This window comes from Pyrus communis, chromosome 7, assembly GCF_041283825.1.
Source record: "Pyrus communis isolate YQ-2024b chromosome 7, ASM4128382v1, whole genome shotgun sequence".
In the NCBI taxonomy this organism is placed as follows: domain Eukaryota; kingdom Viridiplantae; phylum Streptophyta; class Magnoliopsida; order Rosales; family Rosaceae; genus Pyrus; species Pyrus communis.
Genome location: NC_142571.1, coordinates 23,189,650 through 23,326,943, shown reverse-complemented (window position 1 = coordinate 23,326,943; position 137,294 = coordinate 23,189,650). Strand labels below are relative to the sequence as shown.

General features: G+C 36.9%; 16 protein-coding genes, 1 long non-coding RNA gene, 1 other non-coding gene and 1 pseudogene across 26 annotated transcripts; 12 read left to right on the top strand and 7 right to left on the bottom strand.

The window, feature by feature from the left end:
- Nucleotides 1–8,573: 8,573 nt before the first annotated feature.
- LOC137734917 (nuclear transcription factor Y subunit B-1) lies at nucleotides 8,574–11,768 on the top strand. The gene is made up of 6 exons (XM_088696605.1): nucleotides 8,574–8,771; nucleotides 8,890–9,147; nucleotides 9,264–9,402; nucleotides 9,763–9,846; nucleotides 9,951–9,989; nucleotides 11,480–11,768. The coding sequence occupies exons 2-6, from the start codon at nucleotides 8,906–8,908 to the stop codon at nucleotides 11,522–11,524; spliced, it is 549 nt and encodes a 182-aa protein (XP_088552731.1). The 5' UTR covers nucleotides 8,574–8,771; nucleotides 8,890–8,905; the 3' UTR covers nucleotides 11,525–11,768.
- Nucleotides 11,769–20,887: 9,119 nt separating this feature from the next.
- Nucleotides 20,888–23,678, top strand: LOC137733380 (putative RNA-binding protein ARP1). Its single transcript, XM_068472531.2, has 6 exons — nucleotides 20,888–21,259; nucleotides 21,359–21,506; nucleotides 21,608–21,752; nucleotides 21,861–21,903; nucleotides 22,171–22,411; nucleotides 23,320–23,678. The coding sequence occupies exons 1-6, from the start codon at nucleotides 21,071–21,073 to the stop codon at nucleotides 23,337–23,339; spliced, it is 786 nt and encodes a 261-aa protein (XP_068328632.2). The 5' UTR covers nucleotides 20,888–21,070; the 3' UTR covers nucleotides 23,340–23,678.
- Nucleotides 23,679–30,512: 6,834 nt separating this feature from the next.
- Nucleotides 30,513–34,359, bottom strand: LOC148695917 (uncharacterized; annotated as a pseudogene).
- Nucleotides 34,360–40,688: 6,329 nt separating this feature from the next.
- On the top strand, nucleotides 40,689–45,961 carry LOC137733900 (uncharacterized). Its single transcript, XM_068473116.2, has 3 exons — nucleotides 40,689–40,900; nucleotides 41,095–44,962; nucleotides 45,588–45,961. The coding sequence occupies exon 2, from the start codon at nucleotides 41,108–41,110 to the stop codon at nucleotides 44,951–44,953; it is 3,846 nt and encodes a 1,281-aa protein (XP_068329217.2). The 5' UTR covers nucleotides 40,689–40,900; nucleotides 41,095–41,107; the 3' UTR covers nucleotides 44,954–44,962; nucleotides 45,588–45,961.
- Nucleotides 45,962–49,601: 3,640 nt separating this feature from the next.
- On the top strand, nucleotides 49,602–52,901 carry LOC148695916 (uncharacterized). Its single transcript, XM_088696604.1, has 9 exons — nucleotides 49,602–49,869; nucleotides 50,060–50,182; nucleotides 50,311–50,502; nucleotides 50,600–50,863; nucleotides 50,963–50,997; nucleotides 51,080–51,175; nucleotides 51,296–51,446; nucleotides 51,551–52,191; nucleotides 52,302–52,901. The coding sequence occupies exons 1-9, from the start codon at nucleotides 49,833–49,835 to the stop codon at nucleotides 52,755–52,757; spliced, it is 1,995 nt and encodes a 664-aa protein (XP_088552730.1). The 5' UTR covers nucleotides 49,602–49,832; the 3' UTR covers nucleotides 52,758–52,901.
- Nucleotides 52,902–53,562: 661 nt separating this feature from the next.
- Nucleotides 53,563–55,434, top strand: LOC137733921 (small ribosomal subunit protein uS12). Its single transcript, XM_068473137.2, has 4 exons — nucleotides 53,563–53,697; nucleotides 54,554–54,709; nucleotides 54,817–54,943; nucleotides 55,111–55,434. Exons 1-4 carry the CDS (start codon nucleotides 53,693–53,695, stop codon nucleotides 55,249–55,251), a joined length of 429 nt encoding a protein of 142 aa, XP_068329238.2. The 5' UTR covers nucleotides 53,563–53,692; the 3' UTR covers nucleotides 55,252–55,434.
- Nucleotides 55,435–57,264: 1,830 nt separating this feature from the next.
- On the top strand, nucleotides 57,265–57,526 carry LOC148695915 (RNase MRP). Its single transcript, XR_015964950.1, has one exon.
- A 9,711-nt stretch (nucleotides 57,527–67,237) lies between these two features.
- Nucleotides 67,238–70,154, bottom strand: LOC137733266 (salt stress-induced hydrophobic peptide ESI3). Its single transcript, XM_068472412.1, has 2 exons — nucleotides 70,074–70,154; nucleotides 67,238–67,321 (listed from the first exon to the last, which is right to left on the bottom strand). The coding sequence occupies exons 1-2, from the start codon at nucleotides 70,152–70,154 to the stop codon at nucleotides 67,238–67,240; spliced, it is 165 nt and encodes a 54-aa protein (XP_068328513.1).
- An 806-nt stretch (nucleotides 70,155–70,960) lies between these two features.
- LOC137735566 (uncharacterized) lies at nucleotides 70,961–73,518 on the bottom strand. 2 transcript variants are annotated; one of them, XM_088696602.1, is made up of 3 exons: nucleotides 73,334–73,518; nucleotides 72,192–72,484; nucleotides 70,961–71,242 (listed from the first exon to the last, which is right to left on the bottom strand). In XM_088696602.1, exons 2-3 carry the CDS (start codon nucleotides 72,408–72,410, stop codon nucleotides 71,129–71,131), a joined length of 333 nt encoding a protein of 110 aa, XP_088552728.1. In that variant the 5' UTR covers nucleotides 72,411–72,484; nucleotides 73,334–73,518; the 3' UTR covers nucleotides 70,961–71,128. The 2 variants fall into 2 exon arrangements, with proteins under 2 accessions (XP_088552728.1, XP_068331090.2); XM_068474989.2 differs by having other exon boundaries at nucleotides 72,192–72,461; nucleotides 73,334–73,514.
- Nucleotides 73,519–78,157: 4,639 nt separating this feature from the next.
- On the top strand, nucleotides 78,158–83,530 carry LOC137733880 (protein GET4). The gene is made up of 12 exons (XM_068473084.2): nucleotides 78,158–78,287; nucleotides 78,862–78,941; nucleotides 79,257–79,335; nucleotides 79,480–79,561; nucleotides 79,824–79,974; nucleotides 80,640–80,730; nucleotides 81,110–81,193; nucleotides 81,366–81,412; nucleotides 82,324–82,452; nucleotides 82,785–82,869; nucleotides 82,975–83,061; nucleotides 83,272–83,530. The coding sequence occupies exons 1-12, from the start codon at nucleotides 78,240–78,242 to the stop codon at nucleotides 83,287–83,289; spliced, it is 981 nt and encodes a 326-aa protein (XP_068329185.2). The 5' UTR covers nucleotides 78,158–78,239; the 3' UTR covers nucleotides 83,290–83,530.
- LOC137733881 (uncharacterized) lies at nucleotides 83,412–87,809 on the bottom strand. The gene is made up of 3 exons (XM_068473085.2): nucleotides 87,607–87,809; nucleotides 83,881–84,220; nucleotides 83,412–83,652 (listed from the first exon to the last, which is right to left on the bottom strand). Exons 1-3 carry the CDS (start codon nucleotides 87,762–87,764, stop codon nucleotides 83,587–83,589), a joined length of 564 nt encoding a protein of 187 aa, XP_068329186.2. The 5' UTR covers nucleotides 87,765–87,809; the 3' UTR covers nucleotides 83,412–83,586.
- A 98-nt stretch (nucleotides 87,810–87,907) lies between these two features.
- On the top strand, nucleotides 87,908–91,782 carry LOC137734879 (uncharacterized). 2 transcript variants are annotated; one of them, XM_088696601.1, is made up of 4 exons: nucleotides 87,908–90,387; nucleotides 90,452–90,558; nucleotides 90,669–90,766; nucleotides 90,861–91,782. In XM_088696601.1, the coding sequence occupies exon 1, from the start codon at nucleotides 87,984–87,986 to the stop codon at nucleotides 90,300–90,302; it is 2,319 nt and encodes a 772-aa protein (XP_088552727.1). In that variant the 5' UTR covers nucleotides 87,908–87,983; the 3' UTR covers nucleotides 90,303–90,387; nucleotides 90,452–90,558; nucleotides 90,669–90,766; nucleotides 90,861–91,782. The 2 variants fall into 2 exon arrangements, with proteins under 2 accessions (XP_088552727.1, XP_068330293.2); XM_068474192.2 differs by lacking the exon at nucleotides 90,452–90,558.
- Nucleotides 91,783–99,743: 7,961 nt separating this feature from the next.
- On the top strand, nucleotides 99,744–101,131 carry LOC137733155 (LOB domain-containing protein 1). Its single transcript, XM_068472317.2, has 2 exons — nucleotides 99,744–100,207; nucleotides 100,631–101,131. The coding sequence occupies exons 1-2, from the start codon at nucleotides 99,839–99,841 to the stop codon at nucleotides 100,958–100,960; spliced, it is 699 nt and encodes a 232-aa protein (XP_068328418.2). The 5' UTR covers nucleotides 99,744–99,838; the 3' UTR covers nucleotides 100,961–101,131.
- Nucleotides 101,132–102,600: 1,469 nt separating this feature from the next.
- On the top strand, nucleotides 102,601–105,225 carry LOC148695914 (uncharacterized). Of its 3 annotated transcripts, none has more exons than XR_015964055.1 (4): nucleotides 102,601–103,670; nucleotides 103,773–104,290; nucleotides 104,787–104,870; nucleotides 105,007–105,225. It is a non-coding gene; the product is annotated as an uncharacterized LOC148695914 (long non-coding RNA). The 3 variants fall into 3 exon arrangements; XR_015964054.1 differs by having other exon boundaries at nucleotides 103,773–104,325; XR_015964053.1 differs by having other exon boundaries at nucleotides 103,773–104,870.
- A 1,610-nt stretch (nucleotides 105,226–106,835) lies between these two features.
- LOC137734894 (ATP synthase subunit d, mitochondrial) lies at nucleotides 106,836–108,885 on the top strand. Its single transcript, XM_068474211.2, has 5 exons — nucleotides 106,836–107,111; nucleotides 107,601–107,682; nucleotides 108,175–108,239; nucleotides 108,335–108,421; nucleotides 108,503–108,885. Exons 1-5 carry the CDS (start codon nucleotides 106,941–106,943, stop codon nucleotides 108,602–108,604), a joined length of 507 nt encoding a protein of 168 aa, XP_068330312.1. The 5' UTR covers nucleotides 106,836–106,940; the 3' UTR covers nucleotides 108,605–108,885.
- A 1,580-nt stretch (nucleotides 108,886–110,465) lies between these two features.
- Nucleotides 110,466–116,855, bottom strand: LOC137734702 (uncharacterized). 2 transcript variants are annotated; one of them, XM_068473963.2, is made up of 8 exons: nucleotides 115,113–116,855; nucleotides 113,397–113,814; nucleotides 112,895–113,039; nucleotides 112,661–112,776; nucleotides 112,469–112,547; nucleotides 111,523–111,756; nucleotides 110,640–110,972; nucleotides 110,466–110,603 (listed from the first exon to the last, which is right to left on the bottom strand). In XM_068473963.2, exons 1-8 carry the CDS (start codon nucleotides 116,251–116,253, stop codon nucleotides 110,601–110,603), a joined length of 2,469 nt encoding a protein of 822 aa, XP_068330064.2. In that variant the 5' UTR covers nucleotides 116,254–116,855; the 3' UTR covers nucleotides 110,466–110,600. The 2 variants fall into 2 exon arrangements, with proteins under 2 accessions (XP_068330064.2, XP_088552726.1); XM_088696600.1 differs by having other exon boundaries at nucleotides 110,526–110,972; nucleotides 115,113–116,301; nucleotides 116,444–116,828.
- A 2,032-nt stretch (nucleotides 116,856–118,887) lies between these two features.
- LOC137735452 (mitochondrial import inner membrane translocase subunit TIM14-1) lies at nucleotides 118,888–121,143 on the bottom strand. The gene is made up of 3 exons (XM_068474875.2): nucleotides 120,948–121,143; nucleotides 119,740–119,918; nucleotides 118,888–119,284 (listed from the first exon to the last, which is right to left on the bottom strand). Exons 1-3 carry the CDS (start codon nucleotides 121,077–121,079, stop codon nucleotides 119,128–119,130), a joined length of 468 nt encoding a protein of 155 aa, XP_068330976.2. The 5' UTR covers nucleotides 121,080–121,143; the 3' UTR covers nucleotides 118,888–119,127.
- A 1,077-nt stretch (nucleotides 121,144–122,220) lies between these two features.
- LOC137735019 (protein IQ-DOMAIN 3) lies at nucleotides 122,221–126,033 on the bottom strand. 3 transcript variants are annotated; one of them, XM_068474374.2, is made up of 6 exons: nucleotides 125,465–126,033; nucleotides 124,824–124,914; nucleotides 124,363–124,728; nucleotides 123,735–123,965; nucleotides 123,434–123,553; nucleotides 122,221–123,267 (listed from the first exon to the last, which is right to left on the bottom strand). In XM_068474374.2, the coding sequence occupies exons 2-6, from the start codon at nucleotides 124,896–124,898 to the stop codon at nucleotides 122,569–122,571; spliced, it is 1,491 nt and encodes a 496-aa protein (XP_068330475.2). In that variant the 5' UTR covers nucleotides 124,899–124,914; nucleotides 125,465–126,033; the 3' UTR covers nucleotides 122,221–122,568. The 3 variants fall into 3 exon arrangements, with proteins under 3 accessions (XP_068330475.2, XP_068330473.2, XP_088552725.1); XM_068474372.2 differs by having other exon boundaries at nucleotides 124,363–124,731; nucleotides 125,465–125,955; XM_088696599.1 differs by lacking the exon at nucleotides 125,465–126,033 and adding an exon at nucleotides 125,019–125,173 and having other exon boundaries at nucleotides 124,363–124,731.
- A 5,584-nt stretch (nucleotides 126,034–131,617) lies between these two features.
- Nucleotides 131,618–136,752, top strand: LOC137735673 (protein REBELOTE). Of its 2 annotated transcripts, XM_068475121.2 has the most exons (13): nucleotides 131,618–131,882; nucleotides 132,213–132,276; nucleotides 132,789–132,897; nucleotides 133,000–133,051; nucleotides 133,151–133,251; nucleotides 133,415–133,480; nucleotides 133,643–134,173; nucleotides 134,346–134,648; nucleotides 134,826–135,149; nucleotides 135,253–135,459; nucleotides 135,873–135,962; nucleotides 136,045–136,137; nucleotides 136,331–136,752. In XM_068475121.2, exons 1-13 carry the CDS (start codon nucleotides 131,771–131,773, stop codon nucleotides 136,502–136,504), a joined length of 2,226 nt encoding a protein of 741 aa, XP_068331222.2. In that variant the 5' UTR covers nucleotides 131,618–131,770; the 3' UTR covers nucleotides 136,505–136,752. The 2 variants fall into 2 exon arrangements, with proteins under 2 accessions (XP_068331222.2, XP_088552724.1); XM_088696598.1 differs by lacking the exon at nucleotides 133,415–133,480 and having other exon boundaries at nucleotides 131,638–131,882.
- Nucleotides 136,753–137,294: the final 542 nt, after the last annotated feature.

The window sequence follows — 137,294 nt, the reverse complement described above, 5'->3', positions numbered from 1 at the left end:
ATTTGGTCAATAGTAAATCACTAACCAAAACGGCCTAATGATTGGCTTATAATATTAATGAAATTAAGACAGAGTGTTTTCCATACAGATAATTTCAACCTTATCCCTTATTTCCTTATAATATTGTTGAAGGTTTGCATGGTTTTTTTTTTTTTTTTTTTTTTTTTTTTTGGTCTTTCCAAAAAAAGGGGTTTTTGAATTTGAATCCTTCAAGAAGATTAAAATTTAAACAAAACCTGGTGTTAGATTGATTATTGATTTTAGACCCTTAATGTGTACTTAATTCAAATTCATATTATATATATATATTTTTTTTTTTTATTTAATAGAATTTTTTTTTTGCCAATTAGTGTACCTGAACATCCATATCATAATATATTTTACTAAATTAGTGTACCGAAATGCCCGTACCTAAATACATTATAGTGAATTAGTGACAGATAAGAAAATATGTAAAAACATAAGTGTACCAAAATTCCATACCTAACTATATGATATTAAACTAGTGTACCGAAATGTCGGTACCTAAATATATTATACTAAACTAGTGTACCGAAATATCCGTACATAAACATATTATACTAACCCATTGTACTGAAATGTTCGTACCTAAATATATTTTTATGAATTAGTGGTAGATAAGAAAATATGCAAAAAAATAAGTGTACCGAAAAATCTCTACGAAAATATTTTCTTATATAAGATGCCTACCATAATGAGAATTAAAATTTATAATATTTTCATAAAATTTAAATTCATAAAATTATAAATAAAAAAAGAAACATTGAATACATATGCTGCCATTAAATAGAGTCTAGGGACTAAAATTAATTTTTAATCTTATATAAGATATTTTTCTAAAGTTCATCGTATTTAGGGATTAAAATGTAGTTTTCTATTCCAAAAATATATAGCAGAAAATTAAAAGAGGTGAATGAATAAAATATAAGTTCTTTTGCATAGCAAACAAATTAAGGAAACAATAAATGACAATAACTCACTTATGATGAATTTGTGAACATTTAACAAAATATTAGGCATGGATGAATTAAGTAAAATGCATTTAATTCGTGTGTGCATATGTACACATATTTACACCGCAGACATATATACAATTATTTCATACGATAAATTTGACCAAAAGTAAATCAAGCACGAGTTAGTTAATTTACATATGACTAACCAAAATGGCCTAATTGTGATATGTTTGGAATTAGTGGGAATTCTATATGTTACTCATGCTTAGTTGGAATATACATAAAATTGTATCTTGTGTAGTGCTCAACTGCTAATCAATTAATAAATTAATATATTACTAATTATTTTTTCAACCAATTCCATTAGGTTATTCAATGATCTGAATCTACCAAGCCTAACTGGTTATGACATATTGTTGATATTGATTGAGTTTGGGGGACTTTCGCTGACTGAATCCATCCATAAACCCAAACCCCGGCAATCTTTGTAACCAAACCGTCACGACAACATCCAAAGGTGGCCTTTGGATGGGGGGGGGGGGGGGGGCAAGGAGGAGCGCGACTTTTGGATTTTATTTAAATCATAATTCGAAGATCAATTATATATATATATATATATAAATACAAATCGCGCACATATATAATTATAATCAAACAATGAAAAAAATTCACAAAAATAAGCCATCAGGTGAAACGATTTATGATTTAAAAATGAATACTTTTACTTTATATTCGAAACGATACCTTATTCAAAATGATAAAAGCATCATAACATCAAATGCGATGGATCATCGAAATAGTTCATCCAAAACCTAAACATAAGCATGAACAAAAGCGTCATCCTAAAAAAAAAAAGCCTTTATTTTTTTAACAAGCCTGTTATAGGAAAATTCGTGTGTGACTAGTTGCATATTTGGAAAACAATGAAGGGTGTTTTCAGGATATCAATGAAGCTAAGGCTGAACGTATGCATTGTTTTGTGATGGTATTCTTCCGGGAATTATACGGCAACTGGTCATTGAATATGTCCCCGCTTACTACTTTCTTTCAAATGTATTTACTATGTAGATACTAGATAGTGTTATCGGCGCCATTGCAACACAAAAGAAATAGAAAATCAATTGGATTTTTCGTCATGTTGTAACAAGAGTTTGTTAGCTGAGATCTGATTGTTTCTTTATGCATGGTAGTCTTTTGTTCTTAATTATCTGGTGGCAAAACAAATTATGATTTAAAATTGGAAGTCCTATTCAACTTCTTTGGTGTCCATGATTTTAGTTGTATGTTTGAAATGGTTCCCTTAGGAATCAAATCTATCATAACTGTTGTGGATGGTTTTAAAAGTTGAACTATTGCAAGTCTGTAATGTTTTCTCCATATTGTAAGTGAACACTTACGAGTTTTGAATTGGTAATTCTGGACTACTTTTGATTAATTGATTTCCAATTTGATAGGTACATCAAAATTGATAAAGTGCGCATATTAAGATCTGTTACGTTGATTTTTCTTCTTGTAATTTATGTAGAATCTGCTTGAGCAAGGGAATTCCCTTTCGAGAAGTTGCACCACTGTGGTCAGAGAGAGAACTTTGGGCAGAGGCATTCATCAAGTAAGCCTCTACTTCTCTCTTTCTTCAGCGCCATGAATTTGACTGTTCAAGTAACAAAGATCCTTGCTTCGGAGATCCATCATCGTATCTGCTAATTGTGTAATGAAAGGATTTTCTGCTTTCTATCCGTATATGCTCTTCCGTAAACAACCCTCATGCCGTGCTATTTGTACGCATCTAACTCCAAGAAGACTACAGATGGCCAATGCCAAAGTCAGACGAAACCATCAGGCATAATTGTCGTACTGTTACATATAAAGTTGTATGCCATTTGATTTCTTTATTTTGGAAACCAATAACCATTTTTGTGTCAGAACATGAAATAATTAGCTTTGTTAGTTTATGAGATTGGAATTTAGGCGTCAATAGGTTTTTCGCTGTTTTGATACATCATGTATTCCCATTCTGAATATCAAATGCTCTGTGAAAGCAAACTGTTCCAAGGGATTTGATATGAGGCAACACTGCGCTAGATTTTAGAATATTTTATCATATTATTTACATTGCATGTAGCTTGAGACTTCTGCAGCACGCGAAGACAATTAGTTTTCACAGTTCAGAGGAATCACTGCATTCTAAATCTTTGGAGGAGATCACATGGATAGACAAGCATTTTGAGGTGTGTGCAACTAACGTTTTAAGATGTCGCAACCGTTCTTTACTTATTTTATTTATCTGGTTTTTAATCACTATGTACTGTTTTTAATATAACTAGGACGGCCCTGGGATGATCACTACAACAATCGAGGTAAATCTAGGTATTCTTCTTCTCTTGCACAAAATGTGAAATTGTTCCACCCACAATGAAATAAGAATAAATTAGTCAATTCCCTGTGTAAAGTGAACTGCATTAACATCATTCCCCATGATTCTGATAACTTTTTTTCCAGTCAGAAAGAGATCATGGAAAATGCAGTTTTGGACGGGTATTCTTTCAGTTGGTTTGGATAAAAGGCGGAGGGATCTTCTTCTTCCATAGTACTTGTATGTCTCCATGAGTTTATCGTCTTGGGCTTCTTTCAATACTGGGACGGGTGGTAACCAAGCTGGAATTTACGTCATTTGTCCAGTAAGCTTTCGATGGTTTTGTTGGTCCAGTTCAAATGAACCAAGGATTATAACGTAACGGATCTACTTTGTATTGAATGTAACCCTCTATCATAGATTCCATACGTACGCATATTTTTTATCTCTGTTGCGTTCCATTTACTTGGCAACGCTATACTTTTGGACCCTCTGATTCCCTGAGTTGATTATTGCAAAAACAAGTTTTTCGTTTGGAGACATTCGATGTACTTATATTGTAGATATTATTATGCATGTCACTGCTGGTATTCACGCTTTAATCCTGTGCAGAATGGTAGACAGGTCTCCATTGGTGAAGCCAGGATTTGCCAAGGGTAGAGGCGAAATTCAAAAGTGTGCAAAGTTCAACCAAAGCAGTTGCTTTCACTTTGAAGAGTTCAGAGTTTTGACAATATTCATAGCAAAAAACGCTCTATCATCGGAGCGGTTGTAAGCGGGAGTAATGCAATGGAGATCAAAATTTTAAACCAAATTTGCAAATAAATGATGTATCACCAATAGGAAATAAGCACGTTAATCAACGCCTAACTAGTAATCCAATCATCATTTGGTTTCCAAACTTGGTTTAAAAAATTTGGTCCTTCAAGCATTATCCTTTAAGCGGTAACATCAAGGTCAATGTAAGAAGCTTAATTTGGCTAAGATTAGGTTTTAAAAGACGTTAGGATGCTAGCTAGGGGTTGGGTTGGGGCCTAGCGTCTAAGCAAGATCTAGGGAAGAGCCTAGACGGACTAGACGAATTTAAATTAATTTATTATACAACGTATGAATAAACTTTAAATAGTATTTATGTTATTTTTTTAGAATAATAATACGTAATTAACTTCGTTGCTGAACATTTCAGCAGGAATTCCTGCTTACACCCAATCCAGGATGGACACGTGTCCTGGATTGTGTGTAAGCAGGACCTCCTGCTGAAATTTCAACAGCGAAGTCTTGTTCTAATAATACAATATTTATATACAATGTGCAGTTTAAGGTAAATATGGTGGGGGTTTTAAAAGAGAAAAGAAAAATGGAAAATAAAACTTACAAGAATAAATAAAACATTAGTAAAAAAAATGGTAAACAAACCAAAAAAAGGTGGGGTCAGAAGAGAAGAAAAAAAAATGAAAAACTAATGAAAATGGCTTGAAAACTTTGAGTTTTAACGATAAGGATAAAGTGAATAGTATCATGATTGACTTTTTTGTGTTAAAATGTGGTTTTTTGTTAAGGTGAACAGTACCGAGAGTTTTTTGTTAAAGTTCCCCAAAAAAAAAGGGAAAAAAAATGAGTAAATGAGAAAAGGCGGGGTTAGAAAAGAATAGAAAAGTGAAAAATGGGTAAACAAACGAGTGGGGTCAGAGCTTTTGCCAAACGACACCGTATAGGAAGAACAAATAACGGCTTCATCTTCTTCACAAGTTCCGCTCGGCCGCTTTGGAACTATTTTTTTTTCCTGATTCCGTTCACCAAAAATTAAAACACAAGAGCCATCAGCCCACCAATGCAGCGTCGTTGCACAACCAAACCCAGAAATTCGGCAAATTTAAAAGAGCATAAGGGCATAATTCTTACTCTCGGTGGAGATTTCCGACAAAAGGAAGGACGGCCGACCTCCTTGCCCCTGTGTAGCTTCGCCTTTGTAGGTCTCATACGTCTAGTGTACCCATTCCAAGTTAGGCATAAGCAACATAGGTTTTCATATAAGAGATTCTCGGAAGCCAAATAGACCCGATGACTTGACACGTACGATCTCATGAAAAGTACCACGTAACCACCATATTGGCCGGAATGCAGGTTAATTGCTGGGGACCAACTTGTGCTTCATTTTCTGCACCATTGTAGCTGTTAGGAGATTCTGGTTGAGACTTAGACCTAAAGAATTTAAGGAAATTGAAGGAGCATTAAACTGTGTGTGAAGTATGAACCCTAAAAGTGTAAAAGCTTAGATGCATTATGTTTGGCCTGAATAATTAACCATGGGCTGAATGCATTAAAAGCCCAGGCTTGCAAAAGCTTCTTGACTTTGGGTTAGTTGAAGCACAGGCCCAAGATAGATTTAAATACCATTTCTAGCAACCAATAGGCAGCAAGTCTATTATGAAAGTGACAAGTGACAGAAGGCAGCTCACCTCTAGCAAAAAGCACTTTTCCATTATATGGGTAAGTAAATAACAAAAGTTGATGGTGACTCACTATACTCTGGAATCCATCACCAAAAGGAAAGGCTTGGACAATCGAGTTAGAAAGTCTATTAAAGTTATGAAGGACCCAAGGAAGAGCTCTCTCTGACCCAATCAATTAAACGACACTCAACTCTGCACTCTAACAAAACCAGAAAGCTTTAGTTTGTTCAACCTTTACCTTTCTAGCTGTAGGTCCACCATAGAAAGCAATCTTTCATCAGCTTTAGAAGCTCTACTACCCTTCCCTATGTTGTAGTATGGAATCCCTTTAGTAAACCTAGTATATATTTCATTTTCCAAGACTTTAACCTCTATAAAATATAAAGAGCAGTGGCTGCAACAAGACGAACCTTGCTTGACAAGATTGTAATCTTGCCCGAGTCTCCTTTGTTTGCATTTACATAAAGTAGATATGTTGTTTATGCATCTTTCATTAGATCCCATGTCATTTTCAACTACTTTCGTTCAAGTTTCATCTATGATTAATCCTGTCAAACTAATTAATCTTGTTCCTTTGCTGTTAGTCTAAACTGGTAACCAAAGAAATAACTTGAAGGGCCTTGAACTCCCTTTAACTGGACATATGATATTATGAGTAAAAAGTCCTTGTTTACAAGGCAAGAAAAAGAACTTTATACAGACTTAACCCATATGTGAACAATCCAATCGAACTAAGAAGTCGAAGTAACTTGTGGCGCAAGTAATCAATCCATCTAATAACTAAAAGAATAATCTGTTATACAGAAATAACAGTGGTAGACTCAGACTTATATTAGCTTTGAATGTAAGCCTCAAGGCCTAACAAATGCCCCCACAAAGGCACCATTCAAACTAATAGCAAACTTATATTACAATACACCAAGCAGCAAATCTTGCCCGACAGGCAAGACCCAGGGGAGTTGTGCGAAGAACAGATCTAGCCCGAACACATTATTGTCCAATGTCCTTACTTTTTTGAGTTGGAATAATTATACAACATGGGCTGCTGTTTGGCAGCTAAACAAGCATCTTCTAATCTTTCCATAATTAAGTGGCTAATTAGGGGTTTATGGCCTAAAACATGTATAATTTTGTTTTCCATTTCTTCATTTGTTGATGTGGGCCTTGGTATTTTTCCTCTATAATTTCATTTTCCTTCATGTCTTAGGTTTTAACACGATATTCAAGTTTTTTCTTATTCCAACGGAATTTGAACTTTGGTGCGGAAGCAGCGCACATTGTTGTAATCAACTTGACCGCGTATGCACATTCTCCTTTGGCACTAGATGACGAATGCAATTTCATTCAATTAAAACAAAAAAGGTACGATTTACACCCAAGTTGCATTCATAATTTTGTGACTAACTACAATACTTATATGTATTTAATACAATCACCATCTGACGGTCACATATAATTCCTATAAATATATGTATTTAATACAAGAGAGCTGCTAAACCCACTCCCAGTATCCTGTTTCCAACCCACATTATAATCTCAGTCACCATAAAAAGTTAAACATTGAAATGTTATTTATCCACCTACTATTATTCTTAAAAATTTGAAATGTTATTTCCCCAACAACGAAGTCTCCTTCGACGATAATCTACTAGCAAATGAATGACCGTCCAAATGCGATGATGCTGTGATTATACACTCCAATAACTATCATCAATATCCTATCATCACCAATGCTAGCTTCTTACCCTTTAATTGGAAAGGGCATCCACATTTTTTTGTTCCAAAATTTCTTCTATCCTCATCCTTTGTCTTATTTTTTTTTTTTTTTTTTTTGTGAATTTGACTTACAAACTGTCCATTCCTTCCACATGCAAATGTACGTCTATGCTCCTGTTATATTTTTGCACTCAACTTATTATTCTTATTATTACGTATCTTTTAAGGTCTTTATCGGTTATTTTACAGATGGGCAAACTTATAATTAAAAGTATCATTAAAAAGTAGATGGAAAGATAAGACAATAACACCAACCTAATACAATTACCATCCAATAATGAAAATAATAATTGTATTAAAAATATGTAAATATAATAGTCAAATCTAAATGGATATGCAATCAAATTTATCGTATTGTTACTTACGTAGCTCATAATAATTGACCTCACCACAACAGCTTTTTATTAAATTTGAATAGGGATGACAATATTTGCATAGACCAGCTTCACCTAACATTGAGACCCATTATAAATTACGTACTGCTTTATTTGTTAACAACAAATTGTTAGGTGGTCATTCAATAAAATAAAAATACTATAAAAAGCAATAATATATTTTAAGGGTTAAGTTGTGTTGTGCCATGTTATATCATAGTGTGTTCAGACTTTAAAATTAAAATTCAATCGTGCCATGTTTTATGTTGTTTTAGATTCTCGCTATTCCTTATAAAAACAAGTTTAGGTTACTTATTAAAAGTAAAGTACAAATTCACTTCATCCTAATTTTAGAAAAAAAACATGAGAAACCTATAGTTCTACAAGGATTCATTCTCTTCATATAACACTAGTTAAACACGTTCGTTTTGCCAAATTGAAATTGTTCATATTTAAAATGTCACGTTCATTTTATTTATCATAATAATGAGTCATATCAAGCGTATCAGATTATTAACTCTTAATCAGGATTGAATCGCATATGACGTTGTGATATTTTGGACTTAAAAGTTTTTTTATTGGCCCGTAATTTGTAGGACGAAGCCCATAACTCAACCCGTTAACCCTGTAAAAAAAATCTGAGATAAAAAAAATAAGCAAAGGAAACCAGAACGAACGGTGTTGATAAATGGTAAGCATAAAGCCAAAAACCTTCTTCCTTCCCCTTCTCCATCGTCAGATCGCTTCCCTCTCCAACGCGCGCCAAATACAAACACTTTCACCTTCCTCTCTCTCTCTCTCTCTCTCTCTCTCTCTCTCTCTCTCTACAAATACACAGGTACGAAAAGCTTCCCTCTTTCTGCTCAATAACGGCGGCAGACCTAAACCTAACGGGTCGACCTAGGGCTCCGGTTCCAATTTCCGATTTTGTTATTGAATTGTTTCATGAAATGCAGTGAATCGTTGTGAGTGATGGCTGAGGCACCGACGAGTCCGGCTGGCGGGAGCCACGAGAGCGGCGGGGAGCAGAGCCCTCAGAGAGGAGGAGGAGGAGGAGGCGGCAGCAGCGTCCGGGAGCAGGATAGGTATCTGCCAATCGCTAACATCAGTCGCATCATGAAGAAGGCTCTGCCGACCAACGGCAAGATCGCCAAGGACGCCAAGGACACCGTCCAGGAATGCGTCTCCGAATTCATCAGCTTCGTCACCAGCGAGTATTTTTCACCTCTCTCTCTCTCTCTTTCTCTCTCTCTCTACTGTTATTTAATTTTCTTTTCAATCGAAATTGTTTTGTTAATTTTGTTGAATTGGGGTTTTTTTGGGTGTTTAGGGCAAGCGATAAGTGCCAGAAGGAGAAGCGGAAGACCATCAATGGCGACGATTTGTTGTGGGCGATGGCCACGTTAGGGTTTGAGGACTATATCGAGCCCCTCAGGATTTACTTGAGTAGGTACAGGGAGGTACAAATTGTTTAACTTTTGCCTTTTTGTACTTTCAGCTCACTTTACATTTTGTATTTTTAGATGTAAATTTACAGTTTGGTTGTAGCATTTTTGGGTCTTTTTCTTTCTTTTCATTTGAAACTACGCAATATTGTACTTCTGATCAGTTCAATCTAACAATTCCTTTTCATTTTCTTTGTGTTTCCCCCTTGGTTTGATTGGCTGGCATGATTGCATTGTCAGACTGAGGTAACTAAGCCTTCTTCGGTTGTGTTAAATCTATTTTTATGTTCGATTGAAGTTTGAACTATAGTTGAACTGTTTAGTCTATTAGTTCATATCTCGTTTGGAGCGTTAGAAATGACTTTGTCGGGAACTTTTGAACAGGGTGATGCAAAGGGCTCAGCTAGGGGTGGAGATGGTTCTTTTAAAGGGAATGCTGTTCCAGCAATGCCTGGCCCAAGTTCACAGGTCTGATTTTATAAAGCCGATTAAAATTGTATTCTGTGTACTTTTGAAACTTTGGATTGTGACCTCACTCAGTTCTCTTTTGTGTTGGTGAATATAAATGGCAGTTTGTCCATCAGGGAGCATTGAACTATGGCAACCCTCAAGTAACTATCTCTATCTCTCTTCCTTTTATTTTTCTGTCGACAAAACACGTATATACAATTGTGTGCTCACATACATTTGATTTTTTTATAAACAAGCTAATTAGAATTGCCTCGATTAGGAAACTCCGTAATTAACATATGAACAACTTTATTCAACTTTAAGCTGTTTAGAATGATAGAATCTTAACCAAAATGTACAATCGATGATTATTCTTGTTTTGAGCATATGATATGTGCTTGCTAAACATATGTACTAGAGTTGCACTCGTTTTATTTAAATGCTTTTGGTCCATGTTGTCCGTTAAAGCCACCAGTAGGTTCTTATGTCAAAGACCATAGAGAATTGTGTTTTTTTCTATCTAGGTGAAGATGTAGTGATTATAGAACACATGAATTTGAGTAAATTGTGTATAACAAAATTTTATGTACAATTATTCGATAGTGATTGGTACAGAGAAATGTTTTCTGAGAAGAAAAAAAAAAAAAAAAGTAGTAACTCTATACCTCCCCTCTCATTCCCATGAACAGTAACAGTACTAACGAAAAACTCTGCAGCACTCAAGACTATGATATGCAGATAAACAAATTTTTTTGGTAACTCTATACCCTACAAATCTTAAATTTTTTGTATGCTTGGTGAAGAACTTGCCCCTCGCAAAATCAACTGCCTTTTATTCTTTGATGCCCGTGAAGCTTTTTGATAGGATTCACGTCCTCCAATGAAACTTTCAGAAATTATAGCTTTGCCTTTACCATCTATGAGCTGGTTTGGTAGATTTCAACATGTCACCATAAATCTGAAGGCAGTTCAATGAAGTCTGTTTGAAGTTTGGAAAAATATAGCCTGGGTTTGTACTTTGTACCAAGTATAGGCCTTACATTTCTCTTGGGGAATCTAATAAGATGCAGCATTTTAGTCATGTCGAGAAAACTTGCCTGATGCATTAATGGACTGTTTAGAATAGTCTTTTAAAAGAAACATTTTGTCACTTGTAAATTTTTTTTTACTCTTGCAGATTACTTTTGTCTTATATACTGGTAACTTCTAAAGCGTTTTATTTAAGTAGGGAACTAAGATGCACTTAATAGAGTAAAATTTTTGCACCATCACTGAAAGTAAAGATGTTTCATAAGAACCTATTCACTGGTGATGGGTCTTTATGTTTCTTAAGAACCGGTTTGCGGGTGAAGGTGTCTAGACTCTAGTGTACCCTTTAATATCAAGTGTTACTCAAACTGTTCGGGGTGGCACTTTTTTATGTGTTTCCTTTGTTAGAATGTGCACATGCTTTTATTGCGTCGCATTAGTGTCTGCTTTAAGAAAAGTATCTCTCGTATTATAATATTTTGCATTTGGTCAAAACATGCTATGACGCTGAATTTGTTACATATTTTGGAAAGGATATGATTTCTTATTGGTTTATTTGGCTCTTTTAGTTCAGTGAATGAATCCATATGCCTTATATATCTTTTTTTCTGCTCAATTGTAGGAGGATTATTATGTGCCTTTGAATAATATGGGAAATGGAAATTGACGCTTTTGCGAGTGAACATGGCTCGTGGTCAATGTGCAATCGATCTTGATGATGTGTTCCATGATACCTTGCAATCCCGGCACAGCATCTCGTTGTTCATTCCATGCGAAGCAATGAGTAGAAGTTTTTAATTTTGTCATATATCATTTTTAAGAACTCGAAGGTGGTAAAGTTGTCAAGTTTCAGTACTGATAGTATCATTTATGTGAATCTGAGTTGAATGACAAAGTATGCTTCTGCGGTCTCTGTTTTGGTTGGGGTAGGGTTTGATTTGTATTCCGCAGATGCTCTCATTAGCTGGGTTTTTGTAAATTTTTCTTTGGCTCTGTGTCTAGTTTAAGTCGCCTGATCATGTGAAGAAAAATAGTTGAATTATAAGGAGATTTTCACATAAAAAAATTGGTTATCCTCTTCTGCTGTCTAGCTCTAGCAAGTAATTGTCCTTGGAAGTTTGGAAAAGATTAATTGTCCCTTAAGATATTAGTTTTACTTCGTGCACATAAATTTTTCTATTTGTATACGTATCAAACTGTGATTTATAGAATAGAAGTCGAGTACTAAACTCATAAAACTGTTACATTTGTTATTGTGTTCTTGTGACTTGGAAGTCCTGGAACCCTAGAGTTCGTGAGACGCGGTCGGACCTAAACCTAGTTAGGTAAGTACATCGCCACGACGTTTAACTTACGACTTGTTGTCGGACTAGGAACTCCGGTTACCTGAAACATTGCGAAAGTTTTGAGAGTAGAGGGTGTAGTTGTATTTGTGTATAGCTCCACCGGGCATCAGCCAGACAGGAAAGAAAAATTGATGGATGAGTAGGACATGCAGAACACCACCAGTGACTCGCACACAAAAACAACCAACAACCTCCAGTCCTAATTATGTCCTTGTCCAAGTACTCTTTTATTATTCACAGGTGCACGTGACAGCACGTGATCATTGTCACCGATGTTAATGTTGGGATTTTTGAAAGAGCAGGCGTCACGTTGCACGCACGTGTGTGTGTTTGTGAGTGAGAGAGAGAGAGAGAGAGAGAGAGAGGGGAGAAATGGACACATCATAAATTCATAATCATAATGAAATGCTCTCTTTTTATATTTGTGTCTGAGAACAAATTGGGTGTGAAATTTGTTCTAGAGTAAGATTCTCTCCCCTCTTAATCTTTCTTCCCTTCCATCATCCCATATTTAAACTGTTGTGATTACGCTACGTCTACATCTTATTTTGAATTTTTTATATAAAGAATAAGACAAAAAGACGGGTGTGAGAGGAGGGGATGGAAGGAGATGGTAATAGAAGGGGGAAATAATCATACTCCATTTGTTTTAGGAGAAAAGGCAAACCCTATTCCTCCCCCCAACGTGACCATCATTTTTTGCCTTGCCAACTCAACCCCGTTTCTTACCCCTTCCCTCAATCTGTCACCTCCACCATCAAACAGGTTTTAGAGCAACACATTGGATCACAACTCAATCGTAAATTGTCTTATTGAACAGTCTGATATATTATGTTTGTTAGTTTTGAATACTAGTCATTTTCAAGTAAAATGAACTCTAATTGTGCAGGTTTAATTCGGGGTGGAACAACATGAAAGACTCCCCTCTTTCTCTGTTTCGATTTATATTTTTGTCAAAATTTAGACAAACCAACTCAAGTTTTCAACCCACACTCTTTTGTTATCTTAGTTTTGCCAATTGTCGTAATTCATAATTTAACAATGTAACATGACCTCAACAGTATAATACTGTTATGTATATATGACAGAAGAATGTTCCCCATGATTTGCATTTTGTTACAAGGATTTGAGCTCGATCAAGTAAAAACCTAGACAAAGGACCTACAAAACTTTGTGGACCCTCTTCAATCATATGGGTTAGTGGGGCAAACTTTTGGATTGCTCATGCCAAACTCATCTTCAAATTATATGCTTAATTTGCATACCGGAAGTGGGCGTGAATTCAATGCTAGTGTTTTATCTGTTAGACACCGTATTTAAATATTCAATCTCAACCGTTTATTTTACCTACTAAGAATGTGTGATGGTAATGATTCTAATTTTTATTGAGCTGTTATCACCTCATCATAATAAAAATATGGGTAAATATTCAAAATGGTCCATGAGATTTGCATAATCAATATAAATGATCACTGAAATTCAAAATCAATAGAAATGGTCCTTGAGATTGTCCACCATCTATGATTTTGATCATTTCGTTAAAAACTCTCTGGGCAATTTTCAAAGTTTCGTAACTCAATCGATTTTTAACCAAATTCGACCCATAATATATCAAAATGAAGATAGGAAAGTGTAGAACAAGATTATACCATTTGGAAGCCCAATGGTTGCCTGAGATGGCTTGAAAATAGCCTGAAAGATGACTGATTCGTGGGAAAACTGGTTAGCCACTTTCGAGTCGTTTTCCAGCCAAACCAAGACGAGTTAGCCATCGAGAAATGTACCATTAACTTCGTCTCATTGAGAAGTATGATTTTCATTTTTGAATCACTCGATTTCGTTGAGTATTGAAGAGGTTATGAACGTTTAAAGTTTACCCAATTTCCGACGAGTTTTTCAGTTTTCCCGTGAACCAATCACCTTTCAAGCTATTTTCCAACCATCTCCGACAACCATTGGGCTTTCAAATAGATATAATCTTGTTCTACACTTTACTATCTTCATTTTAATATATTATGGGTCGAATTTGGTTAAGAATCGATTGAGTTACGAAGCTTTGAAAATTATCCAAAGAGTTTTTAATAGAATGATCAAAATCATGAATGGTGGACAATCTCAAAGACCATTTATATTGATTATGTAAATCTCATGGATTATTTTAGATATTTAGCCTAAAAATATATAAATATAAATAAAAGATTCCATTTAAACACCGTACATCATGTGAGGGTATAGAATCATGATGACAGAGAAGCATGTGTGCCACTTAGGCCAACTCAGAACATGAGAAGGTCCAGCTCACACCAGTAGCACCCCTTTTTGATGCCTCCTTTTATTCTTTTTTTATTTCTTCCCTCAAATCTCACCTATTTAGTCACTATACCCACCATCCCATAAGAGATTTTTCAATGTGCTAAAAAAACGACAAAAACATCATATGTTCTTACACAAATGGAGGAACACATGAAGAAAAAAAAGAAACAAAAAAAAAAAAAAAAGTAACTTCCCTCCATTGATATAATAACACATAACATACCACATACCACATGTACTCCAACACATTAAAAAAATGCCGGACCCCCACCCTTAACCTCATCCTCATCCTCACCCCTAAAGTACCAGTCCCCCAGAAAACTCCTCTGTTGGTCAGTGGTCAAAGAATCCCCATGTATTTGTGAATTGACGAAACTATCCCTGTTGGTGTACAGCTGGCCACGTTATAATCCACAGAGAAAGGGAGAAAGGGTCGGGGGGTTTTGAGAGATTTAGCTGGCAAACCTCCTCATGTGGGACCAAAAGTCGTTTGCCAAGCGAGATGACAGATCCAGCCAGCACCCCCCATGCTCTTTATATTCCCATGTCTCCAATATGCGCTGTGTTGTGTGTGTGTGTGTGTGTGTCTAGGATTATGTATCGCATTGGTGCATGAATTTTGTTCTACTCACATTTGTCACATTTTCCAAGGCACTAACAACTCGATACGCTAGAGATGACTTCATCCATTTGTCGATGTATACAAGATGTATATGGCCATTTGTACCGTATTTATTGATTATATTTTAGAACCGATCAATCTATAATAAAAGTCTCTTGATTTGGGTTCAAGAAAGTTTAGTTGTGTATCCAATCTTAACTCCTAAAGGTAACAAAGACTTTGAGTACTTTTGTTTTCTCTTTCACTCAATCCTCCAAGTTTTCTCATTTCAAATCTTACGCAACCCTAAATTTTTTCACGTTAATTTGTAAAGATATGTTTTGACAAGACGTGTATTTAGCCAGTTGGTTAAGTAAGTGTGTCATTTCTTACACTTGAGTTCGAATATCCCTCTTTATAAATTAGAACAATTTAGAACATCAACTTTTAAAAATTAAAACTCAAGATCCAATTATCTCTAGTTATTGGGGCTTAGAGAGAGAGAGAGAGAGAGAGAGAGAGAGAGAGAGAAGCAGCTGTAATACAACGAAAGTTAAGTTAAACTCTTGTTTCGCCGGATGAAGTGCTTCGGATGAAAGAATTGTTGTCCCATTTGGTGAAGGCCTCCTTCATTAACGCCACTGATTTCCCTTTGAAATTGTCTTTGTTTTGGGATGGAATCTTTGAATCCATGTTTGATCGCACAGACAGCAAACGATGTTTTGGGAAAAGACGTGTGTCCTATCATCTTTCATAAACTAATGCCTCCCATGTCAATCTTCTAGTTCTGTAATTATAATTATAAAATAATTAAACAGCAAAATACACTTAATCTGTGTGTTTCTGTGATAAAAAGAAAAATTAAACGAATAAAGTGGTGATTTAATATAGGATTTTTGCCACTTAGTACTATGATCTAATTGTATTCCTCTTCATTTGTAAGTGAGAGATCTTAGGTTTGATTATCGCAAAAACGAATTTGAACCACATTGTTGCTAGCCCTTTGTGAAGCTAAGCCCATCCCCCTCTCGCTTTGTTAGACTATTGTCTGTTCAAAAAAACAATATAGACTTCTTAGCTAAAATTGTTCATGATATTGACAAAACTTCTTACTTTAGTTTTTGAAATTTGAAATTGATAAAAGTGGTCCCTAAGTTTGTCTATCATCAATTATTTTGGTTTTCCCATTAAAAATCTTCATTAAATAGGAATAAAATAACAAAAATATCATCAATTATTATCAAATCATTTTAGCTCATTGTTTAATAAATTCAAGGTATTTTTGTCACTTTGATCGTTGTTTAACATAATATTTCATGTAATGACCAAAATGATTAATGGTGGATAAACTCATGGAACACTTCTATCGACTTCAAATATCAAGAACCAAAATGAGAAGTTATGTCAATTTCAAAAACTATTTTGACTAAAAAGCCTTTAATATATATTTATATGGATTATGCAATTCATGCTTGGAGATCCAAGTTGGATCGTTCTCTGTTTACAATGTTGTCGACACATTAATGATGACATTTCTACAACTTATTCTTTAAGGCAAGCGTCAATTAGATTGCCAAACGGTACTTGTAAGTTGTAACACATTTTTTTCCTCAGTTATATGCAAAGGTCTTGCAGTTTTTGAAGAAAATTCGGAAAACCATCACAACATGTCACTCGCGCTTCTTTCTTGAGTTGCATGATGACAATGCCTGCATTTGATTGACTATGAGTTTAACTGGGACGAAAGAAACTATAACAGATTGTTTAATTATGATAATTCTCACATTAAATTAAATTAAATTAGCATGACACAGATTTTTATTGCAAGCATTTGCAATAGAACCATAGATAGTTAAGTGATCGAGATAAAAAAACTTAAGATCTTTTGGTTTTGTAAGAGACGTCTTACGTCATGTAATTATCTAGAATTCGGACCTAAAGAGAGTTAGGGGGCGTTTGTTGCGCCGGACTATCTCGGACTGGATTAAATTAAAGGACTAAGCTGGACTGGCTTAGACTAGACTAAACTGGACTAACTTAGTGAAGCGTTTGGTGCAGTATTGGACTAAGAAGCTGGATAATAACAAATTCTAATATTATTTTATTTAATATATAAATTATTAATATTTTATTATGATCTTATCTTTTTCTCCATCTTTTCCTACCATTTCCGTCCCACTCTTTTCCTCTTCTCTCATCGTCCCACCCTCTCCCTCTTTTTTTCCTCTCAGACCTCTTAATTCATGTCTCTTTCTCATTCCTGGTCAAACTCCTTATTGATTCCAGTCTCTATTTCTCTGTCCTCCCTCCCTCTCTAGCTATGCGTTGTTCGAACAGAACCTCACGGCTCCAATTTTCCCGACGAGTTGCAGGTTTCCCGATGTGTTTTTTGGCCAACCCTCATTAAATTGGATGAAGTTAGCACCGCCAAAAAATTCATCACCATCCTTGGACCGAGATCTTAGCTTTGCATGCTCGAATTTGTCATGGATTTGAAGAAGCCCAAACAGGCCGAGACTTCTAGGCCATTTTCCGGCCACATTCGACCACATTTTGGCCTCGATTCAAGTAAAATCGTAATCTTGTCACTCCCAGCTTCAATTTGGTATATTTTATATGAAAATTGGATGTGAAATGGATCTGAAAGAGAGTCGGGAAGTTAATGATTGATCTAGGTGACCAGCGATGACGAGGAGTCTGTCGGGAGTGGTCGTTGAGCATGACAAGGACGAGAAATAGAGGATAGTCTTAGCTAGTCCCATGGTTATTGGGGGGTCTCACTAAGACCTCTTAGTGAAGGGTTTTGTCCATGCTAGTCCCCTTTAGTCTCATTAATGTTAGTCCCAGCATGGAACAAACACAGTATTGGACTAATAGCTAGTCCAGTCCAGTCCAGTCCCAGTTAGTGAGGGCAAACAAACGCCCCCTTAAAGTCTAGTGGAAAGGGCAAAGACTAGGGGCTAGAGGTCTTAGGGCTGGTTTGGTATTGTTGTGCTTTGAAAAAAAGCTGCTTCTGCTGTACTGTGAAAATAAGCAGCTGTGAAATAAAGCAGCAGAGTGTTTGGTAAACTTTTTTTGCAAAAGTGCTTTTGAAAAAGAAAAAAAAAGCAGTATTATAATGTTTGGTAAACTTTTATGTAAAATAGATGTGAAAAAAAACCTATTTTTCAAAGCTGGGTTTTGCAGCTTCTTGTTTTTGACTTTTTTTCACCCAAAACTGTGAAAAAAAGTTAAAGCTGAATGTTTACCAAACACAAAAATAGCTCCTAGCTTTTTTTTATATTAGTTTTTTTCAGAATCACCTCAGTACCAAACCAGGCCTTATTTGGCCTCACACATTTATGAAATATAGCCCTCTCGAAGAGTCCTGAACTATTTTATTCTAAACTAGATATGTGCAATTAGAAATTGAATTTGGTAATATCTTCGTTCACCACTCTGAAGTCTCAAGTGATAATGAAAACCATCATATTTATCACAATTAGATGAATTTAAATTTTAAAATCTAGATAATGAATAAATACAAATTTCAAAATTTATATTTATCGAACGATTATAAGTAAAATGATATGCATCATCTAGTCAGGTATAGAATTCAGGGTGGGGTCCACAGTAATTTCCTTGCCACACTGTGGAGTGGTGGGTCCACGTGATCAAGCAGTTTATCTACTTGAAACCGATGCACATCGGACGGTTTCTGTCTCTGACCGTATCGTTGCTTACAAAAGTTTTCGCTGCATCATCTAGTCACATATATACGTGCGTGCAGACACACACCAACCAATTTCACTCCAAAACCACAATATTGCCTTTGTTGGGTCACTCCCCAAATTATACAGTTTCTTTTGTTTAAATTTTCTTAATTTCCCCTCTTTTTTTTTTAAGCAAACAAATTGCTTAAAATTTTAATGCAAGTATATATGTATAACAACAATTCTTAGTATGATCAGAGAGGGAAGAGATGACTGTATGGAGATAAAAATTATGTGTATATAACTCTTATTTCATATCATATGCAATCTTACATGCTATTTGGTCGTATATAATTTAATTTGTGATAATTTGTTTTTAAGTCGAACCGTGAGAGATAAATCCTATACAATGTCTTATACATAAACATTCATATGAATAGTATTGTATATACTCGTCGCATATAACTATTTCTCTCTATACATATGTAAAATTCACATGTAATGTACGTAGAGTCATTTTGTATTAATGTGTATATCAAGAATTACAAAATTTATAATTTATTGATATTCTTTTCTATTTATAAGTAAATCTGTCATAAGTCTTATTCTCAAACAAAACTTACTAAAATGTTTGGATCTATACGCTGCTCTGGTTTTTGTCATTCAAATCCACATCTTTTATTTAGAAAATTAAAGGTAACATTTTGTATTCATTTTGAAAAATAATTATAGGAGTAAATATTCTAATTTACAAATAAAAGACAAATTAAGTATGGAAATGTCATCTATAAGCTTTTTGAACCCAATGCATTCTCAAACAAATCCCTCACATTAAAATCTTAATCTAATTTTGAATATGACATTTTTCATATAATGTTTTCTCGACAAAAAATGTTATACGATGATCCGAACCCAAAAGATATAGGTTGCATGCGGATGCAGGCAATTATGTGCAAAAACAGAGAAAAATATAATGTTGTATTTGTACCTAGCGCGCGAAGGTGTTTTGGAGCGACCGGCATTATCGTATCCGTCGACTGCCGCTTCCTTCTACGACTGCCCGTCATGTACATCGGTTTTCGTTAAAAATACGTGGGACCCACCTTACAACGTACGGCGTTTAGCTGTCTCTTTGATAATTGGTTCTTGTCAACCAGGCGCATGGGGTCACGCGCAGGTAATTGGTAAATATTAATATTTTACCACATATTTTCTTGAAAATAAGGAAATTAATATTCAAGCAGTAAAAATACCTATGATCTGTACTCAAATTCCACCCCCCTTGTCACTCACTCGGTTCATGAATCATGCACTACTGATTTTGAATCACACAATTGGAGATTTTTCATACCAAAAAACATGGTAAGTGCCAATTAGTCAAAGTACAGCTTTGGTCACTACAAAGTTACCCAAATGGTCATCCAATTAATGACACACTATAGGGGGAGTCTTAACCTACATTATAAGTACAAGCAAGAGATACTGGAGATAGGGAGTTGTAAATGTGATCTCGAGTGTTTTTGTGCCCAAGTTTCTAAAAGAAGGAGACAGAGCGCTAGTTGTACTAGTTTATGCACGTTAGACGTATGACTTATCACATGAGAAAAGAAACATACAAAACCGACGAATACAAGTTGTGTACAACTTGATATTATGCTCAGGATCGTGAGTGCTAGTTGTAATAATTATAAACGACAATTGTAATTAGTTCTTTTCGCGTGTACCTCGTCACGTGAGAAGAGAGACATACATAATTGGTGCATAAAAAATCTAAAAATATCCTCAAACACGCGTAACGCTTTAATATACTTAATCAGAAGCTTGAAGTTTTTGAATTTACATCTCGTTTCATATTCGGTTGCTTCGAACTAAACAGAAGAGCACCACATCAAATTCCCCACCAACACACGTCCAAATAGAGAAATGGGTTTATGAGCCATGAGTGTGCTCAGTCAGGCCTCAACAAATCCTATCTGTCTATTTGCCTCTCTGTTTTTCTCCAAATATTTTATTACCTCCACCCCACTTCCTTACAGTGCTTCCACCCCTCCCCCCTTTTATACCCTCCCTCCTCCTTTCTCTCCCCCCAAAACCTCACCACCTCTCTATCTCTCTCTCTCTCTCTCTCTCTCTCTCTCTCTCTCTCTCTCTATAGCTTAAGTTTTTCTTCATAAACACAAACATATTAGTGCCAAATTTCAAGAAAGGGTAGTTGGAGGATATTACTTGCATTACGGTGGTGGTTTTTTCCGGGCGCAAGAATGACAATGAGCAACAACGTTCCTCATGGGCAGTTTGGTGACACCACACTGACCAAAGTCTTCGTCGGAGGGCTGGCGTGGGAGACTCCCAAAGAGACCTTGAGAGAGCACTTCGACAAGTACGGCGAGATCTTGGAGGCCGTCATCATCTCCGACAAACTCACCGGCCGATCCAAGGGTTACGGTTTCGTAAGTCCTTTTCTTTTTTTTTCTTTCCTTTTTTGTAATAATATTGCGGTGGTGATTGGTGGTTTTTGATAGTGTGCTTTGCGGTAATGTAACGTGTAGGTCACCTTCAAGGAGCCGGAGGAGGCTAAGAAGGCTTGTGAGGACGCCACGCCGGTCATCAACGGCCGCCGTGCCAACTGCAACCTCGCTTCCCTCGGGGCTCGCCGCCCTAGGTCCGCTTCAAACACCACCCCTCCTCCTCAACGAGGTATGCACCAGTCTATCAATCCACAATATCTGATACATTATCGATATTCACTAGGATATGAGATTTTCATCTGACATTGCATCTAAATGATTATGCTGAAGGATCGAACGGTGGCGGAGCGAGGTCCATGTCACCTGCTCCCGCACCTGCACCTGCAAATCACGTGCAGTGGTACTACCCAGCACCAACAGGGACTCCAGCTAGCCCATTCCACCACCATCATCACCAGGCCGTTCCATTTTATGGGTACCTATATATTTCCATGCCATTAATTTCCCATCTTATTTTTTGGTAGGTCTAAGAAATAATCATAAATAATTAATGTAATTAAAATGATTTATTCTCTCTTTTCAGCTACTCCCCCACATACATTGCCGCTGATATGAGTTACAATCAAGTAAGTAATGCGCTTTTCGACTTCAATCCTCGTGTTTTCTATCAATCTGATATATGCTTATGTTTAAAACAACGTTTCAAAAAGTGAAATGTTTTAAATCACTTTAAGTTACGAAGATAGTCAAACTCGAGTGTAAATTGAACAAACTAATATAATTAATTGATCCAACTTACATTTAAGTTTCCCGACTTCAATTTAAATTGAATTATTTGACCGGGTCAATGTGATTTGATACTTGTTCTTCCTATGACAATGGTGAATTTACAGAAGGTGGGCTACACAGGTGGAGCTTACATGAACGGGCATTACTCTGCTCCTCAAGTTTACCCAGCACAGCCAGTGGTGGGACACAACACTTTGATGCCAATGTATCCTCTCTACTACCACCATCACCATCAATCACATACAATGGGCTTACCTGCTCACATCTACTCGCCGACCATGGCCGGACACGTGGCCACAGTCCCGACCATTATGTCAAAACCAGCATCGATTGCTCCCAACACAGGTTGAGAGATTGTAGATGCACTGATTTTATGCTGTGCTTGCTCACATGCTAACATGTTCAACCTAGTCAATGTCAAAAAAATGGGAACGTGGAAACAAATAATTGCATCATTCAGTCACGTGAGGCTGTGATTTTTCTGGGCCAATTGCCAACTCTCATTTTGCAGAACTCACGTGGCTTGAACATTGTTATTGGACTTTTATTCATAAAAAAATTAAAATAAATGATAAGAAGACTCTTTCAAAATGAAAATTTTCGTAGTCTTTATGATACCTCATAGTTAAACGTTAATTTTTATGCTAGTATATAAACATTGTGAAAAAATATGAGGTAGGAGTTTATGAAGAGTCTTACTTTTAAGAATCTCCTTAGCATTTCTCAACAATTACATCAAAAAATTTATCCGTTATTTAAGATTTAATGTTTTAGATACTTTAATATAGTAAAGTAATTTTCGTGCTCGCATTTTCTCTTCATGCATCTTTTACCCAATTTAGTATACAGAAACAAAATAAAAGTATGAAAGTCACCAGTTGGTTTAGCATATATGATAATGGTTCAAAATGTTATAAAACTCTAAGCATAATAAACAGGTTTTGGCTATGATGTTATTAATTCACACGTTATATTATGCGCAGACGACAAGATCAGGAGCTTATAATACAACCTCAATAAGTAGATATACATTATAACATAAGAAGATCGATAACACCGTATGACAGTGTTATAGTAAAACCACATGAACTGATCGTTTTTTTGTTGTTTGTTTTCTTTCCAAGTTGGCATTTTTCTTCATTAAATCCAAGTAAATATTGTAGATTCCTTCATTGTAGTAGGTTATGGCAAATAGTTAATTAATTATTTGTTTATTTTTATGAATAGATGTAAACTGATTGCTAGAGAAACAGTGTGCTTGGCTGTGGAATAGGTGCAGGTACAGTTGGCAGAGAAGAGGATGAACGTGGTGGCAAATAACTAAGGGGGAACCGAACGTGGTGGCTGCACAGAGCAACATTATTATCTCTGATCTGTTGTAGCTCTTTCTTTCCAATTAATTTATTTTTATATTTTAACTTTAATTAATTCCATAATTATTCTTAATTGATTTAATTAGGTGTTTCTGATAAGATTAGTTCATTCTTTCTCTCTCCTCTCTCTCTCCAACATATCCATCTCAGCTTGAGCTGTGAACCATTCAACAAAAACAATGTAACAGAGGAGTCATTGTATGCATCTTCTCTCGATTGCTTTGCATGGCTTCATTCAACTTTTTTTCTGCACAAAACGCCTTTCTTTTCCACTTGAATCTTGTGTCTACAGAGTACATATTTCTTTGTGTCTACAATGCTACTCGCGTTATCATTGTTGTAGAAACAATATATTATGTTCTTACAGTTTGGAGGAATGCTAGGAAGACCACTTATTTATATCATATTAGTGTATCATCACATGTAAAAAGTGATGTATATAATTAACATTCAATGATATAAATTCAATCATTGACGTGAAATGTGCACATCATTTGACACATCAGATGATACACAAATGTGGTATTTCTAACAATTTCCGTCTGTTATATTGACGTTTGTATTTCAAGTCTTATGTTTGATTCTCCACTCCCTCAACAACCATTGAATAAAAAAGGAGAACAAGAAGTAATTTGGTGTCAATTGACTTTATCGATCACAATACACTTATTTCTATGCACTCAAGTTTGAATCCACATTTCTGTAATTCAGATTAAGATAGAATATCGCTTGAAAATCAACTAATTGGGTGAAGAATTTGGGCTTCTATAAAACACCTAGCCCAAAGTACATGTAAGAAGGATGAGTAGGCCCAATCGTTAAATACCACAGGCCAAACTGGGACATATAAGTTATGTATGCATAGTTGGAGTAAGTGCTGGTCGCGGTGTAGGGATGAAGTTATGTCTGCATCAGCCACCACTAAAAATTAGTCAAATATTCCTTTTGATGTAATTCGAGTGGCGAAATATGATTGCGATGTATCTTTTGATTTTGAAGTTTTTGTGTTGAGATTCGGATTAATCACTTGGTTGTTTTCTTTTTCCAAACTACTTTAGTGGCCAATAGCAAAATGTTTGTTGCAGCAGAGACGCCCAACATTTAGAAGATAGAGATTATGGTAGCTGTTATGTTTACTTGTTTTGTGATATACGCTGGTCCAATCATGCGGATGCAAATTTCTTCCTCCTTGATCTTGGACAAAATTGCACCAACAAACAAATAACATATTTGGTCAAGCCAAGAGCCACATGCGCCCACGATGAAATGGGGGGGGGGGACTTTGGCCGAAGAACCTCCTATGCCAAAGTTAGAATTTTGAGAGAAAAGTGTTTGGAGAATTTTTGAGTGTTTAGCAAGAGTCAAAACCTAGGTTTTTAAAAGAAATGAGGTTGAATATATAGTGCATGGCCGGTCCCTTTGGGAGAGAAGGTGACCGACATTTTGTGTATTTTTTGGGTGTAATTAGTGGTTTAATTGGCCATTAATAGATTAATTAGGTAATAAATCCATTAATTAGCCAATTAACATAATTTAAAAGAAATGTTTTGGGGATTACCTTGTGGAGAGGATTTGATAAGGATGGATGAAATAGGTTTAAAAATAAATACCTATTTAGGCACCTTTGACTTGATTGTGGGATGTTTGTCCACTGCTCGCCCATAGGAATTTCGATGCTCCTCAAGGGTAATTTTGTCTTTTTTGCCCAAAAATCCACGTGTCGCCTCTTGATTATTTTTGTCTCCACAAATGCCTCCACACCTGTTAGGCTGCTCGTAGGAAATGGCAGCAGGTGTAGAGATCTTCTTGCTTTAGGAAATGTATGATTGTTTCCTATTTTAATGTTGATTCCCTCTTTAATAGGACATTAGATCCTTCTAGGAAAGGGAAATAAATTTCTCTCAAAGCTTATTTAAGTCCACCTTAAGTGGGTTATTAAATCAACTTTGGAGAGCGATTTATTCTACCCTACAAGAGAGAGAGAGCTTAGAGGATATTTGTTCCCCCTCATTTAGCAATCTTCTACATCTTGCCTGTGCAAAGGATCATTTTTCGTTGCTTTCTTCGTCTTTTCCGCGTCGCACTAAGGTAAGAAAAAATTAATTTTCCTTGTCTTATTCTTGGATAGTGTTGTTGCAGGGCAGCTGTCGGGGTGGTGCAGCACATCGGCTAGCAGGGGCCAGGAGTCAGCTCAGCATGGGCTAATAAGGTGTTGTGGCAGAGACCACTGCTTGGGCTGCTCGGCTTAGCTAGAGCCAAGGGAAGTTTGCTCATCTAGGGCAGCGGATTGAGGCGCTGGGGCGCAGTGCTAGGCGAGCTGCATGGCTTATGTCCTTTGGTCTCTTGGACCTGAAGGGGGTCAAGTCGGCAATTAAGATAGATGAGGAGGTTGTGGGCCTCATAGGCTGCTGGAATGCTGGGCATGCAGGCTTTCTGCCTGCTGGTCTGAGAGAAAAAAAATAAGGAAAAAGCCAGTATGGGTTAAGTTCCCCTGCTGAGTACCGTGAATAGCGTTAGCTGCTTAGTTCTCTTTGCCGGGAAAAATGTGAGTTGCTCCCGAGAGAAAAGGTAAAAAGGATCAAGGCGGATACTTTGGCTCGTCTAATCTCTGTCGTGGAGTCTACTATGAATCAAGATGGAAAAAAGAGATCTTCCCCGTCTGCTCAAGAGATGTTGGTTAAGAAAAAATTGAAGACTTCCTCCACTACTCGTGAGGGTCCGCCTACTGTCGAGAAGCCTGTGATTAACATAACTTCTTCCAATGGGAAGAAAAATGAGGCTGCTAGATCTGAGCCTGTGGCACCTACTATGTTGAGAATGGCTAATTCGATTGCTGATAATATTGCTTAGTGTAGAGGTCTTGTCATGCCTTAGTGCAAAAGTCTGTGCCAAAACGTCTGTTGGGAGCTAAGTCTGGTTCTCCTTTGCAAAGGCTTGCTATTATAAAGAGCGATAATGTGGACTATGCTGCTAAAGTGGCGCTAAGGCCCACTCCATATGCTGCTGAGACTGATTCGCCTGTTGGGAAAGATGAGACTGCTCGCGTGGGCAGCTGTGAGAAATCTACTAAGCCTGCTTCTGAGAATGCTACTGAGATCTATGTGCTCTTGAAACTAGATCTGCTTTGAAGACATGGACGTTTGTGCCAAGTTTGTTAATGGCGTTAGAAATGTTTGTTTGCCCAAGTTCCTTTATGAAGCATACAACCCAATATAGAATGACTGCTCTGCTTGCTATGATGTAGATATAGCAAGGCTGCCAAGGAGTAGGGGATCAAGAGGTTGGATTTTGAGGTCATTGCTTTAAAGGGGTCTAATATTTTTGCCCCCACTTTTTTACAGCTTGAGACTGCTCACCAAGAGATCGTTGACTTGAAGACTAGGCGTGACGCAATCTAATTTAAGTAAGAAAGTGCAGAGAAAGAGATTGGATGTTACATACCTTAAATTCAAGATCTTGAGTTTGCAGTTTCTGAGCTTCATTTCGCTGTTTATGCAAAAAACGAAGAGTTGATTGTTGCTTATAATTAAGTGATCCACTTCAAGAGAATCGTCTATAGGCTTGAACCTCAAGTGTTAGAACTTCAAGGTGTACTGATGATCAACGAAAGTCTGAATAAGGAAGTGGATGAGCTGCAGCGCATCCGTGTTGGTCTGCTCGAGGAGAATGAGCAGCTAAAAGGTGAGAATAATGGGCTCGAGGTTTCAAGACCTTCTCTATTTCTTTGAAAGACTTACTTTCTTTTACTTTTGAAGCTTCCATTGGTGAAGTAGTTGAAGAAGTTGGTGGCTAGGCTAGGGTAGCCAGGGGTGAAGCACCGGATGCTGCCGCTGCTAAAAACATCGCGGCTGCTGAAGTTGTGGTGACCGAGTAGTCATGGGATGTCCAAGCTACTAAAGTGTAGTCTTCTGGGTAGTTTTTAGGATTTTCTTTGTTTTTCCTTGTAGCTCTTGTTTTTCTTGAACTCCTTTGGCCTTTGCTAGCTGTTTATAGACATATTTCATTCACTTTTCTTCATCTTCGCTTCTTTTGTTCATGCCCTAACCTTTATACTTTATAGACCAATGACAGACGTGTTACCTTTCTATAAGCAGACAGACCCGCATAGCCTATGCAGCCATAGGTGTTGGTGTAGAACTTTGCAAAGTTGTTAGTCATAGGGTTGGCAGCCGGATGCCTTACTTATAGAAGCAAACAAGTCCGCGTAACCACTAGGCTGTTAACCTTGGCTTTCTCCAATTTTATAGGTTGGATAGCAAGTATCACAACACTTTAGGACTTGGTGTAAGTTGTTCCGACCTTAGCAGAGGTGAAGCTTATCGATTACGTAACAAGTCAGCAGTGGATAAAGCTTCGTATATGCACGCTAGCTTGTTTAACCTTTCACAAGAATGTGCGGTTGTGTAAGTCTGGCGTGGCTTTACTGCTCGAAGGGTAAGCCGTATGTAGTCTTTTGGAAACCGTAGGCTGCTTTAGTGCACTCGGTAGCAGCTTTAAGGTTCCAGGGCAGTAGTTCATCGGATGCACTGTGTCATGTGCCTCATCCGTCTTTAGGGCCCGGTTCTACACGGATTAGGCCAAGAGACCCAAAATACTTCAGTTAGCTAAGCCTTGAAAAAGACCATTGTGGCTACTTCTAGGAATCCCGGCGCAAGCCATCGTGCATCTAGTTATACTAGGGCAACTAGGCTTATCCACGTCTGGATATTCGGAGTGTAGAGTTTATCTTCCCGTCTTGGAGAGCTGACCCATGTGGGTGTCGAAGAATTGGTTTACCCTCTCACACTGGAAAACATGGTTGGTCCTTCGGGGGGGGGGCGCAATTCCTGCAATGAGCCCCTAAGAAGAGCGCGGTCTTTTTTTGAAGTGCAGGAGTGACCAGTTGTTGTAAGTATGCAGCCGAGCCAAGTTGTGATTACTTCTGAATTCCTCATTAAAAAACGAGTGAAACGAACGATAACTTAGTTGTAAAGTACGAACTGCATAATAACTAGATAATCTTCGGCTTGTGAGGTGGTGCCCGTCGAGCTGTTTGAGTCTTCGGGCTTTGATGTAGTGGGAGGTCACACATGGTACTTTGTAGGCACTCCACTATTTTTCGATCTTTTTGTCGTTTCATGGTGGCGAGGGTGTAATTACTCTTGCTGCCTACTCTGCTAATCTTGTACGGACCTTTCCAGGTGAGATCCATCTTTTTGGAGCCTTCTTTGCGGGCAGTGATGAAGGTTTTTCTTAAGACTAGATTTTCGGGCTGGAACTGCAGGATCTTGGCCCTTTTGTTATAGTTGGAGAGGAGCTGCTGCTGGTAGGTTGCGATGTTAGTGATGGTCTACTCGCGCTTATCCTCTGCGATATCTAAGCTTATGGTCATCTCTTTATTATTCTGCTCAATGCTTGGTAATAGAGCGATGATACTTGGCTTGATGACATTGGGATGAATGATTGCTTCTGTGCCAAATGCCAAAGAGAAAGAAGTCTCACCGGTTACTCGTCTTTTGGTGGTGTGATATGCCCATAGACATCCGAGGAGTTCGTCTGGCCATTTGCCCTTCTTGTTGGTGAAGGATTTCTTGAGGCAGTTGAGGATCATCTTGTTGGATGTTTTGGCCCACCTATTGCTTTAAAGATATCTTGGCGTGAACATGTGCTGCTTAATGCCATACTTTAGGAAGAATTTCGCCACATCTTTGCCCACGAATTACAGGCCGTTGTCAGTGACGATGGACTGATGGATGCCAAATTGGCGAATGATGTTCCTCCATATGAAGTGCTTTATGTCTGTCTGAGTCGTGGTTGTTTTTGGCTTTACTTCTACCCATTTCGTGAAGTAGTCGGTTGCCATGATCATTATGCCTCTGTCCCCAGTTGCAAGCGGCATAGGTCCTACTAGGTCGATTGCCCACTGCATGAATGGCTAAAAATTCGTCTACAAGTATAGCTTACTGGCAAGTAGTGGTGGTACCAGCGTTAGCAACGATCGCCCTTTTATACTAAAGCCTTAGCATCTAGGTGCATAGTATGCCAACCGTAGCCTGCGTTAAGAGCCTTCTGTGCTAAGGATCGACATCTGAAGTGATTTCCACAAACATCTTCGTGGATTGAGCTTAGAACCTTCAAGTCATCGAGAAGCGTGAGGCAGTGGAGATGTGGTCTGGTGTAGGATTTTCAAACGAGAATGCTGCTCCACATGTAGTAGCGTGCTACCTTGATTTGAAGCTTGCTAGACTCCAATCTTTCCATGGAGAATATGTCATTGACCATGTAGTCTACAATGGAATCTTGTCAGTTTTGAGTTGTACTAACCTGTGGCACCTCGGCTACTGGCTTCGCCTATATGTTTAACTCGTCTAGATACTCCACTAAAATAGAGCGTTTGAGTTGATGGTCAAGGGTGGAGCCTAAGCCTGTTAGTGATTAGCTGAGAATCAGAATGAATTGCGAGTTTTTTCACTGCTAAGTCTTTTGTCATTCGGAGGCCTGCTAGTAGGGTCTCATTTTTTACTTCATTGTTAGATGCTTTAAAGCTTAGAGTGATTTCCTGTTCGAGTATCGAATCATCTAGGGTGACAAGGATTACGCCTGTTCTCGAACATTTGTAGTTGGACAAACCGTCGACATGCAAATGCCAAAAATCTTCATCAGGTGGAACAGGCACGACTAGGGCGTGTTCGGCTACCTCTGTTGCATCGTTGAGCCGCTATGTTGTGTCATGAATGCGTGGTAGGGAATCATAGACATGTAGCAGTAGATGATCAACTGCTGGTATTGGACCACTCTAAAACTAAATTATGAGGAAATAGTCGGCTAGGGTCGTGTGACACGCAGCATAAGGTAATGCTCAACTGCTGGTACATGTTGCTCCTATGTAGAATCTTTTAGGGTGATATGGATAAAACTTGTTTCCGGGTTGCAACATTTATCGCCAAAGTTAGCTTTTGAATTTCTAGTAGCATCGAGGAGAGCTTTTGAATTGTGGAATATAGATAGTTGGGCCCCCACCTCTTCTCGTATGATGGTAGAGTTTATTGTTGCTTCAGATACTATCAAACATGCGAATAAGTCTTCCGCTGCTTTCAATTTGGATAATAATGAAGTGATGTCGGGTACTTCTTCAAGTCCTTAAATGTGCATTGGCGAGCTTCGTCCCAAAGTGCATGCTTCTCTGCCAGAATGAAAGAGTCTGCCAGAGTTAGATCTTCTTTCATGATCAATTTTCCTAATAGCAGGTAGTATGCTGGAAGTCCTTTTTGGAAGGCTATTTTAGCTATCGGGTCATTGCATTCGACTATCCTTACCTTCTCTAGTTTAAACCTCTTCACATAGTCACGAAGCGACTCTTTTGGGTTCTTTTTGATGTTGAACAAATGGTTGGACTTCTTTTTGATCGAGCGATATGATTAATATTCTTTGGTGAAAACTAAAGAAAGTTCATTGAAACTTTGGATAGATTGTGGCAGTAGAGTGTAGAACCAATCTTGCGCCTCGCCTTGTAAAGTGGTGGCGAATATCTTGCATATGAGATTGTCGTTATTTCGATAGAGGATCATTGTGCTTCTGGAGTGCTTTAAGTGTTTCTCTGGGTTTTCATCCCATTTGAAAGATGTGAAATGTGGCATGCTGAACTCGCATGAAGGCTCTGCTTGCTCGATCTTGTCACCTGCTTATGTTGGTCATGTTCCATCGTAGTGCTTCGTTGGTGACATTGTTGCGTTGGAAATTACGCAATCGCTTAGTCAAGAGTCTCTCTACTTCTTTCTGAATTTACCTTTGTTGGGCTAACAGAACTCTCGGCTGCCCCCAACCTTGACTTGATGGTCTAGACTGCTCTTCCATATGTTTGGCTCGTCTATGTCACGGATGCGGTGCGTGTGGTGCATTCTTAATAAGCGATCGAGTTTTTCGCAGACTGCCGGTTTAACTTGAGCCGGATTATGTGACTGTTTCTCTCTGTCTGTCGTGCTGCTTACTCCTATATGAGGTGAATGATGCTTATTGCAGGCTTAGCCATAAATAAACATTTCACCTGGAAGGTTGCTCATGGTAACTATCGGAGTGTAACCCCAACCATGAATGTACGCTCGTCCGTGGGCCTAGTCGAGAATGCACGCTCTTCTGCATGCTAAGACAAGAGTATACGCTATCTCAGAGGCCCAATAAGGAGTGTACATTGCCCGAATGCTCGGTTCATGGCTAGACAAATGGCTGCTTGCCGGGACGCTGCTAGAGAGGTTCTTTGTATGCCATTGTCTTATTTTGGGACACCTCGTCTTGGGCACGTTGCATCTCGGTGCGTTACAAAAGCTGGTTCACCAAGGTCGTCTGCTGTGTGAGGGTGCTTGTTAACTCTATAACTTGTCGAGACAAGTGTCGTTCTCCATTTGGGTTAGAATAACTTGGAAGGAATGTGTCTCATTGAGCAGTGGAAGTGCGGGAGATTTGAGTTGGGAAATGTCAAATCCGCAGAAAAATATGGTGAAAATGCTCCTGGTTCAATCGTTAGTCTGGAAATATAGAGCCAGGACGATTGAATTAATCTTAGATCGATTCGGGTTACTTGGAAGGCCGCAGGAGCAGGTTGGGCCACAGGAATAGGCTGGGCCACGAAAGTAGGTTGAACCACAGAGAAGGCTGGGCCACGAGAGTGGGCTGTTCAGCGGGGGCAGGCTAGACCATGAGAGTGGGCTGCTCGACAAGAAGAAGTTGGACCACGGGAGTGGGTTGCTCGACAGGAGTAGGTTGGACCACGGGAGTAGGCTGCTCTGCGGAAGCAGGCTAGGCCACGGGAGAGGCTGAGCCACAAGAACAAGTTGGGCCATGAGAGTGGGTTGTTCAACGAGAGCAGGCTGGGCCACGAGAGTAGGTTGCTCGGCAGGAGCAAGCTAGGCCACAAAAGTAGGCTACTCAGCAGGAGCAGGCTGGGCCACGGGAATGGGCTGCTCGGCGTGTGGCGCACGTGCGTGCGAAGCTTGGGCTCGGCTTGGCAACGGGTTGGGCTTGTGTTGGGATTAGAGTGACATGGCTTGGGCCATAGCCTTGGTGCCGTGAGTTTTGGATGACATAGCTCGGGCCGTGGTATTGACATCATGGACCTCGCCGTGGATGGCTACCATGGTGGTCATCGCAGTGGTTCCCGTGGTGGTGGTGCCGCTCCACTTATTGTCACATTTAGCCTTGTGAATCACCGTGATCCCATCCCTTGAATATTGAAATTTTCACTTGTTGAATTTTCTAAATTTCTAGCCATTGTACTTCTCTTTTACGTTTTATCAAAGAATCTTTGCAAATAAAAAATTCTAATAATAAAAACGTACGAAAAATATACAAATGGACAAGAAAAAATAGAGAAAAACCTTTTATGCAAGAGTCTTCTATGAGTGTGTGTACTTCAGCCCTCAATGAAAGCACCAATTTATGGATACAAATTTCTTCCTCCATAATCTTGGACAAAATTGCACATACAAAACAAATAACATCTTTGGTCAAGGTCAAGAGCCTCATGCGCCCACAATGAATTTGGGAGGGGGGCTTTGGCCGAAAAACCTTTGATGCCAAAGTTAGAATTTTGAAAGAAAAACGTTTGGGGAATTTTTGAGTGTTTAGCAAGAGTCAATACCTAGGTTTTTAGAGGAAATGAGGTTGAATGTATAATGCATGGTTGGTCCATTTGGGAGAGAAGGTGACCGGCCTTTTGTGTATTTTTTGGGTGTAATTAGTGGTTTAATTGGCCATTAATAGATTAATTAGGTAATAAATCCATTAACTGGCCAATTAACATAATTTAAAAGAAATGTTTTGGGGGTTACCTTGTAGAGAGGATATGATGAGGATGGACGAAATAGGTTTAAAAATAAATACTTATTTGGGCTCTTTTGACTTGATTGTGGGATATTTGTCCACTGCTCATGCGTAGGAATTCGAGTGTGGTAATTTTGTCCTTTTTGCCCCAAAATCCACGTGTTGCCTCTTCATTATTTTTGGCTCCACAAATCACAGCCCTTGTCTTTTTTTTAAGCACTGAATTTTTATTTTTATTTTTGGGAAGAAAATGGAGTACGCATGTTCTTTTGAGAAGAAAAATAAGTATGGCATATGAATTGGCTTTGTTGATGATATCATTCTTTATACATGTATAAAATTATACTCTTACCACATATTTGTATCATCATTGTACTATCTCTCTAATAGAGAAGAGATGCGTTGACGGGCCCTACCTTTATTAGAGAAATGATATAAATGATAATACAAATAAAAAGTAAGTGTAGCACTACTCTTCCGTATAATAAGAGACACGTATATTTTTGTCAGGGTCACTACTAGTCAGTTGTGACCAATTAAGGATAGCCTAATAGTGTTATTAAACTTCTTTTTCTTTTTGTAAGTCATTTTAAGTCGATTTCACTTTGGGTGAGGAACTTCAAAATTGAAGAAATCGATTAGAAAATGTTAGATTAAAAAGGTTATAATTTAAATTACTACTTAGAATAAGTCATTTAAAATTAGTTCTTATAAAAAAGTTGTAAACTTGTAGTTAGAAGTGAGTGTGGCGAATCAAACCAGTATGATCCGGTTGTCGATAAAAAGAGTCAAACGATTCCAATATTGATTCTGGCATTATTTGGCACATTTTATAGGACACTGAATACGACTATGTTATACGAATACGATGTTTGGGGCATTTTCGTATTAAATAGCCATCAAATAAATAAGTAGGCCCATCTTTATTAGTACGCTCCACGACGTACTAATAATCCACTTCAAAAGCCATGTATAATTAGTCGGGCTCAAAATATACTAAACACCAATCCAAAACCAAGCCTCGCATCATCATCCTCCTCCTCTTTGTGCTGCCCGTTGGCTCGTCGTCTTCTACACAGGTAACAACTCATCATCACCATTTGAACCCCATCCCATGAAATCCATATCAGAGCATCTATTTCTCCACTTGCTCAATGATCAATTACGTGATTCCAATTTTTTATATGTCGATTTAAGTTCTCCCATTTTCACCTTTCGATTTCATCCCCAACAACTCCGGCGAGCTCTCCACCTCTAGCGAGAGTAGTCTTATAGTCACCGAGAAAGTCTCATCTAATAGACCCTTCCTCGTCCATTCGCCGACCCTTCCTTCCTATCGATCCATTGACTCATTCCTTTCCTGTCCACCTGCCCCACTCCCTTATTCTTTTCATCCTATCGATCCTTTGCTTTTCGAATTCTTTTTTAATTTTATGTATTTATTTAGTAAAATTTATGGTTTTTAGAAAATTATATTTGGTTTTCTTTTTTCTTTTCTTTTTCCATTTTAACATCAATTATTATGTGAATTTTTTTAGAAATTATTATAGTCCAACGTATTATATGATACACAAATTAATCTGACGCATCATCAAACGTCCGACAAATTTAGTCACTACTATCCGGTGACTATTTATCTTATCTGATTGAAATAGTCAGTATAGTCCGAGCTGTCAAACAATGTCTTTGATTTGTTAGACCTCATTTGGTTATTTGATTTTGACTAATCAAATCTATGTGAATTGAATGAGACTGATTATAATTTTTTTTTTACTTTAATTTTCTAATAATACTGGAACTACTAGATTTGTAGACTAAATGACACACCCCGATCGAGATCAGGGCATACTGGCCGTCACGTGGAAGTGACGTAACCATGTGTACATTGCAGAAGCTAATAAAACAATAATAAAAATAGTACGAATAAATAAAATCCAGCTTTACACAAAGTAATAACATACATGTGCAAGCGTAAGTGTGAAAATAAAGTTCAGAGCACGAAGACCTAATGCAGTCCAGGAGAAAACGACTCTACAAAAGCACACTCGAGGGTAGTCCTACACTGGTAAAAATCTGTCAGATATGCCGGGGAAATCCTCAGGGAAGCCAACAAAAGTGCTAGCCAACTAGAACCTGGAGGGGCGCAAAACAAAAAGTGTGAGTGGGAAAAAACAAAGCTTTTCAAAAATCATTTCATAAACAAGATTATAACCCCTCGCCGTAAAACCTGTATACTTCCCAGAAAAATAGAATATACATATATGTATATCATGCTCTGCAATATGCCATGTCAAATGTCTCTAAATAGAATGCAAGTGCTCAGGAATGTCAAATCAATGCCATGTAATCTGTCAACCGGAGTCACCTAACGTGACCTGTACGGCTGAATCTAGAGCTCAAATCTCTATCTCACTAACTATACCTGCACACGAGTCGGAACCATCTAAAGTGGTCTGTATGACAGGACTGGGTGTAATATAAGTACGCTCAAGTGCTACGATCACGTGAAGGCTGGGCGAATAATCGCGGGTCACCTACGAGTCGGAACCACCTAAAGTAGTCTGTACGACATGACTGTGCACCTAACTTGGATCCAAGATGAGCGTGTGGTGCGGGAGGTGAACATCACGTGAAGGACTGTGCCCAACTCTGGGCGGGAGCACTAACACCGGGGGTGCAGGTTATGAACTCTCTATGCATCTCAAATCACTACTGAACGTAAACATAAATCGTAACTCACCTGGCACTTACCTGTGCGTCCGCATCACCAAACATATATAAACATATGCGACTCATAATGCGTAAATAAATGGCAAACTATAGGTATGGCATATAAACGTGTAATGTTTCAAATAAATTTCTGGGAAAAACGTAAGTATATAGATATATACGGAAAACCAAAAGCTCACTCACTGGTATGTAGAAGGGTCGTAACCCCCTTGCCTCGAGTGACCGTGCTCGTCCTCGGGATAGGTCTCACCTATATGCGAAACAACTATAAAAACGTTAATTTTAAAACACATAACCAACCTTAAGAAATAACTTCTCATACAATGCTCAAATGGGGTGTATGAATACACCAACGTGATCTACTCAACCTCAGGAACATCCCCATATTTTTAGAAAAAATTTCCACCGTCGCACGCGCCCCCACGCGTACGCCAAGGCACGGCCACACACGCCGGCCACGCGCAGGCACGTGCCTGGCACACTGACGCCGTCAGGAATATTCCGTTAACGCCATTAGGAATATTCCGTCGTCTTCTCCGGCGATGCTCCGGCGCCGTCGCCGGCGCCGGAAAATCGTGAAATTTTCAAAACTTTGTAACTTCTTCGTTTTTCAACCAAATTTCACAAAATTGGTACCAAAATGAAGCTTACAACGAGAGGAACAAATCCATACCACTTTCAAGTGCTAAAACACACGGAATCTCGCCGGGAAAACACCACCAACTCCGGCCAACCTTGTAACTCACGATCCCGACGTCCAAAATCTTCAAACAAACCACCCCGAGCCTCCTAAGGACCTCACCAAGCTTCCTACAAGCTTGAAATTCCTAAAAACACAAGAATTAACGTGTGCATGAACAGTGACAAAATCGGGGTATCCCGAGTTCGACGTGAAAACGAAGGTATCCTTACCTGAAATGGGTATGGTTGAACTTCTACGGACCTCACGAGCAAGAATATATACTTTGTTTCCTCGATCTGTGAAGATTTGGAGGGTTTCTGGGTGTGTCCGTACAAATGGAATAGGAAATGGGGGAGAGAGGGAACTCGGGACAAGGGTGCAAGGCAGGGAAAAAGTGAGGGGGTGTGGGAGAGTGTGTGTGTGGTCCACAACCTGCCAACAACAATCCAAAAACAACCACACAACGAAAACTCACACTAGGGGCAAAATCGTCATTTCACCCTTACGGTTCGAAAATTCCGGAACGGGCTGTCACACTAAAATTTATAAATTAAATGATATAAAAATTGATTATTTAAATATTAATTAATGTACTTAATTTTTATCTATTACACATCATTTGAGTTGGTTCATTGATACGATCAACTTCTAAACTTTTGATTTTGTAGTTAGGGAAGCCAGACGAGACATAATCCAAGGGGTTTTATTTTTATTTTTTTTTATCACAAATGGTCCCTGAAATTGATTCTCACCATCAAGATGGTCCCTGAAATTAAAAATCAATCAATGTAATCCCTGAAAATAGGTGCCGCAAATCAATGTGGTCATTCCGTTACAATTCTGTTAAAAAATATGTTAAGTGTTGATGTGGCACATAAATGGGCCCCACAAGATTTACAGGGTTTTATCACAAATGGTCCCTGAAATTGACCTACACCATCAAGATGGTCCCTGAAATTAACCTCCACCATCAATATTATAACAACTCGTCCCTAATTTTTACGGAATGAAAAGGTAATGTTGTAATTTCATGTTGGGTTGGGATAGAGTTTGTCCCCGGCCCACTCCATTCTCTCTCTCTTTCTTCCTTTTGTGAGTCTCACTCTCCCTATCACTTTATCTCTCTCACTCTCACTTCACTCCCTTATCTCTCAGCAAGCACCGAAGGGTGCCATGGGGGAAAACACCACCTGAGAAACCACAATTTTCACCCTCTAGACCTCATGAGCTCAAACTGAGCCCTGTAATGTAGGAAAAATTGAGCCGTGAGACTATAGCTCCAAGCTCTGATGAGAACAAAGTTCCCTAATACGACTTCGAATGATTTTGTAACTTTTTCGATTTGGGTAAGCCTCAAAACATTCCAAGTGTTTCTCTTTTCGTCCCTATAGTTCTTTTCTGATCATGTTGTTGTGTTTTGGATGTTAAAATATGAAGAAACACCTTGGATAACTATATTCCCAGTTTTCCAGCGAGGTGTCGAGACTTGCAGATGTTTTACGATCGTATTCTGGCCATAATTGGCCACGAGGAAGGTATATTTTGACTCCTTGCTTCACGAGCTTCATTTTGGTATTTTAGTTCACTTGTTTTGACTAAGTTTTGAGCTCTGTCGGAGCTCGGGAATTCTTCGGCCGATTTCCGGCCTTCTTCTTCCTTAGGTTTGATGACCCACAAACCTTAGACCCAAAACCTAGACCATTTGAGTAGCCTTATCCCTTAGCCTTTTAAACCAAAAGACCCAATTAAATAACCGGGCTTTCAAGCCCAAAACCCTAGTCTAACTAGGCCCTTGGGCCATGCACCTAAGCCCAGGCCCATCACCAACCCAGCCCGTTGAACCCAAACCCTTGACCCTTTGAAGCCAGGCTTTTGGGCCTAGGACCCTTCGGCCCAAACCCACCAGCCCAACCCGGATGAAATATTCTTAGTGTTGACTTTTTGTTGACTTTTTCAAAATTTACCTGGGACCCTCTGAGGGTAATTCGACATCCTGAATCCATTTTGGACATTTGTTTTCCCAAATTCAATCATTTTAGTATAGTTTTATTAATTGGACCTTTATGTGCTTAGGGGCAATTACTTATGGCGTTTCCGCCTTCACTAGTTTGCGCGGCTCTTCGGTAGCGAAGTATCTGTGAGTGGACCCCTTCTAAAATGCATGTTTTAATAGTAGAAATGCATACATGAAAAGCATGATTTAATGATTACATTTTATGAAACGTTTTATGAGATATTATGCTTACTGAGAATATTTTGAATTACCATATTTTATCAAACTCATGTTCTTTGTAGTATAGATGAAAGATGACTTTATATTGCATTGGGCCAAGAGATATTATTCTTGGATACCACTATTTATCACACTACTTACGAGATGTGTTTATGAAAGATTTTATGGCATGCTAGGGTTTCGGAAACCTATTACATATTCTGCTATTGATGTTTTCATAAAACTTTCGGGGTTAGTCTGTTGATAACTGTTTCAGTATTATATATATATATATATCAACTTGGTCAACTCATGTTTGTTTTGCGCCCCCTCAGGACTTAGAATTGAGGTGTACAATCCTGGCGTCAAGATACTTCCACATCGACATCTTTCAGTCCTCTTGGTGTAGGACCTATCTCTTAGTTCATTCAATTTATATTATTTCTTTTTAATGTTCTAGATTAGTGCATACTCTGAACACGTTGCTTAAATACATATTTATTATATTTAAATTTCTATTATTTTATTCATATTTCCTGTTCTTATGCGTTCTAATATGGCTTCATCACATTCGGGTGTCAGCCATCACGTGCCTACCCTAGTGTTTGGGAGATTATCAGGGTCGAGCTTGTCAAATATGGTCTCTGAAATTGAAAATCAATCAATATAGTCCTTGAAAATAGGTGTTGCAAATCAATATGATCTTCCACCACAATTCTGTAAAAAAATTTGTTATGTGCTGATGTGAGTTTAATAATTAATTAAAAAAGTTGTCTAAATACCTTTTTGCATAATGGAAATTTTTTTTTTCTTATAGTAGGGCCTACTCCAAAAAAATATCCATTTCATAAATTTTCAAAGGCACAAGACTTGACCAAGGCCTAAGAGAGGGTGTGGATATAGTTTTCAACCAACAATGGACGCACATTGGTTATAAACTCATTATCTCAAGGCAGACCTCGTTGTTCTTTGCATCACCGGACCACCAAGAAGTGCAAATAAGCTCTCCAAGATTAAGGTTGTGAGGATGTTGATTGCCTAAATGTTAACCGTGATGTCCCAGTAGTCGTTGCTAATGGGCCAAGTTATCACCAAAGGTGATCTTGATTCAGGTTCAATTCGGTGAAGGATGTCGAAGTGTGTTTTGAGATTTTTTTAGAGAATAGAGAGCGAATGAGGTAGAGAAATGTAGACTAAGATCGGAGGTGATTGCATGATTGAGTTTTTGAGTTGACAAATTTTTATTAACTATTAAATTATTAAGCCTATTTGTAATTTTTTAAATTTAATTAGACTTGTGTGACCCATTTATGTGTTACATCAGTACATAATAAAATATTTTACAGAATTGTGACGGAATGACTACATTGATTTGAGACACTTACTTGCGAGACAACATTGATCAATTTCAGGGACCATTTTGATGTTGCAGGTCAATTTCAGCGACCATTTTGATGTCGTGGGTCAATTTTAAGGACCATTTATGAGAAGAAAGGACTTATGTGGTCCATTTATGTACCACATCAGCACTTAACAAAATTTTTAACAAAATTGTAACGGAAGGACCACATTAATTTGCGACACCAATTTTCAAGAACGGTATTATTGATTTTCAATTTCAAGGATCATATTGATGGTGAGGGTCAATTTCAATGATCATTTGTGATAAAAATCCTAACAAAAAATTGCCGCGTAGCAAAATGAAAGCAATACAGCTATCTTCGAACACGTGTTCCAGATTTATTGGCCCTTCACAATCCATCCGTGACGGGATGAACTCAGCCGTTAACTTCAACAAACTCACAGAAGGCTGAGCTGACCAATCAGTGTGAAATAAAAAAAAAGGAATAGGCACAATAAAGCAAAATTGATCAGCTCCTGCGTTCAGTTTTAATTTTAATTTTTTCTAGGTCTCCCAAAAGGACGCTACTTCCCTCGTACCCAAAAACGCAAAACTCACAAGCTCTCTCTCTCTCCCCGCGCTCCCCCCCCCCCAAAAAAAAAAAACCTCGAGGCTTTAATCTTGTTCAGAAGATCTGGAGGTAAACACACACAATCACAATCCCTGAAGCTTTAAACTTTCAAGTTTTGTTAATTTTGTGCTATACTTTTCTCGATATTGCTTGGATTTGCTCAGTTTTGTGATTAGGGTTTATCATATTTTCGATTTTTTTGGTAATTTTTGGAAGTGTAAAATGAAAAGAAGTTAAATTTGATGGTTTTGGAAAATACCCAGATAAAATATCTCAATGGATGAGCTAACGGATAAAGATGTTGATGTGGGTAGTGGGTCAGAGTCCACTGTGAGTGCTAGTGGGCATGTAGCTGGTGAAACCCTAGCTGGGTCCGAGGCTTGTGTGATTGAGGGTCAGGTTGAGGGGTCTTTTGGGGAGGATGTTGGTGACGATGAAGGCGGTGATTGTGATGGGGGTGATATAATGGTGGAGGTTCTGGGTTCTAATGTCTATGTTGGTGGAGTTTGCACTAGTGGGGATGGGGACAATGAAGGGGTGGGTCATGATGATTCGGTTGAGGTTGATATGGGGTTGGAGGGCAATGTGAGATCTTCTGGAGGAGATGGTGGTGAAATGGGTGAGCTGGATTCGGTGGCTGCAGTTGTTAGTTCAACAGTCATAGAAACCGAGGTTTTTCATTTTGAGGAAGCTGAGATGGTTGTGAGGCAGGATGTGAATTCAGAGGAAGTTAGTGTTTGGGATGAAAAAGCACAGGATGCCACAGCAGAAAATGGAATTGGGGGTTCCTTGATTGGATCTGTAGGTAGTGAAACACAAGATGTTGTCAGTGAAGTAGTTGTGAAGGAAAGTGTAGAAGTTTCCGTGGGAGGATTGGTGGAGGTTGTGGAACAAGAAAGGAAGTTGGTTGTTGGTGAGGTTGATGCACTCAATGATTTGAAGGCACAAAAAGCTGGTTTGTCAGATGATGTAGTATTGAATCCCGGAATTGAAAAAGCTGCAGTGGTTGTTAGTGAAGAAGGTTTGAATCCCGAACCCTCAAGTGAACAAACCAAAGTTTCTGTTGCTAGTGGTGATGTTGCTGGGTTGGACAATGTAGATATTTTGACTTCCGAAGTTGCAGGTAAGGAAACTGATAAAACTAATGAAAATTCAAGTCATCCAGTAGAAGAACAGCTGGTTAAGATTGAGCCAGTGGGTGGCTGCACCCATAGTGGCAGCAATGAACCTGAAGATTCAGTGTCTTCTCCTATGCCGCCTCAAGTAGTTCATGGAAGTGACACGGGAGCAACAGGTGCACAAGATTCTGAAAATGATCAGTTCTTGAAACCTGAAGAGAGCGTAGAGGACATGGTTCATGATATTGCGTTGGTTTCAACTACCTTATCTCTGCCAGCTCAAGTAATTCCTGGAGGTGTAGTTTCAGTAACAGATAAGGGGGGCCTTTTGAATTCCAAAAAGAACCTTCACTTGAAACCTGAAGAGAGTATAGGCAAGAACACGGTCCATGATACTGCACTGGTTGAATCAAATACAGGGCAAGAGATGGAAGTGGACAGACACATTAATGGTGCTGAGCAGGATAGCGTAGATGGAGCAGATCAATCCCTGGAGTCTGGAAAGTGTTTAGAAAAGACTGCGACAGCTTATGTTGATCGAGTTCATCCTGATATCGAAGCGGAGGAAGTGAATGAACAAGTGACTGATGCTGAGGGTGTATTAAATGGAGGGGAACAGATAGAAGATGAAGGCCAGGACATAATGGGTGGATCCACTGAGATTGCAGCAGCAGATGATAATATTCTTCTGAATCCATGCGTTGAAGTAAATAACTCTATTGATCCGAACTTGAAAAGTGAGACTGTTCAGAGGAGATCACAAGCTGATATCCACATCACTGATAGTGGGGATATTACTCCCATGGACACTGAGGAGGTAGGAGTTAAAGAACAATTTAATGATGCTGTGCTAGATGGTTTACATGGAGGGCAATACATGGAAGGCGAAAAAGAAGCTACTGATGCTGAACAACCAAAAGCCGGTGAAGATGAAATTCTTAAACAAGAAGCTATCCAGGGAAGCTCAGAAATTGTGCCTCAACCGAGATATGAGCTGCCACCAGAAAATCATGTGTTTTCTGCATCTGATTTAGTTTGGGGTAAAGTGAAGAGCCATCCATGGTGGCCTGGACAGATATTTGATTATACTGTTGCATCTGAGAAGGCAATGAAATATCATAAAAAGGATTGCTTTTTGGTAGCATATTTTGGGGACCGTACTTTTGCTTGGAATGAACCATGTAGTTTAAAGCCTTTTCGATCTTACTTTTCCCAGTCAGAGAAGCAATGTAATTCAGAAGCGTTCCAGAATGCTGTCAATTGTGCTCTGGAAGAAGTTTCGAGACGTGTTGAATTGGGGCTAGCATGCTCTTGCATACCAAAAGAAGTCTATGAGAAGATTAGGTTCCAGAAAGTTGAAAATGCCGGGATCCGCCAAGAATCAAGTAGAAGAGATGAAGTGGATGAATCAGCCAGTGCCAGTTCTCTTGAATGTAATCAATTGCTGGATTACATAAAAGCTTTAGCACGGTTCCCATCTGTTAACTGTGACCGATTAGAAGTTGTGATAGCTAAGGCTCATATGCTAGCATTTTATCGCTTGAAGGGTTACTACAACTTGCCAGAATTCCAATCTTGCGGAGATATATTGGAAAACAGAGATGAAAGGATTGAGCATACAGCTCCTAATGGCAAGGAAGCTAAAGGTACTTTCTCTGGCCCCGAGATTATTACCTATTCTCACAAGCGTAAACACAGTTCAAGAGATTCTAAGGTAAAAGAAAGAAGCCTGTCTGAATTAATGGATGGCGGCTTAGATTCCCTAGATGGCGGTGATTGGTTCGATGGGAAAGATACTGGTGGTTTGGTCTCACCATCCTCTGGCAAGAGACGGAAGGGTTTTGAGTATCATGTTGATGATGATGGAAGGAAAGTTAGCGGAGCAAAAGTTTCTAATACCACGCCTGTCCCAAAACAGTCTTTTAAGATTGGTGAATGTATCCAGAGAGTTGCAAGCCAACTAACAGGGTCTCCTATTGTGAAGTCCAACAGTGACAGACCTGCCGGGGATGGATCTGATGTTGCCTTCCAGAGTTCTGGTGATGTCCATAGAGGGAAAGCAGCTGATAGATCAGAGTACTCGTCGTTAGATGAATTGCTGTCACAACTTCAGTCGGCAGCAGAAGATCCACGGAAGGATAACCAAAGTTTGAAAACTGTTGTTAATTTCTTCTCTGATTTTAGGAATTCTGTAGCTGTAGGTCAGCTTCCTGGGATAGAGCATTTAGCTGTGGACAAAGTTGGTGGGAGAAAGAGGAAGTCGTCAAATTCTGCTTTTGGGTTGCCTGAAACTTTTGAATTTGATGACATGAATGATACTTATTGGACAGATAGGGTAATCCAAAATGGCGTTGAAGAGCAAACACCTCGAAGGGGCAGGAAGGCTAATTATCAACCCATTGTTCTTGCCCAACCAGAAAAATCCCCTCAAGAGGGTCGTAGGCCATACACCAGGAAGCGGTATTCCCAAACCATTGATGCTTTGCCGCCAGAGAAACCTGTTGGCTATGTGGATGAGAATGCCCCAACAGAACTTGTTATGAACTTCTCTGAGGTGAATTCTGTTCCCTCAGAAGCAAAGCTGAATAGAATGTTTAGGCGCTTTGGACCTCTGAAGGAAGCTGAAACAGAAGTTGATAGGGAGAGCAGTCGTGCTAGAGTTGTTTTCAAGAAATGTTCTGATGCAGAGGTTGCTATTGATAGTGCTGGAAAATTCAAGATCTTCGGATCAATACCTGTAAATTACCAGCTCAACTATACTCCATCTCAGCTCAACTATACTCCGTCTATCCAGTTTAGCATTTCTCCCAGTGCCACAGCGCATGATCAGGAGATGCAACTTGTTCTCCCCTCCCATGATCATGATATGCACCTTGATCTCTCCGCCCATGACCAGATGCAACTTGATCTTTCCACCCACGACCATATGCAACTGGATATGCAACTTGATCTTTCCTCTCATGACCAGATGCACCTTGATCTCTCCACCTTTGATAACCTATGAAGTTGTCAGGTAACGATGGACCTGGATTAAATTTAATTGCACTGATATTTGAAGTTCTGCTTAAGCTTGCTTTGTTACAAACTTTAAACTACATCTGTTGATTCCGATGTGATCTGAGGTTGTCGTATTTAAAGGATTTATTTCTTTAAAAATAAAATAAAAAAACTACAGTAAGTGAACGGATACACAGGTTTTGGAAATGAAGAATTGACAAAAGGCCTTCGTATGCCCTGGTTGGTCTCAAATAGATAACCTGTGCCAAGTTTCTTTTGTCATTTTCTTTTGTTTGATGGGGCCCCGGGGGAGGTGAAATTTATAGAATGACATTGTGTCCTGAGCAGAGCTTTTGTAGTTGTTTCCAACTCTATACTTGGTATTGGGAGTTCGATATCAGACTGAATTTGATCTTACCTTTATGTTCCCTGGCACTTAGACCAATGTATGGGAATAAGGTTTTACTGTATGTGGCATAAGAATAATGAGCAGTTTTAATTCTATATCCTTCTTTGATATTATGCAATTATCTGATGTATTCTTTCAATTTCTGATCTTCCACAACTTAGGTTTGTAATCTTCTATCTGATATCATTTTGCTTCTGTAGTTAACTTTTCTTTTATACATGTTTTATTGCAGGGAGAGCAAATGCTGAAGAAGAAAAAGGAGACAGTATGCGGGTCTCTATGCCCTGGGAAGCCCTAGGACGTGCAAAGCTGAATCGGCTGCTGAAGGAGGTAACCAGACCATGTATTCATCTGGTTATGGTGAATTTAATCTGTGCTGAGGTTTCTTGCTGTTTTCTATTCACAAAGATGCCTGTTTTTTTTGCTTCCTTCTGTACTCTTATGTGTTTGAGGGTTCTTAGTTTGAATGTACAGCAGAGATGGCTGATCCTTCCTTGATGGCTACAATTATGGCATCATTTTGTATCCAAGATTGGGGCCAAAAGATCATGTATGATTGTGCATTATCCCTAGTTGAATAACGGTGACCGATAAATTTTTCTAAAACCATCCTGATTGCTGGAGGGTCGAGGGTTGAGGGCCGTTTTGGCCCTCGCAGACTTGGAGTTCCAAAAAGCATGGGGGAAAAGTAATTTGCTTTTGCTATGTGACATGTTGAATGCGCCTTATCTACCCGTGAATGCAAAGCAGGATATGCAAAGTCCTGTCCTAGTTCATTCCCATTTGTAGGTATATTGTTACCATCGTGGAGGTTTTTCACGGGTGCCGATTAAATCTTCGGTGATGAGAGTGAACTGTCCGGCGAGACTTTTGCCTGTCTGGCCTCCCCCGTCCTGCAACCATCCTCTTTTCTTGTCCTGATCGGTGAATGTGGCTGCCGTTTGTTTTTGTTTCCTGGGCTGGTATGTTACCCAGTTGGTCGATGGATCCAGATGGACCAGTTGGTGTGTGAAAGATTTTCCAACAAAGTCTAGGCACTGCCCCAATCAACCAAATGATTATCCACAGAATCCATTTGTTAAATATATGGATTCGATAACAAATGGTTTTTTTTTTTTTTTGAACAAACGATATTATCTATACTAAGGGATGTGGTGTTAATATGGTATTTGAATTTCACAAAAATGCAAAGCATTGGTCCTTCAAACCAATTTTGTAAGAATATTTCCGTTAAAAATATAGGGACATTAGTGCAGTTTCTTGATTTACTTCTAAGAGAAATGTTAAGGAGATTCTCGAAAGTGTGACTTTCCATGGACTTTCTACCAAAATATTTTACAATGTGAGCACGGGAATTGACATTAATTAGTAAAGCAGTAGAGAGTCTCCTTAGCATTTCGCTACTTCTGATCTTAAAAGCGATTTATGTGCATTTCACATCCTCAATTTTAAAAGAAATTCTCACAAGGTTTGTGAAAGACCAATGCTCCACTTTTTGACAAAGTTAAAATACAAACTAATTTCTTTCTCCATGCAACTCCAATATCATATGAGGTAGTAGCATACTTTTGGTTTGAGTTCAACGGTACGCCAAAGTAGAGTCGATGGCTAGGTCGGTCTTTGAGATTTGAGAGGTCCTGTGCGAAATTTATAAAGGGCCCATGTTAAGATAGTTTTTCAAAATAAACTTTAGGACTTACTGATTGTAAATTTACAAATATCATTAAATAATTAGTAAAAAGAGCTACAATCGTAACTTTTACTAAATATTAAAAAACACTTCAATCTTAAACCAACCAAACAAGGAAAAAAAAAAAAAAAAGCTTCAAAAACTCTACCCTCAATTTTTCACTTGAATATATAACATTCTTATATAATAAATTTGATTGTTATCTGCATTTCAAATATCTAGTTGTGTGATCCAAATTGTTATATATGTTTAGAAAAAAAAAAATTGGAAAATACCCCAGAATGGGACAATTTTTAATCTTGGGACAGAAATAGGACAAACCGGCCATGCACACCAGACACACCATGCACAAAATTGAAATTACTAAAATACCCACATATAAACAGGTTATTCCTCCCATTTTCTGATTTCTCTCTCTACTCTCTGTCCCTTCCTCTCTCTCTTTCCTCTCACTTTCTCTCTCTACTCTTTCTCCCTTCCTTATATCTCTGAGCTCTGATTTCGAAGCGATAGAAGTTTGAAGAAAGGTGAGAAGATTGAGCTGGGCTTCCCATACCTTTGATTTCGAACATAGGGATGCAAGAGAAAGGTGAGAAGAGTGAGTTGGGTTTTGTACCATATTTTCTGTTTTGGCTGGAAAGTTCCATTTTTTCCAACGACTAAAGCTTCGGCAAGCATAGTAAGGTAGGGTGTTTAGTTCTAAGTTCCTTCATTAATGATTTATGGAATAAATGGGTTGTTTGTAAGATGAACTAATAGTTAGAAGTTAATTTAGGGTTGGTGTTTCATGTTGAGGCGTATGGGCTTTGGAATAAATTTCAAGTTTGACGTGCTACAAGACTAGGATGGAACAATTTATGGTTTAAGTGTTCAATTGTAGAAATTTGTGAATTTTTTTCTATAATATGCATGTGGTGCGCATATAGTGGGCATGGCTACATCTTAATATGAGAAGCAAGAATGTTCACTAGTTATGATGCACATATGTTGTGCCCTAAAGTTTAGCGAGTATGACCACAACCTAGTTGGCCTAGGCGAAAAACAAAATTAATAAAAATAAAAATAATAAAAAAACTTAGAGGACGTTAAGGGTCATGTGTGTCCGTGAAATATAAAGACAACGAGTATCATGTTTTCCATGTGTACGGTTAAGCGGTGGTTGATATACGTAACAAGACTTTTCAAACCGTCACTATAACCTTATATACATAACAATTATGTTTTAATTGTATCCACTATATCAATATGTTGTCGTTAAAGTTTTTCTCGTTCTGTGCATATCATGTGCATGTACTATGCATATTATGTGCATATGGTGTGCATATAGTGTATTATGTGTAGATGGTGCATATTTACATCTCTGATACTCTTCGCATTAATGTAATTTACTACTTTTTCCTTTGATTCAGAAGCAGGCCCTGGAAATAAGAAAAAAAGCGAACGAGTTCGTGAAACAATTTCCTTTGATTCATTTGGGTTCTTTCGTGCCCATTCAAACTGCAATTTTTTCAAACCCTTGAAACATTTGAACCCAATCAGATTTGATACCAAATTCAAATTAATGAATCTTCGATTCTTCATATAAAGTTTAGGGTCATTTTTCTGATTTCGAAGAGAAAGCTATGAGCTATGGGTTTTTGGATTGAGCCCATATCTATAAGCATAACATGTGCATGTCCTGTGCATGTCGTGTACTACAGTGTATGAGCGAGCTTAATACGAAGAAAACGAACGAATATGTGAAACAATTTCATCCATATCATTCTCTCTTCCTTCTTTCCACTCTGATTTCTCTCTTTTCCCTCAAATTTATCTCTTCTCCATAAGGCAACTGACATTTAATACATTTTTTTCATTTAATTGCAGCAAAAGCCATACCCTATTTTAGTGCTTGTAAATTTGGATTGAGAGAGGGAGCAGAGGGAGGGAGATGATAGAAAAAATGAAAATCCACATATAAATCAAAGAAATGATAAAAAATAAAAAAATAAAAAATAAAGGATTCGGGTCTCCTCCAAGAAAAACCAAACCAATCACTTCAACTCCATAAATCCATTAATCAAAAAGCAAAATTAAACAAACTCAGTTCACAAAACCAACGAATGAAAAGGTAAAAATCGAAAAAGATGAATGGGTTAGAGAGAGAGCACTTAAGCGATTTTTTTAAAATGCTAATAAAAGCAATATTTTCTAATATGTAGCATATATATTGGGATCCTATGCGATTGCAGCTTTCATTCTCCCTCAACACCCCTTCTGCCCAAAGAAGCATCCCTGAGAGTTCAGACTCGAGAAGATCAAAATCATGCTTCGATTCGACCATAGGTAAGTGAATTTACATATCTAGAGAACATTTTGTGATTGTTCAAAGGCATACATATTCATGATCCAACAACAAATAAAATAAACATCGTCATGGAGGAAATGAAAGAAAATAAAAAGAAAACATCGCTTTTTCCCTTTTTTTTGGTTGGTGGTAAATTGAATAAATCGTTGACTGCAGTTTTCCGTTGACAAATGGTTTGACTATATATTCAGAGTCGCAATATTGCATGCATATCAAACGGATGATTTTTCACCCAAAAATATGTACAAAATAGGATACCAGTAAATCAGGCGTTTCTTTCAGTTTCGGTATCTCCAATAATCGCCGTTGATTGATTCTCAACACAAAAATTTGATTTTCTTACTACGAATTGTCCCTCTTCTCTTCACTTCTCTTTCTCCTTCGTCAATCGTCATCCAGGAATATTAATCTTCACTCCAAGAAGCTCCAGAACAACAGCGATGTCCTCCAATGGCGATTTTCAACTCGGCTTCCCAGGTCCTCTCTCTCTTCAAGAAACTCATTTCTTTTTCTTTTTCTTTAAATTCTGTTTTTTTTTTTCTTTTTTTTTTTTTCCCTGCATTTTCCTAAAAGCCAATCATCCCAATTCTGCGAAATGAAACATGAATTCCGTAAAAAGGTGACAACTCTGGTACTAAAGCAAAATTCTGATTTGTACCCAATTCAGATAACAGGGAGAAGCTTGATGGGTCTGGACTGTTTAAGACTGGGAGTCCACAGGACACCAAGAATCCCAAGTTTAATGTCCGAAAGAGTTTGGCTTGGGACAGTGCCTTCTTCACAAGTCCAGGTTTCTTATTCAGATATATAAATATATATATATATATATATATAATATGTTGTATATAAAAAGGTCTTAATTTCTTTGATATTTCTTGCTCACTCTGCAGAAAGTTTACATTTTGTGCATATTTTTAGGGGTGTTGGAGCCTGAGGAGCTGCTTCAGACTATGAATTCTCAAACCACAGGCAACGCCATTAACTTTTTGGGCTATGAGGAAGCAATGCTATTGCCTTCGGAGTCTTTGGAACCCGAAAGAACACGAAGAATTAACCGGTGTAGTTTTCGTAAAAGTTTAGCTTGGGATAATGCCTTTTTCACTTCTGCAGGTATGTGTTTTTCCTGGTTGAAAAAATCACTATTACATGTGCTTGTTATAGACACTCTCTCACTGCATAGATTTCGGGTTTGGTTTCTTGTGATCAGGGGTTTTGGATCCTGAGGAATTGTCTATAGTTAACAGAGGATTCAAGAAATCCGAAAAGCATCAGCTTCCCAGGATTCAAGAAGTTCTCAGGCCTGCTGAGTCAATGTCTACAATTAATAGTGGATGCTCCTCTTTGATGGCAAGCCTTGAGTTCGAACTTTTCGAAGATAACAGATCATCTGCACAGAAACCGACTAGTTTATCGGGTGTAACAACTTCAAGTCTCAAATCGAAAAGAGGCAAAGGCCTGCAAAGTGTTCGCTGTAAGTACACTGACTTTCGCTTGTACCAAATCAACCGCACCTTTGCCTTCTATCATGTGGTTTGTGTAAACGTATCCTCGTTTTGCTTATACATTTCAGCTTCCAAGAATCCTGATGCTTCTCCTCGGATGAGGGTAAGTTTCTTTCGTTATATTTTGGTGAGTAATCATGTTTCTGAGGTTGTTTCAGAATGAATATGTCTCTTTTGGAATTCAGATGAGAGCTATTATGTCAACATCCGAAAGGCAAAGTCTAAATGCGCGTGGAACGGAGAAGATTTTAAAGGAGGCTTCTGCTTTCTCACAAAAACAGGTATGTCATAATTAAGTAGAATGATCTATTTTTCACTCATTGTTTATGCGTAAATGTGTCTGTGATTTTAGTGCGTTCTGTACTCATATTTTTATCTAACTGAGTACTGATGAAATGAAGCGTGCTGCTGGAAGTGGGAAACTGAACTCATCAACATCTCGCAAACCGCCAAAGATATCTAGCCGGATTAACCAATCTTATACACTTGCAGCGAAAAGGGCTTGTTCGGGTGGAAATAATGACAAAATGAGAACTGCATTGGCTGCACCTGGTAAGATGGAAGATGTCCTAAAATATTAACCATACCAGTGTTTCATTTTCTTTCTGCAATTATGAAGTGTAACTCAAACTAAAGCTGATATGATTTGCTTGCAGGACAATCTATGAATGTGTCAAAAAAACCTTGCTTAAGCACATCGTGCAGCATCACCAATAGTCTTACACCGCCCACAAAAACATCTCCATTCTGTTCTCCCACTGCCACACAGAAGTCTCGGGTTTATAGTTCTCCCTTGTTCAGTAAATCTCCATTGTATTCGAGGAGCAAAATTGATTCCTCACTTGTCAATTCGGCCTCCCGTGGTTTTACCATGGGAACTCCTTTGAAATCCACAAAGAAAAACAACGGTGAACTGGAAACTTCTTGGCAGCCTTCAACTCTATTGTGCACACCAAAGTCGTCCCCTTATACATCACCTGCTAGTTCCTTTGATGGCTGGTCCTCAGCATCTTCATCAACGTCTGTGAATCAAAGATGGAAGAAGTCTGAGGTCGGTCTGAATACTTTCATCGGCGGACAGGCTTCTTTTGATAGTGATTTCTCTCAGGAATCAATTCTGGAGAGCCATTCACAGGATCAAACCAGCATTGGACATGGAAATCAAGCAGCAATGCTCTTGAATCCACGCGATGGAAATATGTCAACGGGAAGTAGCCCTATTCCTAGCAGTGTTTCTAAACATATCAAGCCCTCATGTCTCCGAGCACCATCACCAAAGATTGGCTTCTTCGACGAGGTTAGTTCATATGGATTCTTGTACTAAACAAATGATTTCAGTGTCTCAAATTTGCTATATGCTGTTGAGCAAAAACTCATTAAATTGTACAACATCTCTTCAATCGACAGGAGAGTTCACTGGTGAGATCAAGTGGAAGTATGCAGTTTCATTCCGGTATACAAAACAGCAGAGTGTCTAGAAGTCAAACAGGTAACGGTAACACTAACAGAAATGGATCTGAAAATCAAAATGGCAACCTTCAATCTCCTAGAACATCAGACAAGACGAGGAATGCGAAGCTTGCATTGCGGAAAACTGGCTCTCCCTGCCCTACTTTCAGCATCAGTCCTCGGCGTCCAGCGCACATTGAAGTTCAAAATGCTGCAGAAGTTGAGAGTGATGCCGCAGAAAGCAAGAATATGGGGAAGGCCCTCAAGAGGGTGGGCAACCAAGCAACCAAGGAGAATGAGGAGCCCAACATGCATTGTCCTGCAGGAAATAACAAGGAAAATAATGCATATTACCTGAAAGAACAATTGGATTGTTTGGCTAATAATGTTGCTGCCGTTGATCTTGGATCGTAATGTTGTGTAGTGAAAAGAGATGAAGGCAGACAAGAGTGCCTGTCATGCCTAATAATTGGGGATCTATAACTTTTGTAGAATGACAATTCTGCTACGACTTGAGCCAAAAAAACTATCATATCAGTTTTGTTTTTGTACGGTTTATTCAATTCGATACTCAAAAATAAAAAACTAAGCGTAAAAAAGTATATAAAAGAAAAAAAAAAACGTGAAAATCATCCTTTTGTTAAAAGTTAGGTATTATGTTGTAAAATTATGAGAATGAATGCCTACAGTAATATGATTGTTATTATGTGATGTTTTCAAAGAGATCATAGTAATGTAGTGTGATTGATATTATGTGATGTTATAAAAAATGCCACAATAATGTAATTGTTATTATATGAAATTTTCAAAAAGAGAAATCAGTTCACTTTTTGGTTTATCAAGGATGTGGCTCTATATAAAGAGCACTTCGCGTGTCATTACAATACATAGAAAAGAAATGAAATGAAATCAATAATATCAGTATCTCTCCCTTTCTCTTTCTCTGCAATCTCTACAATCTTTTGTGTTATAGTACAAAACTAAATAATGTGATATCTTGCATCCGCTTTTCTTCTATTACTAGTAAAGACTATCCCTCTAACTTTTCCTTATTTATAACATATTACAAATTTTTGATGAGATATGTATCAAAATGAGAGCGCCATTTAACACTCAAGAAAGTTATGCTACTGAAAAGTTATTTATAAGAGAATTATAACTCCGTCTGCATAGTACGACGCCGTTTCGACTACCTAAAGAAGCCAGTACAGAGCTAATCCTATATAAAATCTCTCATCTCTGAATTGAAAAAGCGGAGTTTAGGGTTTTTCAGCAGCCGGCATTTTCCCCTCCGCCTCACACCTCACAGTACCTTCGCTGCAGTCCAGAGCCCTCTTCTCTCAGCCGCCATGGGGTACCGAATTCTCTCTCCTCTATCTCTCTCTCTCTCTCTCGCTCTAAAATCTCGTTGTTTTGCTTTGATTAAGTGTGCTGGCTCGGATCTGGTGTTTTGGTATTTTCCCAAGCTTTCTGTGCAGCCAAACTGAAAATTTTCGTGATAAAAATCGAAACTATAAGGCATTTCGGTTAGGGTTTATGTTTTCGCAATGTATCTGTGTGGTTAATTTTCTGTTTTCAAAAGTTTCTATTTGGTTTGCCTTGAAAGCGTTTGAAGCAAAAGAGAATTAGTTAATAGTTTTTTTGAATTATGTTTGGGCAAAGCTTAGTATGTTGTTTGATTGGGGACAATGAGATTAGGTCATGATTTTTCTAAGGAAACATGATGTAATTAGAACAAATGTGATTGAAGCCTCGGTTCTTGTATTCGAGATCAAGGCGACATTGTACTGTTAAGGTTCATCGGTAATGTGAACAAGCTGTGTTAAGTTTACGGGCGATATGTAGGAGTCGTATTATGAATGATTGGGAACAAGTAGCGTATGCTCTAGGAGTGAATTGAATTATATGTGGGTATTGATGTTAAATTGTGCCATGGGGCGTCTAATGATTTGTTGGTAATCATACTTGAACTCTTTTGTTGAATGCAAGGAAACGTGACCAGTTGCCTTTTATTTTTTTTTTGCTTGACTAATGCTTGCCTGATTGTTTTGAACTTAACGGTGGTGCATTGATGCTTCTGTATCCTTGAGATTGGATTGCATTTTCTGGCCCTTGTAAACTGGTTTTAAGATTGGATTGTATTTTCTGGCCCTTGTAAACTGGTTTTAAGATTGGATTGCATTTTCTGGCTCTTGTGTGTGTGTTTGCAGGAAAACACGTGGAATGGGAGCTGCTCGTAAGCTCAAGACCCACCGCAGGAATCAGAGGTGGGCTGACAAGTCGTACAAGAAGTCCCACCTTGGGAATGAATGGAAAAAGCCATTTTCTGGTTCATCTCATGCCAAAGGCATTGTCCTAGAAAAGATGTACGATCTCTATCTCTCTCCCTCTTTTCCCCAAACATTGTATTTTGTTTTTTATGCTACGTTTAGGTTTAAATCGAATTGTCACACATTGTGGATGGTTAATGCAGTGGTATTGAGGCTAAGCAGCCTAACTCTGCTATTAGAAAATGTGCTCGTGTTCAGCTGATCAAAAATGGAAAGAAGATTGCTGCTTTTGTACCCAACGATGGTTGCTTAAACTACATTGAGGAAAATGTAAGTTCCATCATCATCCAGTATGTCAGATTTTGTTTCAAATCCCATTTCAATGATTGTGATCTTGATCTGCAAAGAGTTTTAATTCTTGTATAACAGTCCTGGAATGCTTGTTATCATCTCAGTTTTCTTAACATAGTGATATGTACGTGATTGGTTTTGCGCAGGATGAGGTGTTGATTGCTGGATTCGGACGGAAGGGGCATGCAGTGGGAGATATTCCCGGAGTCAGGTTCAAGGTTGTGAAGGTATCTGGTGTCTCTCTGTTGGCCCTCTTCAAGGAGAAGAAGGAAAAGCCAAGGTCTTAAGCTTATCGAGGGAGCTCGTCTATGCCTTAAGTCTCTGTCGTGGTAGCGTTGTTTCCCATTTAGATGATAGTTGTAACAACTTATCGGTTACTCAAATCTGGATGTGTCCAACTGAAACAAAATTTTGGAAATGTAGAACTAACAAAAGTTGATTTGGATTTAATCTATGGTTTGTGATCACAATGTTTGCATGATAAGATTCATAAGGATGTCTATCATCTGTTCGTAAACCGGGGTATGTGTCCATCCATACTTTCTTGAGAGGCGAACAACGATGAGGCGGAACCGAGACTTACGTGAACTGGACTTGACCGTCGGACATCTCAAGAGCCTTCAAACGCTCAAACGATGGCTTTGGTGGCAAGGACCTTGGTGGATCTGCTTCTTCGACTTCCATGGAAGTAGGAGCTCCGAAGGACTGCATTTTTAACCGTGTTGAATATGACCCTTCAAAGATTTAATCAAAAATTTGATCACAGAATTAGTATAGCAGCAGATCGGTTTAAACCAATTTTAGCAACCGAAAACCAAAAAGAAACGTCGATTTCCGACATCTATTCCAATTAAGCTCTGTATTGGCTAGTGATGGATTCCCTAGACATTGATTTCTTTTTCAAGTTTGGAACCTTTGCATGGCTGTGAGCTGAAGAGCTATATTCAACTTGATATTAGTTGCAACGTTGGTTCCATGAAACCAAACAAGAGGTCTGATCCTATACCAAAATCGACATATCTCAATGTCTGAGAACGTGTTCGGTATCATATAAATATTTCTCTCACATTGTGTTTATAAGGTTTGTGTTTTTCGGATCAGTGTATCTAACTACTAAAATATCTGGTTTATTCTTATATTGAATTTTTATCACAAATGATTCCCTACATATCATGAATATTTTCGCCAAAACAATACGAATCTGATCAACCCTTGTGTGAAGTTGAAGTAGATTCAGATAGGATTTATATAGGAATCATATATGAATATCCTAAAAATTCTTTGTTTACTCTTGCCTACCTCAGTAAAATGACATGTTTGCCCTTTTTACTTTTTCAATCATAGCAATGTTATTCTTATCATGTTTTTATACCACATTTATATATCATCTTATGTGGCATTTGATGTGGACAATCACATTATTTAAATTAATCAGCATTTAATTTAAATTAAAAATCATTTATTAAACCAATAATTAAAGAAAAAAAGCAGAAATTAAATGGTGATTGTGGCATACGAGGAGTCTTCTTCTTCGTACCCCGTTCAATGGTGATTGCGCACCACTTTGTGCTGTTTTTGCTGCTCTTCTTGCCAAGTTTCGCTGCCATCTAGGTCAAGGAAAATCTACGACAAATTGTGGTATGTGGGGAAGGGGCATGTAGAGAACAAGAGCTCAGAGACATCCTGGAGTTCTCATAGTCCAAGTTCGAATGTTCCTGGCGATTCAAAGTTAGTTTCAAGACACCGGAGGCATTCCATCTCCTAAATCAGGGTTTCAGGGTTGACTAGAATTGAACGAGTTTGGAAAATTCCACTGCAAGTGTACGACAAGGTTCATTGAAAAAAATGATAGATGTGTACCAATAATCCAAATAGGGAAGCGCATGAACCTTGCCATATGAGAATTAATTTAGATTGTGGTGGATTTGACAAACCTGAAAAAATGGCATGAAAGAACAGGCGTGGAAGAAGAAACAGAAGAAAAAGTAGAATTGAACGGGAAAAGAAGAAGAAGATTCCTCGTATGCTACAATCACTATTTAATTTCAACTTTTTTTTTATTTTTAAAATTATTGGTTTATTAAATAGTTTTTAATTTAAATTAAATTCTGATTAATTTAAATGATGTAGATGTCCATATTCAATGCCACATAAGATGATATATAAATGTGGTATAAAAACATGGTAAGAATAACATTATTGTTTCAGTCATGGATTTGTTCTTATGTCCTCACATCCCTCATCGGAAAGAGTAATAATTTTACTTGGCCTTATAAACCTTTGGGGTAAAATTACCAACGATGCCACCGGACGAAGCGATCGGGCCACAATTCTGTGAACGGAATTAGGCCCAGGAAAGTCCCTGGGTCCATGATCTGCAGAGATGCAGGCCTGGAAACAGTTAACCTCCGAGTGTTTGGAGTCTTATCGACTTGTTGTTCGATGGGCTGAGACACGCGTGGAGCTTTATAGGCTTCAAGCCCGGACATCCTCGGCCGACGGTATAGTTATTCGCTTGGTCATTTGCTGGACTAACTGAACGGGGCTTACGTTCCAGTGACATCAATTTTTTTTTATGGCACTCGTCGATGGAATCTCATTGACGAGTGTATTATACATCTATGAATTTATTTTTGGAACCCGTCCATTGATGGGCACGATCATCTTGTGATCTGTGATTAAGTCGAGGATAACGATAGTCCGACATTTTTGCTTGTGTTCAAAACATCGAGTTGTCAGGACTCAGGACCCCTAATGCTTGTAACAAAATGAAGAGCTTTACAAGTTAGATGAGAATGGTGTATATATATGTGTTGTTTATATTGATTCTTTAGGGATTTGAGAAATGTTCTGCATAATGGTTAATGCAATTGATACGTATGTTATGGAACTGCATGCGTGGGACCAGTTGGCAGCTTTGGCGGATCCAAACCGGGCCCAATATTTTTTGTAGATCCGACGACGTTGGTGGTTGGACAGTTAATTCAACAGTCTAAATTCAATTTTTTTTTTTAATTTTAATTTATAAATACATCAAATTCCATAGCTAAGGTCGAACATAAACAAGTCTAATAGTAGAAAGGGATGTGCTATCCACACACCCAATTTTACTTCTCTCACATCTCTTGATAATTTACACACCTCTTGATAATTTATGTCCATTGATCTTCTTCAATTCATCCGATTCGATGGCCGAAAATTAAAAAAGTGTGTGAGAAGTAAAATGGGGTGTGGATATCACACCCCTAGTAGAAAAAGACTCAAAATTAAATTCAACGGCTAAAATGTTCATAAAAATAAATTATGCTAATCTACATAAACTTTATTATTTTAAAGTTACCAAATTCAATATTTAATAACCCATCCCAAAATTTTAAGCCAAAACCATTGCAGGAAAAAAACTGTTCTCAAATTTGAACCTAATGGTATGTTTGGTACTTTACTTGAATCCAACTTTTTAAACTCAAAAGGACTTTTTAAGTTTTAGGCCTTAAATTGTATTGTATAATTATTTAAAAAAATTGAATTCAAGACTAACTTAAAAATATAATCTATTATCTTATAACACCAAAACATGTTTTAGAGTTTTTAAACTTAAAGCTCTCTCATTTCTTTTTTGTCTCTCATTTCCTCACACTCCGAATCTATCTCTCCCCTTCTATGTCTCTCCTCTTTTTTTTTTCTTCCCTCTCTCCTGCAATCCTCTTTCTTCATTTCTCTCTCAAATCATGATACCTGAACTCCCTCCCTCAGCTTCTCTAAAGTCGACTCCAAGTCTCCAACCCCCACCATCTACTCCTCTCAACTTCAACCACCACCTCATGGTCATGAGTCTCCTGACTCCTGAGTTCTGACCAATCCATTTCGAAGCCATAAGGTATTCAAATTTTAGCCTTTAGGGATTTAAGGAATTAGGGTTTTTCTAGATTTAGGAATTTTGAGTTATTGTGTTCCATTTTGGTTTCAATTAATTTTGTACTCTGGGTCTGGGACTTGGGTTTTTGCACTTGTAGGCTCAGCAACAAATAGAGTAAAAGAGAAGCTGAAGCACTTTAAGTCTTTTCTAAGCTCCAAATCAACGAACACAAATTCAAATATCTATAACTATCATACCTTGAACAATTTTTTTTGTATGTTAATTAGGTGGCGGAGCCAATGAGGGGCATTGGCATCCCTTGACCCCAATGACCTTGTAAACTTATCCTTACTTCAAAAATTTTGACCCCTATAGCAACACAGCAGCACTGCATCAGCTTGTAAACATGTCCCCAATAACAGCACCGCGACACTTCAGCAACAACATGCACACTAGTTATGTAAGCTTTATCCCCAATAACCTAGCAAACTTATACCTTTATAAACTTATCCTTAAGAAATAAAATGATTTGTAAGTAATATTTTTTTCATTTAACCAAGCTACGTCGTTTTTCCTTTTCACTTTAAAAAGGAAACATGAACTTACACGCTGCTTCTCTACCACAGCACACACACGTCTTTTGGGTTTCATCTACGCATGACTCCTCCACCACAACACAGGTGCTATATCCAAAAGATAGTTCATCTTACTCAATTTTATCCAACAGATTTTTCTAATATAGAGCTCATACTTCTTGAAGATGCACTTAAGAATTATATTTTTGATGTGCGTTTGCATAATGAATTTTCTAGGTTGAAAGGATTTAGTAACCTTGCATAAAAGTTGGTGGAGACAAAGAGGGATATACATTATTCATTGGTGTACTTGCTAGTGAAATTAACATTGATTTTACCTATTACAACTGCTTCACTTGAAGGAGCTTTTCCAGTGATGAAAATTGTGAAGAATCCACATCGTAATAAGATGGTGACCAATATCTCAATGATAGTTTGGTTGTGGACATTGAGAAATTTGTATTTGATTCTATTGATAATGATGTTGTGATACAACGTTTCCAAAATATAAGAACACGTCATGGACAATTATAATTGAAAGTATGATCAATTTTTTGAAGCTATTTTTTGACCCAATCATTTTAAATTCCTGGCTCCGCCACTATGTTAATTACCAGCTCCTGTAAGTGTAATATGTGCTGCTGCAGTGATGATGTGCATTGCAGTGCAGTGGCTGCAACCTTATCTTATAAAAATGATGTATTTTATAAAAGGGAAAAAAAAAAAAAGTTGGGTCGTTGGACCCGTTCCGTTTCAAATGGGCTGGGTAAAATTCGGTTCCAAAACTAAAAATCTTTGTACCCGATCTGGTTCGTCCCGTTACAGATTAAAATAAGTAGAGTCAGATTCCTTCAAAATTAGACCCGACCCAGCTCGTGCCCACCCCTAATTTCCTCCGATCCTTCTCTTCTTTCTGTCTCTTCGGTTCTCTCTTACTTTCTTTCCCCCTCTGTCCTCTTTCTCCCTCTCATGCAACCCCACTTTGGACTTCTTTGCTCAATTTAAGTTTTAAGATCTAAAAATGTTAAATCTTATACCAAATAAGTTTTTGAGTCTTAAAGAAAATTATTTTCAAATGATATTTTTAAGAAATGTTTTGAGAAATGATACAAATTTTTAATAGAATACCAAATAAGCTCTAAATTTTATGACCTACACATCCATATATATACCAAGCATTGGAGTTGGGCTAAGAGACTGAAACCAAAATATGATATTAGAGGGGAAATAACGGCTAGAATGTTACAACTTCCAATATAATAACCCGTTTTGAGAAAAAGCCATGTTTTTTTTCTTCTAAAATGTCTAAAATGATAGAGGGAGTCATAACATTCATCACCAATTCAACGAGTTTTGTAACAACTTTTTCGTTATGATATTGTATTTACATTGTAAATAGTATAGGGTTGGTGCCTTTGTAATCCCGGTATAAATATTGTTTTACCTAGGAAAACATGGTATCAGAGTTCTTCACCTTAGGTTCGGTCTTGGCCTTCTTCATGCTTTCTGTCATGGCATCCATCCCTTCCTCTTCCTCTTCCTCTTCCTCTTCCTCTTCATAATTCTCCTCTTCTTCTCTCACTCCTAATATTGCTACTCGTCTCCACCAAAATCACTTGACTCTATTAATGAATCGAACCTAGAACCTAGGCTGTCAAAGAGTTTGGTGGAGACGAGTAACTATCAATTAATCAACAAATAAGAATAATGAGTGAAAGAAGAAGAAGAGAAGAAGGGGGAGAAAGTGATGGATGCCATGAAAAAAAGCACGAAGAACACAACGACTAGGCTAAAGAAGTCTGATACCATGTAGAAAACAACTTCCGTACTTTATGAAATGTACACTATAACAATATTTATAAAGGGATTACAAAGATAACAGCTCTATACTAATTAGGAAGTAACAAATAATTATCATAACGGAAAGCTGTTACAAATTTCATTGAATAGGTTTAAATCAAGTGTAAACAATTTTTTTTTTTTTAAAGAAGTGTTACTTTTAACCTTTTATACCAGAAAAAAAAAATAAAAAAAAACCAAACATTTCCAGACACTTCATCCAACCAGCATTGCAATCTTCGTTTGATTGAAACAAATCATGCAAACAGATGATTTTCACAACGAGCTATAAAAACATGACTTGCATAATCTTTTCCTTCACGTTGTGTTCATACGTTTCGTGTTTTCGAGACCATAACATTTTTGTTTTGTTTTCGAACAATTTACTTGTGAGTTTTTAAGATTTCCACTTCGATATTATTGTTACGTTTACATATTCATACATATCCACTTGAAACTAAAAAACTTGACATTTAAAAATTTGACAGAAAAAGAAAAAAAAAAAAAACATAACAAAAACTAAAAATAGTTGCACTAACATGTACAATGAAAAGTTCAGATCTGGATTACAAAAGTTTGACCAAACTAAACACTCACACTGAAACACGCTTTTTCCATCATACATTGTTCTGCTTGATCATCCAAAGCTTTTAATTATACGACAAGGACACATAATGCATATATGATTCCGGGTACATATCCCAATATTGTCAGCAACGAACATATCCAGAACTCCACCTGCACTTTCCCACAATATACATATAAAAGGTAAATAAACTACACGACCAGAAATCAAATCCCAATTGCTAAACTGATCAAAATCATATACATGACATGCTAATAAAAGAATCATTTCAATTGCTGAACTGATCAAAATAATATCAACGACATGCTGAAAAACGAATCATTTTAGCTCAGGACGATTAATTTCTAAAAATGAAATGGCATTTGGGGAATATAGGGTGAAAGAATAACTCATTCCACAGCCAAAACGAAGGAAGACTCCAACAGGTGGGAGGATGACAGCCAATATCACTTCCAGAAACGTTTCTGAACCCCTTTTTTTTTTTTTTTTTTGTTTATTGAAAAATGAAAACCACAATTTGTGCTAAATTTGAGAGGATTTTATGCTCTACTTTGTGCTTCAGATTTACTTCAGTCAAAGTATAGATTTATATAAAAGAAACAAAGAGCCAAAATCTGTTAGTTTAGGTGTCACAGCCTAGAAATCTTGGTGCTACGTGGGACACTTGGTGGTCAACACGTGTCGAGTTTTGCCACTTTGTGCGCAATATGTTGGGTGTATAAACATTTTTGCCTATAACACTCGCTTGGGAGATTTGGGATAGAATTTACAGCATAAAATAATTTTATTACCAATTATTATTAGCTTATTTGAAAATACTTTTGAAATGGTCGAAGAGAAAATAGGGTGCTTGAAACAAAATGAAGAGGTTTAAAAGTTATATGAGAATTGTATACATTATATGTGTTGTTTATATTGATTCTTTAGGGAGAAATGTTCTGCATAATGGTTAATGCAATTGATACGTATGTTATGGAACTGCATGCGGTGGGACCAGCTGGCAGTTTTGCCGGATCCAAACCGGGGATAAATTTTTAGTTGTGACAGGAATACGGATAGTACATCATGTGTTTTTATGCAAATGATGGAAAATTTTAAATTTTAAGTTATTAACCTTTTAGCACACATAACCCACAATTTATATAGGGACACATAATGTACCACCTCAAGTGACGGTCACACTAAAAAATCTTTCCAAACAGAGCTCAATGGCTTCTTGTAGATCCGACAACCTTGGTGGTTGGACAGTTGGTTAACCCAACGGTTTAATTTCAAATTTATTTATTTTTTAATTTTAATTTACAAATACATCAAACTCCATAGCTGTGATCAAAGATGAACAAGTCTAATAGTAGAAAAAGACTTAAAATTAAATTCAATGGCTAAAATGTTCATAAAAATAAATTATGCTAATCTACATAAACTTTATTTTTAAAGGTTACCAAATTCAATATTTAATAACCAATGCCAAGATTTTAAGCCAAAACCATTGCAGGAAAAAATTGTTCTTCAATTTGAACCTAATGGTTTGTTTGGTACTTTACTTGAATCAAACTTTTTATACTAAAAAACACTTTAGTTTTAGGCCTTAAATTGTTTTGTATAACTATTTTAAAAAACTGAACTCAAGATTAACTTAAAAATATAGTCTATTATCTTAAAACACCAAAGCACGTTTTAGAGTTCTTAAACTCAAAGCTCCCTCATTTTTTTTTTTTGTCTCTCGTTTCCTCACACTCCGAATCTACCTCTCCCTTTCTATTTCTCTCCTCTCTTTTTCTCTTCCCTCTCTCCTGCAATCCTCTTTCTTCATTTCTCTCTCGAATCATGATACCTGAGCTCCCTCCCTCAGCTTCTCTAAAGTTGACTCCGAGGCTCCAACCACCATCATCTGCTTCTCTCAACTTCGACCACCTCCTCATGGTCATGAGTCTTCTGACTCCCGAGTTCTGACCTATCTGTTTTGAAGCCACAAGGTATTCAAATTTTAGCCTTTAGGGATTTAAGGAATAAGGGTTTTTTTTCTAGATTTACGGATTTTGAGTTATTGTGTTCCGTTTTGGTTTCAATTAATTTGTACTATGGGTCTAGGACCTGGGTTTTTGCACTTGCAGGCTCAACAACAAACAAAGTATAAGAGAAGCTGAAGCACTTAAAGTATTTTCTAAGCTCCAAACCAACGAACACAAATTCAAATATCTATAACTATCATACCCTAAACAATTTTTATTGTATGTTAAACACAAATTCAAATATCTATAACTATCATACCCTAAACAATTTTTATTGTATGTTAATTACCAATTACTGTATAATTTGCACTCAGTTAGGAACCATGGATAGATTACTCTAATGTTCTTTAAGTTTTCAAAGGGTTTTGTTGATCCTAAAAACTACCAAGCCTACATGACACGCATGCCGAGTAATCAATAAGCTAACCACGTCATTCGGTTGTGTGCGGGGCGTGCCAACTCGTCGACTGAGCTTGGCCATGGGGTAAAATGTGTTGATGTTGCGTTGAGCGCGCTGCTGACTTCTTGATCTTGCGACTGTGGCCGAGGAAGGAACACGTATCGGCCTTTGGGTTCTAGAGCTTAAAGACAAGGCTGCTAGTTTTGCGAAGTTCACGGATCGTAGGCACCGGATTCGGTCATGGTGATTATATTCGTAAAAGTATAAGCACGCTGAACTGGCACCAAACTATATGGACACAAGTACTCAAAAGAGATGTATGTCTTAATGGTAAATATGGTTCGGCTGTCAGAATGCTGAACTCTAAAACTTATTTATGAATATCTAATCATAAAACAACTCGGCGTTCAATACGCCGAACCCAGTAATCTGCAACACCTCACTTTGCTGAAAAGGATAATGAGATGACCTCTGCCAATAAGGATTCAAAATCCTTCTCGACCGAGACTTGGATAGATAACCAGTCGGCCTCGACGCAGTGCTGTTTATCCAAACTGAAGGTACTCCGTAGTCGGCTGATTCTACAGCAACAATGCTGTTTATCCAAACTGAAAATGTGTTGGCGGAAAAAGAAAATAAAAATCTCAAGGTTGTTGAGAGGTTCGCGTAGAGCGAGAGTTTGCGTATGACAGTTTGTGTGTTGAATTGGAAGGAGCTTCACTTGTTGCAACGCACCTTATATTTATAACATTCATATCTTCTATTAGGCACGACTAGATAATTTTGTAGAATCCAACTACAACTCTAACTTGTGGAACTGAAATTGCTCCATGTCAAATGCCAAGGCATATCCTTCAGATTTTGTGACTTTTCAAACAAAATAAAGCTTATCTAGGCTTTATCACATCACATCAAAAACCTAGCCCACCTAGGCTTCTTAACTCATCAAAAACCACCATCAGAAGCCTTTAAACTCATCTGATAACTTCCATCACCATGCAAAAAGGCCTAGCCTACCAACGTTTCTTATCTCATCATTATCCAAGACCATCAAATCCTAGGCTTATCACATCATCATATTTAGCTTCCAAGTGTCGTTAGACATCCCAAATCAATTCAAACTGTACTGCTTGCTTGGGATATAATTCGCATCCTATTTATCTGGTTTAAGAAGATGCAGATAATTCATATTAAAAGATAATATTATGATAAAAACCATAATATTATCCTTTAACAATAACAAAATTATCTTCACTTTTCCATCTGATGGTGTAAATTTAAGTCCAAACAGGTTTATTCACTAATTTTTCTTTTGGGTTATTTTGGATTTGAATGTTATTTTGAATTTGGATTTTGCATTGGATGTCTTGGAGATGTTAATTTGGATTGGATTTGGATAATAATATTAATATGTGCTGCTGGGCACAATATGTGCTTCAATACTCCCCTAACATGTGCTGCTGCAGTGCACTCTGTAAGTGTAATATGTGTTGCTGATGTGCATTGCAGTGCAGCGGCTGCAGCCTTATTTTATAAAAATGATGTATTTTATAAAAGAAACAAAATCGAGTTGGATCGTTGGAACCCGTGGGGAACCGTCACGTTTCAAATGGGCCGAGTAAAGTTCGGTACCAAAATTAAAAATTTCTGTATCTGCCACGGCCCATCCCATTACAGATTAAAATGAGTAGGGTCAGGTTCCTTCAAAATTAGGCCCGTTTTGGCCCATATCCATTCCTAATCTCCTCCGATCCTTCTCTTCTTTCCGTCTCTCATGTTCTCTTTTACTTTCTTTCCTCCTCTGTCCTCTTTCTCCCTTTCATGCAACCCCTCTCTTTGGATATCTTTGCCCAATTTAAGTTTTAAGATCTAAAAATTTTAAATCTCATACTAAACAAGTTTTTGAGTCTTAAAAAAAATTATTTTCAAATGATATTCTTAATAAATGTTTTGAGAAATAATACAGTTTTTTTAATAAAATACCAAACAAGCTCTAAATTTTATGACCTACAAATCTATACCAAGCATTGGAGTTGGTCTAAGAGACTAAAACCAAAATATGATATTAGAGGGGAGATGACGACTATAATGTTACAACTTCCAATATAATAACCCGTTTTGAGAAAAACCATGTTTTTTCTTCTTCTGAAATGTCCAAAATGATAGAGGGAGTCACAACATTTATCACCAATTCAATGAGTTTTGTAACAACTTTTTCGTTATGATATTGTACTTTACATTGTAAATAGTATAGGGTTGGTACCTTTGTAATCCCGCTATAAATATTGTTTTACCTAGGAAAACATGGTATCAGAGTTCTTCACGATCTTCGTCTTCTTCATGCTTTCCGTCATGGCATCCATCCCTTCCTCTACCTCTTCATACTTGTCCTCTTCTTCTCCCACTCCTAATATTGCTACTCTTGTCTCCACCAAAATCACTTGGCTCTATCAATTAAACCTAAAACCTAGGCTGTCAATGAGTTTGGTAGAGACGAGTAACTATCAATTAATCGACGAGTAAGAATAATAAGAGTGAAAGAAGAGGAGGAGAAGGAAGAGGGGAAAGTGATGGACGCCATAACGAAAAGCACGAAGATCACAATGTAGAAAACAACTTTCGTAGTTTATGAAATGTACATTATAACAATATTTATAAAGGGATTACAAAGATAACAGCACTATAATAATTGGGAAGTAACAAATAATTATCATAACGGAAAGCTGTTGCAAATTTCATTGAATTGGTTTAAATCAATTGTAAACATTTTTTTTTTTTAAAGTAGTAAAAAAATAAAAAAATGGAACATTTCCAGACACTTCCTCCAACCAGCATTGCAATCTTTGTTTGGTTGAAACATATCATGCAAACAGATGATTTTCACATCGAGCTATAAAAATATGATTTGCATAATCTTTTCCTTTGACCAAACTAAACACCCACACCAAAACACACATCATGTTTGCAATCATCCATTATTCTCCTTGACCATCCAAAGCTTTTAATTATACGACGAGGACATACAATGCATATATGATTCCAGGTATATATCCCAATATCGTCAGCAACAAACATATCCAGAACTCCACCTGCATTTTTCCACGAGGATTTATCAAATATAGCCAAATATTAGCCCCTAATTTCATAAGAGTGGTAATATTCCCACCCTGGTGTCTTATTTCCTCACCCACCATTTAATGAAAATGCTAATAACATATTTATCATTTTAAAAGAAGACTCTTAAACCCTTATTTAATTCAGTACTAAAATTTTGAAAAAACAAAAAACAATAAATAAATAATGGTGGGTGGGGTGTGATATCTTGGTGGAAAGAGGTTGGGAAAGATTTGGATTAGAATGGACGGAAAGGTTGGAGAAATGAATGGGCGTGTGCTAGATGAAGGCAAGAAACTTCAATGGAGAAAAAAGAGAATTGGGTGTGAGATTTGCGGTTTTGATAAAAAAGGACGAAGAATAGTGGTTTGGGGATCCGAGGTCTTTGCAGCATGGCGTTAGGTGTGAAGGATATGATGAATGTCTAGGTCTTAGGTCTTGCATTTTTTTATTTTTTATTTTTATTTATTTATAATATTATTTAAAGATATATTAGAGTTATTTAAAAAAAAATATTATGGTTATTTTGGGAATAATGGTGGGTGGGGAAATAACATTTTACTTTTTTACTTTTCTATGGTGGGTGGGATTATCATGTGGGTGGGGAAAAAAAGACACTGGGGTGGGTCTAGTAACACTCTTTCATAAATGTCAGTTTTTATAAAAGATTTCAAATATATCCAAAATATTACTTAGATAGACACTAATACCCTTAAGCTTTTAACCTAATAAATTAAAAACCAAAACCCAATTACATGAAGAGTTCTCACAGCTAAACCTTAAAATTGGAGGAGACCTAGTGAAGACTTCGACGGTTGGTGAAGAATTGTGCACCCCTAAACAAAGATGAGTGTAAATGGTTAATTTTTTGCACTTTTCCTCGTTTACGTTTTCTCTTTGCTTTTGTATTTTCTTCCTTCGATTGAATATTTATGGAAGAATGAACTGTCAATTTTTGTAACATTATTTATCTCAATTTTCCTTTGGATTATATGTGTTTTGCATTTAATTTTCCACCTTTGCATTATTAAGGTTGTTGTCTGTGTCTGGATTCTGTTTTGAAGGTTATCATTGACTATGGTAGTGAATCGAGAGATTTGTTGTGTTTTAGAAAGTGCAAAAAGCATATTTTAAGATTTACGGAATAGAAATTCTTCAAGTGCATATTAGAAAAATTAGTGAAAGCACGACTTGATTATCGCACAAGAATCTTTTAATCAACAACTAGTTATCTGTATGAATTAAGGGTATTTGTGTCTATTTAAGTGATATTTTAGATATATTTGAAAGTTTTTATAAAAACTGACATTTTTGAAATTAGAGGCTAATATTTGATAAATACTCTTTTTCCCACAATAAACATAAAATGTAAATACACTAAAGTGTAGTCAATTTAGATTTCAGAAGATTTTAATGGACTTTTTTAAGTGACAGATTTCTAAGGATTTTAATAGATTCTACAATTCCATATGAATTTTGACAGATTATTATGGATTTCTATGGATTTGTAAGGATTTCTTTTTTGACTCATACAACTTATAAATTCTTTTCTCATTACACAATCTGAAGAAAAAAAAACCTAAACATATATGTATATTGATATGGAAATATAAACCAATCAAATATGTCTTTTCTTTCCCTTTCTCATTTGAATTGTGATTTCTGTACGAAAAATAATTTTAACTAACCAAAACAAGTAATGCTTCTTAAATCAATCAAATGTCTCAAAATTAATCATTTTTTCTCAACATTTGATTAGTTCATAATGTGTTGTTCAGTAAAAGTACAGCTACCAATATAAATAGGCGTTGGAAGATGTTTGTGCCCTTGCACTAACATGATTACACGAAAAAGAATAGAAAACTTGAATTGGCAATAAGATTCTTAGTAGTAACTTCCAAGAGTTCAATTAACATGGTAAAAAATTAACACCTTCAGATAGAACACATAAATATTACAAGAACTGCTAGTAGCCATTAACACTTCCCAGCAAAGCATTACAAGAAATACTATTACACATTCTAAAATAAAGGAAATAAAAAATTCAAAAAATTCAAGTTTGCAACTGGGACGGTGATGGATGAATGTGAAAGGAAATCAGGTTGGCAGGTTCTATGTTTGGAAGAAAATGGAGAGTGAGAAAGAAAGATCGAATTGCATAATGGAGATAAAAAGAGAGTAAGAGTGAGGGGGTTGAAAATAAATCCCAAGGGTGGAGGTAGGATTTTGTTATGCTTATAATCCATTCTCAAATCCTACAAAATCTCTTATTGAAAGAAATCCTTAAAAATCTATGATTTTTTTAATACCTTTAGATTTGCATGGACTCTATGAAAATCTTAGTTGACTACACCAGGATTTTAAAGTCTTTTAAAATCCTTTAATTGACTACCCATGTATTTAAATGGATTCTTTTAAAATCTTTTAAAATCCTAACCAACTACATCATGATTCTAAAGTCTTTTAAAATCCTTTACAATCCTTATTTGACTACACCCTCTAAAATAATCCGAAATCAAATCCCAATTGCTCTGCATTGGTCAAAATCATGTCCACGTCATACTAATAAAAGAATCATTTCAATTGCTGAACTGATTAAAATAATATAACGACATGCTAATAAACGAATAATTTCAGCAATTGAAATTGGAGAAACGATCATTCCGGACGATTAATTTCTCAAAAAGAATTGGCATTTGGGGAATATAGGGTGAAGGAATAACTCACTCCACGGCCAAAACGAAGGAAGAGTCCCACAGGTGGGAGGATGATTGCCAATATCACTTCCAGAAACGTTTCTGAACCCATTTTTTGGTTGATTAGAAATGAAAACCACAACTTGTGCTAAATTTGGGAGACGATTTTATTCTCTATTTTGTGCTACAGATTTACTTCAGTCAAAGTGTAGATTTATATAAAAGAAACAAGGAGCCAAAATCAGTTACTACAGTCTACAGGTGCCACAGCCTAGAAATATTGGTGCCACGTGGGATACACGGAAATCACCACGTGTCGAGTTCAAGCGCTGATGAATTATCCGGAATTGGATCCCATCCGGATTCATTTTATGGAAATATTAAGGATTCACACATCTTAACCATTTATCATGTATTATGCGATCAAATATCATATGACTTTTTTTATTTAAAATTAAACTCAAATGGTATTTGCCAAAAATTGATCGCACGATGTATGATGAACGGCTAGAATATGGGGATCCAAAATGAATCCGGAGAGGATCGTCTTCCAAATTATCCATGCATGTTTGATCTAGTGGAAGTATAGCCTGGATAAACTTTGTGCAATATTTTAGGCGGAGTAACATTTCTGCCTTCACACTCACTAGGAAGATTTGGGATAGAATTGTAGCATACACTGGTTGCTGGCTGCATCTAGGGCTAGTTCAAATGTGCTTTAAAATGACTAAAAACACTTTTAGTTTTGAAAGTGCTTTTTCAAGATTCACTTGCATTTTGGTTCTAAAAACATATTCACAAAAAATGCTTTCAGCTATCCTAAAAGCATTTTCAAACGAACCTATCAAACCCTTAGTGGAATCATTAACTCCCAACATTTGAAATATTTTCTTTTCCTTAGGCCAAAAGTAAAAAGGATTGATTCAACTGCTGCAGCAGAACTTATTTTTGTTAGAACAAATAACCTCTCAAACAAATTGTTTGGTTCGATAGGTTGGCAGCAAACAAATAACATTTTAATTATTTATGAATAGAACACCAAAATTCCTGAGGATATAGGATGGAGCATATGGACCCAAGCAAACGTCAAGGTTGATACACCTCAGGAAGTTGAAGACCCACACTTGCAGCCGATTTTCCGAGCACTCTCTTCATCTCATCTGATCTATCCACAGCAATGTTGTAAGAGAACAGCAAGTCCTGCACAGCATTTATACAAAATTAGAGGGTTTGATGAAGATAAAGCGAGAACATTACAATCAAGCTCTATAAGACTCGTTTAAAAGTGCTTTTAAAATGGGTGAAAACGCATTTGGTGAGAATAATTTTGAAGCAATCCATAGTTAAAATTCAAGTGAATTCTGGAAAAAACACTTGAAGTGCTTTCTACAAGAAGCACATAACCGGTGCTTCTTGTAGGATGCACTTCAAGTGCTTTTGGAACCCAAAAATATTTTTTCTAAAAACGCCTTTAGACATTCTAAAACCACTTCCAAAGAAGCCCATAGTTTCTTAGGTAACAAAGTTAGTGCAAAAGAAAGTAGTAAGTATTGGATGCTAGTAGGCACAGAGATGAAAATGCTGCATACTCATCACTCAGCCTGGAGGAGATTCCTGAGAATACTAATTTTCCATCACAAATGTAGGAAAAAAAAAAAAAGATCTAGTAAATTAGAAATTACACCCGACTATAAGTTTAATAGGAAAACACTTCAAGAGCTCAATTCAAGAAGAACACTCCACATGGAGACTGTTTAGATTAGTTTATGAATATTTACATGAACGTTTTCGAGGGGTTCTATTTGATTAATTTATGAATATTCATTCATAGAAAATGGTCAGTTGTATTATAGGATCATCCAAGAGTCAGTCACGCCGCACGCGCAAAGATAGGGTCAGTTGTGTGTGGGCACGAGTAATGACTCTTAACTGCAGACATTGAACTAGTAATGAGTCTAATGGCAAAACTAGAACTTGATACATCTAAAAACAAAACCATTTCAGTGTCCGTTTATCCTACAATTGCAATGCATATATTCAATAGAGCAATCATGAAAGCAACCTAGTATAATGAAACATCCAAAAGCTTTAAAATTGGCAAAGAGTAATGAAAGGAAACTTTGATTAGAGCCTTGAAGTACAGAAGTACCTTGTGATGATGCACACTGTTAAGAAGTAAAGTGTAGTTCTCAGCAAGCTTAATCTTATGCTGAATAGAAGATGGGTCTGACAGTTTGCCGTTGTTCCTAAATTCTTCAGTTGCGTACTTTATAAAATGCCTCTTATTCTCTTCTTTCGCAACGTGTTTCTTCACGGCTTTGAGAAGCTGGCGGTACACCTTAGCAACTTGCAAAGCCCCGCTGCTCATTTTCAACCTTCGTCTCAAGCTTATACTATCTTTCTATATCTCCGCTCCACCCTGCATCAGGAACCGGATGTTTTCTTTTCACGAAAAGGGTTGAATGTTTAATGCACACCAGAAGCAAATCTTTCAAATATCATGAAAAACACACGAAACTTCTTATTCACAATGAAAATACACTAAGACAGTAAAAGTTTGAACAAGGCTAATGAAAAGAAAGTAAAATTCAACAAGAATATTGCTTGAAGATCTGCATAAGGAAACGAAGAAAAAACCCACAGAAGTAGCATAGTCATGAAGATGTAATTTCATGAAATGGTTCTATATAACAAGGTTTGGAGTGGATAAAGAAAAATGGGGCAAGAGGTATAAGACACTACTAACCGAATGGCTGCACAATTACAGAGCAGACTTGCAAAATCCTACCGCTCAACTGCTGACATAGCAGCAAAACAAAGTGCCACCACTGTCAAAGGGCTAAACGTAATCCCACCTAGGAGAAAGAATCTCCTCGAACCTGGAATTCCACGGTGGCGGTTTCCCGATTCAATCAGGCAATGCCATATGCAAAAGAATACCCATGACATTGCATGATTGACGTGAGATGCAGCCGCAGTGACATCCCAGGTGTAAGTAAGCTTTTCTCTCCATCCTACGCGCCTACGACTAATGTAGGCTAATGGGCAATCCAAATTAAGCAAAAGGTGCAAAACCAATTTGCTATTGCTATCTATCATAAACTTCACCAATTTAAATCAAAATTTCTTTCAGGAATATTCACAAACAGATGGTCTGCAACACCATTGTCACACCCATCTCCACATGTAAATAGCGGTAGATTAAAAACATAAAAAAAAGATCCACATTCAGCAGGTAAAAACTAAAAGGTGTGAAAAAGCTCAGAAATGAAAACCCAGAAACCCACTAACCTTTTGGAGCAAAACCCAGCAACGAGTTGAAGACTGGAGAGGAATAGAGGACTCTGGTTGCGGGACAGGGTCAAAGCTAGCTACTTTAGCACTTCTGAGGGGTGGGACGAACGTTTTTTTTTGGTTTGGGTTGGGGTGGGGACGCGATTGGAATTAACTTTTTAGATCTTTGAAAGTCTTTTGACGAAAGATTTTATATTATAATTTTAGTTTTCTTATATATAAACAAAGTTTTGATGTTTTTTTTAAAACAAATGATAATATCTACATTAAGATGTGGGGAGTGAGTCAAAGTCTCGTAATAGAACTCGAGACCTCTCACGTATAAGTTAAGAAGAGGAATAACACTAGACTGTTGTAATAAATGTACAAAATTTTGAATTAACAATTTAATTTTAATTTTTTACTAGATTTTAATTTTAATTTAATCTGATAAAAATAACAATTTTTATAATACAAATTTATTATAACTTTAATAATAATATATTTATATATGTAAATTTTAATATAATATTTAATTATTAGACTAGAATGCCAAGTAACGATGAATTCAAACTATTCTCCTGTTTCACGAGGTGTCAAAATGATTTGGGTAAATTTCAGTTTACTACTCTCAAGTTTCGTGGTTTTCAACATTTGCCACATGAAATTTTTTTTGTCTCGGAATCATACTTAAAGTGTTAATTTTGGAACAGTCTCATACATCATTTAGTCTAACTGTTAAGTTAAGTTCTCCGTTAACTGATGATGTGACGCCCATGTGTACAATGATTGGACGTCACGTGTCATTAAGAAGTCCAAATGAAAATTAAAAATAACAAAAAACCAAAACAAAAAAAAAAAGAAAAAGAACCCCTTCTTCTTCCACCTACCCCTCCATCTCCTCCAATCTCCATAACCACTAGTGCACCAAAAAAAAAAAAAAAAAAAAATCAAGAAACGAATCACCATTTTTCATTGTCGCAAAACCCAAATTCAATCATATACCAAACCTAGAATTTAACAAAACAAACTACGAGAAATTAATACCAGAAAATTGAAGATTTCACAGTAACCCAGAATTCAATCATATACCAAACTCAGATTGGTGATGGGTTGAATTGGATTTCGAGATTTGGCGGAGGAAGCGATGAGAAAACCGAGGAAGGTTTTGAGGTGGGGATTGAATCAATTGGGACTTCATCGTCATCACCAAGATTTGGGGATTTTGGAATTAGGGTTTGTTTTGGTTTGGGAAGGGATTGGAAGAAAGAGGGATTTTGGGGTTTGGGTTTGGGTAGAGAAGAAAAGAGAGAGTAAGTGGAGGAAAGTTGAGAGCTGGGTTTTGGGGGTATAGTTGTGTGTTTTTCTGATGGAAGGGGAGGTGAAAAGAGTAGAGGAGAAGGAGAAGGTGTCGGGGAAGAGTGGTGGTGCACTGGTGGTTATGGAGATTGGAGTAGATGGAGGGTCGTGTGGAAGAAGAGGGGGTTTTATTTTTTTATTTTTATTTTTATTTTTATTTTGGGTTTTTAATTTCCACATGGAACCTTAACGACACGTGGCATCCAATCATTATCTACATGGTGCCATGTCATCAATTAATAGGAGACTTAACAGCAAGACTAACAGATGTATAAAATTGTCCTAAAATTAGCACTTTAGATATGACTGGGACGAAAATAACTTCATTTACTACATGTTGAAAACCACAAAACTTGAGGGTAGTATACTAAGATTTACTCAAATTATTTCATAAGGTAGGACTAGAGGTGAGTTTTAACGGGTGTATATGTAATTAAGTGTATCTACCAAACCCGAATTCGTTCTGTGTTTGTGAGTTTTCTTTTTTGGGTTAAACTCTGTTTACTATCCTAAAGTTTCGTGGTTTCAACATTTAGTACATTAAGTATTTTTTGTCCCAGAGTCATACCTAAAGTGTAAATTATGGGACAATGTCATACATCCGTTAGTCAAATTATTAAGTCTCCCATTAAGTGATTACGTGGCGTCCATGTAGATAATGACTGAGCGCCACGTGTCATTAAGGGGTTTACGTGGATTTTTTTTTCTTTCTTTCTTCTCTTCAAAGGTGACGTGGATTTTTTTTTCTCTCTTCTTCTTCTTTTTCTTCTTCTTCCTTTCTTCTCTTCCTTTCTCCCCAGAATCCACACCTCCCTCCACCCCCTTCGTCTTCTCCACCCAATCACCCTTTTCTCCCCCAAAAGCTCTCCCTCTATTTCTTCATGCAATGGAAATTCACTAATTAATTCCCCGAAATTCATACCCCCAATTCGCCATCCAAAACCCTAACATTCAAACCCTCAATCATCAATGGAGTAGCTCAAGACCATCGGCCGGGAGCTCACGATGGGCTCGCAGGGCGGCTTCCCTTCCTCTCCTCTTTCCCGTTCCCGATCCTTCCCTTTTCTCTTTCCCAATCCCTCCCACTCCTCCCTCTTTACCTCTTTGACCCACCTCCTCCCTCTCCCTTAGAGCAACTCTAGCGTGGGAGCCCTCCCCCCCAGGCTATTCACTATTCAATCCACCTGGTGAACAGTAACTGCCCTTAATGAACAGTAATCGCCTTTTGCATCTCCACCGTTGCACTTTAATAGCCCTGACAATAGGCAATAAAATATTAGTATTTTTTTTATTTATAAAATAATACAAAATAATTTTAATTGTAATTTCGGATAAGATTTTTAATTGTTCTCGTTGCGTCACATGTCATTATCCGAAGTATTATTAAATTTGAGAGAAAGAAAGAAAGGAATGTGATTGAAAGTAGTTGAGAAATTATGAAATTGTGGTGTAAGGTAGATGATAATGAGAAGATATTTATAAAAAAGTAAAAACAATTTTTTTAAAAAAAATTTCAGATTTTTTTCCAAATTTTTGACAATTTTTTAAAAATTTTATTCAACTAATGAATCTCTGCCGTTGGATATAAAAAAAAAATTGAATTCCAACACTCCAGATTGTGCCACATGTCACAACGGTAACTTTTCTTAATTTTAAAACTATTTTTTCTTTTATTTTTTATTTATAAAGTAGATTAATATCAACCGTCGATCTCAGATCGAACGGTTGATATTAAATAACATTTTTTTAAAAATTTTTTACCGTTGAGATCGAACGGTCCAAGTTAAAGAGCCGTTGAAATTGAACAGACAGTGGGAAGCCACATGGCTTCCCAACGGTAACATTTGAATCTGAAAAAGTGGGCTGATTTTTCTGAAAATGTGTCGGCAATGTGCCCCCACGCGTGAGTAGGGTGCACGCGCCTGATAGAAAAAAAATTAAAAAAAAGCCTGACGCCAGCGCTGTTACATCCACTCGGGCTCTCGAGCTGGCAATTCTTCACAGGCCCGGAGCTCGGGCCTCCACCTCCACTCAGGCTCCTTCACGCTGAGCCGATCCACAGGGCCTCGGGCCCTTTTCTCTGGGCTGTCCTCCGAGCAATCCACCACGGTGGAGTTGCTCTTACCACATCTGAGAACAACAGAACCCGGGTCCCCAAAATTTCCACAATCCCCACGGCCTTCGTGGTGGTGTTGGTGGTCGCCAGCATACCCACTGCTGCTAGGGCCCGACGGCCCATCAATCTCCAGCTCCGCATTGGTCCTCGCCCACACAACACCACCGCCGACTCCGCCACCTGGGTCTGGCTCCGTTTTTCTTTGCCTGAGATCTGTTTTAGCCCATGATCGACTTGGAATGCGACTCTCCTTTGGCTTTCGGGTCCAACCCAGATCCGGATATCCCCATCGGAGTTCAATATGGAGGTTATGAAAGTTTCAGGAGCAAGGGTTATGGTAATAGTAACGAGAAGTTTAATCCCAAGCTCATCTCGAAGCGTAGTGGCAGCAATAGAGTTGGTTCAAGGAGTGGTTTAATCAGAAATTTCGAAGGGCTTTGCATTCTAATGGTGTTGGTTTAGAAGATTTGGGTGGGAGTTCAACCGGGAAAAGGGCGGATGATCCGATTGAAGGAATGGCGTGTTCGATAGAGTTTTTGGGAGAAGTATTTGTGAAGATGGAGAAAAAGGAAGATGGAGATGGTGGGGGAGATGGAGAAGATAAGAATGAAGATGGAGATGAAGCAAAATCAGATGATAATGGAGTCGCAGAAACAGATGGTGGATGCTTGTGTGAATGCATTGTGGGAAACCAAGAAGAAAAAGATGAAGGTCGTCTCGCTTTATGATTCGTAGATGGAGTGATCTGAGCAACTGAGCGGAAAGAGAAGAGGGAGGGATCGGGAAAGAGGGAGGGTGGGGGAAATTTTTTTTTAAAATTTTTTAATATTGAAGTGGAGTCATATTGACACGTGACGCTCAATTATTGTCTACGTGAACGCCACATCATCAGTTAACAGAAATTCTAACAAAAAAACTTAACGGATGTATAAAAGTATACCAAAATTAAAACTTGAGGTAAGTTTGAAATGAAAAAAATATTAAAAATTACAAAATATGATGGTAGTAAACAGTATGTTTTGCCCTTTTTTTGTGTGATTAAGGGCTGGTTTGGTATTGCTGTGCTTTGAAAAAAAGCTGATTCTGCTGTGCTGTGAGAATAAGCGGCTGTGAAATAAAGTAGCAGAGTGTTTGGTAAACTTTTTTGTAAAAGTGCTTTTAAAAAAAAAAAAACAGTGTTATAGTGTTTGGTAAAGTTTTATGTAAAACAGATGTGAAAAAAAGCCGATTTTTCAAAGCTAGGTTTTGCAGCTTCTTGTTTTTGGCTTTTTTTCACCCAAAACTGTGAAAAAAAACTGAAGCTAAATGTTTACCAAACACAAAAATAGCTCCCAGTTTTTTTTTATACCAATTTTTTTCAGAATCTCACTACCAAACCATGTCTAAGTTAGAGAGTACAACCTTTGCTCACTTTGAACTCGACGCTCAAGGAAACTGAGACCCATCATCATGTCGCGGGAGAGACCCAAAAGAGGCGCACTGCCTCCCGCCCAAGAGGTACGCCACCTCAAATCCTGCTTTCCAATCTCTTGGTTTCCTCAAGTTTTCTGTAATCTTTGTGTTTCCGCAATTCGGAAACGTTTCGATTGGAGAATTCATATGACGGGTTTTGTTTTCTGCGCTGAAATTAATGGAATTTCTCCGATTTGAGATTCTGATTCGTAATTTTCTCTACTTTTTGAAGAATTGTGATATATATAAATATGATCAGCTCTCTGTCTTGTGTTTGTTTGATTTGGAATGTGATATGCTCAATGTTAATCGTATTTGCTGATTCTAGTCCATAACGCTGCTTATTGCTTTTGGCTTTTGACTTTTGATCTAAAAACTTTTAATTTCTTCCACAAAAGGTTTTTGCTTTAGATTTCCTACATTCCAAAGTAACAATTGCAGCCTGAATTTGGTTGTTGAGATTATGGTAATGTAATAAATCTCGTTTTGAATGCTTGCTTACTTTGATACCCGATGCTTAGTTTTGATGAAGAACAGTTTTCGGTTTCATTCTATCAGCCAGTTGGTTTCAGGAAGGATGGTTTCCAATTGCATTTTTGTTTTTGTACTTTAAATGCAGAATATTGAGAAATTAGAGAAAGTTGTAGAGGAAGGTAATTACTATGGAGCTCAACAAATGTACAAATCTATTAGTGCAAGGTACGAGTCATATGCTCTTTATAATTTCTGCGTAGATAGTTTCTGTTATTTAGTTTCGAGGCTCAAGAATATGATCATTCAGGAAAATATTGGGAATTGTACCAACAGAAATTCTCCAATGTGGGATAAATCTTGTGGGATGCGAGTGCCTGCTTGATTGGCTGGGTTCACATCTTGCAAGATTTTTCCCGCATTGGAGAAAGCCTCATTTTATTTAACAGTGAGCATGGCTGTTGAGGAACCCAGGAACCCATTTTCTTCATTTGTCTTTCTTAAAGGCATGCACGTTGATCAAATACGGATGCTTTATTGCAGATATGTAGCTGCTCAGAGGTTTTCTGAGGCTGTGGATATCCTTCAGTCCGGTGCATGCAACCAACTGAAACATGGGCAGGTCATACTTTCATGGCTCTGCGTTTTGAGATACAAATTTGCATGATTTGGACATAGTCAAGATACAAACATGCAGAAAATATATAATGACATTTCATAGTCAAATCCGTATTACTGACACTGTATTTATGGAAAACAAATTCAGGTTACTTGTGGTGCTGAATTGGCTGCTTTGTTTGTGGAAACACTTGTCAAAGGAAGATTCCCTTATGACGATGAAACACTAGGTCAGTTGTTATCATATGGTATTGAATTAAATTCTCTATTGGTTCACTGTTGGCTTGTTCCTACCTTCTGTAGTAATTTTGAACCTCTCGTGGTTGGTTCTTCTAGCAGGTTTTATTCGTATCAGAGTATCAGTGTTATGATAAATAGAATTTTAGGATATGATTCACATGTTTTCCCAGCCATTTTCAGTGTTTTGGTCTTTCTAGTACTTTAATGCTTCTATTTTTTTCGTGATCATGACAAAAATTATTTTTTTGTCAGGTCGTGTCAGGAAAATTTATAAAGCATTTCCTCGGATACCTGTGCCACAGCAGTTAGGGGATTTAGATGACATGCAACAACTTTCTGAAACACTTGGGGAAGCAAAAACATGTGTTGAGGGCTGCTCATCGTTCCTAAAATCTGCTCTTAAGTGAGTTTTGTTCAAGATTTTCCTTTTCCTGATTTGGAGAGAGATTTCATGGTTATGGTTTGGTCTTTTATGTGTGAGTTAAGATATTTGATTCCTCTTTATCTGAATATTCAATGCTATTTGATATTCATGTGGTTTTTTCTTTTGTCTAATCCATGCGTTTTATCTACAATGAACTCTAACTATGTGTTTAGTTGGTGGGAAAAAGGGGCTTGAGAATGGGAAATCATTTACCTTCCCATGTTGGATAAGTGCAAGGAAGAGAAGAAATTTGGTAATAAATGATAAATGTTGGGAAAGAAGAGAATGTCGTTACTCATACCCCTTTAACAAAAGCTAACCGGCCCCCTCCCCGCTTTTTTCAACATTTACTAGCATTTTTTATAGGTGTTTAGGACAAAATTGCCGTATTTAATTATTGAAAAACCAATTATAACCCACATTTGCACTTCATATTGAACTTCTCTTTTTTTTCCCAACTTTATCCATATTAAGGAAATTATCAATTTTGATCCTTTATTTCCTAGTTACTTTCCTAATTATACTAAACATGTGTGTACACGACGAGCATGCACACAATATGTATTACATATGCACTTTACTTTATATCAGATCCTATAGTGTCATCGAGCACTGATAATGCGTTGCTGTTTCTCTCTTTTCAGGTGGTCTAAGGAGTTTGGTGCACCCAAGGGTGGAGCTCCAGAAATACATGTCATGTTAGGGAACTACATATATTTTGAATCTCCTGAGGTGGTAAGTAGCATCTTGATTGTGTTCTTTGCTGTGCTTGCGGCTATCCATAATCCTTTAGTATTTGGCTTTCGAGTGCATACATTTCAAAGATTGTCCCCATAGTCCACTTTTTTGCAAATGCCTGCTTATTAATTGCTAGCAAGTTCAGATGGAATATTGGACCAACAGATCATTATTTATACAAATTTGTTTATGTCATTTTGGTGATTGCGTCATCTTTCCAAGGTTTTCTTCTGAAGCACTTTTTGCGCTTGAAAATGTTTTGGAAGACATGTTGGAATTGTTTTTTTTTTTTTTTTTTTTGGTAGTTCCATACTGTTCAAACTATTCTTGCTGTAAGTGCAGAGTGAACACCATTATCTGTTTGATTGCCTTGCAGGACATGGTTAGAGTGTCGCATCATTTTGTTCGAGGAAACAACCCCAAAGAGTTTGCTTCGACTTTAGTAAATTTTATGGGCAAGGTGAGCTACAAAATTATAGTTAGTATCTCCTCTTTTAGCACTAGAAAATCATCTTCGACCAAAAAAAAAAGAGAGATTAATTTTCACAAATGCAGAAAAAGGTATGTTACAGAATTATAGTTAGCTTTTTGATAGAAAGTTTTTATGGGGTTCATACTTCTTGACCATGCAGTGTTATCCGGGGGAAGATGATTTGGCCGTTGCACGAGCGATTTTAATGTAAGCCTTTTCTCCACTATGTACTTGTATAGGCAATTCACTCTTCGGTTCTGGTTGATATCATTGATGATAGTTGAACAACCAATCTGGATCCTGAATCCTGAATTCGCTTACAGAATTTTAATATAGCTTCAATTCTGAGGTTCACAATGAGTGCAATAAATCCATGGCCTAATTGATGTTTCCGTAAAAACTGAGAACAATAACTTAGTTATGATGTAATGTGGGAACTTCCCTTCTAATTTTCAAGGGTAGTCTAAAATACATTGTGGATTTTTATGAACATAGTGCAATTTAAAATTTTGATTTGGGCTTTTTAGCCAAAATGGTCCCTAAAATTTTCATTACACATAACTTTGGTCCCTGAGATTTAAAATCAATAGAAGTGGTCCTTGAGATTGTCCACCATCCATTATTTTGGTCCTTCCATTAAAAAACTCCGCTAAGTGGTCCCTGAGCTTTTTAACGGAAGGACCAAAATGATGGATGGTGGACAATTTCAGGGACCAAAGTTATGTGTTATGCAAATCTCAGGGACCAAAGTTATGTGTTATACCTTCAACTTAACGGAGTTTTTTAACGGAAGGACCAAAATAATGGATGGTGGACAATCTCAGGGACCACTTCTATTGATTTTAAATCTCAGGGACCAAAGTTACGTGTTATGCAAATCTCAGGGACCATTTTGACTAAAAAGCCTTTTGATTTGTTGGGTGGCACTATGAGTTCATTTGAACTTGCTTTCAAAGTGTGTACTCAAAATTGGGAGATCCTCGACGAATATACACATTCAACTACCGTTTTGTCATGTTTATGTACTTTTCATTTGCTTTCATTCTGAGATTGAGCAGTAGGCTAATCGAGCTAATTCTGTTTTCCTATAGAGCTGATTTTGTGTCTTTCTGGTGTAGGTATTTGGCAGTTGGTAATCTGAGAGATGCCAATATTCTCGTGGATGAGATAAAGAAGCAAGTGGAGTCTAAGCAGCTCGACTTTCGCAAATCCAATTTGATCCAGTTCATCAATTTTCTTTTGCAAACGTATGTTGCTTTCAATTCTTTCTTTTTATTCATGAACCGTAACAATCATATATCCCATCTCTAGAGAAGGATCCGTAACAATGTCATCAGTCTTAACGGAATCTGGAGTATGATAAAAGAAAATGATATGTACTGTTGCTTGTGCGATTTTTGTAGTAACCTTACTGGAAATATGCAATTTATGTATGCCCCTGATCTTCATGCCTCAAAATATCAATAGCTAAAGTCCCAAGAGATCATAAAGATTTAATTAGATTATGAAATAAGGAGCCTCAATTATTGATGTGTATGGTACAGGGTTTACACATTGCTGAATGTTATTCTCAATGCAGGTTGCTGAGAGATGCTCTTCCGCTTTTTAATATGTTGAGAGAGAAATACAAATCAAGCTTGGACAGAGAACCAACATTTCATGAGGTATGCAGTTTTTCTGCGCGACCACCTTTTACAAATTTGTGTCAAAATGTCTCTCTCACTAAGGTGTGCGGTGTGTTTTGTGCTAACATTAAATTTATGGTTTAGTTGCTGGATGAAATCGCGGAGAAGTTTTATGGAGTACGGCGCAGAAATCCGCTGCAGGGGATGGGAATGTTTGGCGAGATTTTCAAGGTAATTGTGCATTGTCCACGATACTGTAGGTTGCAATGGAGTTGAACTCTTGTGAATGATTAACTATAATTTGTTATGAAAACTTCGAAAACTAGAATGGCGAGTAATTCACAAATAATAACGATATTACTGTGACTGAAACTGTTCGAAAAATGAGTCTTGAAATAATCGAGCGGCATTCTTATTGCAATCTCAATCCTTGTTCTGCAGATGATGGGGGGTGAATAGTGACGCAAAGGAACTTAGCGTTCTTGCTTCCTTCAGCGGAGCATTGATGCTAATTTCTTGTGCCGGTTGGAGTGTTGGAGTGTGTTTATATTTTTGATTCTCTAGAACCAATTTTCATGAAGTGTTTCTTAATGTTGTAAGATTTATATTATCTTTCACCAAGCAAGATACAGATTCTGAATATTCCAAATTGTAATTCTTCCGGATTCTGAAATTTGAGTACTGAAATCCGTTTATTTAAGATACGCTTCTCTGAAACAAGTTCAGAAGTGGAAATCACAAACAGAAAAATTACAGTCACTCGTCGATCAAGAACTTCACTCCATTCTCCTTCAGAAAGTTATGTGTCGTGTGATCAACCTCCTGCAACAAAAAATGGCCGTCTGATTGAGGTTCCATTTCCAGTTTTGCCCAAACCAACAGGAAAGTCTCAGCTGTCACCGAGATATCTCCCCATGTTCCTATAGCGCCCATCAGGTGACCAGGTCACGGGCGTTAGGAACATGGAGACATATCCCCAGTTTCATGCAAGTTTCTCAACCAAACCCACAAAAGCATAATGGAAAGAGTAGAGGAAAGGCCGAAGCTCACATTGGTATCGCTCAGCTCCAGATTGTAGAAGTCCATAGTCCCCGCCCTGAACAAAGGCCCCGCATGCCACGTCCCGATATTAAGCTTCAGGAACTTGGGACCCGTAATCTTGAAAACCCGAACGTCCGCCACAGCCGGCGGCACGTAGAAATGGCCGGAGGCACAATGAGACTGCACCACATTGTTGCCTTCACGGTCCTTGCTTTCAACAATGGAAGGCTTGGTCACTCCGAGATACCAAACGTGGCCGCTGATTGAACCGAGGCACTGCGTCACGCTAGCATGGTGTGTGATCGTTGAGAACTTGAGCGGCCTATCTTGAAGATTCATTATGTAGAACCTGTAAACATGAACCAAAGTTGAAATGTGACACTAAAAAGTAATTTTGTTTTGCTTCTCGAAATTATACGTCGTGTTATTTTGCTAGACCGTAAATCAATATCGTGTATTGAACAATATAATCAATCAGATATCTTGCAATTGCTCAAAATAACTACGAAATTTCTGAATGTGAAGGTCACATTGTCACTTTTCCTAGGTCTTTTGACTTTGCTGGACTGTTTTAGTTTTCCACTTTTCCTATGCTACTGCTGGAGTTCTGCTTTTGCAGAGCGTACATGCTAGGATTGTGATTTACTTGATCACAATTATATAGCCGTTAAGCATTATTAGTGAACTTAAGTTGTTTTACTTAGTTAATTAGTTTATTTAGTGAGTGGCCAGCTGGCAATGGTTGTTTGTGAAAGGGAATATAAGCACCAATAGTCTGAGAGTCCTTGTAACGGTATTTTGATTAAAAAAACAATATTACAAAAATATTCAGTTCTCTCTCTATCTTCTTCCTCCATACCCTCTACCATTGTTACTAGCTACTTGCAGGTTGAGCTAAGGAGCTGGAGCATTGATCCTAACAGTACAGCATATCAATGGAACATGATTGGGGAAAATGAAGGTTTACAAATTGATTGGTTACTCTTACTCTTTAGAATTGTAGATTGTTGGTCCCGATCCGTTCCGAAATATCGAAAACATATTGTGATTTCCGAAATTTCGGTTTGGGGTAGATAAAGTCCCGTCCCAAAAATAGTCAATTTGGGATTTGGGATCCCTTTCCATACTGAATCAGCCTTAGCAGATACTATCTTTCGTTAAAAAAAAAAACCTGGGTGCCCATATTGCTTTGCTAATTGTATTTTCTTAGGGTTTTTTTAGATATAGACCCTTGCAACTCTTATTTCCTAGATAAAAATCCACCTAATTCTAAACATAAAAATAAAATCCAAATTTGAAAAAAATTGTCAAATAGAAAAGTAATTGACCTATTATTACAAAATATTTACAACTTGTGCCACAATATTCAAATCAAATCAATAAATATTATTACTTACCTTAATTTTAATGAACAAATAATTATTGGACATACTATTACCCCTAACATATATAAATACACACACACACACACACACAAATACATTCAAAAGTATATCATACTACTAAAAGTTCAATATACATATAATTTACCTATATGTATATAGTACTGCTATACGTTCAAATATATATATGTGCAGTACTAACATTGTGACATCCCACATCGTCCAAGGGAGTGATCCTTATATGTATATTTCCATCCCTACCTAGCACGAGGCCTTTTGGGAGCTCACTGGCTTCGGGTTCCGTAGGAACTCCGAAGTTAAGCGAGAAGGGGCTTGAGCAATCCCATGATGGGTGACCCACTGGGAAGTTGCTCGTGAGTTCCCAAAAACAAAACCGTGAGGGAATGGTAAGCCCAAAGCGGACAATATCGTGCTACGGTGGTGGAGTCAGGCCCGGGAAGTGGTCCGCCCCGGGCCGGGATGTGACAAACATATATGTTAAAAAATTATTATATGTAATTAGTTTACCTAGTTGTAAATTTATGATTAGCAAATAATATATTTTGTAGGTAAATTAATAATATTTTGTAGGTAAATTAGTATTAAATAAAATAATATTGCTTTATTATGTAGGTAAATTATTTTGCATATATTGGGTTTGTTTATTATGTAGGTAAATGATTTTTCATGTATTTTACGTACATAGGGTAAATTATTTTGAGCAATCTAACAATTTAAAATTTTAATAGTAGGTGCCCTATTTGAATCAAATAATTTTTTTTTTTTTGGGTAAATTATTTTGCATGAAGTTTTACATATATTAGTCATTTTTTTATATGTGTGTGAAATAATTTACCTACAGTAATATGTAAAATATAATTTTAGTGACTTAATTAAGCATGTCAATATATTACATTTGTATTGTTATTATATATTAGGCAATGAATTTATAACAAATGTTTTTTTAGTAAAATTATTAATTCTCCCTTATAATTCACATGACATTAATTGTGTACATCAAACATTCAAATATGGGTATTTTAGGCATTCACAAAATTTTAAAAGGAAAAATTAGAATGTCCTACATCTTTTCTGTAGTTGTTAGATTAAATATTCATCCCTTTTAAAGATTTAATTAAGGTGCTTTGACCAATTGCTGCCTCAATAATTTTCAATTTATTTAATTTCCATGTCATTAATTTCAATGAATTTATATAGAGGCATAAGATAGATTAGCAACTAATTACCTATAATATAGGAATTTAATTTCGTCAATCCCCTTCTACACATTAAATAACATTTTTTTAATAAAATAAAATAAAAAATTAATTAACTAATTCCTCATTACCGTATTATCAGTATTTAAAAGGAAAAAAAAAATCTCTTTCTATTAAAAATGTCTCAATAAAAAGTCTTCAATACATATTTTTTCACATATAGATATATATAAAATATACTTAAAACTTATGATACATTTGAGAATAAAAGTATAGACTTTTGGTACGTTTAGATTTCAAATGTATCGAGAAACCAAATGTACCCATTGTTATGTAACCCTTTTGGTACGTTTAGATTTCAAATGTACAAAGAAACCAAATATACCATAAAACTAAATGTGCCTATTGTCAAGTAACCATTTTGTTACGTTTAGATTCCAAAGGTACCAAAAGACCAAATGAACAAAAAATCACAAATGCACCACAAAACCAAATGTCTCTATCAGATACCCTTTTGGTACATTTACATTTCAAATGTACCAAGAAATACAAAAAATCAAATCCACTATAAAACTAAATGTGTTCATATTATAGGTAACTAGACGTAGCTATATAATCAAACAAATCTTTATTATGTGTTGGGTCTTCTAAATAATAAAATATGACAATTTTTTTTTTTAAATATTCTACTATATTCATAAAAAAAAAAAAAAGAAGGTAAAATTATAACAAACAATAAAAAAAATGCATAGAGATGGATAATAAATGCATAAATATAGGGATAAGACGAAAAGGGAAAAAAAACGAAATGTCCAGGGAAAATCGTGAAAAATTAAAATTCTAAACAAAATTGAACTTATGTGAAAAGCTGAAATTAATAACCAAAATTTTAGGAAAATGTTTGATCAAATTTTCAAAATGAGTGTATGTTTAATCTAAAAAATTAAAAAACAAGGCGCCTATATCAAAATGTCCCAATTTTAAATGTGTTAAGTCAAACATAATTAATAATTTGCTGATGTGGAATCTAGTAAATGAGTTTTATTCGAGTAAAAAAGGATTTTATGTGGAGAAAATTAAGTTTTATAGGCTAAAATTATATTTTCAGATTTTTTTATTGGTTGTAAATGTATTACCTTGGAACTCCATGGCTGAGGTCCAACTGAGCATCGCTAGGACCAAACACGTGGCCGTCCGGCGAAGCCTCCACCACCTGGCCGTACTCTCCAAAGCTCTCCGGAGTGGCTTCGACGGCCTTCAGCTTCACCCACTTAGACTCGCCGGAGATTTCCATCTCTCTTTGTTATTTCTTTTCTCTAAATAAAAATCCAAATATAAATATTTTCTGTTCCCTAACCGTCCTTTTATACGGATAAGGATCGAAACGATGCCGTTCATTCAGGTCTAAATGAAACGCACCGTTTCGGGCTTCCCCAAATCTAAGCACAGTAGACTTTATTCCTCGTCTTCTTCAACCTGCTGCAACTCACACTCGCAAGTCACAGTTGCCTCCATGGCAGCTCCACCTCAAACCTTAACCCAACCCCAACTCCTCAAAACCCTAACCAATCTCTTGACCTCCACAAAAACCCTAAACCCAGAAACCCTAAAACCCCACATTCCGCATCTGACCCAACCCCTCCTCCTCTCCATCATCTCCTCCAAAACCCTAGCCTCCCAGCCCACCACCCTCCTCTTCTTCTTCCGGTGGGCCCAGGCCCACACGCCCTCCCTAACCCAATCCCCACAAACCCTCCTCGCCCTCCTCCCCTCCCTCTTCACCCACCACAAGTTCTCCGATGCCAAAGCCCTCCTCGTCCAATTCATCGCCGCCGATCGGCAGAACGATCTCCACCGCCTTATTCTACACCCGGACCCCACCGTCCCGAAGCCCTCGAAGGCCCTTCTGGACACTTCCATTGGGGCATATGTGCAATCCGGGAAACCCCACCTTGCAGCCCAAGTGTTTGATAAAATGAAGCGGCTTCGGCTTCAGCCCAATTTACTCACCTGCAATACTTTGATTAATGGTCTGATAAGGTACCGGTCCTCGCATTCGATTTCATTGTCTAAAGGTGTGTTTAAGCATGCTGTTGAGTTAGGGGTTAAAGTGAATACGAATACTTTTAACATTTTGATATATGGGTATTGCTTGGAACATAAGTTTAGGGATGCTGTAGAGTTGTTGAGTAGGATGAGTGAATTCAGATGCGTGCCTGATAATGTGAGCTATAATACGATATTGGACTGGCTGTGTAAGAAGGGGCAGTTGAATGAGGCCCGGGACTTGTTGTTGGACATGAAGAATCGAGGTTTGTTTCCGAATAGGAACACGTATAACATTTTGGTTTGTGGGTATTGTAAGATGGGGTGGTTGAAGGAGGCAATGCAGGTGATTGAATCAATGACACGGAACAGTTTGCTGCCGGATATTTGGACGTACAATGTCTTGATTAAGGGGTTGTGTAGGGAGGGTAGGATTGAGGAGGCTCTGAGACTTCGGGTTGAGATGGAAAATTTGAAGTTGATGCCTGATGTTGTCACGTATAACACATTGATTGATGGGTATTTTGAGTGGAGGAGCGATTCAGAGGCCTTTAAGTTGATTGAGGAGATGCGTGAAAAGGGAGTGAAAGCAAATGCAGTTACTCACAATATAATAGTAAAGTGGTTCTGTAAAGAAGGGAAGCTGGATGAAGCCAGTGATACTTTAAGGAAGATGGAGGAAGATGGGTTTGCTCCTGATTGTGTCACTTATAATACTTTGATTAACGAGTATTGCAAGGCAGGGAAAATGGCAGAAGCATTTAAAATGATGAATGAGATGGGTATGAAAGGTTTGAAGATGGACATCTTTACTCTCAATACTCTTCTTCACACTCTTTGCAGTGACAAGAAGCTCGATGAAGCATTTGAGTTGTTTCATACTTCAACTAAGCGGGGTTATATTCTTGATGAGGTAAGCTATGGAACCTTGATCACGGGATGCTTTAAGAACGAAAAGGCCAACAAGGGTTTTGAGCTTTGGGATGAGATGAAGGAGAAGCAGGTTGTTCCCAGCATTGCCACCTATAACACTATAATTGGAGGGCTCTGCCAGTCTGGAAAAACTGATCAAGCATTCGACAAGTTGAATGAGCTTCTAGAGAGGGGTCTAGTCCCTGATGGAACTACATACAACACGATAATTCATGGTTACTGCCGTGAGGGGAATGTTGAGAAAGCATTTCAGTTCCACAACAAAATGGTTGAGAAATCATTCAAGCCAGATGTCTATACATGTAATACTCTTCTTTGTGGGCTATGTAGAGAGGGTATGTTAGAAAAAGCTCTGAAGCTTTTTAACACATGGATTTCGAAAGGGAAAGACATTGATGCTGTTACTTACAACACATTGATCTCAAGCCTTTGCAAAGAAGGAAGGTTTGATGATGTTTTTGATCTTTTTTCGGAAATGGAAGAAAAGAAATTTGAACCGGACCAGTATACATACACTGCCATTTTAGGTGCACTTACTGATGCTGGTAGGATCAAGGAAGCAGAAGAGTTTATTTTGAAAATGATTGATATGGGAAAGTTACCTGGTTTGCCCTCAAAATTGGAGGAGGTGAAAAATGGAGTGACTGAAACATCAGTTGAATCTGATTCAAGCACAGGTGCTTATTCAGAGAAAATCATTGAGTGTTGCTTTCAAGGTAAATACAAGGATGCAATGCACATTTTGGAAGAATCAATGCAGAAAGGCATGACCTTAAGTCGAGATGTTTATATTAATTTGATGAATGGGCTGATTAAGAGGCGAAAAAGCACATCAAAGGCTGTTAAGCTGTAATGAGACCTTAGGCTATTTTTGACAATGTCAGAGTGCACGAGCCTTGCCTGCATGTTCCATTTGAATTTGACAACAACTGGACCAGGTACTACCTTTTGTTTTCTTATCTTTTCATGTTTCTCTAATCTTCTCATAGAATCCAGTTTCAGGTTTAATTCCCATACAATCTTCCTTAGTTCAAAAGAGTTAGCGGGAAGAACATAGATATATTGACAGTATGATTCACTTTGTAGATGCACAAGAATGAAATTTCATGGTACTAAGCAAACTTATGTTATTCACAAGTTTGCACTTTCTGTCTATTGTGAAAATACAAAAGAGCATCACTTTTTGTCTTGTAACTGAGTCCTGTTCAACATTTTGTAGTAATGACGAAGCCAAGGGAGATCGCAACAATATTATTTTGCTAATCTTTATGTTCTCTTTGGATATGCAAATGGAGCAAATGGAGCAAATGCAAATTGGTAAAGGAAGATTTATTTTACGTTTTGTTGATGTTTTTATTAGTGAGTGCTGATCAAAGATAAAATTAAGTTTGACATTTGTTGAATGTCACAGGTTCACATGAAATGAATGATGTTTCTTTGTCCATGCCATTAAATATGAGGTGTGGTCAGGTCCAATTAAAGGCGGGGCATGGAATCTTGTTCTCCATTCTGAGACCAAAACTGAGAATAAATGGCAGCTGAAAGTGGGCCTAGTTTTCGTGAAAGGCGTTTCTTATGGCTGATGTGAGGAGGAACTGGTTCATGAGGTTAGCAATAATCTGCACGATGTAAGAATATAGTTCAGTTCTCCTTCCAATGTATTCTTAATTTGAGAATGCTAGAGGGAAGAATGAAGGTGGTGAGGTTCCATATCAGCCTACAGTTTCGTACAAGAGGAAGTTTTCCCTTGGAACAGACCGTGACGTTTAAAAAGTGATTTGTGTCCTCTTGCATCTTTCTTAGCCTTTTGGACAAGATTTGAAGGTTTATTTTTGCATCATTATTGACAATGGCGATTTCCGGGGTTTAAAGCACGTTTCAAGTCTAATACCATCATCAAAGACTAATTCTCCCTGACTTCCAGACTTCCAAAACCATTCCTCTTACGAAAGAAGGGAAAGCCATGGTCAATGAAGGGCTGAAAGATACATTACTCATCACATATGCCTGTCAGAAATGAATTAGACGGTACTGATTTCAACGGTTCAGATTCATTTCGTTAGGGTTGAGCTCCAGAAAAGTGTCACCTCCACGCCTTCACGAGGATCCCTGCAATATCTGGTACAATTTGTGCTTTTCTGTAAAGTTACTTGTCAATAGTGAAAGTAAGATAGCTGAATTGAATAAGCTGAAAGGGTTGTATGCTTTTGCACACTGTATCATAGCTGAACTGTCTTATTTCTTCCTGAAAAAAGGGAGCCGTGTAAATTAAGCGTTTGGATGATGGGAAAGGAAAGAAATTCAATAAAGCTTATGAAGGATGCTTGGTAGTATCTCCTAACCTCTACTTTTGCATTTCTCTAATGTACTACACAAAGAAATTCAATAAAGCGTTTGGATGATGTGATACACTTCTCCTTTCGACCTTCCAACACCAGGCAGGTGTCAAACTCCATACATCGTATTACCACTTGGCACAAACAATTTTCTTTGTAACTGCACACACACAAAAAAAAAAAAAAAAAAAAGAAAAAAAAAAGATATTCGCACGCCCATAGTCTCTTGCCCAATCTTTATTCTTGTCATTTGAGTTCACTAATAAATAATAGGAATCACTGGCGTAGAGTAAAAAACTTACATGCAAACTTTTTGAAGTAGTTCAAAGAGGATTCGAACTTTACACTCTTTAGCACAAGATTTTGAGTCTCGCATGGCTACCATTTTAACTTTATTTTATTTTAGTTCTTTAAATCGGTTCATAAAATGGAAGTTTTTTTCTTGGAGATTTATTTGATTTGTCATATTTTGTATTCAAAAAAGAGGTCATAAAATGTGTAGAAATCATTTTCCCTATCTAAAAAGCTATTTTTATCATCTCTCTAATAGAAAGATGGTACAAATAAATCATAAGTGTAGCACTACTCTTTTCCTAAATATTTTACAGAAAACACATCAACGTTTGTCAAAAGTTGCATTCCTAACTCACTAAGTGAAAGCTTTAATTTGAATCTAAAATACAGGTAAAAAAAAAAAAAAAAAAAGTTGGGTTCCTTAGAAAGAGATGTACATACAACTGTTTTAGCAAATATAAAATTTTATAGTTGACTCTGGCAATATGATAAAGCAAAAGCTTATTAAACTTTTAAAAGTTTGAATTTGTCTCCAATTATTTAAATTCCTCATAATGATATAGCAAAACCGTACTCACTAATAACTTGCATGAGCTTTTGATGTTTTATCATTCATCATCTTTTTGCGTACGTTTTAGTTAATCTGAAACATTCAATTGCAAGATTTTTGTGGATTTGCAACTTTATCTACACAAATAACTGCTGCTAGGTTAACATGCCACAACATTTGGAATCTTTGCAAGTCCTATGCAACATTAATCTAAAGCCACTTTTGGTGTGTCAAATGTTTGGTCAGATTGTTTTTCACATCACCTCGTCGATGAAGTGAGTGAACTGTGGTTATGTGAAAATGGTCAATCATTCTACTTTTTGGGAAGGATGATGGGGATAAACTTGTCCTACGTATTATCGTTATGTCTCATCCTCTTCACGTATAAACAGTGGCCGCTTAATGAAGAATTTCTCTACCATTAGCGTATGTATAATGTTTCAACCTTATCAGACATCAGTATCCATTTCCTGTTTGCAGTTTCATGTACCATGTTGTCCTATTTGGAAATTAAGAGGGCCTGCAGTACCAGTTTAATCAAAATTTTCAAAAAGCAGTACACCAAATGACCAAAACAGTGTTTTTCTTTGATTTTCTGAATCCCATGAACCCCAAAAGCCAGAACCCAGAACCCAGAACCCTCTCTAGTATGAAATCATGAAAATTTGAAGACCAGGTGGATTTATCATTTACTTACGTTTGCAAGTTGGTTTCTGAGTTCTGAGTCTTCTGACCCCGACCTTTGAGAGAGAGTTTTCGGGATGGGGTGGGAGAAGTGGCATCCAACCGTTCCTAATTATTTGGATTGACATCTGATACGAATACATATACAGGACCGAGCATTCACATGCATTTTCTATTTCTCTCGTTTTCTAGCAATTGATGGTTTTCGTAGTGTTCCACAATTCCAAAATCTGCCTCCGGACAAGTTTGCATCTCTGGAGTGCTGCAAATACTGCCAGCTTTGCTTATCGATCTAGCAAATATGTACGAAAGCAACTTAGCATAAATTTAACCAACTATTTTTTACTACATGCACAGTACTCTTAGGCCTCGGTTTGTTAAAAAAATATTGGCTTGGGTAGGAGTATCACTATATTGACCACTCGCAAAGAAAGTTGTCCATTTTAATCTTACTATTTTTGTGGGGATTAGTAGGGATATCTTTTATTCATGGTAGCCTTTAACTTGGACAAATATGAAAGTTGTCACCTAATGTTTCCTTCAAAATACTTTCAATACAGTGAATAGTTCAAATTAAGTCAATCTTTTCTAACAAACGAGACCTTAAATTATAGAACCAAGAATGATACTATGGTTTAGACTCTCCATGGTTGTGCTACGAAATACTTTGAATACAGTGAATAGTTCAAACCAAGTCAATTTTCGTATGACCGTGATTGTCACTTACTATATATGTGATGAAATATCAACGTGATGTCAATTCATTCGCTTTAACGTAGTGGACGGTTATTTCATACTTTAGTCCTCCTAGTTAATTTGATTCTTGAATTTTTAGTATTTCATTTCGAATTTAATATAAAAAAAAAATCACGCTTTTTTTATTTCATATTTGAAACGATTCACATTCATGTTTTTAGTGTATGCAGGTAAGAATTACAGTTCCTATTTTATTTGGGCAAGCATGCTTTAAACGTCTACGTGAATGGATCAATCACATCACTTAGAATCAAACCGATAATCTGTCATAGACTCGTAGAGTTACAGCTAGCCAAAAGTAGTGAAAAAGCAGTGATTCTCTTTTCTATTTTTTTATTTTTTTATTTTTTTATTTTTCCTCTTCTTCTCTTCCTTTCTATTTGAACGATCACAGTTAAATCACGTCAACATTTTATATTAATTTTTTATGAAAAAATAAAAACAAAGACAAAATAAAGAATATGAAATGAGAGAATGAAATGGAACAAAAAGATGATAAGAGAAAATTCTAGTCCGTGAAAAATAACGAAGGATCATAACCTATATGTCCCATCAGTGGTTGCTCACGTATTACATCCAATATTACCAAAAGACAGTATATAAAGGTTGATCGATCTACATCTGCAGATCACAAAGATTAATTAATTAGAAACCAAGAAAGCGTGTGGGAGTATTATTGGGGAAACCCAACCCATGCATGACAGAATTGACAGATATGATACAACAAAGTTCAACAAAGCAAAGCAACCAACGCGTGGACCTTGTAAACTTTGTTCCATTGCTTCTCTACGAACAAATGGAGGACAGTTTGCAAATTCCATACACATTTGTCCGACCCAAATCCTACAAAAATGCTTCCTTGATTTGCATGGAAAATAAATTAATTAATATTATATGAAGAGAGAATATTTTTGTCTAGGGGAAGGGGTCCAAATTAGTCAGTTATTAGCCTTTGATTAAGTTGTACAAACTTAAGGAACATAATGATTATTGAATATTATTGAAGCAAAGCATATCTAACAACAACAAAAAGAAAAGTAAAGCATATGAAAAACATATTGTAAATGTGCATCACCATGTTGACTAGCATATTATTTGATCATTCAATTATTTCGATAAGATACCGATTAATTATGCGATAGAGAGAGAAAATAAGATACGCAATATATACATGTTGCAGATAAGTTATTTCTGCAGTATTGTGACTTGACAGTGTGTACGAGTATATATATGCCTTTGAAAGTTTTTTGATATTGTCGATGTATGTGGAAATATTCGAAAAATATATATATAAAAAAAGATATGAAAGAGAGGTGGATGAATCTAAACTTCATCTCATATTAAAGAAACTTTTAAGTTTAATTAGGTTAAAATTGACATATTTATCGATATTTTCGACCTGTGTTTAAAATATCGGTGTCGGTGGAAATTTTTACATTTCGTCCAAACCAATGTTTGACATTCTCTTAAGTTTCCTTTTAAATTTTCATTATTTTCATCGAAAGCAAACAATATCAATATTTGATATACCCATCCATATTTCCATAAAGTTTTATATCTATATTTCCACATATACCGATATTTTAAACACTGTATGCATGTCATGTATGGTTTGATAATTCGTCAAACCACAATCACAATCTAGCTAGAATTTGGTCGTGTTTGTTTCGTTCTTCAAATTATTTTTCTTGTTTTTCTCCTCTTTGTTTTTAATCTAATTTGGAAAGATGATGAATCATGCATACGAACATGGAACTTTCAATTCATCTACAATTGCAGAAAAACTTGCAGTAAACGATTTGATCATTACAGTTTCTTGAATAGGTGTGGCTAACGTTTGTTGAGTTCAGTCTTCTTTCCATAGGCGTGCATGATGCATGCACACTGGCCTAACTCAATAAAAGCCACTATTTTAAACTAATAGTGTTTTTTTTTTTTTTTTTTTTTTTAATTTTCAATTTTTTATAATTACAAGCAATATTATTTTGTAATCTAAATCTAAAGAAAGTGATAAATTTGAACCTGAGATGCAGTGACTTAAAGAGTATGAAAATTTTAGTTCCGATCCTTGATTAACTAAAATGTTAGATTGAAACTTTGTTAATTTTAATATTTTACTTGAAGGAAAAAATGTTAAATTTTAATCTTAATTAAGAAATTCAATAAAAATTTTTTTTTAACAAACAATATTGGGGGGGGGGGGGTGAATTTAGCCTCACAATGGACTAGCAATAATGTGATTCAAATTTGTCTTTGGCGAGAATTGAATCTAAGACCTTTCACTTACAAGTGAGGAGTGGCAATAACAAAAATTACTAAATCCTTCTTAAAATCATGCAAATATTAATTCCCAATAGGGAATTTTAATTTCTTTTCCTCAAATCTGAATAGTGTGAAATCTAATTAGATTTTTTATTATTTCAAAATAAATTTTTTTTATTTTTAGTTTTCCATATTGGTACGTTTAAATTAAAAGGAGTACATTTTATTATAAGATATGTGTACATTATAAATAAAAAAGTGAATAGATTTTGCACAAAGAAATACATTTTACAAAAAATAATTGAGTTAGTACATTTTACAAAAATATAACAAAGTGGTACATCTTTTTATGAAAAATGTGTACATTTATAAATAAATTATAAGTATAAATAAAAGATTATAAAAATATAAGGGTACAAGTAAAAGTTTAAAAATATGGAAGCAGAAAAAAAATTAATTGGTATTGGTACATACTACAAAAATGGTTGCAAATTAAAGGATGAGTACAATTAAAAATAGAAATATATGACACAAAATTTGGCCATGAATATATATATATATATATATGTCAAATGTAATGTTTCTAACACTAAATGGATCTATTTGGAAATGGTTAATTATTTTTTATTATAAAATTTAAATATGCTGATATGTAAATATTTTATTATTAAAATAATAATGTACATAAAAACCAAAGGACCTTGATGAAAATTGAAAACAAATAAAGTTTTAATGAATGAAATACAAAAATGAGGGAAAGAATTATCAGTGTAACAACAAATTTTTAATTGCTTATTTAGTAGCTTCTTTAATTATTGAAAACATGTTTTTAAGTCAAAAGGAATTTGACTCTTGATCTCAGGAATAGTAGACAGTGGGTAATATTTATCTAGGATTCTACAGTCACTTGTTAAGGCATCATTAGTTTATAATGGAATCCCAATTCATTGATTTGTTTAATTAAGGGTGATTAAACAACAAGAAGTTTAGTTTCTTTTCTTCAAGTTTGGTTAAAGTCCACACGCAATAGACTACTATCACTTTCTATTTCTATCCAATTGTCTTATCCTACAAATCCTAAAATTAATAAGCATCTTAATGGAAGAAGACTTACATCATCTTATTAATCAACTACAAGCATATGCATGCATGTCTTTCTGATACATGCATGATGCATGTCCAACAACACGTTAATTTGTTTTGACAATGATACCAATTAATAGTCCTATTTAAAATGGTAATGAGTTACAAATCTATGATAACTATGTTCCTTTCTCTTTTGAAAAATAAGCGATAAACTATTATTGATTCGAAAACTATTGCAATGCTCACAAACAACACAACTTGAACAGGAAAAAAAAAAAAAAAAAAAAAAAAAACGGTTGTTCAATTGCAAAAGACATCGACATGAAGAGCAAACTTGGAGCATAAATTGCCTAATACGGGTAAGTCTTCTGAACATCACCATATACTTCTTTGGTCAAATTCCGTTGATATTTTGTGTAGAAATTTTTAAAATGCTTTAATTGATTACCATATATAAAATGAGAGAGTGATGTGAACCTTTAAGCGGGAAAAGACTTTGGTTAGAGCAAAGCCAAATTAGGGTGAGGAATAGATCGAGACTAAAACATAATCAAGTGGAAATTTTAGATATTAAAATGTGCAATGAGCCAACAAATTCTACGATGGTGTCCAACTACTTCCACCACGGCCACATTAAAAGAATTAGTTTTTTTTCCAAGTGTAGGGAAAGAAAATGGCACTTGAATCGTAGAAATATTAACATAATCGTAGAAATATTAACATACTCATATGATAAATGTCTCTTTTAAATGTCACATTCTTTTTGGGACCTTCTGGAAATGGATCCATCGACTGATTAGCTCTAGCCTTTTAACTTCTTAATTGTTCCATGTCTCATTTTCTTATTTCCCACGAGCCTACTTGCAATTCTCACCCAACTCCCTCTCGAACTATAGCTGACTTGGCCAATCAAGTCCCTGGCTAATTGGGGTCAACCTTCTGTCAATTCCATATGCCACATCATCACTTTAATTAGTTGTGTATTTAGTTGGTTGCTAGAAAATAGTTTCTCTCTGTTGTGGCAGCATGCAGTTAGATAGCTAGTCAATAACACATATTAAAGAGGAAACTCATCCTTAATATTTTGATTATTTTATATGAACTACATAGTGAAACTCACCCATGTAATTAGTGTAAGAGCTATATATATATAGGGTAACCATATTTAAGGATTTTGATCACCTAAAAGCCTAGGTAAAAGTCATCATATAATTCTAATCAAATACTTATAGGCCACAATGTCTTAAGCGTTTACAGACACACTCAGCTAGTTTAGTAGCTAATCACAATAAATATAAGGTGTAAATGAATACTCTCAACATAAAAACAGCCACAAAATAAGTAGGATGTCTCATGAGTTTTAAATTTGTAAACTAAATGATGTGTCACTGATAAAAAATAAGCATGTTAATTCCTACAGCCAGCCATCATAGTTTTAGCCACTAATACAAGAATATATGACAGTGGCGTTAATTTCCTTATCATAGTTTTATATAAATCTATGTTTGCTTATTTTTTCTTGACTCTTTTTTTATCGTGTTTGCTGTTTAAACCACATGCATGAAACGTACGATCACAAGTTCCCTACTATGTAGTCGGGTTGTCTTCGCTACCTGTTGCTCAATCTAATGTCATTTACAGTGCTACGACGGCGTGGATGCGTAGATTTTTCCTGAGTAGGTATTTATATGTCCCCATGCATGAACGAGTATCATGATTTCAGTCCAAAAACGATGTACGTACGCTAGATGCTGATGAACAAGGCTTTCTTCTTCTTGATAGAGTTTATTTACAAATTTTATTTTTCAATCTTACTTGAATTTTAGGTTTTGTTGGGGAGCTACCTCAGTTGAAATTCTGTTGCAGTGTGAGTGTGTCATCACGACAAACTTCATTCACTTTATTACATTTCAAAAGTTGCATGTACTAATTAGCACGAGATATTCTTCAAAACGAGTGTATATTGATATTTCAAATATGAAAAACCTTTTGAAAAATTACTTACCATGTCATATACGAAGAAATAATCACTTGTTATGAATTAATGCATGCAGGATCCATATATGCAAATAATGGGCTTACGACATATTAATTTGTACTAAAACATCCTTATCTCTACCAAAAAAATAGAGGATTAAAAAAATAAAAAAACCGAACAACAAATAGAGATTATATTAATTAAAATGGGCAAGTGATTCCAAACTGATGACGTCATCTCACTACCACAACCTCGCAAATGTTGACTCCACCTTTGACATATTAAGCCACTCCCTCCGTTCCCTCTTTGTTGTATCCAGTCCTGAGTGCTTGGTGCACTGCTCTCCATCCCTCTATATATATGTGCACTAGGCATTGCCTCTTTTACTCCATAACTCAAAGCAACTCATAACTAAAGCAAAAGCTCGCTCAAAAACAACAAAAATGGAATTCGATGCCAAAACTACCACCACTATGAGTCCACCTCCATTCTCCTACTCTCCATCTTCCTCTCCTTCTTCTCCCATTACTGCATCATTTCCCTCCCCTAACTCTCATCCCTTATCTAATTTATCTTCTCCTCATGCTGCTGCCAGTAATAATATTAGTACTAATCCGCTTCCCACCCCTCTTTCACCACCACCACCCCCGCCGCCACCTGTTGTTCTCAGCCCATGCGCCGCCTGCAAGATTCTCCGCCGCCGGTGTGCAGAGAAGTGCGTTTTAGCTCCATACTTCCCTCCTAATGAGCCCCTCAAGTTCACTATTGCCCACAGAATCTTTGGAGCTAGCAACATCATCAAGCTCTTGCAGGTAATTAGTTCAGTAGGTTGTAATTATTTCTGTTTACTGCACTAACTAATACACATATTAATCATGGGATTTTGTCAAAAGATCAAGAAAGTCATGAGGAACACTTTTCCAACTTTCACTTGTAAAAGTAGAATTTGTTGGCTTTTATTAAATTCTACAATGATTGTGACAGTAAACGCGTTGTAAGATTGCTGTTTTGGAATTGGGTTTTGCTTAAAAGAGTTATTCCGTTTTCACACTTGCGGTATGCAGCTATGAATCTAAACCATATATTTCAACAAAAACCAACATAATCAATGGTTCAGATTCACAATTTGGCAATAAAGCAGACTTGCTTGAAATATACCCTTGACCATAATTAAGTACTCTATTTGTGTATTTGGTCATGCACATTTAACAGTTATATGTACGAAATTTTTGCAGGAACTTCCAGAGTCTCACAGAGCAGATGCAGTGAGCAGCATGGTTTACGAAGCAAATGCCAGAATTCGAAACCCGATTTATGGCTGCGCGGGAGCAATTTTCCAGCTCCAGAAACAAATCGGTGAGCTCCAAGCCCAACTGGCCAAGGCACAAGCCGAGCTCGCTAACCTGCAATGCCAGCAAGGCAACATGATTGCCCTAATTTGCATGGACATGACACAATCTAAAGAAGAAGCCATTTTGCAGCAGCAACAGTCTAATTACATTGACACAAGCTGTTTTCTGGATGAAAACAATTCGGGCACGGCTTGGGAGCCTCTCTGGACATAAACAGTAATTTGTATGTCGATCATTTCACATTGGAAAAAGACACTTCGAAAAAGACACTTTGAAAAAAATGTCCAAAAGATTAAGTGTCCATCTCGTAATTAATTAAGGCATATAGAAATTATATATATAGGGGTTATGATGCTTTTTAAATAAGATTATTGTTCAACTTTAGATTCCTCTAGTTCTAATATTGGGAAATATATAAAGGGAGGGGAATGAGGAGACAGGAGGGCTGTCTTATTATTCTTAGTCTGTGCTAATTATTCAGCTATCCAGATCTCATGTCACAGACTCACAATGTCATAATTATTTCTTATTACAAGCGATAATAATACTCTAAGTTACAATAAAAATAGAAGAGAGAATTTGAACCCAGGACACAATGACTATTATGGTTAACCATTCCATGACCAACTTCATGTGACCAAATTTAAAACTTGGTTGAATAAAACTGAATTCAGTAACATTACACTGATTAATATAATGAAAACATACTCTAACTGTGTGAAGTAGTCTTTAGAAGTGACCCACATACATCTTGTGTTTGTATGAGCTATTCAGTCCGTCGATTGCTTTTGCGTAATCAATTTACTTCTTGTCTATTTATCTTCTTTGATTCATTTATATGCATCAACACGTATCCCAGTGTCTTAATGCAAGGAGAAAAGAAAATGGCCACCATTGTATTTTGGGGTAGTAGTACATATGAGGACCAGAGGTCCAACAAAGAAGAAGAAGAAGCTTAGACATGCATGCCTCCATTTCAATGCACTCGAGCAGACCAAAAAGGCCTTGATGGTGAGGTTTTTGCTGAAAGTCAAGCAATAAAGAGTAAACCATCTCTAAATTTCTTCTATATACTGAATGAATGATATAATAATGGTTACAATTCCATTTTACATATACAAAGAACGCAATAATGTGGAATTCATAACTAACGCTTACTAATTCTAAGTGTCTTACAAATGTCACTAGGGAGATACTCTTGTGTAGGGAAAGACAATGGTTATGGCAGGCAGGAAACCACGGTTATTTACCCATAACCGTTTAGGTTCATACCTGCATAACTGTTTACCCGTTGGGTAATTGCATAAATGGTTATACTCATACCCATAACCATTTATATACGGTTAACTATACCCATAACCATGTACCCATTTAACCATAACCATTTACCCGTTTACCCCCTTTTGAACCCATTTATCCTTTTTTTACCCATTTATCCTTTTTTTCACCCGTCTACATGTTTTTTTTTTAAACTTGAAAATTACAAAAGAAAAATTTGTCATAATTTTTGTTTTCTAACAATTAAACACTGTTAGACTGTCTCCAATGGTTAGGCTAAAAGTCAAATATTTTAGCCCGGAAAATTTAGCTTTTAGCCCAAAAATAGTTTTTCTGCTCCAACCGTTCTGGCCTAAAATTTTAGCCCGGGATTATTAAAGAATGAACTTAGGCTATTTTTTTTCTTAAATTAAAGTTTTTTAAAAAATAAATAAATATGTAGACTATCGTATTAATTTTATGAACATTTTAATCTAAAAAAATTTTAATTCCAATAAATATTGAAAAATCACTAACTTTTCCACAAAGCAAGCCTTCAACTTTTACCAATCTTTCAACCCTGAGCTAACTTTCAATTCACCAACCTTTCAACACCAAATTTTCAATTCACCAACTGTTCAACACCAAACTTTCAACTTTCACCAACCGTTCAACACCAAACTTTCAACTTTCACCAACCGTTCAACTTTCATCAATCATCCTCTATATAAACATATGTCCAATATTTGTTGATCACACAACCCTTCAACCTTCAATCATCCTCTATATTCACCAATATTTCAACTTTCAAAGAGTTTTTGTTTCCTAAAAATCCTCAATATCTCATCAATGGGTGATAGAAGAAGGCGTAGCATGGCAATGCAGATGGCACAATACCAAGCAAGGATCGAGATTGAAGATGCAAAATTGTTCAATGCCGAAGTTGAACTTATCAACTCGTTTATGCAATCTGAGCACCATGGCGAAATTAGCCATCGTGGTTCTGTCACAGGGCGTTCATATGTGCAGTGTGATAGAGAAGAGTGTCATGACCGAATGATGAAAGATTATTTCATCGAGCGTCCAAGATTTCCTGCTCAATTTGGAAATGGAAAGAAATAGTAGAAAGATAAATTGGAAGAATTGTAAGAGAAATTTGAGTTTTGTGTGGATGTTTGAACAAATACATAGGTATTTATAGAGTTTTTGGATGAATTTTGAGTTAAATAATTTTTTTTAAATTATTTTAGCCGTTGGATTTAAATTTGGGTCGTTAGATCTTTTTTTTTACCGTTAGATTTGATTATATTCGATCTCAGTCGTTGGATTCAATGTATTTTAAAATAACATATTTAAAAAAATCAAATTTGAATCTGGATCGTTGGATCAACCAACAATCCGTGAAAACCAACCATCAGATTGAAAATGTAGCCACTGGAGTGCATTGGGTGGCTGACAAACCGCTGACAGCGGGGCCCACCCCTGTCGGGAACACCTTAGTTAGTTTCTCTAGGTTGTTTAGAGACTTTTTTGTGCACTGCACGCCTGATTTGTTTATGGTTGGATGCAATTTCAACTCGGAAGAAATTCCCCAGATTTCCGGTGAGGCCCACAAGTTTCAGGCTGATTTTAGGCTGTCACCGACCACCCAATGGCCCTGAGGAATGTATATTTTGAATCCTTACCATTGTAGCTCTTTTTGGGCTTTTGAATTGCTGAAATTGATTTTGTTTTGGACCCAAAACGGATTCTAAAACCCCTGGTGTAGCTGCAGGCGGTGGTCGTAATCGCACGAGTAAAGTTGTGCATGGTACTGCTAAGGATGGCGCATGGAGCATAGACGCCTCCACCGAAGGATGAATGGCTGAAGGGAAGAATATACGTTTGAAATTGTTGCCTTGTTTTTTCTTTAATTTATAGTGTTGATTACTTGGTTGAGTCTGATATGTCAAGAAGAGAAACTGAGCAATATTTTCCTATTCTGATCTGGTGTTTTCAATTGTTTGTTTCAAGTTGTAAGGTGTTACGATGATGTTTTTTTTAATATTTAACTCTGTGTTCTAAAAATCGGCCTAGGTGGCGCCTAGGAGCTAGGCGGAGACCAACTGCCCCGATTAACTCGTTATCGGTTGCAAAATCGGAGAAAATATTATACGGACGTTGGGCGGGATTAGGTGGGTCTAGGCGGAGCTATGCAGGTTTGCACGGAGCTGGACGGGGCTGGGCGGAGTCTAGTCGGCCGTATTTGAAGACTCCAAAAGCAAGAAAAAATTTGAATCTAGAAAGGTCAGGTTGCATAGTCGAGAGGAAGAAGATGACTGGTGGGGTCCATCTTCTTTTTTTTTTTTTTTCAATTTAAATTGACAAATGTGGTCTTTATGGTCCCACCACTCCTGTTTGGTTCCACGTTTCCACTATTTTATGTTCTTATATTTTTGTTTTTTTTTTTTTTTGGGTCAATATTCTTTTGTTTCTTTTCTCATCCAAATCAATCATCATTTTTTTACTTTTTAAATATTTTTGTATTGTTTTATTATTCCTTTTCCTTTTAAGACCATTTATATTAAAAACCATAACATTACATATATATATTATTTAAAAAAAAACATATTATTTGTATAATAAATTTAAATTTTATATTAAATTAACTTAAATCCGCCTAGGCGCTAGACCCCTTCTTGCCGCCCGACTAGCGCCTAGCGTCTTTTTGAACCTTGATTTAACTCATAGGGCACAATTATAAAATTGTGCTAACATGAATTTGAAGTGTCATCTAACACAGGTGTCAGAGCAGGGCAAAAAAAAATCCCTTATCTGTGCTCAACCCTTTGAGCACCAATAGTCATATCGTGCTCTCTAATCAAAGGTAACGTCCATAGAGGGCACATATACAAATATAATTGCTACACTGTTGCTATTGGTATATGAGAACATATGTTGGTGCTCTTTGGCCTCAAATGGCATAGATAATTTATTGTGTGCAGTGCCCATAATTTTTGTAGTGCATTCATCAGTTGATGACAAGGGAGAAGAGACTAGAAGGGTAGCCATAGGCCGGGAACTAAGGACCACCAACCTTCATTATTCAAAGTCTTGTACCTTAATTGCCGGCTATAACATGCCAACGTTGTTCACGAAGATCCTTTTGGCCCATCGGTATTCAGAGACATGTTTCATTATCACTAGCACATATTTTTCGTACCTCGAATCATGATGAAAAAGATTGTAAGCAATTGCAGTTCTGTTTCTCAAATTCTTTGGGGTTGACTTCAACATAGGAATAGGATGAACGATCACTTACGAAATTGCGTGCTAAAGTTTGTGTGAATTATTGAATTGTGTTTCTCTTTCTTCATGAAGAAGCATATATATATATATATATATATATATATATATATATATAAGTTTACGTTAATTACATGGTAGGCTATACATTCTAAGTTATATGATTACAAGAAACCCTAATTTAAAATAAGTTAACTAAATCTAATGAGCTAGACTCGCGTAATTAACATTTTGTCTCCTAGAGTTTCCGCTTCTTAATTACTCTGAATTTTTTATCATGCATTTCTTTTGTAAGTGTTTTTTCTTTTTCTAGTGTTACGTGGCGGCCAAAGGCCAAACAAATTAAGAAACTAAAAGCCTTGGTCGAGTACAACCGTCTTTATCCTTAAACAATGCCGTCAGGAAAAAGTTTTAAGTTAACAATTTGATTTGTTCTTATGTTAGAGTACCTTTCGTTATGTAATAATTTTTTCTTCTTTTATCGTTTATAAGTTTACGAGCCTTGAGTTCAGACTAGAAAACCCATTTACAAACGCTTTACCTACCTTCTTCCCCATGTCCCTCTGTTGTGAAATCATAGCAACTTCCACCTACCTTCTTCCCCACATCCCTCTGTTGTGACCGATGAGACTGAAAGATTGAGACACTATTACAAGTGTTTACTTATTAGAACAAACTGCACACAAGCTTGATGTCCAAGGAACTAATGACTTGGTGAGCTGGGATGCATTGATCATTGTCACCAGATGACAGCCACCGTTTTATTGGACTGGATTTTGAATCTTGACTAGTTGACTTGCCTCGTGTCTCAGGTGAACCAAAGATCAAGACCAATATCATGACTTACACTCACCAATTCTGATTGGAAAATACTTGGTGGTGGCAGAAGAATTTGGACTAAGCAACACAGTAAGTTTATCATAATTTAGTATCAAACTAATTATACAAGAGAGATTCAAAGCTAAGAGCTTACAACTAGAGAAGAATAACTTCAAATCATATTAATACCGACTTCTATGATTAATAGGTTGCTTTGTATTTCTGTATACGTATCTAACTGTGATTTGAAGATAAAAATGAACCACTTCCATGTAAAAACTCAAGCTTATGTTCTTTGTTTTTCATGTATTCTATCTCTAGACAGTAGAAAGACGATGCTCCAACCAATTTGTCTACAATCACAATATCAAAAGCATATCATTTCGTAAGTGATCGTTCATCCTGTATAAAAGCATACATGCTCTAACCAATTTAACACGTGACAAATGATTAAGTGTGTGGTGAGCATATACTATAGTTATGGTGGTGAGCAAAAATTCTCTTTTAATATAAGAATATAGCGGGCCGGTCATGTTTATGGGGGATAGTAGGTCCAATCTACTTTTTTTGGGGTCAAACATTTGGTAAAAATATTTGGGCTTTAGAAGCCCAATTAATCACCAAACAACCACAACCACAACTAAGCCTCCAGGCCCAAATAACAAGAAGCAAAGCCCATGACCTACAACTCCAAACCCAAAAGCCACCAGAACTATAGAGAGTCTAACGCGTTTCCCTTCGGCCGAAGCAGCAGCAACAGGAACAGCAACAAAAGGGGCATCCGATCATCTGATTCCATATTTGTTTGGCCAGCGAGAAAGCGAGAGAGAAAATGAGCGGCGCCGGGAAGAAAGTGGCCGATGTGGCTTTCAAGGCCTCGAGGAACATCGACTGGGAGGGCATGGCCAAGCTCCTCGTCTCCGATGAGGCTCGCAAAGAGTTCGCCTCTCTTCGTCGCGCCTTCGACGAGGTCAACACTACCCTCCAGACCAAGTTCAGCCAGGTCCCTACGAACCCATCTCTCAATCTCTCTCATCGTTTTTTCTAAGATCTCTTTGATTTCTAGCTGTTTTTTGCTTCATTTCTTTGTTTGTTCATCTGGGTTTTACTGATTTGATTGTATTTTGTTAAATTATGGATTTTTGTTTGTTTGTTAGGTATTATTTGATTGATTTGTAAAATGGGCTGGTTCGAATTTGTCAGATTTCATTACTTCTATGCTGAATACTGATTTGAATTTTTGGTGTAAGCCTTTTAAGCTGTTAAATTTGATTTGAATCGATGGCCTCGGATAATTGGGATTGGAAATTTTGTATTTAGCAACTAATTATATGGGAAATCATGTCGAAATGGTAAATTATGTGTGGGTTTTTACATAATTGTGTTTTTGTGAAGATTTCTATTGCGCCTATGGTGCATTTATTTCACTTTTTTGACATTACTGTAATGATTTTCAATATATTTTCTGATTCCCACTTCTCATTTTGTGCAGGAGCCTGAACCCATAGACTGGGAGTACTACAGGAAAGGAATCGGGTCTCGGTTGGTGGATATGTACAAGGAGGCTTATGATAGTATGTCTTCTGACTTGATGAATGGATGCATTCAACAAGTGTAATGCCTGTGTTATTTTGTTTTGTTTCATGCAATTGCATCTTGCTTTGAGCTGAAAACTTGGCACGTGGTATTTGATAACGATTTGTAGTCTTTTGAGAAATATCTTGTGCCCAATAATTAAGACGTTGTAGTGCTATTGTTTAAATTTGAATTTGTGGTTCTATTCTCATATATTTAGTAACCACGATACTTTCAGTGCTTGATTAACGATATAAAATCAGACACTCTTTCTTGATGAGTTGGTGTTTATCAAACTTGTGTAGTTAGCTGAGTTGATAAGAATGATGGGTGTATAGTGTATACTATAGAGAGAGAGAGAGAGAGAGAGAGAGAGAGAGAGAGACAATGCCGGAGTATTAGCATTTAGCCTTGTTTAGTTTGCTTATTTATATTGTCACTTTCGTATGCATATTTCTTTATCTAAAAGTAAAACAACAAAATTGTTGCAGGCGTTGAAATCCCAAAGTATGTAGACACAGTTACACCTCAGTACAAGCCTAAGTTTGATCAATTGGTTGGTTATCTCTTTCTTGCTGTCTCTCTTTTATCTCTACCTTCATCTGTCCTTCAGTCTAACTTTCTGAGGTGTTATGTTTCTGTGGAGTACAGTTGGTGGAACTAAAGGAAGCCGAGGAGAAATCTTTAAAGGAGTCGGAGCGTTTGGAGAAAGAGATAGTTGAAGTGCAAGAGTTGAAGGTAATGGAAAGAAATAGTTGTATGTGACTTCGTACTTGTAGAATATACAGTTTCTCACAGCAATTGTTTTTATGTGAACAGAAAAAGATAAGCACCATGACCGCAGATGAGTACTTTGAGAAGCATCCCGAGCTGAAGAAGAAATTCGATGATGAAATCCGAAATGACTACTGGGGCTATTGATAACATCCAAGGTTTCACTATTTGGCAATATTTCTGGAATGGTCACGTCGTGTTTCCCCCTTCTGTTTAATAATGAGGATAATCAAATTGATTTTCTTTGTAATCTGGTTACTTTCGGTTTGAAGAATTTGAGCTTCAATAGAACCCCGTCAAGAGGGCTTGTTTTCCGGTAGGCGAATGCATCTCGTTACATTTACATAATGGCAGTATCCGGATTTGTGGAATGCTTTCTGTTACATTCAGAGCTTTGTTTATATATTCAATGTTTCTCCATTTACAAATGAGTCGAATGTAGTTTTCGTATCGATTTCTTTGTATTCCATTGGATTTGTGAGGGGAGGCTCTTGTAAAGCCTGATTCTGGTTCAATTTTATGCCTGAAACCTTCAAGCGCTCTCCATGCCTGTAATCTTATGAAGACGTGACAGCATTGTAGGTTCAACCGTATTGCTTTTCATTTGGTTGTTGTGGCCGAGAAATACTTAAATCTCTTTTCTTGCATTAACAAGAGGAGATTCTAACTTGGGGTCACCGGCAGTCTGTTGAGGGTTCCAAACTTAACGATGGTAACTAAATTGGGAGTTAACCCAACACCTTAGAACATCTTCAAATGAGATGTTAAATCCTAAGTGGAACGTCATGTAATCAAATTTGAAAGTAGGGGCAAGCTCAAACCGATATGTTAATCCTATGTGTATTCACATATGAGAAAAGATGATGTCAAATAATTTTTAATTACTTTATTGTGTATGTCCCATTAATGCACTAATTATAGATCTTGAAACTATATTTTAATTGATTTCTATTGGGTCCTACAAATATTAATTATAACAAAAAAAACATATCGGTTGGAAAAAGATAAAATCTAATATTGCCACATCAGCCATCAAATTAACATTTGACATTTATCTGGAAATGCTCTTAAGCCATGAGCTGACAACAAACGTTCCCTACTATGTCCATTTTCCTGAAGGCACCCCTTCAACTTCTAACTTTGACAAAGAAGTACTAAATTAAGAGCTAGTTGATCCTTACTCTTACATTTGACATTCTTTTTTCTCTGTATTGTTGCATAGACTACACGTCAATGTATAGTATACATTCACCGTATTTCCGGAGTTTGCATCCAGGCATACAAATATGTAGTCCACATTGTGTTGTACCATATATTGGGCCTCAGTATTTGAGTCTCATTACTTAGCCCATGATTCATGTAAGAGATGCAGAAACTTTTATACTATAAAAGGATCCTTCATAGTTCACCCTCACTTTAGATGGAGGGCAAGGAGAGCAAATTCTAGCCTCTATAGCCTCCACGTGCATTGTAACCCTCAATTTACATGGTGAAACCAGATCGACACCAGTGTGGATGTGACCCCAATTTGAGATGAACCACGATATATCTTTGTGGTCTCGTGTGTGTGTGTAATTTACGATCGGATTTACGTTGAACCAAGACCGACCCGTTTTTATGCACCAACACATTGCATTGTATGCTCCACCCACTATTTTACTGAGGATTATTTAGCGAACATTCAATCTGCAATGTATATCACACACTGATGTAATCTTGAATTTTCGAACACACTCGTCATGAGCATATACTAGTCCGTACAAAAGGAAACAGAGAGCGATAAAAGAAAACCATCATTTATGGAAAATGGGATGTACATTTAGACATTCTGGTTAAATGTAAAACGGAGAGAGAATGACGGTACAAGCTGCACAGAGCGTACAAAACTGTGTATAATTCATTAAGTACAAAATAACGTCGACGGTATTTCCACTGTCATCGCCGGAAGACCAAAAAAGTTCAAAACATAACCTATGGAACTGGGCAAGTACAATTTCTGACCCACGAAGCAAAAAGGTCGGATGGAAATTTCAAGCAAATGCTGCCGGTAAATGTGGAAAAAAAAAAGTCGAAAATTTCCGGCAGTATATAATTGCTTTAATTTCAAAACAACTGGGAGATGGTGCGGTTGATAGTAATCTCATTACTTCAAAGAAAAACGAACTTATCCGCCACCGGCCACCTTCTTTTGTTGGAGCTGCTCGCTGTTTAGCTCCTCATTTTTGTCCATGGCCTTCCTAGCAAGCTCATAGCCTGCAAAGTTCATGGCACCCAACGGAGCAATCCAAAAAAACCTGGGTAGCGCTCCTTTGAATAAGCCAAGCGGTCCCTCGTGCCGTAGTATAGAGAAGGCCACTATTGACATTGACACAGGTCGACCCGGTGGAGCGGTCATCATTCTTGTTTTCATCACATCAAACGGTGTGGTGACAACGGCTGCTAACCCGCCAGATAATGCCCCAACTGCAATTGTTTCCCAAGGTTCCAGATCCCGCCCTAAAAATTGCTGGGCAGCCTAAAACAGAAAAACAGTCAACTAATGAAAACATATCAAAATTATTATCACACTAATTACCGTTATATATATACATATTAATTACACTCAAAACAAGATAAGCATGTTAAAAATAAATAATTAATTGTTGATATGAAGAACAGGATTTAGCAGTGGAACAACACTTTAGAAGACGAAAGCCAAATCCCAGAACGCATGGCATTAACGCACAGCCGTTAGCTATCATCATCGCCACAAAATGCCATGGTAACTTGTATTTGGGCATGAGTTGTGTCGAGTCATATTAAATTTCAAAATCTTCCTTTTCCAGTTTTGCTAGGTAGTTCTATAAAAAAGATGAACATATTGTAGCCAAACTTTGCCTTCTCCCAAAATGAAAATTGTAACTTTTTTAGTTCGTATCTTAGGGATGCAACTTAGGCAATTTGAGCAGCAGGCTTCATGTTTAGGTTAAAGAACCCTGATCTTAGAGTTGCACGTTCAAAAGGTAAATAAGAGAGGAAGATAAATTTTGTGCCTAGAAAGGAAGGTTGCATATGAAAATACTTACCTTTTTGGATTCAGCATACAGCCCCATGCCAGCGACATAAAACGGAACTTCACGGCAAAGAGTGGCACCAGTCCCACGAAAGAAACCCTTAAGACCATCTTGGTTCCAAGTGCCCACAAGAGCCTCCCCGACACTGTCAAAAAGGCCAGCCTGACACCGCTGCTTTAACACCTCACAAGGAATTCGCACTGCTGTTCCCAAAAATGTGCTACAGAATGATGCTATAGATTGAACCTATTAAGATGCCAAAACATAAATTTTACACTGTTTCAAAACAGAATTAATAAAAAAGAGTGGCAGATGCATCAGACAGACCCGTTGCCACCCATGTCAAATTCATATTTCCCTTCTTAGAACTACAACAGACTTTAAATTCAGTTGTTTTGATTGGGCATAGCACATGCTCGAAAGGGAGAATGAAGGGGAGGGAGGGGGGAGCAAGCCAGCAACAGCACGAGAACCATTTTCAAAGGGTACTAATGTTTGCATAAGGATAGGGAAACTACCAGTTGAAGTTGCTCTAACAGAGCCATACTTATTACTTTTTTACTTTGGGTAGCAAACACCATGCTATCTGATATAGTTGTAATCATACGACGAAGAAAAAAAGTAAAAGACATGACACTTAACCTTTTTTTTCAGACTACAAAGTAGGATGGTTAATTACTTCTTTAAGAAGCTGTTCTTACTTCTTAGTACTTACTTAAGATGGAAAAGCAGTAATTTTAAGTAGATGAAGTCTTCTTGAGAATTGTGGAGAGGTAGAAATAAACTATAATTTAATATCTTTAGAACGAATGAAAAGAATGAACAGACAAAATGAGCCTGCATTTGCTTAAATAGATATCAATGTATTTTGATTTTCAGAGGCATAATGGAAGTATGATGCTAGTCCCCAACGAGAGAGGAAAAACAACAAAACATATAGTAAAATACCAATCAGTACCTGTATATCCGGGAGTGTTGGAGAAACATTTATCAACACAAGTTTACTTGCCTCAAAAATCCCAGTTCGCAAGCCATGACTGTAATGTGACAATAACAAATCAGCCAGAAGGTAGAGAATTACACAAAATTTAGCTAAAATAGCTAATTCATCTTTATAATATTATGGTTGGGAAGGGGGCAGAAAAAAAACCTTGAAAACTGTCCAAGAATTGCAGGAATTGAGCCCCTGTATAATCCCCGCACTCCAAGCTGTGGAAGCTTGGAAATAATTTCAGGGAACGTTAATGTTGATGCTTGTACTCGAGTCTGCCAAATGTAAAAAAATGATGCATTTTAGGATAGAAGACTAAAGAGAAGCATCACCGATTACAGAAATTTTTAACTCCGAGTACATGAGTACAAGTTCCTAGTACAAAAAATTTGCCTTAATAGTATCAACTGGGTGCATTAAAGAAGTAGATAGAGCACAAGCAAGCCCCCCTGCTAATGCAGACCGTAGTACGCTTCCAGCAGGTATTTCCACTGGTGGTGCAACAGCAACAACGGTTGCAGCTTCAAACCAGATACTCCTGTATGTATTTTGAAAGAAATTACTGTCAGCTAGGAGTATCCTACTAACTTGTGAACACTAGCCAACTGGGAATTTCTTAAATATACATGGATATTATTTCTGAATTTCAATTTACTCTGCTTTACTAATTCATTGAAAATTCATTCTCCGCATAAATGTATCAATTACCAAGAATGGAACAGTTACCATTTCAGACCCAGAATGAAACAAAACAAATAATCAATACTTGAATCAAACTCCATGCTATAACAACACTATATCCAGGAACCAACCATGGAAGGTTTCAACAGAAAAACCAGTCTGACATCACCTGAACTTAAAAAGGGAAACTAACTGAATGAAAAATCCATCTTACCGAGGATCATCTTGAAGTCGATCAGAAGGGAGTAAGAGCATAAAATTCCTGAAATGTCCATAAGATATAGAACCTTCTGTATCACCATTGAGAAACCGCATCATAGCAACAGCGTTGTCTTCATTAGCTGGAAGTCCTGCATTTTTAAGTGAGGCCAACACCTCGCTTTTCTGCAGTGTTCCAGACTTGCTCAGGCATAAAGAAGTATATGCTCGTAGAATGGTTGGTTCCTTCTGTTCCATCAAGGATAAAAACTGCTTCCAACCAAATGATTTTGAAAATATGTGACGTCTAGTACGGCGCATAAACTCACGAGCATATCTCCGTGGCAATTTTCTCTTTCTTATTGCAATTTCGAGATCTTCGAGAGTGACTTGCCCATCACTATCTCTATCCAGTTCTTCAAAGAATCTCCTTCCTAGACACGTTCATGGTGTAAAATCTGTTAATGAAATAACTTACAAGAAAGAGGACATATTTGATGAGGCCAAACAAACAAACTATTTAAGAGCTTCATCACTCTATCAAATATAGCAATTAGGTAAAGATGGGTGACAATTACTTTAGCTCTCCCACTCAAAGGTATCAATGGAAAGTTTATGGATGCCAAAACAATGCTTTGTATCACTTGAAAAGTGCAAGCATTTTGTTGGCATTCTCAAAAATTCAGACAAATATTAACACATCCTTAATTATCATACTGCTATATCTCGGTCCATCAATGCTCTACGTACTTTTGAGGATAGTTGATGCCCTTACAATTATTCCTAAGTAAGATATTGGATGGACAAGTTATGCGGGCCTTCATTATGGAGTTCATGTAATGTGCTAATTTATTTTGTCCAATGCAAAGCTCATATGAATTTGACAAAGTTGAAAATAAGATGATTTCTCTTAGATTTGTATTAGGTTGGTCTCTTACTACCTTTTTTTTCTTTTATGACTAGCATGCATTGACAAGATAATCATCAAACAAATTATCTTAAACTTACTAGTATCCTCCACTAATTATAACATGGTAAGCCAGTAAAGAGTAGTTTTTTTTTTTTTTTTAAAGCTATGAGAAAGGGAACATCAACAATTGCAGAACAGGCATGCTGATTAAGGATGGTATTTGCAATCCAGGAACATCTTGAATCAATCAACTTGTAACTTTAAAACACGTGTTTCACTAAAGAAACCATGGTTAAAGTATCTTATAGCTAAATTTTTCACACACCAATATAGAAACACGTGTACGCGTACATACTATGAGTGGAAAATGAATAAATTCTTAGACAGGATTCAGTAAGAAACGGCCTCACTAAGAGATTATTTATGCATGTATTTGTGTATGTAGTATTTAAGTCAGTATGAGTATATATTACGAGAATTCAACAATAAACAACAGGGCAATATCTTTCTTTGTTTACTGATAATCCTATCCAAAGGTAAGCTAAGCTGATCCAGTCATCACAGAAGCATCAGGTACATAAAGGCAGTGGACAAAATAAAGGCTCCTTTGACAATAAGGACAGACATGGAAATGAAAAAGTTAACGTCATCGTATAGCTTTGATATTACAAATTCAATTCATAGAAAGAGTAAAAATCAGCATGAATAAATTTCCTTTTTGAAATTTTTTTTCTTTTACGAAAACAAGCATCAATTTCTAGGCGAAACAACATGCATTTCCACAATTAGTAGCAAGTGCCAAAGTTACCACAGACATCATACCTTCAGACTCTGTGTATCTAAAGAAATCTTGGACAGAGAATAGCTTCTTCTTGTCAGGATAGTCTTTAGAAGTTCTCCCCAGCTGAGGTACAAGTTCAATTAGTTCGGTGAATGAAACGGTGGATAGCGTGGATCTCAAACGCTCTACATTTGATAGGGGAATATTAAGTATATCGCTAGCAAGCTTCTGTGGTGAATTGCCAGCTGATTCTGCCGGGTTATTTGCAGTAACATCCTCATCACCCTCTTCATCAACTGAAGACGATACTCCAACAACGCCTGATGGCACTCCTCCCACTCTAGCAAACGTCAAGTTTCCCAAAAACCCATTTACATCTGCTTTTCGACCTTCAAACAAACCCGCGATCACCCTGAAATGGTCATTCTGAGAGGAAGAGGACGGCTCACTGGAAGTATCACAAGGTTTACAATCACTCTCTTGAACACCCTGATCAAACCTCTGAAGATTCTGAGTAAGTTGATCAAAAACAAAACCAATAAGGCATTCTAGTGATACATGTTTTCCTTCTTCATGTGACACGGCTTCATTCTGAATCATTTTAACATTTTGTTCCTTAGACTCCCTCTGTTTCAAGTTACCTAAAACCTTTGGCTTTTTACAAGAACACGCTTTGTCGTCATCGCTCATTTTCTGGACCCGCTTCTTACCCAATTTGAAGGGACCAGGAAATGCCTGAACAAAACTATTAACTAACACAGACCAAGTGACAGCAAACTGCATGCAATTCGCACAAGACCCATCCTCCTTATCACAATCCTTCTCTCTCAACTCACTATTCGACAACTCAGGTCGATTTCCATTCCCCGAATTTGGCGAAAACTTCCCAAATAACGCCTTTATTGGAACCTTAACCAACATTCCCTTCTTTCTCTCCTCGCCAACCATCACACAGTCACCAGCTTTCTTCTTTCCCCCAAAGATCTTAACTTTACCATTGTTATCACCACCACTGAATTGGGTAACAAATTCAGCAGCATTTACCTTATTCTTATGGCCTGCCCAGCAACACTCAAAGTCCTTGGCCGCTTTTCGAACGCCCAATTCGAGCGGCGAAAGCGCTTCCTTAACCAGCTGAATCGAATTGAAAAACGATTCGATCGGGTCGTTCGCAGACACCATTACTAACACCACTTCAAAATTCACAGTCCGATTTATGTAACCACCAAACTTCAATCCACAACCACCGTTACATACACAAGCATACAAAAAAAAACACAAATTTTCTTCCAAATTTAGCAAACACCGATTAAATTCTTCAATAAAACAGCATAGAGTAAAAGAACTACACCACACAGAACTGTGGACCAACCGGATGAGATCCGAATACGAAGCAGTGCACCGACCGTGGAATCCGAAACGCCGAAACCCTACGCGCGCATTATGGGTTGTTCCATTTTTCTCCAATCAGCTTCAAATCCCTCCACTTTTCGCTTCTGTCGACCTTTCAGAGTTGAGAGAGCCAACTTCTGCATGGCAGAAACGGATTGAAAGCCATATGAAACGGTAAGCAAGTGCCCAAAACAGAAAAAGGGGTGCCCAGATTCAGATAAAGACTGCAGATTTTGATGGGCTTGGACAGAATCTGCGTTTCATTTGGGAGCGAGAGGAATTGGGTGCGGATGGAGGAGCAGGAAGAAGAAGATGAACAAAAACAAACAAGAAGTGAAGAACAAGAGGGAGCCAAAGACCAGGCCTATCTATTTTTGCAATTTTTTATTCTTATATTTTGAATTTATTTTTTTGTTTATTTAATTATTTATTTGGTTTTTGTAGTAATCTTATTTATCGGATAATGAATGCTGAATGGATAAAAGGTGACGTCAGGACTGCATTGAGCTCGTGGGTTCTTCTGGTTTTGCCACTTAGTTTTTGTTGTAATTCACAATTAGTTTTTTTCTTTTTTCTTTTTTTTGAGAAAGGTAATTCACAATTTTTAAAATCCTCAAAAAACCAACCAAATTTTTATCCATTTATATATCTAAATTGTAATAAACAACCAAAAACATTGTTATGATTTTGAATTAGAATCTCGTGGTTTGTGGTAGTTTAGGGGGTAGATAATTGGTCGATCAAAAGCTCGACAAAATTTTTCATAAATCTGAAAATATAAATAAATTATAAAATAAAAAAATGACACTTGATTTCTCGCCATTCATCAACTGTACAAACCAATAATAACACAATTTTTGTCTGCTCATTTGATATAAGTCACTGAGACTTAAAAGTAAGAAATATACGTATTATTATTAATTCATGTTATTAAGTGAAAACATATAAATAATCTAGTACATGTCTACACATTTTATGTGTGCGAATATTTTTAATTTGTTTTTTAAATGGAAAGGAGAGAGTTACAAAGACAAGGTGGGAGTGGGAGTGGGAATAAAGGTTTTCGTTTTTTATCTTTTATAATATTGGATATATACTAAAACCACATGTACGCGAGGCTTCAATAAAAACAGCAAAATTTGGTTTTGTAAAGTTACATTATTCCCCATCATTTTTTTCCGTGATAGAAGATTAAATAGTTTTTCACCTTCTTTTAATTAATAAAAAGAGATATATTAATAAGTAGTTTAGACAACTTGGAAGGTTTGACTCAATCATTATTTTTACACTTTTCATGCTATCTAGTAAGAATATTTACCGCGTTTTGATAGACTACATTGTACCACCTTTCAAATAGAGATGTACGGTATAATCTACATTGTACCACTATTATTAAGAGAGATGTACAGTATAATCTATCAAAATGTAGTCTCCAAATATTCCAAAGGTGATGTCTTGACAAAGGTATATGAACAAATAATAGAATGTGTAGCATATGACCCCATTATTTGTTTGTACATGAAGAACCACTTCTAAAGCCACATCTGTGGACATTTCACATATAAAACTTTTGAGTGATTGTCACTTATCCAAACATCTTACTGGATATATATACAGACAAATGCTGAGGAGATTCTCTTAAAATTGAAACTCTCTGTCACGTTTTTTGCACAATGTTTTATAATATTAGCATAGAAATTAACATTAAAATGTGAGGTAACAGAAATTCTATAAAACAAATTCACTTTCAGAGAGTTCCTTAGCATTTTTATATATAATGCTCTAAGCAATTGCTTTGTGTGCTCTAATTATTGGTATTGCCTCCTTTGATCACAAGGCACAATGACCACTATAGTAGCTAACGGCCACCTGCCATGTAATGTATTAGGATTGTTGTATGCATGTTCTAATCTTTATTTTTATTTTTTTGTAATAATCTTATTTTTCAAACCAGCTCCTTCTTACAAATTAATCACGGTTTGACATATATGCAAATTCCTTATGTGTTTTTAATACCCGATTTATGTATTATATATACTTTTTAGTAGAATACTCTTTTTGTGTTTTTCAACAAACGATACAATAATTACATTATATTCATCTAAACTACAGAGAGCAGGTTTTACACTTAGGCATAAAGGGTGGAGCACACTACTTTAACCGGCTTAACTAAACCCAGGTCTACCAAACGACCCTTTGGTTGTAGCCATATCTGATTAGATTAGGACAATATTTTTGTTTCGTTTATGTTAGGGAGAGCGAATGTGTAAATATAGGAGTATTGTTCAAAACCAGAGTGCTCTATCTTTGCATCCATAAATTTCAAAGATCACTGCACACCCCTTTTCTCTTTCTACACAGGAGAAAAATAGTGTGCGGAAATCACCTTTCGTTTCAAATTGCATTTCATCTGCAAAAAGTATGTTAAAAGCATCTGAAAGGCCTTTCCTTTGCCCTCTTTTTATGGCATTCAATATCACAAACTCGAATACAATCAATTTGAACAAAATTTGAACCTACACAGACAGATGCAATGGAATTCCCATTTTTCTCAAGATCGTACATTCCAGCAAAAATACCTTAGAGAGAGGAGGCGAAGGGGGGCATTTTACTGATTAGCACACTACTTGAAGTCGAGGCATTTTCAAAGGCGTCGAAATGGCGTCAAAATGCTGATCCGCTGCCCTTTGTCTTCCCGAGCATCACATCTTTGGCTTCATTGATTTTGGAAGCAAGGTAATGACTGCCACCTGCATCAGGATGGTTCGCGACCATGACCTTTCTATGTGCTTCCTTGACCTTGTCTGCAGCTGCACTTTCCCTGTCAAACCATCCAAACGAAAATCAATTTTGCTTAAAAAACAATAAAAAAAAACAGGAGAATACAACACGAGCACGGCTTCAACATTAAAGCGTCAAGTATAACTCTCCAACCTTTCCTATCTTCATTCTTTTTAGAGTTTGACTTGGTTCAGATAACTATATCTCTTCTAAGACAAGTCAAGTACAAGGTATTTGACTCGAGAAAATAATCAATTCTCTGTTTTTATTTTGGTTGAGATGAAGACTTACCAAATGATGAAACAGAAAAGCACCTACTATTTAATTCTCCAAAAAAATGTTGTTTCCTTATAATTTGACAGTAGACAATTCAATTTCATAATTTATATACAAGGAACAGAATATTCCCTTTAGTTTCCTTGACCATGGATAAATAAACAGCAATGGATAAGCTAGGAAAAGATCCTACATTCTACATTACAAAATCCTGCTTACCTGATACCAAGAATAAGAGCTGCTTCCCTCTTTGTCATTGTCGGCTGGAAGCCACCTTCATAAAATTTCCGCATTCTAGCTTTTGGTGGTCGTGTCTTGAACGCATGCCAAGCCTGGATACCATATCTACCAGCAAGGGCAGTAGCAGCTACTGCAAGACCAGCCAACAATGGTGTAGCCTGAAGTACGTCTAAAATTTCGTTAATTCTACAGAATGTAATTTGTCATTTTAACTCTCCGATCTTTCTGAACTAAATGTAAATGGCATTTTTAGTCTGATAAAACTCCTTCCGACTTCGTTCCCCTCCAATTATTCCAATGGCCATTTGCCCCATGTCATAACAAAGGTGCACTCCCACTAGTTTTTGGAATAACATTTACATAGTTCAATGCAGAAAGACACCATCATCTAACAGTCACACACCACTCCCACTAGTTTTTGGAATAACATTTAACATTTACATAGTTCAATGCAGAAAGACACCGTCATCTAACAGTCACACATGGAGCCAAATATTAGACCGCAAAATCTCACTTGGACAACCAAATGAAGGTACTAACTACACAGTCCTGACCTCTAAATGTGGATAACAATAGTTTTAAACAATATATGCATGTGAGACAGATACTTCGATTCAAATGCATATAGGGCATGGAATCATGTGACAGAACAGTCCCGCCATCTTAAAGCCAAATTTGAACATCCGCGGAATGTGCACAGGTTTCTAACAAATCAGACCAGAAAACAGGAAGGATGCATATAAAAATGTGGACATTTTATTAAGATTAGATAAAATAATTGGATTAGCAAACCCGAAGAAGTTGTTTAACCATTTTACTCCTAAGATTAACCCATGATCCAGTTTTCTCCATGTGGCCGTTACAATTCTTTTGTTCTACACCTTCCCAATAGAAATATATATCTACATTTATGTATGTACAGATGTATGTATGTACATGTACATACAGCAGGAAGCCAATAGGACGAGTCAAATTTAGTAGAAATCCTGTTGTACCAATCTATCAATGCACACCCATAATTTTTCAGCAAATCCAAATTCAATGCAAACAACCACGATTCAAAATTTCTACAAAAATTAAAACTTTACGAACCCTAGTACCAATATCACATTAAATTTTGAACTTGGGAATATAAATGGAGAGTGAAAAAACAAAAGAGCCAGCGGGGAAGACGAGATTTTGCTCACCATATCGTTGAATGTGTCGTGACTGAGCTGAGAATTTGGGGCTTGTCTTTCATTCAGAGGCTTCTCGAAGCTGGTTGTGGCTTTGGGTTGTTGTGAGTTGGGGAAGAAGAAGCTGTGTGCTCTGCCCAGCATGTTTTAACCCCTAAACCCTAATTCCCAAATTCTAATTCGTCCATTAATTTTTGGGTGCCTATCATATAGCGACGTGTAGCCGCCATTTAAACGCACCGGACAAATTCTGGAAAGTGTGCGTCTATAGGCTACGGACTAGGCCCATTTTGCACCTAACAAGTTTGTTTTGACTGCTTTTGTAAGAAGTATTTTGCTCAAAAGCACCTACGTTTTTTGCTTATAAATATGCTGAATTTTTTTGGAAAAAAATAAATAAATAAATAAAAGTTTTTAATTAGAAGCACTTTTGACTATTATAAAACATTTTTACTTGAAAAGCCCCAAACATGTTTATAATAATTACACAGATGACTTCAAAATAAGTTTTCAACAAACACACAACTTTGAAATAATTACCCACACACTACATTTCAAGGTATAAAATTTTGAATGGACAGAAATATTCTCTTGGTCATCAAAACATAACTCCTTAATGGGGTATCAAAATCACATATTAGTAATGCTTTCCATTGGTAAAAATAAGTTGAGGATTTTTTTTTACGTTAATGGGATTGTTAATTGTTTGAGGGGAGAGAAAGCGGTGAGAATCGAACCTACATCAGAATGCATAACGTAATTATTTTCCGTCACTATAGTAGAGCGCTCCATATGGAAAAATGCAAGTTTAGGATTCGATTAGCAAAAAGTGCTAGAATGATTGTGGAAGTGTTGAATGCGTTTTTTAACAAACATGCTTCCACAAAAAAAATAAATAAATAAAAGGGGAATAAATTCCTTGCTTGGAAAATAACTGAATTTTGGAAACCCACCTCTCTCCAATGAAAAAGGTTGAGGGTTCAACTGGATGGGGCATTCACCGTCGTTGGTTCTAAAATGTGTACTTCAAACCAGCCATGCTACACGACAATTTCCATTGAAGTTTTTTTTCCGAAAAAGAAGTCTTAGCATGGTAGTTCCCACCGAAGTTTTTCTCCGAAAAAGAAGCCTTGAGGAGGTAAAAGCTCCAAACCCACGAGATTCATGGTTGTGTTGATGAATCTTAGAGGCGTAACAAAAAAAAAAGGGCAAAAACAACACTATCTATACCACTGAAAACTCAAGCAAGTGATGAGTCAAAAGATATCAAAAAACGACAGCAATCTGCACACAACAAAAGAAACCATATTTCTGCTACCATGAACCAACATTCAACCCTACAAACCAATCCTCCTATGCTACAACATTATAAATGACGATCCCGAAACACAACAACACAAAGGTTTTTGAGAAGAAGAAAAAAATGTTGACATTAATCGTGAAGACAACTGAAACAGACACGAAAATCACAAACCGGTTGATTTTTCCTCTCTTCTCTTCCTCCTCCACCCGCTAACAAAGCCCTGGCCAATCTTTTATTCAATCTTCTTCACCTCAACGACATCTACCTAAGTTACATGCTTAAGCTTGCTTTTATTTTACATGCACTCTCTCACACTAGACTGATCACTAGCTACCTGCTGCCTTTCCTCTCGTGCACTGGAGGGCTTTTAATGGAGCTAGAATCAACCCTAGGAGGACCGGAGTGCCTCCTTGGTCCAGCTGGGGATGCAGAGAATGACAGCCGCTTCTTTGCAGAGGTCACTGATCCCTTCTCTGATGGTGTCCCGTTCTTCTCTGACTGGTTTGAGCTTGGGGTTGCCAACCTCGACCTGGCCTTTGTTGATTTCGTGGGTGTCATGTAACTTGGAACTGAAGGCGAGCTTGCAAGGCTCTCATCATCTCTGACAGAGGATCCTGCGATGCTATGCCTCCTATTGAAGCGCTCTGACTGGATGCTGAGTGTGCTCCTGGAGTCCTCATCTCCACCCCAGCCATATCCTCTTGGGGTTCTCCCGGTTACTGATGCTGATGATGGTGCCCTGGAGAAAGAAGTTGTAGGGGATTGGCGACTGGCAGGCCTGCTTGATCTTAGGGCAGTAGGGGTCCTAGGAGAAGGCTTATCACGAAGAGCATAAGCTTTGGTGATTTCCCCCACTGGCATGGAGGCACGGCTTGCTGCACTCCTCATGGAGGCCCGGTCATTGAAGTCTGCTGTACTTCGGCTCTCCCACGGCCTTGCAGCCACCCATCTCTCTAACCAACTCCAACCCCAGTGGGGATTGCTGGGATCCATAAAGGTCGGGTGTGCAGATTTCGAAGAGTTCATCTTCTGTCAAAGAGATTTATTGGGTCAGTTTCAGGTAGATGGTTAATTCAATATATTAAAAAGAATAAGGAGATTCATCACAGCAGAATCTAAAATCAGAATTCAAAAGTCGCCAACGATAGGCTTCCTGTAATCCTGTAAAAATAATCAAAACGGAAAAGTACACCACCTGGTGAGAGAATGAATAAGCCAACGCCCTTTCTCGTCTCATAGCAGCCTCTTGTTTCAGTTGTAGCCTTGTCTCGACCTGTTCCTTCGATTGAATGCTATCATCCCAATCTTCTCCCATCTATCACGACGAGTTTAGCATATCACAAAATTGAAGACGCCTGAAATAAATATAAAACTAGAGGCCGAAACAAATTGATGAACTCAAAGAACAGAAGATGGAAGCAAAACCTGAACGGGCATGATTGTACAGGAGAGCTCATGGACAACTCATATAAACATAAAATATTGGGGGAACTTACAGAATCTTTTTTTATTTTCTCAAGCTCTTTCTCTTGTTTCTGTTGGAGCTGTCTCTGGAAAGCCTGATTCTCCTCGGACATTCTAATCCTCCTTGCACGAATCTCAGACTGCACACGAGCAAGAGTCTGCATGCATCTTAACGTTGTAGTTGCTTGCCGTTTAACAGATTGGCCTTGTAGCAATGATTTCAACCTCACCAACCCCCTCAAAGCTCGTAACGCCCTTCGTGCCTGAAAATCACATACAACAAAATCTCATTTAACACATACAGCTCATGGCCGGAGAATAAATGCATTGGAGTTATTATAATAGATCGATATTTACTGCTTTACTAAATTCAACGTCCCCTTATAAGATGGCAGCTGACCTTGATCAATGCAGGCATTAATTCAAAAAAATCAGATCTTTCTCACAAGAGGTAAGTAGTTAACTCGAGGTTTATTCTATAGAATGCCAAATCCCTCGTCATGTTCAAGTTGAACAACCAAGCGAAAGTTCAACTGATTCGATACAACTAGGCACACCATCCTCTAGTACTTTTACATATTATCACAAATCAAACATCTTATTTCCAAAAGTACATAAACCAAATAGGACTAGAGAGCAATATAGCCAAATAAAACATACCATGTGCCCTCGGAATGCAGTCTGAATCTTGATAGCTGCAACCTCCTGCATCGACTTTCCAGGGTAACGGGGCATGGGCACAGCTGTAAGGCGAACAACCTCTGCGGCAGCCTGAGCAGCAGCCACAGCTGCCTCTGCAGCCGCAGCGGTAGCAAGTGCCACAGAGTAAACATGTTTGTTTTGTGCATTCTCAGCCTCAGCTAATTTGACATCTTCTTTGGGAGGCGGAGTTGGGGGAGGAGGAGGGGCGGGGGCATGGGCGGCGGTAGGGGCGGAGGCAGGGATAATAAATGCGGTTTTTTCCCAGGAAGATACCGCATCCTCATTCTTGTGCTTCCCAAACCATCTCTTCTTTGACTTGTGAGTCTTCTGGCATGAAAGTACAAACGTTTCATTTAGAAACTCGTATTAATTTTCGATACAACCACGATGTAAGATCAAAGTAAACCAATTAAACAAACCTCGTCTTTCCTTTCCTTTGGATCAGGGGTGAGGGCTTTCTTCAATGCAGAAAACCAACTCCCTTTCCTCCCCATTTTCTAGCAAAGCATGCTGCCAAAAACAACAAATTTATGAAATTTTAGACACACACAATACAATGAACACGAAAAGGTCGAAAAGTTATGACATTTCTCAAATGCTTAAATTCAAATAACCCAGAAATTCAAAGGAACAGTGGACAAGGAAAGTTGGAACTTGAAAGTCAACATTCAACCCTCAAGATTCTGACTTTTTGGTAGGAAATCTATGTCTTAATATGCAGAGATCTAATTAAACACGCACTCAACACAATTGATAACTTCCTAAACCTAATTACAAAGGGTAAACAACGGACAATAATAAACAAAATAGCTGCCAACCCAACAAAGAAAGGTGCAAACTTTCGGTTATTCATTAATGCAAACAATAAATGGTCCAAAACCCAGATTGCAAAACTGCAAGATTTTCAAAAAATTCCACAGAACCCAGATAAAAAATCCTACTAGCAGCAACTTAGAGAGAGAGAGTGACAAAATGACAGAGCCCACAAGTTAATTTTAGGACAAATGCATGAGAAAAACACAGGCAAAAACCAAAAAAAAAAAGGACACACTTCCAGTACCTCTGCTCGAAAATTCCCAGATCTCTGTGAATTTCGGGAACTACCTCTCCCCTGAAAAAAGAAAAAAAACAGAAAGTACCCAAAGGAGTTTATGATTTGGGAGTGTGAGAGAGAGGGTGGAGGAGAGAGAGGGGGGACCCGATAATTTGGTGAGGAAAGCTTCAACGTTCGAAAAAACAGAACATGTTGCAGAGGAGCGGAGGGAATGGAGTAGGGGTTAATTTGGAGGGGCCTACAGATATTGGGGTTTCTATTTTAGTAAGAAACAAAAAGCAACATTGACGACAAACAACAACCTCGCTGTCTTTGTCCCTTCTTCCCTTGTTTTACTCTTTCAAACTGTACCCCTTAGCAGTTAATTTTTGAGGATTTTTTCTGGATACAACCATCGTTCTTATCTGCTGCAACATGAACCACAGCGACTTCCTCTGCTTCCTCCAAACACGGCATGCCTCACAGATTTAACTAAATTGTGAGTATTTGTTAATTTCGTAGATACAAGATGAAGGGTTGCTCTTTTTACAAGCAAACGATACGATTCGACCCAAAAAAGGATACAAATTAATCACAATTTTTGAGCTGATATGCAAGTTAGTGGGAGGTAATGATAGCAATTTGGTATAAGATTTGTATAACTTGCATGTCAAGTTTAAAATTTTCTTCGATTATGGAAAATATGAAAGCTCGTTTGAAAGTGTTTTTAAAATGATTGAAAATATTTTAGATAAATGTGTTTTTAAATTCTAAAAGCACTTGAAGTAATTATTGCAATAAGCATCAATTATAGGTGCTTCTTCCGAAAAACACTTTAAGTGATTGACCCATGTTTACTTGTATTTTTACTAATGATTGGTTTCAAAAACACTCTCATAAAAAACGCTTATACTGATTTTAAAAATACTTCCAAATGAACTCAAAAGCTAATTGATTTCATATTTAGGAATCTGGTTGACATTAGAACGTAAAATTGTTTATTTAAAAGATTCAAATCCATGTATGCTAAGATTTGGACAATAAACAAATTAAGAAAGAAAATGGATTCAAATTATTCTTTGCATATAGTCATTTTAAATCCAATTCAAATTACTACTTCTACTTATTCCAAATACATTAAACTTAATATTTTCAAGTTTATTCTCTTGCCAAATCCAAATCATTTCTTCCAGATTCTTGAGTTCTGATGATCATTTCTATATTTAGACGTTGTTGCGGAGCTACAAAATAGTCATTGTCATCAATTTACTTCCTCTATTAACAATTTTTGCCTCTACCGCTATGTAAAGGTAATGAGAAAATAGACTGACACCAACTTTTTTATCGTCCAAACTTTAAACGACAATTGCTCATGGCTATACAGTTTTTGTCTTTAACCATAAATCTCGACTCTCAACTAATTCAATATACTTAACTCTTTTATTGTCCAAGCTCTGAAAATTGACCTGTCTAAAAAATTACGAGATCGGTTTAATGATTAAGTAATCTAAGTAATTAACATTAATGACTTCTTTTTATAACAAAGGAAGGTCACTTTCTCAAACTTACATATGTATGATAGTTTATACATAAAACAAGAAACAAAGAAATAAAAACAAAACTTAACCTTGTGCAGTTTTTAGCTGCATATACAGTGCTCCGAAAAACCCTAATAGTTGTGCCCTACAATATCCGTTTTAGGTTAAAGTTTTTGTACAAAGAGTTGGTCCCATTAGCCAATAAAATATGCAAATGCCAACAACTAATTAGTCTAATTATTATAAAAAATGTCCCTGCAACTTGTGACTTGGTGAGGTCAGGCCACCACTGCACAGAATTTTAAGAGATGAGTGCATCATTTGGTGGCAACAATGATGGTGTCACATGCCAATTGCCTCATTTGCACGTGAACCTTATTAAATTATTTACAGCCTTGTAAGTTGTAGCTCTGTAAAGATAGAACAACTTGTATGATACGAGTATACAGTTGTAATAAGAGAATCTCCAGTGAGGGGCTCTATATGAGACTAGAAAAGTGGTGAATATAGCATATTTTAGAGTTTCGATGAATCTTTGAGGCTTTATAAAAGAATTTCTCCCAATGAGAGGTTATATCTTTCGAATTCTATATGTAGATATTTATATTTATTTATGTAACAATTTGATTAAGCGATGATTTTTTTTTTGTGTTAGTTTTTCTTAAGTTGATTTTTGGACGTGTTATCTTAAAAAAAATTTATGAACCCTTCAACCTAAAAAATTCAAATTGTGATAAAGTTATATTTCATCACTTATGAATCGATCGTTGTATTAGATTTCCTTATCTCAATCTCATCCATTGAAATAAACAAACTCTCACTTCCTTCCGAAATAATTTGATTTTCACGTATAACACAACAATTTATCCAGCATCAATTGGTAAATTAGTATCATACAATTTTGAAAAAAAATTATTTGAAAATTTCACTCATCAATACCCATGAATATTAAATCAATTTGAAACTTTACTTCTTATGAAATTTAAAACAATCATTAATTAGCCAAATTGCAAGAAAAATAAGTAAGAAAAAAGAATTAAAAAAATAAAAGAATAGTATAAGTGTATTTGCAAGTGAAGGGAGAGTGATAGAATTTTGCTCACATGGGTTGCTACTTTTTTGTGGGTCCTACTATTTTTTGGGGCTAGATGTAGCCCAATTTTATGATACCCAAGAAGTGAAGTTGCTAGCCCCAGTAATGGATCTAGCCCCATTTTTCGGGTTATTGGGGATGAAATTTCTCGCTAAGGCTAGAAATGTAGTAGCCTCATGGAGGATAAAGCCCCCATTGGGAATGCTCTAACGTTTTGTGTCAATATAATAAAGATGTGTGTAAGTTTTTATTTACATGTATTTAATTCAATGACGCTAAATGGCACGTTACAGTGTTTCATAACACTAAATGATGCGTGACGGCATACTCATACCATGCAAATTCTTTTCCAGCATAGGAAAAAGGAATGCCAGCCTGTAGAAATTGTATATAATGCCTTCACATATTCTTCTCCTTGTGGGTCACATGATTAGTATCCAACTTGTATATAAAAAAGGTAGTGTTATTTACACATATATTTTAACTTCACACACATTTCTTTTAATTTTCGGTCGTTGGATCAAAATAATTGATGAATATTAATGGGCAAAAATTACCAAAAGTATATGAGAGGTAAAACTAAGTGTGTAAATAACATTATCCTATAAAAATTGATTCTTGATCCATTCTAGGTTTCGAGTTTTTGTTTTTGTGTGATTAAAAGCGTTTATTTATGTATTGAGATTTTGTATTTAAGCAACTAAAAGCATTTAGACATGCATGAATATTTTGTGTTTTGTTTCAGCCGCATCAAGATTTTGTAGTTAATTTCGCTCCGTCTCTCTTAATATCAATTTGTATTAAAAAGTTGGGAATAAATGTTGAAAAACATGTTTGAGTAATGAGTTTAATCTTTATCTTTGTCAATTATGGAAGTCTGAATTTGGAGTGCACGTTGAGTGATCTTCACTCCGTTCGAGTGCTAGACATGAAGTCATGCTAATCACTTATGACTTTGTGATAGTTTAATTTAATTGATTGATTTAGTTGGAGCTTTCAAGTAGATAACTATGTTGGAGCTTTCAAGTAGATAACTAACTGCCACATTTGTCAAATATCCTAGTCAAATTCTTGATCAACTCACAAGTTTTTTAATTTCTTAGTGCAATGACGTGGTGTACAAATTGTATAAAGGTCAAAAAATTGAGTTTGTGTTCAATTATATAGTATCAAATTCTAACGATGACTGGTAAATTATTGAATTGGTGAATTTGATTCTTATAATATACAATAGTCAAACTCAAGACGTTTGATTCTTAACTTAAGTAGCATTTTCTACGCATATACAACAAGTTAAATATTTGAAACAAAAAAACATCTATTGTTCACTCATATGTTGGAAAGTGGTTAATTCCATAATCCAAGTCAGCTCCTTGTCATTGTAAAATTTCTTTTTTTTTTTTTATTCTTTTTGGGTAAACTGAAAATAGCATTTCAAGGCAAAAGTCAACGAAGTACACCAACAGATCAAATATACACAAAAATTCAATTACATGATAAGCATAAAGCGAAATATATGAACTCTAAGCAAAATAAGACAAGACCCAAAACATCATTTGAAGCCCAAAAACAGAAAATAAGACAAGACTCAAAACATCATTTGAAGCCCAAAAACAGAAAATAAGACAAGACTCAAAACATCATTTGACCCCTAACCACCTGCTACCACCGACGTCGTCGGAACAGTACCTCCCAACCACCGCTAGCCAACATCCCCAAACGGCTGCCAGAAATCAACTCCCCATAAGTGAAGAAAAGGGAGATGCCTTGATGGAGAAATTTTTCATTGTGATAGGAACACGGATGATATACTATTTGTTTTTATGTAAATGGTAGGAAATTTTATTTTTTAAGTTATTAATTTTTTAACACACATATCCTATCATTTGTATAATGACATGTGATGTACCACTTCATATGCCGGTTACACTAAAAAATCTCTCGATGGGGTTGGTTAATTAATTATATTAATTAATTGAGAAGATCAGACTTCACTCCACAATTTTCATCATTACTTTTGGAGTGCTTTGTGGAGTCCATTTATGAGGGAGGTATTTTAGACAGCTCGAAATTGTCTTTTACTAACCACTATATGCCCTTACAATTATGATGACACTATATGCCATGTAGTTGATTTAATTCCTGAAAGTTTTAGAGATTCGATTACAAAATTTACACAGAACTCATACTATTTTTTAAGGTAAAGTACAAAAAACTACCTTAATTATTGGTGTCACAATACTTTCATAACTCATCTTTTAAAATTGACAATGTCATACCTCATCTTTAGAATTTGGTCCAATGTTATACCTTCCGTTATTTGGCCGTTTACTTTTTAGTTAAATGCTGACGTGGCTTGATTCGGGACCAACTTTCTATTAAAAAATTAATAAAAAATTATTAAAAACTAAAAAAAAATTATTTAATATTTTTTAAAATAATAAAAAAAAGTAAAAAAAAAAATTAAAAGAAATCCCTTGTTAGTCCCTCCCCCCCTTCTCTCTCCCCATCTTCATCTTCTTTCCTTCTTAATCTTCAACCAAACAAATTTTTTTTTTTTTTTTAAAACCCCCCACCTCCACGCGGAAGAAGAAGGAGAAGGAGGAGGAGGAAGGAACAAAAAAAAAAAAAAAAAAAAAAAAAAAAATCCAACCTAACCCAGTTCACGCCCACCCCCCAAACCCCTGCAACCTAGAAAGAAAGGGGGAGGGGGAGGGACGAACCGAGGGTTGTTTTCTTTTTTTTTTTTAATTTTTTTTTTAACTTTTTAATATTTAAAAAATATTAAATATTTTTTTTTTGTTTTTAATAATATTTTAATGATTTTTTAATAGAAAGTGGACCCCGAATCAAGCCGTGTCAGAATTTAACTGAAAAGTAAACGATCAAGTAACAGAAGGTATAATATTGGACCAAATTCTAAAGATGAGGTATGACATTGTCAATTTTAAAATATGAGGTATGAAAGTGTCGTGACACCAATAGTTGAGGTAGTTTTTTGTACTTTACCCTATTTTTTATTTCACATGTGTTACTACAGGAAAAATCAAGAATAAAAAAAATCAACACTCGAGTTTTTTAAACAAAGGAAAACTAAAATCAGAGTATTTCTAAGGTTTATTTTTAGCTATGCTCCCTAAAATTAGATTTCGATCCCACTTTGTCTCCTAAAACTCAAAAGTCAACGCTCTACTCTTTGAAACTCAAAATTCGCTTCACATTTCCATGTTTCCACTATTTATGTCCAAAAACTGTCAAATATGCTGGTGTGGATTAAAAATACATTTCAGAATAGGGAATTATTATTGACACTAAAAAATTATCGTTTTTAACTCCAGACTTTCTTTATTTAGAAGTAAAGATACAGTGAGAAGTATAAAATAAGATTTTTGAAGTGCCGATAACAGTTTAGAATAAATGAAATAATATGTCAAGCCACCCAAAGCGCAACAATCTTAAGCTAGGCCCATATTTTCTTGTGCGAGTTTAAAGCAGGCCTGAGTCCAAAGTGTAAACCTTTTTAACGGGCAGGTCTCAGACTTTCAGCCCAACACAGCTCTGTCGTTTGCGGTTGAGGGGGGGAGCCGATATCAGGTTAAACGAAGGGAAGCTCGTACCCTGTGACTGTTTGAGGCTTGAGGCGCCTAAGCAAATAATACAAAGCAGCTTCCTTCGTCCATTGCAGAAGAGAAGTGAGCAGCCATGGGCAAGCTGGGGAAGAAGGCGAGGAAGTTCTCGAAGAAGAATCTTCAGTCCGTTCTCAGAAAAAACCGCAAGTTGAATTCCAAGTTCAACAAAAGGAGAACTTCCAAGAGTATGCTCTCTCACTCTCTCTGCAAACCCATGTGGGCTTTCGGATTGAAAGTTTGAAACTTCGGTTGAGTAGAAAATAAATAAGCATTAGAACTTGCATCTTTTGGGGTGGTCTTACATGGGTTGTTGTTACATTTTGTTTAGAATTTCTGTATTTTTACGTGGGATATGGTGTGTGTAAATGTGAAAGCTTTGGTTTTTGAATGCATGGAGTTTTGGCTTTGTTGAATTTTGTGGGTTTTAGTTATATTTTGTGTTTTCGCTTTATTTGGAGATTGTTTCATGCTTCTCTGATTTCTGTTGGGGAAAAATGTTAATTCAATTGTTGCAGAAGGTGGGAAAGAAGATAGTGGTAAAGAACAGAAAAGGGACGCAGTGGAGTTGTCTAACGCAAGGTACAAAGAAGGACATTTTTTCGCATTTCGTGATCTTGAACATATAATTTTCGAATGACATTTATATAGTACTTGTATCTTTTACTCTTTTTTTAGTTTTAAATTTCCGCCATTTAGTATTTTCCGTTGATGGAGGATAGAGCTTTGGAGACCAAGTTTTCCAGAAGAATAATATATGTCAGATATTGGTTTATGTTTTGATGAAGGCTTCAATCTAACATTCTAACCTAAGTGTCAGAGAAGTTTTCTTCCCTTAAGATAGCATTTCCTGAAGAAGAAGAAAAACTAAGGAAATGTCTCCCATGAAACGTTTTACATGTCAAACATGTCAAATAAGCTTCAGGATATTTTGCATCCGGAAAACTTTCGTGTTGAACTGTTTTCCATTGACACAAATGGAGCCAATGCGTTTTTAAGTTTCACTATGTACTTTCATTTTGTAGTTTACTTTAACTGCATTATAGTGTCATACCATCATTACGGACACACTAATTTCAAAAAATTGTTTTCAGAAATACTGAAGGAATCTACATAGAAGACACTCCTCTTGATGCGATATTCAGCGAAGATGAGAATGATGTGTTTGGAGATGATTCAGACAGTGATGGGTATCTTTCTGAGGTATTGAAATTACATTTTTTTTTCCAGGAACTCTTCTTAACTTCAGTCACTTTGCTGGGAATTTTTGGATTGAATTTTTATTTTCTTTCAATGTTTGATTAGGACTCAAGTGATCTGCATCTAGCTCATAGTGAAACTGAGAATTCTCAAGAAGGTGAGGTCATAATTCCATCTGTTTATTTTGTATCATTCCGATATTAATTTTGCTTCTCTTCTCCTCTCCCCTTAACATTTTTATGACCTTTATATGCAGGAAATTTTGGCAGTAGTGGTAGTGATTTATCTGTGCAGAACAGGGAAATTCAACTTGAACTTGTGAAGAAAATGAAAAAATTAGACAAATTGAAGGAAAAGGTAATGGTCATGGTTATTACTTGAAAGTACATGTTCTTAAGAAGATTGTTTCTTTTACCAGTTACCACCCCTTTCTACTCATCCTACCGACTATCTTCCTCCACCTCCCATCCAGTTGTTTCTTTTTCTTTTTAATGATCCTGTTTGCTTGGAAAATTTTCAGGACCCAGATTTTTCTAACTTTCTTGAAAACTATAATAAGCGGTCTGAACAGTTCAGAAACAAAAAGGCAAGTAATATCTATTGTGGCATTTAGCTTCAGTTTTTGAGTTTTGTTTGGAGCAGTACAATTTGTCTGCAGTTTTATATTGCAAACCTAATTTCCGTCTGTAATCTGGGTCGGCTGTTTGATGTCCCTTCTTTCTCCCGATTATGCATGTGCATGTTACAGTATGCTGATGAGGATGAGATGAGCGAGGATGATATGCAGCCAGAGAATGTTGATGGTGTTAACACTCACGGAAGCAAGTTGTTGACCAGCTCTGCCATTGATTCATTGTGTCAACTAGTCAAAGAGCATCAAAGTGTGCCTGCGCTTACTAGTCTATTAAATGGGTACCGTGCTGCATGCCACTATGGAGCTAAAACAACCAGTGTCTTTAATGCTGATTCTTGTCGTGGAATTCAGAACAGTGAAGCCTTTTGCAAGATATTGATGGTCATGCTTAATGAGGCTGATAATGTATTTAGGGGGCTACTGGGGATATCAACCTCCAATCCCAAGAAAGAGAAGAGTTTGGACTTGAGCAAGAATTCAAAATGGAATACTCTTAAGCCACTGATAAAATCGTATTTGAGGAGTACCCTTTTACTACTGAATGAGGTTAATGATTCTGAGATATTGGCCTTCTCCTTAGCACGGATCAGAGCTTCTATGATAATTTTTGTTGCTTTCCCTTCGTTGCTCCGCAGACTTATCAAGGTATATCTAAATGAATGAAAAAAATAGTTCAAACTTAATACACACACACACACACACACACACACACACATATAAAGCACCAAATCATTCTGTATAGAGATGCTTTATACATCGTCGTGCTTGTTATATAGGTCATGCAACTCATGCTTAACACTTCGAATTGAAACTGCAGCTTGCTGTTCATCTGTGGGCAACAGGGAAAGGGACTATATCGTCTCTATCCTTTCTCATCATACGCGATGTGGCATCTGTGTTTCGCTCTGATTGTTTTGACACCTGCTTTATTAACACATATAAATCATTTATTGGTCATTGCCAATTTATGGAGCCTGTTATATTTCAACACGTACACTTTCTAAGGAACTCCTTTGTTGAGCTATGCTCTGTGGATCTGCAAAAAGCATCTAGTAAAGCAATCGTGTCCATCAAGCAACTTTCTAAAATACTGAAGCAGGGTCTGCTGACAAAGAAGAAGGTGTTGCCACTAACTCAATCCTATTGGTGCTTGTTTAATTAAATTCTGAAACTTGAGCTTTTTCCTCTTTCAAGTTATATGTTTATGTGCGTGTGGGAGTGTAGTTTATAAGAAGTTATGGTATTTCGGATTCACCAATGATATTTACTGAAGTTCTGCCTGATTTTCTATGGCCAGGAAGCTGTCAAGAAGATATGCGGTTGGCAATACACTAGTTGCATTGATCTATGGGTTACGTTTATATCAGCCAACATACCTGATCATGATCTTCAGCCGTTGCTCTTTATGATAATTCAGATTATAAACGGAGTGGCTGTCTTGTTTTCTGGACCTAGATATTTGCCTTTAAGAGTCAAATGCATTCAATGGTTAAATCAGCTCGCGTCTTCCTCAGGAATTTTTATTCCTATTGCCTCTTTAGTGGTGGATATTTTGGAATATAAAATTGGCAAGGATGTTGGTAAACCTGGAAAAGACACCAATATTATGTGTTCTGTAAAGGTTGGGAATTCGTAACTTTACCGATAGAAAAGTGTGTTTGGAATTGGGTTATGCAATCTGCTCTGATTTGATTTATTATTGTTATTCCATATTTTTTGTGCAGTTTCCAAAGAATTGGTTAAAATCGAGGAACTTTCAAGAACAGTGTGTTGTATCTGTTATCGAACTGCTTTCAGCACATTTTGCTCAGTGGAGCTATCATATTTCTTTTCCTGATCTGGCGACTATTCCCCTTGTCCGCTTGAGGAAGTTCCACGAGATAACTACTATAGAGAGTTTCAAGCGTATAGTGAAGCGCTTTATTGATCAGGTAGTCTCATAGAAGATTTAGTCTTTTACTTGCATATCTCCTTGAAAATGAATTTATTTTCCGGATTCAGGGACACTCAGAGACATTGATCTCTTTTATCCTCTTGAGTAGAAATTTGCTTGATGGTTGTACCTCAATAAACACGGGAAACCTGTGGAGTCCCACATTTCGGGCAGGCTGTCTTTAAATGCAGGCTGTACTTATATTATTTTACGTCTGTGGCATCTATCGTAAAAAATCATATGGCAAAGAATGTCTAAGACAGTGACACATTAATGGTTCCTTTGTTGGCTTTTGCAAACTCCCCAACATTGTTAATAAACTGCTTCCTTGGCCTCCATGGCTGGCAATCAAGTTAATGCATTTGGGAATATTGGTCATGTGACAAAAAGGTTCTGTTGCTTGCACTGCAGGTGGAGCAAAACATTGAATTTGTGCGGAAGAAGAGAGACGAGGTGCCTTTTTCACCAAAAGATCAACAATCTGTAGAATCATTTCTCCAGGTCTGCAGCCATTACGACTGTTATTTTTTGGACTTCGATGAATATTACTTGTTTTTTTATATGTTAAATGGTCAACATGCAGCTAGAAAAGCACAGTGGCAATACTCCGTTTGCACAATATTATAAAAGCATCATCGACAAGGCTGCTTCTAGAAATTTGGCTCTATTTGAAAAGGTGCAGCATACATAACCTTATTTTTTGTGTTCTTATACCTTTTAACGATTGACTGGGTATGGCACCTTGAATGTTAACTATGGAGGTAGTTTAGCTATTGCACAATGACATTTCCGGTGTACAGGTAGTTGGATTCAACCTTTTTTTTGGCAATCTCATTAAATTTCTACTCTTGTGATGGTACTTGATCCAGTTCTCTGAAGTAGAGAAAATCAACAAGAAAACACAAAAGAAAACAAAGCGGCCTCAAAATGACAAGGTAACTCAAGGTGCCAATGGTAAACATTCGGAGAAAAGAAAAGCCAATGCGTCTATTAACGGTGGCAGACAAGGAAAGATGAGGAGAAAAGAAAAGTCTGAATCGTAAATCGTTTCTGAAAAGACCAATTTCTGAACCTTCATCAGACTCGCCGAGCCCGTTTTGATCCTTTTGGCAGAACAGACATCTTAGGTCAGTGTTCTCTATATAAACAAAGACATCTAGTCTGTTGCTTGTAATATTGTAAGGAAAGTTTTGTTTAACATACATGCAGAGGTGAACTCCCATTACTGATGACAAAGCATTTCTTATATTTTTTTTTCCTATTGATTTGAAAACGGTGTTTTTCTTCTGAATGCTGGAAGATGTCTTAAGTTCGTATCCCCCTTCCCCGTTGACTTAGAAAAATAATCAAGAAAAGAGCATTATATAGGGAATCTTAGAGGCATGATCATGGTTGACTTTCTTTTTTTCGTTTTCTTGCTGGCCAAGTTTACTGGTTGACTCTAGTCTGCTATATTTTAAGGGTTCATATTTTCTTATTAATATTTGTGTTGCCTTGTAGCCTATCGTTCTAGAAAAGGCAAAGTACAAAGGGTAAGAGGGCCGGCATTCGGCGCCCATTTGCCTTTGGCAAAGGCCAAGTTAGTAATGCAAGCTACTTAACGTTAATTAATATTGATGCCCGTTGACATGAATACCAATACTAATCTGGGGTGTTTCCGTAATTATGATGAAATTATTATAATAAATCATGTATTTACGTGTATTTAGGCGCACATAACGCGTTATCTGCCATTATATTTTAATGTTTTTATTAAGGGGCGTCAAGTCTGTTTTATATTATTAACTTGGAGCCAGATCCTTCAATCAAGCTATGGAACAAGAGAAAAGTTTA

Bases quoted from the DNA above. Each gene is read 5' to 3' on its own strand.
- LOC137734917 (XM_088696605.1), top strand. From the start codon at position 8,906: ATGGCTGAGGCACCGACGAGTCCGGCTGGCGGGAGCCACGAGAGCGGC. The intron at 9,403-9,762 runs GTTTAACTTTTG...ACTTTTGAACAG, and splicing joins GGTACAGGGAGGTACAAATT to GGTGATGCAAAGGGCTCAGC. The intron at 9,847-9,950 runs GTCTGATTTTAT...TATAAATGGCAG, and splicing joins TGCCTGGCCCAAGTTCACAG to TTTGTCCATCAGGGAGCATT.
- LOC137733380 (XM_068472531.2), top strand. From the start codon at position 21,071: ATGACAATGAGCAACAACGTTCCTCATGGGCAGTTTGGTGACACCACA. The intron at 21,260-21,358 runs GTAAGTCCTTTT...TGTAACGTGTAG, and splicing joins GATCCAAGGGTTACGGTTTC to GTCACCTTCAAGGAGCCGGA. The intron at 21,507-21,607 runs GTATGCACCAGT...ATTATGCTGAAG, and splicing joins CACCCCTCCTCCTCAACGAG to GATCGAACGGTGGCGGAGCG.
- LOC137733900 (XM_068473116.2), top strand. From the start codon at position 41,108: ATGGATGAGCTAACGGATAAAGATGTTGATGTGGGTAGTGGGTCAGAG.
- LOC148695916 (XM_088696604.1), top strand. From the start codon at position 49,833: ATGTCCTCCAATGGCGATTTTCAACTCGGCTTCCCAG. The intron at 50,998-51,079 runs GTAAGTTTCTTT...TTTGGAATTCAG, and splicing joins ATGCTTCTCCTCGGATGAGG to ATGAGAGCTATTATGTCAAC. The intron at 52,192-52,301 runs GTTAGTTCATAT...TTCAATCGACAG, and splicing joins AGATTGGCTTCTTCGACGAG to GAGAGTTCACTGGTGAGATC.
- LOC137733921 (XM_068473137.2), top strand. The intron at 54,710-54,816 runs GTACGATCTCTA...TGGTTAATGCAG, and splicing joins GGCATTGTCCTAGAAAAGAT to TGGTATTGAGGCTAAGCAGC. The intron at 54,944-55,110 runs GTAAGTTCCATC...GGTTTTGCGCAG, and splicing joins TAAACTACATTGAGGAAAAT to GATGAGGTGTTGATTGCTGG.
- LOC137733266 (XM_068472412.1), bottom strand. From the start codon at position 70,154: ATGGGTTCAGAAACGTTTCTGGAAGTGATATTGGCAATCATCCTCCCA. The intron at 67,322-70,073 runs GTGAGTTATTCC...GGAAAAATGCAG, and splicing joins TCCTTCGTTTTGGCCGTGGA to GTGGAGTTCTGGATATGTTT.
- LOC137735566 (XM_088696602.1), bottom strand. From the start codon at position 72,410: ATGAGCAGCGGGGCTTTGCAAGTTGCTAAGGTGTACCGCCAGCTTCTC. The intron at 71,243-72,191 runs GTACTTCTGTAC...AATGCTGTGCAG, and splicing joins ACAGTGTGCATCATCACAAG to GACTTGCTGTTCTCTTACAA.
- LOC137733880 (XM_068473084.2), top strand. From the start codon at position 78,240: ATGTCGCGGGAGAGACCCAAAAGAGGCGCACTGCCTCCCGCCCAAGAG. The intron at 81,194-81,365 runs GTGAGCTACAAA...TTGACCATGCAG, and splicing joins TAGTAAATTTTATGGGCAAG to TGTTATCCGGGGGAAGATGA. The intron at 82,870-82,974 runs GTATGCAGTTTT...TTTATGGTTTAG, and splicing joins GAGAACCAACATTTCATGAG to TTGCTGGATGAAATCGCGGA.
- LOC137733881 (XM_068473085.2), bottom strand. From the start codon at position 87,764: ATGGAAATCTCCGGCGAGTCTAAGTGGGTGAAGCTGAAGGCCGTCGAA. The intron at 84,221-87,606 runs GTAATACATTTA...TCATGTTTACAG, and splicing joins CTCAGCCATGGAGTTCCAAG to GTTCTACATAATGAATCTTC. The intron at 83,653-83,880 runs GTGAGCTTCGGC...TTTTTGTTGCAG, and splicing joins TGGAGCTGAGCGATACCAAT to GAGGTTGATCACACGACACA.
- LOC137734879 (XM_068474192.2), top strand. From the start codon at position 87,984: ATGGCAGCTCCACCTCAAACCTTAACCCAACCCCAACTCCTCAAAACC.
- LOC137733155 (XM_068472317.2), top strand. From the start codon at position 99,839: ATGGAATTCGATGCCAAAACTACCACCACTATGAGTCCACCTCCATTC. The intron at 100,208-100,630 runs GTAATTAGTTCA...AAATTTTTGCAG, and splicing joins ACATCATCAAGCTCTTGCAG to GAACTTCCAGAGTCTCACAG.
- LOC137734894 (XM_068474211.2), top strand. From the start codon at position 106,941: ATGAGCGGCGCCGGGAAGAAAGTGGCCGATGTGGCTTTCAAGGCCTCG. The intron at 107,112-107,600 runs GTCCCTACGAAC...CATTTTGTGCAG, and splicing joins TCCAGACCAAGTTCAGCCAG to GAGCCTGAACCCATAGACTG. The intron at 108,240-108,334 runs GTTGGTTATCTC...TGTGGAGTACAG, and splicing joins AGCCTAAGTTTGATCAATTG to TTGGTGGAACTAAAGGAAGC.
- LOC137734702 (XM_088696600.1), bottom strand. From the start codon at position 116,253: ATGGTGTCTGCGAACGACCCGATCGAATCGTTTTTCAATTCGATTCAG. The intron at 112,777-112,894 runs GCAAATTTTTTG...TACATTTGGCAG, and splicing joins ACCCAGTTGATACTATTAAG to ACTCGAGTACAAGCATCAAC. The intron at 112,548-112,660 runs GTTTTTTTTCTG...GTCACATTACAG, and splicing joins ATTCTTGGACAGTTTTCAAG to TCATGGCTTGCGAACTGGGA.
- LOC137735452 (XM_068474875.2), bottom strand. From the start codon at position 121,079: ATGCTGGGCAGAGCACACAGCTTCTTCTTCCCCAACTCACAACAACCC. The intron at 119,919-120,947 runs GTGAGCAAAATC...GACGTACTTCAG, and splicing joins ACGACACATTCAACGATATG to GCTACACCATTGTTGGCTGG. The intron at 119,285-119,739 runs GTAAGCAGGATT...ATGGTTTGACAG, and splicing joins GCTCTTATTCTTGGTATCAG to GGAAAGTGCAGCTGCAGACA.
- LOC137735019 (XM_068474372.2), bottom strand. From the start codon at position 124,898: ATGGGGAGGAAAGGGAGTTGGTTTTCTGCATTGAAGAAAGCCCTCACC. The intron at 124,732-124,823 runs GTTTGTTTAATT...CTTTCATGCCAG, and splicing joins CAAAGGAAAGGAAAGACGAG to AAGACTCACAAGTCAAAGAA. The intron at 123,268-123,433 runs GTGGTGTACTTT...TCTCTTTGACAG, and splicing joins CTTATTCATTCTCTCACCAG to AAGATGAACTCTTCGAAATC.
- LOC137735673 (XM_068475121.2), top strand. From the start codon at position 131,771: ATGGGCAAGCTGGGGAAGAAGGCGAGGAAGTTCTCGAAGAAGAATCTT. The intron at 133,481-133,642 runs GCAAGTAATATC...TGCATGTTACAG, and splicing joins AACAGTTCAGAAACAAAAAG to TATGCTGATGAGGATGAGAT. The intron at 136,138-136,330 runs GTGCAGCATACA...TACTTGATCCAG, and splicing joins ATTTGGCTCTATTTGAAAAG to TTCTCTGAAGTAGAGAAAAT.